Raw genomic sequence first — 144,179 nt, forward strand, 5'->3', positions numbered from 1 at the left:
AAATGGCAATTTGAGACTTCACCCACCTGGTGGTATTTGTATTTGGAGAGGAGGTACAGGGGTCTTTCTAGTGTTCCAGCTGCAATCCAGTTCATCTGACTGCTTATTGAGGTGGAAATAGCACCCCAGCACTTTCCTCTGTAGACTTGGCAACCGAGATGGACAAAGAAGCAGCAAGGTCAAAGATGAGGCCACAGTGATATTGTCCGAAGGTGACAGATGCAGCTTACCACTTTGACAGGATGCTAAGCCCCGTAATGTTGCATTTCTCTTACAGGGGTTTTTATGGATTGTATAATAAGTATGACATTATAAAACATTAACTCTCTGGTCTGTTTTTGGATCTACTATGCTTAATATATAAGAGTGTTTCAAAAACTTCATGGAAAAGAAGAATAGAAAGGTAATTTTAATTTGGTACAAAACCATTTTGAAACCCACTCAAATATTCATTTTCCACAAGCTTTTTGAAGACCTGTTGTATACATGAATTTCAAAAACTTTTTGCACCAAAAGAAACTTCTCCTTAAAGATTTGACACATAAATAAACACACATATGCACACACAGACACACACAGAGAGAGAGAAAGAGAGAGAGAGAGAGAAACTTCCATCAACTGGTTCACTTCCCAGATTCCCAGAATACCTGGGGTGTTATTAGTCTGCTTTTCCTTACATTAACTAAAATACCTGAAAGGAGGCTTTGGGGAGGAAAGTTTATTTCATCTTATATTTGAGGTTACAGGATCGGATGGCCCCATAGTCCTGCATCTGATAGAAGCTGGTTATGACAAGTGGTAATGATCACATTATGAGGAAGGAGAAAGAGATACTAGGCTAAACATTAATTAAAGATTATTGAAAAATTTCTCGGGGCCAGCGCTGTGGCACAGAGGGTTAACACCCTGGCCTGAAGCTCTGGCATCCCATATGGGCGCCAATTCTAGTCCCAGTTGCTCCTCTTCCCATCCAGCTCTGCTATGGCTTGGGATAGCAGTGGAAGATGGCCCAAGTTCTTGGGCCCCTGTACCCGCATGGGAGACCTGAAGGAAACTCTGGGTTCCTGGCTTCGGATCAGCGCAGCTCCGGCCACTGCAGCCATCTAGGGAGTGAACCATCGGATGGAAGACCTCTCTCTCTCTCTATCTCTACCTCTCTCTGTTAACGCTGCCTGTCAAATAAATAAAGTAAATCATTAAAAAAAAAAGAAAACTTTTGCCAGCGCCGCGGCTCAATAGGCTAATCCTCTGCCTGCGGTGCCGGCACCCTAGGTTCTAGTCCCAGTCAGGGCACCGGATTCTGTCCCGGTTGCTCCTCTTCCAGTCCAGCTCTCTGCTGTGGCCCAGGAGTGCAGTGGAGGATGGCACAGGTTCTTGGGCCCTGCACCTGCACGGGAGACCAGGAGAAGCACCTGGCTCCTGGCTGTGGATCAGCGCAGTGTGCCGGCTGCAGCACGCCGGACACAGCAGGCCACAGCAGCCATTGTGGGGTGAACCAACGGGAAAGGAAGACCTTTCTCTCTGTCTCTCTGTCTCTCACTGTTCACTCTTCCTGTCAAAATAAATAAATAAAATAAAATAAAATAAGATAAATCTTTCTCATGGATTACCATCTAATTCCATGCCCCCAATGACCCAAAGGCCCTCCAACTCCCCCCCCCAATTCATCATTAGATTAAATTTCCACCCTTAATAAATCAGTAATTAACATTAAGATATTACAATTTAAACAACTGCATGAGCATCGGGGAGACAAATCTTGCTTTATTCATACTATGTGGGTAGGCCACGTTGAAGCCAGGAACTCCATCCAGGTCTTCCATATAGGTGGCAGGAATTCAAGTATTTGGGTTATCATCTGCTGCCTTCCTAGGTGTATTAGCAGGAAAATGGATCAGGAACACAGAGTAACTGAGACTCAATCCAGGCACTCCATTGTGGGCATCTTAAGCAGTGGCTTAACCTGCTGTACCACAATGTCCATAATTTTGTCTTTTAATTCTATTTTCCTTGGACTTCTTAGAGGTAGGGAAGGTTTCCTTGGTGAGTGGAGGCATGGTGGTACCTTAGTCTGTTTATTTAGCTACAACAAAATGCCTGAGGCTGGGCGATTTATTTTTAGAAAGAAGTTTAACTCATAGTTCTGAAGGTCCAAGAACATGACACCAGCATCTGATCCATTTCTGGTGAGGTTCTCATGGTGTATGGCATCACATGTTCACATGTTGGGAGCATGCAATGGGAGCCATGAGCAAACATACTCTAAAAAGGCCAGCATGTAGGGCAGGTGAGGGGTAAGAAGGGTAAGAACATGAGGGAGATGACAACAAGAAGAGATATATTAATAGTAGGCAGAGGTGGAGACAACATTGTGACAGAGCAGGTTAAGCTACTACCTGTGATGCCAGCATCCAAAATGGGTGCTGATTAGAGCCCTAGCTCCTCCACTCTGGATCCAGCTCCCTGCTAATACATCCAGGAAAGCTGTGGAAGATGGCCTAATTGTTTCTACCTGGCTCAGCCCTGGCTGTTGCAGCCATTTGGGAAGTGAACCAGAGAACGGATGATATCTGTCTCTCCATCTCTCCCTCACTTTCTGTAACTCTACCTTTCAAATAAATAAATCTTTGAAAAAAAAGCATAGGCAGAAGGGCCCCTGTTTAGCCTCACAGTTAAGATGCCCACATACCTTATCAATGCTGGGGTTAGATTCCCAACTACACCCCTGATATTAGCTTCCTGCTAACGCAGACCCTAAAAGGCAGTAGTGTTGGCTCAAGTAGTTGGGTGTCTGTTACTGGTGTAGGAAACCTAGATTAAGATCCCAGCTTCTTGCCTTGGCCTTGGCCCAGCCCCAACCATTGCAAGCATTTCAGAAGGGAATCCACAAATGAGAATTCCCCCACACTATCCCTCAATAAATAAATAAATAAAAATTTAAAAAAATAAGAGGCAGATGTGGGCTTGGAATTCCACTCTGTTAAAGTCCCAAAACACATATTCTTAATCTCTACAATACTGAAAGTACACTTGTAGGGCCTGCTGCATCACAAGTCCCTGTGAAGCTTGTTAAAATAAAAATTTCTAAGTGGATCATGGTAATGGTTGCACAGTTCTACACATTTTATGAAAAAAATTATATACTTAAAACCAGTGAATTTTATGGTATATTAATAATACCTTGATAAAGTCATTTGAGGTGCAGATTACTAGACCCTGGCCCAGACCAACCAAAATAAACCAAACAAAATATCTTGAAATGAAATCTGGGAATTTATATTTCCATAACTTCTATAACTTCCCATGGTAATGCTGATCCTCAATGAAGTTAGAGGTACACCTGGCCCATGAAGATGAATCATAAAATCTTCTGACTGAGCAGGAAAAACAGCAGAGTAAAACTGATAACACCATTTATATAAATTTTAAACATTTTGAACATTTTGAAAAGAATCACTATGTTCCTAAATTTGTATTTATAAAATGCATGAAGCATGAAGTTTACATACCTTAAATAAAATGTTTCTAGGTTAAAAAATTAAAACTCCATTCATATTTTGAAAGAATACACACAAGCAAAAAATATATTAGGGGGCCAGCGGTGTGGCATAGTGAGTAAAGCCACTGCCTGCAGTGCTGGATTCCCATATAGGTGCTGGTTTGAGTCCTGGCTGCTCCACTTCCCATAAATCTCTCTGCTATGGCCTGGGAATGCAGTAGAGGATGGCCCAAGTCTTTGGGCCCCTGCACCTGCATGGGAGACCTGGAAGAAGTTCCTGGCGCAGCACTGGCTGTTGTGGCCAGTTGGGGAGTGAAGCAGTGGATGGAAGACCTCTCTCTCTCTCTCTCTCTGCCTCTTCCACTCTGTGTAACTCTGACTTTCAAATAAATAAAAGATATACTAGAGTATTTCAAAAAAATCATGGAAAATGGAATTAAAGAATAAATTTTTCATTTTTTTCATTTTTATTAGCAAGAGATATTTGTACATTTTATGTGATACAGAGCAATATTTACACACACACACACACATAGTGTAAACTGATAAAATCAATTAATTAGCATTATGTTTGCAGCCTTGGTGAAAAAAAATTGAAATGTATGCATAGTTTTGTCAAATTACATATTTTCAATGAACTTTTTGAAGACCATTTGTACATTGGCTACCTTAGAATGATTGGCTACAGTAAAAGAAAGAGGAGAAACAGAGAGGCAGAGTAGGAGATACAGAAAGGGACACAGACAGGCAGTGAGGGAGAGAGAGTGCCTTGGGGAGAGGTTCTTTAAACTCATCAAAAAGAAAAGGATATCCCTTTTCTGATAAACCACGTGCCCCACCCGGGTTTTTTTTTTTTTTTTTTTTTTGGACAGGCAGAGTGGACAGCGAGAGACAGACAAAGAGAAAGGTCTTCCTTCTTCCATTGGTTCACCCCATAATGGCTGCTGTGGCCAGTGCACTGCGCTGATCTGAAGCTAGGAGCCAGGTGCTTCTCCTGGTCTCCCATGCGGGTGCAGGGCCCAAGCACTTGGGCCATCCTCCACTGCACTCCTGGGCCACAGCAGAGAGCTGGACTGGTAGAGGAGCAACTGGGACAGAATCTGGCGCCCCAATTGGGACTAGAATCAGGGTGCTGGCGCTGCAATCGCAGGCCCCCACCCAGTTTTAAAGCCTACCTGGCCTCATTGTGTAATATGAAACTTTCCAATGTCATGCAAGTCCAGCATTCTTGATCTATCATTATGTGACAAGTTTCAATAACAAAACCACAGAGCAGAATGTGTCTATAGGGCTGGTTCTTGAACTGACTCCCCTGAGAGAAATGAAGGACTTTGATCACAAATCCAACAGAGTCAATTCTCCACTGATGGCTTTATGTCTTAAAAAAATAATTAGAGCTCAGCAGCAAGATGGAGGAATAGGAAGGCAGCACACTGATAGTCCGGGAAGAGACAGTTTAATAAAAGTGGAGATACTGCAGGTTCAAGGAATAGTAGGAGAAGAAACAGCAAAGGAAACTCTTCTAGAACTAGTGATTCAAGTGGACCTGTGCGGAGAGCGTGGGAGCCCAAGTTTGGGACACCAGCGGCAGACTCAACACACCAGCGCTGGAACGCGAGGTGAGCCAAACCTCAATAGTACGAGACACCAGCGGGAAAGCGGAAAGAGGAGACTAGAGGGAATGAGGCTTGAAACTCCGTGGGGAAAAGTTCACCAGGCTAACTAGAAGAGAGAGAGAGAGAGGGAGAGAGAGAGAGAGAGAGAAAATAGTGACCGATACGGACACGAGTTTCTCTCCACTCACCTCTGAAAGGCGAGCAAGACAAAGAGCAGGCGCCATTTTGGACATACGTCATAAGCAGGGCAACCTCAGGTCTGCACCGGCCCTGAGCCTAGCAGAAAAACCTGACTCTGGGGGTGGGGGTGAAATAACAGGAGATTAGGATCTAACTTGGCAACCCAGTGGGAGACTGCAGGAGAATTGGAGCCCACACTGAGGGCAGCAGAGATTCCCTGTGTGGTCCTTGGGAAAGAGCTTCCGATCTCTGGCTCTTGTGGGATATCATTTGCCTGCTAACAACCTCCAATTCCGTTCAGCTGTGAGCAATTACTTCACTTTTGAATCAAAAGAGAGAGAGAGAGAGAGAGAGAGAGAGAGAGAGAGAGAGAGAGAGATTTACCACGCCTAACCTGGGAGTGTTACCTTTGGCACACCCTCAACACTGAGGAACCAGATAGAGCTCTCAGGCCACACTCATCTCAGGCCTCTAAGGCTCCATCAAAAGCAGACAGTCCAAATAATCTAGAGCCATAGTGTAACAAGAAAAAACACCACAGTGAAGAAACCAAATATCTCCAAAATGCCAAACAACAAACGCGAAAACCGAGGTAACAAGAACAAGGAAGACACTATGACGCCTCCAAACGAAAAAGACACCCCAATTCAAGATTATGAAGATCATGAGATAGAAGAAATGCAAGAAGCAGATCTCAAAAAATTGATAAGAACATTAAGAAGTTCTCAAAAACAAATTCTTGAACTACAGAAATCCTTAATGGACAAGAGAAAATCTCTCGCTTGAAAATGAAATATTAAGGAGGAATCAAAATGAAATGAAACAACTAGTAGAACAAGAAACTGTGATAGTAACGAGAAATCATAATGAAAATGAAGAACTCAATAGATTAAATGACAAACACATTAGAGAGCCTTAAAAACAGAATGGGTGGGCCGGCGCTGTGGCTCACTAGGCTAATCCTCCGCCTTGCAGCGCCGGCACACCAGGTTCTAGTCCCGGTCAGGGCACCGATCCTGTCCCGGTTGCCCCTCTTCCAGGCCAGCTCTCTGCTGTGGCCAGGGAGTGCAGTGGAGGATGGCCCAAGTTCTTGGGCCCTTCACCTCATGGGAGACCAGGATAAGCACCTGGCTCCTGCCATCGGAACAATGCGGTGCGCCGGCTGAGGCGCCCCTACCGTGGCGGCCATTGGAGGGTGAAACAACGGCAAAGGAAGACCTTTCTCTCTGTCTCTCTCTCACTTTCCACTCTGCCTGTCAAAAATAAAAAAATAAAAATAAAAATAAATAAAATAAAAAATAAAATGTTAAAAAATAAATAAAAATTAAAAATGGTTATGTGTGGGTGCAAACTGATGAAATCTTTACTTAGTATATACTGAAGCGATCTTCTGTATATAAAGATAATTGAAAATGAAAAACAAAAACAAAAAAAAAACCTTGGGGTTAACTTGGATATTACATAGAAAAATAATCAATCTTTTTTTAAAAAAAATATCATGCAGGATCTCTGTCATTAATGTGATGTACACTGTTATTTAATGCAATAAATAGTACTCCAACAGTATTTTTTCACTTTGTTTTGCTATGAGAGGGCAAACTGTCAAAATCTTTATATATACTAAAATAATTTTCTGTATATAAAGAGAATTGAAAATGAATCTTGATGTGAATGGAAGGGGAGAGCGAGTGGGAAAGGGGAGGTTTGCGGGTGGGGGGGAAGTTATGGGGTGGGTAAGGATTTGTAATCCATAAGCTGTACTTTGGAAATTTATATTCATTAAATTAAAAAATTTAAAAAAATTTTAAAAATTAAAATAAAGAAGTCAGAGAACAGGAAAGGAAACAGGCAAACAAAAGAAAAGAAGAGGAAATTAGAAATCTAAAAAATATTCTCGGGAATCAACAGGATACTACTAAAAAAACGAACATTCGGGTTCTAGGGGTTCCTGAAGGCATGGAGAGGGAGAAAGGATTAGAAGGCCTTTCTTACATTGGCCATCGCCATGGCTTAACAGGCTAATACTCCGCCTTGCAGCGCCGGCACACCGGGTTCTAGTCCCGGTTGGGGCGCCAGATTCTATCCCTGTTGCCCCTCTTCCAGGCCAGCTCTCTGCTATGACCCGGGAAGGCAGTGGAGGATGGCCCAAGTCCTTGGGCCCTGCACCCGCATGGGAGACCAGGAGAAGCACCTGGCTCCTGGCTTCGGATCAGCGAGATCCACTGGCCACAGCGGCCACTGGAGGGTGAACCATTGGCAAAAAGGAAGACCTTTCTCTCTGTCTCTCTCTCTCTCACTATCCACTCTGCCTGTCAAGAAAAAAAATACAAATAAAAAAAGAAGGCCTTTTTTAGTGAGATACTAGCAGAAAATTTCCCAGGTTTGGAGAAGGACAGAGATATCTTACTACAGGAAGCTTATAGAACCCCTAATAAACATGACCAAAGAGATCCTCACCACGACATGTTGTAATCACCACAGTGAAACATAAAGGAAAGATTCTAAAAGGTGCACGAGAGAAACGTCAGATTACTCTCAGAGGATCTCCAATTAGACTCACAGCAGACTTCTCATCAGAAACCCTACAAGCTAGGAGGGAATGGCAAGACATAGCCTAGGTACTAAGAGAGAAAAACTGCCAGCCCAGAATATTATATCCTGCAAAGCTCTCATTTGTGAATGAAGGTGAAATTAAGACTTTTCATAGCAAACAGAAATTGAAAGAATTTGTTGCCACTCATCCTGCCCTGCGAAAGATGCTTAAAGATGTGTTACACACAGAAACACAGAAACATGGTCATCAATATGAAAGAAGGTAAAGGAAGGAAACCTCACAGCAAAAGATCACAGGAAGCTCAATTTCTCTTTGACATAGAATCAAAATCTGATTATCTGTTAAAGCAATGTGTTAAAGTAATCTATTATGTTCTCTTGATGTCTGTTAAATTCTAATTGTTCAAAAACAGCTGAATTTTTATTAAGAGCTGTGGGTTATTTAACGAGGTGCTTATTTTCAAAGATTTGAATAATCACCTTGTAACAATGATCAAATTTGTTCTATGTTATGTCATGATTTTAAGGACTCTTATTTCAACCAGATATTTTTGATTTTGAGCCTTCTTGGCATTCTTGACAGGCATTCAAAAAATCAAAGTTTCAAACAATCTGGACTCTGAAATTCCCACTAAATCGTGGACTTTGGTTTTTCCAGTTTGGGCCCAACTGAAAAAATCGAAGGACCTATGTCTTTCATCTTATAGAGACACCAACTAATCAGGCTATTTGGATTATATTAGAAGTACTGTCAAGATGTGACATGGTACTAAATTTTAAGTTTATATAATGGAAAATGCTATTAATACAAATGTTTGAGAATTAAAAGTCTAATGATCTTGTGTTACTAGACATGATAGTTATCTTAATGAGAAAGCCCCAGAGGCCTAAAGGGTTAAATACTTGGAAAATCCTACAGGTGCTTTCAAAAATACTGTCAAGTAAGCAAGTGCCTCTTGTTGGTTGATGAGTTTATCATTTTAAACATGGCGACTTAAAGTCTTTTGTCATCCACAGTTATATATGATGTGCTGCTCATAAAAATAAAGTGTTGTTGGTTCTGTGTTTAGCTGTCCTCCTATAGGTTCCTATGGACTTTTTCCAGCCACTTTTATTGTATTCAGTACTTTGGGATGGCTCTGTAAACAGATGAAGCCAATAATGTATTAACAGTACCAACTGAGAGAAAGTATGGTTAACTGAGGTTACTAAAAACAAAAAGCAATTCAAATCAACTGGCAATCTACACAAGAGTTAAAGATTTTAAAAGCTATTATTAAAATTGCTATATTGGTCTATTATGCTATGTTATATGTTTGTACATATTGTATGTCCACAAGGGAAAATTTTATTAAGAATTTTATTTTAATTGGCTTATAGATAAGATTGTCCATAAATTTAAGCTGCTAAAATTAATCAAAGATACATTTTAGTTCATGTGACCTGAATCTCTGCATCATATGTTTTATACTTGTTGGTAGAAAGAAACTGAAACATTTTATATGGTTGTGCTTAAGTTTACTGGTTAAACGAACTACAGCCTGTTAGATATTTAAGAGGTGTTTTCAAATACATGATTCTTAAAATTTATAGAAGGCATTGCACCTTCTGGTAAATGTTTTCTTAAGTTGTGATCTAATGGTTGAAACTATTTGCTAAGTATTCATGTGATATTGCTATAGTCAGCAAGCGGTCTAGGACTTGCTCCTTCATTTCTCTATTCTAAGCCCAACTTATTCTTTCATTTCTCTATTCTCCTCAAGGTAGGAAACTAATTCTATTATGAAGGAATCTGTAGGACGCACAATTTAATCTTTAGACCTTATAAAAGAGATGGATAACATTTTTCTGTAATAGCATAGCCAAAAAAAGAGCTTAAATTATAATCTCTTAGCTAGATTTACTTCGCCATCAGTGAAGTAAACAGTAAGTAGAAAAGCACTCCCTTTCAGACCAAAGGGAAAGAAAGTTTTAAAGTGAGAATATAATTTTCCTCATGGGCATTGTCTACCTTAGAAAAACTACTACAGAACATGCCTGTGACTATAGACTTGTAGTTCAGGCCACCGAAGATTAGAGATGGGACTTGGGCACTCCCTTGACTTGCATCCTCTGGTCTGCTTTAACACAAACCAGGAGGAAAAGAAAGCTAGGTATCAGAAGCAATGAGTGGCAGGCCTATTAGTGGCTGATCTGTACAGTGATCTGCCCTCAAGGAGACCCAACAGGCCAGTCTACTGCAATGGCTTTCAAGGTGGTAAGCCTGGGCTTCAGCAGAAGTCAGCTTGTGAAGAGCCCTGGCAGCTCTGCCAAGAGTTGGATCACTGGAAATGGACCTGCCCTGGAGTCGAGGGATGCCCAGGTCAGAGCCACAGATCTTATTGGCTCTAAGCTGAAAAGCCCTTCACTCAGCCCAACTTCCAAAGTGACCACTGCAGCTGAGGGGACGGCCAAGTAGGGTCAGCAACACTGAAGGCAGAACTGTAAATGTCTTGTTAGAGATGCCCCCTGCCTTTACCTGGCCAGCTCTCCTCCCAGGCCAGCCAAGTAATGAAAGTCAACAGAGTGCCTTCCCCTAAGAGGTTCACACCTCCCTTAGGATGTACCCCATGTGAAGAGATAGATAGGTCTGGGCCTCTTAACTTACAAGGCCTAAAGCCCACCAGATTATTATCAAGCCCCTCTGTCAGGTTCTATTTGCCTCTCAATCAGAAAACTTAATTGTAGCTTAGACAGCACCTTTCTTAGCTCCTCTAATAATGATTTTGTCCTTTGTTCTAGACCCTGTCTAGCGCACTTGGGCCTCATTCCTTTGTAATCATAACCTCTACTCTACCTCCAATGGCTCTACTCCCAACCTGTGTGTACTGATGGTCCTCTTCCCCACTTAATGCTGTATAATTGTTCAGACCTGGTTAATGCCACTCCTAGTATCATTGGTTACTATCCTCACCCTGTCTTTTATGACCTTGTCTAAATATAATCAGAGTTGGCGAACTTGAAAGGCTTCCATAGCCTTGGCAACTCATGACGACAGCCTAGGGTGGTTACTGGCACCATAAACTAGAGTGTCAATTTGTTGGGTCAACAACAGGAGTCACTGTGCACTTGCTCCTCATGTGGGATCTCTGTCCTTAATGTGCTGTACATTGTGATTTAATGCTATAACTAGTACTCAAACAGTATGTTTCACTTTGTGTTTCTATGTGGGTGCAAACTGTTGAAATCTTTACTTAATATATACTAAATTGATCTTCTGTATATAAAGAGAATTGAAAATGAATCTTGATTCAAATGGAATGGGAGAGGGAACGGGAGAGGGGAGAGTTGCGGGTGGGAGGGAAGTTATGGGAGGGGGAAGCCATTGTAATCCATAAGCTGTACATTGGAAATTTATATTTATTAAATAAAAGTTAAAAAATAAAAAAATACTAATTAAATAAAGAGAAAAAAATAATTAGAGTACCCACAATTAAATGCTTCTAATTCCTGAGCTGTTTTCAGGAAATGATCAGAGTAATTATCAACGGGAATCATGTATTAAGAACATGCAATTAAATATCTTGGGTTATAATTTATATCAAGCCCTCCTGAGCACAAATCATTAATTCAGTATCCAGTGAGTTACCCCTCTTCACCAGTGATGCGCAATGTCATCAGTGGTTCTCAAAGTCCTTTGAAAGTACCTGGAAACTTGTTAGAAACGCAAATTTGGGGCCTACTCCCCAGACCAATCGAATGGAAACTCTGGCAGTAGGGCCCATCAATCTTGAATTTTAACATTCTCTCTAAGAGCTCTGGGTATATGAAACTACTGAAGCCCTGCTCCACATTTAAGAAGGGAGCCTACTCAGCCACTGCTATTGCCTTGCTTATCTGATTTTAATTGTGTCAACAAAGGGATATGACCCATTAAAGTCCCAAGAATAAAACCTTTTACAAAAGACTGCCCATTAAGGAAAAAAAAAGTTGTACCTCTGGCAAGAAGCATTCAGTTTCCCTATGTTATGAGAAAACCTTGTGCAAAACTCTGTGTTACAATGTCTTCTAATTGGAAAGGGACCTCTTTCAGTTTTCTAAAGTTATTTATTTTTAAAATATTTTAAAGATTTATTTATTTATTTATTTGAAAATCAGAATTACATAGAGAGAGGAAGAGAGAGAGAGGAAGAAAGAAAGAGGGAGAGAGAGAGAGAGAGAGAGAGAGAGAGAGAGAGATCTTCCATCCACTGATTCACTTCTCAGATGACCACAAAAGCCAGGGTAATCCAGGCCAAGACCAGGAGCTGGGAGCTTCATTCAGGTCTCCCACAGGGGCCAAAACAATTGGGCCATCTTCCACTGGTTTTCTCAGGCCATCTAGATCAGAAGTGGGGCTGCCAGGACACAAACTGGCACCCATGTGGGATGCTAGCATCACAGGCAGCAGCTTTACCTGCTATGTCACAATGCTGGTCCCCACTAAAGTTATTTCTGTCTATTTGTTCCATATAAAAATGTATAGGGCATTTGTGAGTTCCGAATATTGAAGAGCTGATATGAAAAGCAATCCATTTGATCTCTCCTCTCCTCTGCTCTCTTTCTCTCTCTTCTTTCCTCTCCTCTCTTACATTCATATAAATTAATATACATTTTCAACTGATTGATGAAGCCCACCCATGTGAGAAAAGGCAATCTGCTTACTTAGCCTCTCAATTCAAATATTAATCTCATCCAAAAACTATTTCATGGAAATACTCAGAATAGTGTTAGACCAAATATCTGAGCACAAATGTTCTTCACTCCTGCTACACTGCCTTCTCTCTCCTGGCCTTTGCCTATGTTTCACTGGGGAGTGCCAAACGATCAATTAACGGGAAGAAAAGACTCAGTCTGATTTAAAGTTGATTCTGGATGAAATGCAGGAACCATGGTTCAGCTGTAGCACTACAGCCCCTTTCTCTGATGCCCTTGAAGGTTAGTAATAAAGAGGTCACCCCAGTGTTTAGAGCTTTGGGCAATACATCTGGCAGTGTTAGTTGCTTGGAAGGAGAAGTAGCCAGACATGTGATAATATACTGACTCATAGTTGGGCCATCCATATTTGCCTGCCCACAGACATTGGCAGTCCTAGTTCCTGGGACTTTTTAGACTAGACTGAGACTTATACTATTGGCTACTCTGCTTCTCAGGCCTTCAAGTTTGGACTGGAGCTACACACCAGCTTTCCTGAGCCTGCAGATTGCAGACAGTAGGTTGTGAGACTTCTCAGCCTCTGTAATCACATGAACCAATGCCTCATAAAAAATTTCATATCTATCTATCTATCTTCATCATCATCATCATTTATCTATATCTATCATCTATCTATATATACCAATCCATGAATCATCTGTCATCTCTATCGTCATCTACCCATTGTCTATCTATCTATCATCTATCTCCTATTGATTATGTTTCTCTGAAAACCCTGATATAACATGTATCAACTACAAAGGGAAAATCTAGTGGCTAGCATTTGGCATGGCAGTTAAGATACTGTTAGGGACATTTACTTCCTATTTTACAGTGCCAGGGTTCAAGCTCTGACTCTGCTTCCAATTCCAACTAATGTGAACCCTGGGAGGCAACAGATGATGGCTCAAGTGCTTGGGCTCCTGACGCTGTTATGGGAGATCTGGATGGCATTCAGAGTTCATGATTTCATCAAGACCCAGCCCTTGCTGTGGTGGATATTTGGGGAGTAAACCAGTGGATGGCAGATCTTTCTGTCTCTACATGCCTTTCAAATAAATACAGTTTTAAGGTATAAATCTTGCCGGCGCCGTGGCTCAACAGGCTAATCCTCCGCCTTGTGGCGCCGGCACACCGGGTTCTAGTCCCGGTCAGGGCACCGATCCTGTCCCGGTTGCCCCTCTTCCAGGCCAGCTCTCTGCTGTGGCCAGGGAGTGCAGTGGAGGATGGCCCAAGTACTTGGGCCCTGCACCCCATGGGAGACCAGGAGAAGCACCTGGCTCCTGCCATCGGAACAGCGCGGTGCGCCGGCCGCAGCGCGCTACCGCGGCGGCCATTGGAGGGTGAAACAACGGCAAAAGGAAGACCTTTCTCTCTGTCTCTCTCTCACTGTCCACTCTGCCTGTCAAAAATAAAAAAAAATAAAAAAAAAGGTATAAATCTAAAATTATTTCAAAATAAATTATTAATAAGCAAACTAAAAATTGGAATTTTTGCATATACTATTACCCATATACTTTGCTTGCAATATTTCAGTTTTCTAATCTAAATCTTGTAGAAATTCCTTTAAAATTCATGTTACAGAAAGAGAGAGAGAGAGAGAGAGAGATGAGAATTATTATAGAGTAATAATTTAGTTTTATTGTTCAGAATTATTGCTTATAGTTATTCATTTGACATAATTAGAACAGCATATCAGTTAGGAAGGAAGCCGTTTTCCCCTAATTAAGTGAAACTGATTTTCTAAAGTTCTAAGCATCACATTCTCAATAGCATTTCAGAATCATTTTCTTACACATTTTGTACATAAACAGATGTTCCACTTTTACAAGGGCACTCTTAGTCTCTGTGTGGAAAATAACCACATATGTAGAGAAGCTATAGGGCTGTTAGTATGTGAAAGATCCACAGAAGTTATTTCTTACTGAAGCTCTCTTTGCTTTGCTCTCATAGGGCACTTTCTCAGGGATGTTATTATTTTTAAACACTACTCAGGTATTAGAATCCATCACAGTAACATTTGAGATGAATGTTCTACCTTTCTTTTGTGTAGAAGGGCAAATGTGAAAGGAAAGGAGAACCACAGTAGGACACCTTGACTGCAGGAATGTTTTCAGGCAGATCAATTCTAAAAATTTATACAAATGGAAGTTAATACTTAAAATCTATTCTCTTAATTTCTTCCCTTGCCTGAGTAGCCATTGGGGAGTTTCATATTCCTCCAGAGAAAGGAATACTGCTGATTTATAGTGACTCCATGGTTTCAGAAATACCTGCCAATGTTTGGCTTCAATCTTTTAATTGCTTCATTCTGATAATTAGCTATGATAATTATAATTGGCACGAATACTACTAATATTATATAAGCCACAGTAATATATTGTATCACATAGCACTTTTGAGTTTACAAATTGTCTCATGCATGTCATTTCATGTCACTCTGTCTTGGCTTTAGTTGTCCTGAAAACAGAAACTGAGAGAAAGACTTGCATGAAACAGTTCCAGGGAGCAAGTTGAAAGGGATAGGGAAGTGAAACAGGGAAGTGGAAAAGAAAATGCCTGTAGGACTTCTTGAGTGGGGTATCTCTGTGGAAGAATTGGACCTTCTGTGTAACCTAAAGGAAAATATCTCAGAATTATCAGCCCAAAGAGAAAAGCACATGGTGGTGGGCTTTTTGTTGGCATAGTTCAGGGTGACATAGCACATCACATGGTAAGAGATATGAAGGGCACACATGTGTCTTTTGGTCTATCCTCTCTTCTTTTAAAGCCACCGGTATCCAATCATGAGATCTCCACTCTGATTACCTTATCTAATTTCAATCATATTCCAAAGGCCACATTTCTAAACACCCTAAGATTAAATTTTCACCTTCTTAATTCATAAAAATAGGGATTAAACTCCAACATGAGTTCCAGAGGGGAAGAAATATAGCCAAATCATTGCACTTACCCAGTTTTGATTCTTAGGTATATTGAATAAATTATCCAAAGTCACCAGCTTATCAGTGATTGCATTACAGACTTAAATTCAGTCTTTTAGTCTTTTTTCACCAACCTAATACAGATTAAATGAAACCTGGTACTTCTCTGGCCTCCACAGAATGTTTCCTGGCCACAGTAATGTCTGGCTATGATACTTTTCAGAAAACTTTTCAGTAAACTTTTCAGAAAGTGTGCCTGACCCAACACATCCTTGAGATCTGGAGTATATAAAATTTGTAATTTTTGTCTTTTCAGACCTTCATGATGCCTATCTTTCAGTTTCAGAATTCTTCTCAACTCATTCATTCAAAATATCTTTATTGAACAACTAATACACAGGGCATGTGAAGTACAATGGCAAATTAGATGAACATTGATCCTACATTCATGAAATTTGCAGCCTAATGAGAGACAAAGCAGCACATAGAAACCAGCATACACCACATACAAATAAAGAGAGAGAGAGCAAGAGTGAGAGAAAATAATTTCAAGCTGAGAAGGAAACAAAAAGGATTCCAAGGTAGAAAAGCAAGACCTCACTGAGGTGATAGTGGTGGGAAGATAGGAAAGAGTGAATCATATAAACAATCAGAACAAATACTGCAGTCAGAGGGACGATAAATGGTGAAGAGTAGCAGAGGGAGAAGGGCTTGGCTCAGTCAACCAATAGAGAGTAGACTAATGAATGTTCCTTGAGCTTAGTGAGCAAGAGAGAAAGACTAATAGGAGATGAGGTTGTAGAAATAAGCTGGAGCCAGATCTTTACCAAGCATTGTGGGTGGCTCTGAAAAAGTGTTTCTATGTAATACTTTGAGCTGTGGGAAGTCATTAGGATTTAATTTAAGTAGGAGAGTGATGTGATCTACTTCACAGTGTGTAAGATCACTATGCTTGCCATGTGGAAAACTGATTAGATGGAGGAAAAGCACAGGTACAAAGATCAATTAGGAGTTGCTGCAGTTATTCAAGTAAGAGATGATAATAGCTAGCAACGGGTTGTTAGTATAGAGGTGGTAAGAAATGGTCAGGGGCCGGTGCTGTGCGCAGTGGATTAATGCCCTGGCCTGAAGTGCCGGCATCCCATATGGGCACCACATCGAGACCCAGCTGCTCCACTTCCAATCCAACTCTCTGCTGTGGTCTGGGAGAGCAGTGGAAGATGACTCAAGTCCTTGGGCCCCTGCACCCACGTGGGAGACCCAGAAGAGGCTAGAGGCTCCTGGCTCCTGGCTTTGGATTGGCGCAACTCCGGCTATTGTGGCCTACTGGGGAGTGAACCATCAGATGTGCTATATCGATGTCTTAAAGCAAACATGTATTAAGTTAAGCCAGTATTGAGCCACCTTCCCTGGGACGTTTCCCTTTATCAGAAATATACCAAACTGCCTGAAATAGTTAGATGGTTAGTGGTCCTTGCAGTGAGGACAATACTTGTTTTAAAAATGCATTGCAGTTTGGCAGGTCATGGAGCCTGCAATAAATACAAATAGTAATTTTCTGGGTTGATTTGGCCCAATTAAATTCAGCAAAGATTGAGTCACATTAACCAGAAAACTGGAGACAAGCTTCCCACTCTGATTAATTCTGTAACTTTTTATATAGACTCATAAACTCACATTGCCTCCGTATATTTGTTCTCTAGGTCACTGTCAGATAAATTTCTTACTAGGCTACTCACATATTTAAAATCCTCCAGGGTCTGGCATTATGATATAGTGGGTAAAACTGCCACCTACAATGCTGGCATCCCATATGGGAACCAGTTCATGTTCCAGCTGCTCCATTTTCAATCAAGGTCCCTGCAAATGGCCTGGGAAAAACAGCAGAGAATTGCCCAACTACTTGGGCCCCTGTCACCCATGTAGGAGAACCAGATGAAGCTCCTGGCTCCCGGCTTCAGCCTGGCCTAGGCTTGGCTGTTGTGGCTATCTGGGGAGTAAACCAGTGAATGGAAGATCTCTCTTTATCTGTCTCTCCCTCTTTCCCTATAATTCTGACTTTCAAATGAAAAAAAAAACTAATATTTAAAAAACAACCTACAGAAGCTTCCCTAGAGCCTATCAGTTCCTGAATTCTGGAAGCCTTTCAAAACCACCATCATCTGACTCCAACTTGCTGCCTAGCAAGTCTCTCCCCTCTCAACACACACACACACACACACACACCTCTTCTGTTTACATGGTCACAGGTTGCTCTATTTTCAGTCCCCTTCCTCCATCCTGATGACAGTGCTCTGCTCATTCCCATTGCTGTGCCTTTGCTTACACTGTAGCCACATTCTGGAGCATCTTCCTCTCTTCCTGTAAACAGATTGCTGTATTTGTTTTAAATCCTACCTCAAAACTGAATTTTTTTTCCATGGGATCCAGCACATTGAGGCATTTTCCTTCTTATGTGTTCCCTTGTTCTCATATCTCTTTAATATATTCATTTATCATCTATCTTAAAGTTTATCATCTCCATGATAAATTTTTCTTCACCTTCTGAATCCTCCGGAATGTTTATGGAGATGGTAAAATGATATACATTAATGAAAAGGGCATAGTTCTTCCTTCCAATCCTGCCACCAAATGATTAGTGTTTGACTTTGATTCATTCTGTGCATTGAATTTCAGATTAAGATATATTTGAAATAAGTTTTTTTTAAATGTTTAAGTATGACCATCCATTCTTGATTTATTCATTCAGTATTGAACATTTACTATGTGGCCAGCACTGCAGTTAGGAAAGGGAAATATCTGAAGATTGGGGTTATTGAAGAATTCCTCAAACAAAAGATTTGTAAGGGAAGACATTGCCAGTAACTCATCACTACAGTGTCTGATGCACTGAGAAGGCTCAGGGGTTTTCTTTCCATCACTGTTCTCTCAGAAGGCTGGGCCTTCTCTACCAGTCCCTCTTCCTATGTGCATTACCTTGCCAGTTTTGCCTCACTGGCTAGAACTGAGAATGATTGGGCAGTATTTTCTTACTTCTCTAAATCATACCAGGCATACTGGGGGACCAGGTTGGTTGTGTTCCTTTTTAAGCACCAGGCTTCCCTATGGGCAATGGCATTTCTGCATCTGCTCGCATAGCAGGCTGTCTACATGAAATTTTCCTCCTAACCCTCCAGGAGTCTACTGGGAGACTGAGTTGGCATCAGAAAACTGCTTTCCCCATAATTCATTTCTGTAATACTGTACGCCAAGCACCTGAAGCAAAGTGTCCTGCTGCCACTACCACCAGGCAAAACTGAATCATGTGCAGACACTGACGCCCCAGGCTGCTGGCTAAGAATAAGATAAGCTCAAAATAACCTGCACTATCCCCAATGGACCTCATTGCCTGCCAGCTCCCCCCATTACCCCTGCCTCTGATTGGCTGAAAAGCCAGGTAGACAACTTGTCCTCAAGCCCTGAAATAACATTGACAACATAAATAAATCTCCTGCCTGGGTTAGAGGCTCATCAAAGCAGAAGAGAGAGATGCTCGATCATTCTGCCACTTACTTAGCTTCCCTCAGGATTTCTAGTATGGGCTCCAAGTAGATGTTGTGTGCATTTGGGAACAGGTTGGGAAAAGTAGCTGGACTTAATGACAGCAGAGAGGCAAGGAGGTAGGTGCTAACGAGCTGGAAACCTCATTGTTATACTCGGGCCCCTGGTCCCTAGGCATACACCTACATTCAGACCCTCTGAGTGGACAATCACAACCAATATATGCATGTCCAGCTAATGGGGAGCAAAGAGTGCTAAGCCTGGAGGCTCCCCTCTGACCATAAGAAGTCTCATAACTGCATACCACCTCCTCCAGAGCTGGGGACACCTTTCCTAAGAGCAACGCAGAGCAGGAGGTGAATACATTGATGTTTTCCACCACCAAGTCTTATCTGTTGAATAATCTCAGGTAGCTAAGAGCTTTGAGATCCCTTGACTCAACACTCCAGTGCTTCACCTCAACTCACTCAGAAGAGGCATTTAGCACTTTCCAAGCACCTAGTGGTGATGGAATAGGACAAATGAAGCCCTTGTCTCTACTCTAAATGGCAGGGAGTACTGGTCCTCTAAGGACTGGAGTACTGATTCAGGAAATAGGGGTATGTGGAGATGTAAGCCTAGATTCTCTAGGACTTATTCATCGTACTTAATTAAACCTTTGTGCCTGTTGGTTAATAATCTCCCCCTCCTCCCAGCCTCTGGTAATGACCATTCTATCTAGTCTTCGTTTTCATGAATTTGATTATTTTAGGTATCTCATATAAATGGAATACCTCAGTTCTTTTTCTCTCTGCATCTAGTTTCTTTCACTTAGCTTAAAATTTGTTAAGAGGCTACATCTCATGTTATGTGTTCTTACCACAATAAAATAAAAAATAAAAACCAAAGAGTCTTAAAAGGGGAAAGGAGTAAAGCAGTAGAGCAAAAAATTGTGAAAAATTTACTGAAGTTATTATGATTCTCCACCGTGAACTTTGTATCCATGCATTAGCAAGTCACTCTCCTTAATTTCCTAATTCAATGAGGAGACAAAAAATGGCCCAGAAAAGTAACATGACCTACAGTAGGTCACTCAGCTGAGAGTCCTGCCAGAACCTGGCTGTCTCCTCAAGTGCTGACGCACCCATCACTGTTAGCCCACTTAACTCTTTGGCCATGAGAGTAAAGTGACTCCAGTAACCACAACCTAGAACTGAGAACCAGAGTCTGAGAGCAACTTTCCTCCACTTGTGTATTATTCAGCTCAGAGTGCTAAAAGATAATATCAGAATCTGTAAGCTTAAACAGCAGCAATGTGTTTCTAACAGTTTTGGAGGCTGAAAGTCCAAGATCAAAGTGTCAAGAGATCTGATTTCTCCTAAAGTCTCTCTCCTTGGCCTCCAGAGAACTCTTTCTTGCTGTATCCTAAAAGCCTTTTCTCTTTGCACACACATCCCTGATGTTACTTCTTCTTTTTTTAAAGATTTATTCATTTTGAAATTTGATAGTCAGAGTTACATAGAGGGAGAGACAGAGATCTCCCACCTGTTGGTTCACTCCCCAGACGGCTACAACAGCCAGCACTGGGCCAGGCCAAAGCCAGGAATTTCTTCTGGGTCTCCCATGTGGGTGCAGGGGTCCAAGAACTTGGACCACCTTCTTTTTCTTTTTTTCATAATTGGAAAGATTCTTTTTTATGATTTTAAAAATCCTTTTTACAGTTTAAGAGGCTTTCATATTCTGAGAAAGCATTTTGGCTTATAATTTTCTGGGATAGGTTTTAAAATTTTCGGCTTATAAAATTTTTTAATTTTTTTATTTTTAAATTTGTAAGGTGAACAAATTTCATGTATTTCATATATACAGATTCAGGATGTTAGTAATACTTTCTACCCTACCCTTCCTCCTGCCCATGGTCCCACCCTCCCTCCTCCTTTCCCATTCCTTTCTTTAATTTTTACAATGATCTACTCTCAGTCTATTTTATATTCATAAGATTAACCCTACACTAAGTAAAGAATTCAAGAAATATAAGAACAAAATACTTCCTCAACAGTAGAGAAAAAGAAAAATCATCAAATTGTAAAATATCAGTTTCACTCATATACTTTACATTTTTGGTATTCTATTAGTTACCAAAGATCAGGAAAAACTTGGTATTTGTTTTTTGGGGACTGGTTTATTTCATTAAGTGTAACGATTTCTAGTTGCATTCATTTTGCTGCAAAAGACAGGATCAATTTATGCCCCACTATATGATCTTCTTTAACCTTTATTACCTCTTTACATTCTTGTTCTGAGGTACTGGGAGTTAGGGCTTCAATATATGAATGGGGTAGAGGAGGCATACCAACATGAAAACTCTGACAACTAGGCAAAGAGGGTTTTCATTCCCATTTGACCCTGCATCCATGAGATCCCATTACATTCCTCTTTCCCAATCTCATGTCTTAAAGAATCTTCCTCCATAGTAAAACTGCTTCAGTGGGTCAGCCATTTGTCCTGATGGTGAAGACACCTACATCCCATATTTGAGTACCTGGGTTAGATTCTGAGCTCCAGCTCCTGCCTCCAGTTTCCTGCTAATGAAAAGTCTAGGATGCAGCAGTGATAACTCAAGTAATTGTGTCCCTGCAATCTAGAAGGGAGACATGGATTGAGTTACTGGCTCTTGGCTTTAGCCTTGGCCCAACCCAGGGCATTGCAGGACTTTGGGGAGTGAACCAACAAATGGGAGTCTTCCTCTCTCTCTCTCTCTCTCTCTCTCTCTCTCTCTCTCTCTCTCTCTCTCACACACACACACACACACACACATACACTCGCTCTCTCTCCCAAATAAATAAATATGAATTTTAACATTAGCTACTGTGAATACTGCTGCTTCCACTAAGTCACATCCCTTCTTACTCTTCTCGTCCAACCCTACAACAACCTATCTCCTCAGTTCTTTTACATGATTTGTCCACCTGTGACTTCTGCATGCCTTCTTTTTTATGGAAATTCTTTTTTATTTCAATAATATCAAAGTATATGAAGCATGACTAATGCAATCCACAATTAGGGTTACTTTAATTCTCACAGTAATCAAATAATTTTTTTTAATTTTTTTAATTTTCCCCCATAATTTCCCTCACACTCGCACCCTCCCATCTCCTGCTCCTTCTCCCATTCCATTCACATCAAGATTCATTTTCAATTATCTTTATATACAGGAGATCGATTTAGTATATGTTAAGTAAAGATTTCATCAGTTTGCACCCACACAGAAACACAAAGTATAAAATACTGCTTCAATACTAGTTATAGCATTACTTCACATTGGACAACACATTAAGGACAGATTCCACATGAGACGTAAGTACACAGTGACTCCTGTTGTTGAATTAACAATTTGACACTCTTGTTTATGGCGTCAGTAATCTCCCTAAGCTCTAGTCATGAGTTGCCAAGGCTATGGAAGACTTTTTAGTTCACCGACTTCGATCTTATTCAGATAGGGTCATAGTCAAAGTGGAAGTTCTCTCCTCCCTTCAGAAAAAGGTACCTCCTTCTTTGATGGCCCTGTTCTTTCCACTGGGATCTTACTCGCAGAGATCTTTCATTTAGGTCCTTTTTTTTCCAGAGTGTCTTGGCTTTCCATGCCTAAAATACTCTCATGGGCTCTTCAGCCAGATCTGAATGACTTAAGGGCTGATTCTGAGGACTGAGTACTATTTAGGACATCAGCCATTCTATGAATCTGCTGTGTATCCCACTTCCCATGATGGATCATTCTCTCCCTTTTTGATTCTATCAGTTAGTATTCGCAGACACTTTTCTTGTTTGTGTGATCCCTTTGACTCTTAGACCTATCAGTGTGATCAATTGTGAACTGAAATTGATCACCTGGACTAGTGAGATGGCATTGGTGCATTCCCCCTTGATGGGATTGTATTGGAATCCCCTGACACGTTTCTAACTCCACCATTTGGGGCAAGTCCGATTGAGCATGTGCCAAATTGTACATCTCCTCCCTCTCTTTTTCCCACTCTTATATTTAACAGGGGTCACTTTTCAGTTAAAATTTAAACACCTAAGAATAATTGTGTGTTAATTACAGAGTTCAACCAATAGTACTAGAACAAAAAAAATTACTAAAATGGATAAAGTATTACATTGTACATCAACAGTCAGGACAAGAGCTGATCAAGTCACTATTTCTCATAGTGTCAATTTCACTTCAACAGGTTTCCCCTTTGATGCTCAGATAGTTGTCACCGATCTGGGAAATATATGATACTTGTCGCTTTGGGACTGGCTTAATTCACTCAGGTTAATGTTTGCCAGAATCCTCCATTTTGTTGCAAATGACCGGATTTCATTGTTTTTGACTGCTGTATAGTATTCTATAGAGTACATGTCCCATAATTACTTTATCAAGTCAACTGTTGATAGGCATTTCGGTTGATTCCAGATCTTAGCTATTGTGAATTCAGCTGCAATAAACATTGAGGTCCGGACAGAACTTTTATTTGCACATTTAATTTCCTTTGGGTAAATTCCAAGGAGTGGGATGGCTGGGTTGAATGGTAGGATTATATTCAGGTTTCTGAGGAATCTCCAGACTGATTTCCATAGTGGCTTTACCAGTTCACATTCCCACCAACAGTGGGTTAGTGTCCCTTTTTTTCCACATCCTCTTCAGCATCTATTGTTGGTAGATTTCTGTATGTGAGCCATTCTCACCGGGGTGAGGTGAAACCTCATTGTGGTTTTGATTTGCATTTCCCTGATTGCTAGTGATCCTGAACATTTTTTCATGTGCCTGTTGGCCATTTGGATTTCCTCTTTTGAAAAATGTCTATTGAGGTCCTTGGCCCATCTCTTAAGTGGGTTGTTTGTTTTGATGTCGTGGAGTTTCTTGATTTCTTTGTAGATTCTGGTTATCAACACTTTATCTGTAGCATAGTTTGCAAATATTTTTTCTTTCTGTCGGTTGCCTCTTCACTTTCCTGACTGTTTCTTTTGAAGTACAGAAACTTCTCAATTTGATGCAATCCCAAATGTTAATTTTTGCTTTGACTGCCTGTGCTTCTGGGGTCTTTTCCAAGAAGTCTTTGCAGGTACCTATATCTTGCAGGGTTTCTCGAATGCTCTCTAATAATTTGATGGTGTTGGGTCGTAGATTAAGATCCTTAATCCATGTTGAGTGGATTTTTGTGTAAGGTGTAAGCGAAGGGTCTTGCTTCATGATTCTGCACATGAAAATCCAATTTTCCCAGCACCATTTATTGAATAGACTGTCCTTATTCCGGGGATTGGTTTTGGATCCTTGATCAAATATAAGCTGGCTATAGATGTTTGGGTTGATCTCTGGTGTTTCTATTATGTTGCATTGGTCTATCCATCTGTTTCTGTACCAGTACCATGCTGTTTTGGTAACTACTGCCATGTAGTATGTCCTGAAATCTGGTATTGTGATGCCTCTGGCTTTGTTTTTGTTGTACAAGATTGCTTTAGCTATTCGAGGTCTTCTGTGTCTCCATATGAATTTCAGCATCATTTTTTTCCAGATCTGAGCAGAATGTCTTTGGTATTTTGATTGGTATTGCATTGAATCTATAAATTGCTTTTGGGAGAATGGACATTTTGATGGTATTGATTCTTCCATTCCATGAGCACGGAAGATTTTTCCATTTTTTGGTATCCTCTTCTATGTCTTTCTTTAAGATTTTTTCATTTCATCCAGAGAATTTTAATGTCCTTGGTTAAGTTTAATCCAAGGTATTTGATTGTTTTGTAGCTATTCTGAATGGGATTGATCTTAGAAGTTCTTCCTCAGTCATGGCATGGCCTGTGTATACAAAGGCTGTTGATTTTTGTGCATTGATTTTATATCCTGCTACTTTGCCAAACTCTTCTAGGAGTTCCAATAGTCTCTTAGTAGAGTTCTTTGGGTCCCCTAAATAAAGAATCATATCATCTGCAAAGAGGGATAGTTTGAGTTCTTCCTTCCCAATTTGTATCCCTTTAATTTCTTTTTCTTGCCTAATAGTTCTGGCTAAAACTTCCAGAACTACATTGAATAGCAGTGATGAGAGTGGGCATCGCTGTCTGGTACCAGATCTCAGTGGAAATGTTTCCAACTTTTCCTCATTCAGTAGGGAGCTGGCCGTGGGTTTTTCATAAATTGCTTTGTATGGAGGAATGCTCCTTCTATACCCAATTTGCTTAGAGTTTTCACCATGAAAGGGTGTTGTATTTTATCAAACGCTTTCTCTGCATCTATTGAGATAATCATATGGTTTTTCTTCTGCAGTCTGTTAATGTGGTGTATCACATTGATATTGATTGTTTTGCAAACACTGAACCATCCCTGCACACCAGGGATAAAGCGCAATTGGTCTGGGTGGATGATCTTTCTGATGTGTTGTTGCATTCTATTAGCCAGAATTTTATTGAGGATTTTTGCATCTATGTTCATCAGGGATATTGGTCTGTAATATTCTTTCAATGCTGCAACTTATTCCGGCTTATGAATTAAGGTGATGGTGGCTTCATAGAAAGAATTTGGGAGGATTCCCTCTTTTTCGATTGTTCTGAATAGTGAGAAGAATTGGAGTTAGTTCTTCTTTAAATGTCTGGTAGAATTCAGCAGTGAATCCATCTGGTCCTGGGCTTTTCTTTCTTAGGAGGGCCTTTATTACTGATTCCATTTCTGTCTCAGTTATGGGTCTGTTTAGCTTTTCTATGTCTTCCTGGTTTAATTTAGGTAGGTTGCATGTGTCCAGGAATCTATCCATTTCTTATAGATTTCCCTGTTTGCTGGCATACAGCACCTTGTAGTAAGTTCTGATGATTTTTTTTTTATTTCTGTGGTGTCTGTTGTTACATTTCCTTTACCATCTCTGATTTTATTGATTTGGTTCTTTTCTCTCTTCTTTTTTTAGTTAATTGGGGCAATGGTGTGTCAATTTTGTTTATTTTTTCAAAAAACCAGCTTCTTGTTTGGCTGATCTTTTTTTTTATTTCATAAATGTGAATTTAAAAATTGCAACTTTTTTATTGTTGTGGCTTCCCCCCCAACCTCCCTCCCTCCCGTGGCCCTCCCTTCTCCCTCTCCCTCTCCCATCCCGCCCTTTATAGAGTTTCATTTTCAACTACCTTCATATACTGAAGATCAAATTAGTATGTACTAAGCAAGGATTTCAACAGGCTGCATTCACACAACCGCACAAGGTATAGGGTACTGTTCAACTAGTAGTGTTTTTAAGTTTCATAGTAAAACACATTAAGGACAGAGATCCTACGTGGGGAGCAGGCACACAGTGACTCCCGTTGTTGATTTAACAATTGGCACTCTTATTTATGATGTCAGCAATCACCCGAGACTCTTGGTATGAACTGTCTAGGCTATGGAAGCCCCTTGAGTTCACCGACTCTGAACATGTTTAGTCAAGGCCGTGTCACAGTGGAGGTTCCTTCCTCCCTTCAGAGAAAGGCGCCTCTCTCCTTGATGGCCTGTTCCTTCTGCTGGGGTCTTGTTCACCACGGTCTTTCATTTAGATTGTTTTTTGCCACCGTGTCATGGCTTTCCATGCCTGTGAGACTCTCATGGACCTTTTAGCCAGATCCGAATGCCCCAAGGGTTGATTCTGAGGCAGGAGTGTTGTTTTGGGCATTTGCCATTCTATGAGTCTGCTGTGTGTCCTGCTTCCCCCGCAGGATCATTCTCTCCCTTTTAATTCTATCCTTCATTATTTGCTTACACTGGTCTTATTTGTGAAATCTCTTTGACACATACCCTATCTTTTTGATTGGTTGTGTATTTATAATTATGACTTTACTAAGTGCGCTGGCATTTGTACCTGCCTCCTTGGTAAGATTGATTTGAAATCCCCCGGCACATTTGTAGTTCCACCATTGGAGGTAAGTCCGAGTGAGCATGTGCCAACCTATTTATCTCCTCCCTCTCTTATTCCCACTCCTATGTTTAACATAGATCACTTTTCTGTAAATTTTAAATGCCTAAGAATGATTGTGCATTGATTACAGAGTTCAACCCGTGGTCTTATGTAGAACAAACAGAGCAACAACGACAACAACAACCACAACAAAAATACTAAAAGGAATAAAATAGTAAGTTGTTCCTCAACAGTCTAGACAAGGGCTGATCCTTTCATTGTCTCTCATAGTATCCATTTCACTTAGCAACAACAACAAAAACAACAACAAAAATACTAAAAGGAATAAAATAGTAAGTTGTTCCTCAACAGTCAAGACAAGGGCTGACCATGTCATTGTCTCTCATAGTGTCCATTTCACTTCAGTGGGTATCATTTTAGATGCTCGTTTAGTTGCCATCGATCAGGGAGAACATATGATATTTTTCCGTTTTGGACTGGCTTATTTCACTCAGCATGATGTTTTCCAGCTTCCTCCATTTTGTTGTAAATGCCCAGATTTCATTGTTTTTTACTGCTGTATAGTGTTCCATAGAGTACATATCCCATAGTTTCTTTATCTAGTCATCCATTGATGTTCAGTGCAATACGAATCAAAATACCAAAGTCATTCTTCTAAAGACCTAGAAAAAACAATGCTGAAATTTCATATGGAGAAACAAGAGACCGAGAATAGCTAAAGCAATCCTTTACAATAAATATAAGGCCGGAGGAATCACAATTCCAGACTTCAAGACATATTACAGGGCAGTTATAATCAAAACAGCCTGGTACTGGTACAAAAACAGATGGATAGACCAATGGAACAGAATAGAAACACCGGATATCAATCCAAACATCTATAATCAATTCATATTCGACAAAGGACCTAAAACCAACCCCTGGAACAAGGACAGCCTCTTCAACAAATGGTGCTGGGAAAACTGGATGTCCACATGTCGAAGTATGAAGCAAGACCCATATCTTACACCTTATACAAAAATCCACTCAACATGGATCAAAGAACTAGAGATGCGCCATGATACCATGAAACTAATTGAGAACATAGGGGAAACCCTTCAAGATATTGGAACAGGCGAAAAATTCCTGGAGAACCCCAGAGGCACTGGTAATCAGAGATAAAATAAACAAATGGGATTACCTCAAATTGAAGAGTTTCTTTACAGCAAAGGAAACAGTCAGGAAAGTGAAGAGACAACCAACAGAATGGGAGACGTTATTCGCAAATTACACAACAGATAAAGGATTAACAACTAGAATCTACAAAATAATCAAAAAACACCACAGAATCAAAACAAACAACCCAATAAAAAAAATGGATCAAGGACCTTAACAGACATTTCTCAAAAGAGGAAATCCAAATGGCCAATAGACACATGAAAAAATGCTCAGGATCCCTAGCCATCAGGGAAATGCAGATCAAAACCACAATGAGGTTTCATCTCACCCCAGTTAGATTGGCTTACATACAAAAATCTACCAACAACAGATGCTGGTGAGGATGTGGGGAAAAAGGGACACTAATCCACTGTTGGTGGGAATGCAAACTGTTAAAGCCACTATGGAAGACAGTTTGGAGAGTCCTCAGAAACCTGAACATAATACTACCATAGGACCCAGCCATCCCACTCCTTGGAATTTACCCAAATGGAATTAAAGGGGAGAAAAAAAAAGAGCCATTTGCACCTCGATATTTGTTGCAGCTCAATTCACAATAGCTAAGACATGGTATCAACCTAAATGTCCATCAACGGATGATTGGCTGATCTTTTGTAATGTTTTTTTTTTTATTCAATCCTGTTAATTTCTTCTCTTATTTTAATTATTTCTCTTCTCCTACTCGATTTGGGTCTTGTTTGCTGCAGATTTTCTAGATCCTTGAGATGAATTGAAAGTTCAATTATTTGGTGCCTTTCCAATTTCTTGATGTAGGCACCTATTGCTATAAACTTTCCTCTTAACACTGCTTTTGCTGTATCCCATAGGTTTTGGTATGTTGTGCTGTTATTCTTGTTTACTTCCAGAAAGTTTTTGATTTCCCTTTTGATTTCTTCTTTGACCCATTATTCATTCAGGAGCATGTTGTTCAATCTCCATGTGTTTGCATATGCTCTCAGGATTCCTGAGTTGCTAATTTCCAACTTCATTCCACTGTAGTCTGAGAATCTGCATGGTAAGATTCTAATTCTTTTGAATTTGCTGAGACTTGCTTTATGGCCTAGTATGTGGTCAATCCTAGAGAAGGTACCATGTACTGCTGAGAAGAATGTAAATTGTTTATGTGTAGGATGAAAAGTTCTGTCGATATCTGTTAGATCCATTTGAGCTATAGTGTTGATTAAATCTGCTGTCTCCTTGTTGATCTTCTGTCCTGTTGATCCGTCTATTTCTGAGAGTGGAGTATTGAAGTCCCCCAGTACTATTGTATTGGGGACTAAGTCTCCCTTTAAGTCCCTTAACAAGTCTTTTAAATAAACCAGTGCCCTGTAATTAGGTGCATATACATTAATAATCGTTATATCTTCTGTTGAACGGATCCCTTATTCATTATATAGTGCCCCTCTTTGTCTCTCTTAACAGTTTTGTGTTAAAGTTTATGTTGTCCAGTATTAAGATGGCTACGCCAGCTCCTTTTTCATTTCTGTTGGCATGGAATATCTTTCTCCAACCTTTCACTTTCAGTCTGTGTGCATCTTTGTTGGAAAGATGTATTTCTTGTAAGCAGCAAATAGATGGGTTTTATTCCTTAACCCAATCAGCCAATCTGTGTCTTTTAACTGGAGAGTTGAGTCCATTAACATTCAATGTGACTATTGATAAGTAGTAACTTTGCCCTGCCATTTGCCAAAGATATTTTCTAATATATGCTTTGAGCTTCCTGTGATCTTTTGCTGTGAGGTTTCCTTCATTTACCTTCTTTCATATTGATGACCATGTTTCCGTGTTTCTGTGTGTAACACATCTTTAAGCATCTTTTGCAGGGATTCAGACGAGTGGCAACAAATTCTTTCAATTTCTGTTTGCTGTGAAAAGTCTTTATTTCATCTTTATTCACAAATGAGAGCTTTGCAGGATATAATATTCTGGGCTGGTAGTTTTTCTCTCTTAGTACCTGGGCTATGTCTCGCCATTCCCTTCTAGCTTGTAGGGTTTCTGATGAGAAGTCTGCTGTGAGTCTAGTTGGAGATCCTCTGAGAGTAATCTGACATTTCTCTCTTGCACCTTTTAGAATCTTTTCTTTATGTTTCACTGTGGTGAGTTTGATTACAACGTGTTGTGGTGAAGATATTTTTTGGTCATGTTTACTAGGGGTTCTATGAGCTTCATGTACTAGGATGTCTCTGTCCTTCTCCAGACCCAGGAAGTTCTCTGCAAGTATCTCACTAAAAAGGCCTTCTAATCCTTTCTCTCTCTCCATGAATTCAGGAACTCCTAGAACCCGAATGTTGGTTTTTTTTTTTTTTTCTGTAGATTCCCAACACTATTTTTTAGATTTCTAATTTCCTCTTCTTTTCTTTGGTTTGACTGTATACTTTCCTGTCCTCTGTCTTCTAAGTCCAATATTCTCTCTTCTTTTTCACTGACTCTGATTTTTAGGCTCTCTAATGTGTTTGTCATTTGATCTATTGAGTTCTTCATTTCATTTTGATTTCTTTTCACTATCACACTTTCCTGTTCTACTAGTTTCTGAGTTTCATTTTGATTCCTCCTTAAGATTTCATTTTCTTGAAGGAGTTTTTCCATCCTGTCCAGTAAGGAATTCCATAGCTCAAGCATTTTTTTTGAAAACTAATTGTTCTTATTATAAGTTTTTTGAAATCCATATCTTGCATTTCTTCCATCTCATCATCCTCATAATGTTGGCTTGGGGTGTCTTGTTCATTTGGGGGTGTCATAATGTCTTCCTTGTTCTTTTTTCCTTGGTTTCTGTGTTTGTTGCTTGGTATTGTGGAGATATTCTTTGGATTCTTCTTCCCTCACTGTGATGTTTTTTTCTTGTTATACTATGACTGTATTAAGTGGACTGTCTGCTTTTGATGGAGCCTTAGAGGCTTGAGATGGGTGTGGCCTGAGAGCTCTGTTTGGTTCCTCATGGTTAAGGGTGTGCCAAATGTGACAATCCCAGGTTAGGCAAGGTAAATCTTTCTTTCTTTCTTTTTTTGATTCAAAAGGGAAGTAATTCTGCACACTTGAGTGTAATTGGAGGTTGTTAGCAGGCGAATGATATACCCACAGGAGCCAGGGATCAGAAGCTCTTTCCCAAGGACCACACAGGGAATCTGTGCTACCCTCAGTGTGGGCTCAAATTCTCCTGCAGTCTCCCACTGGGTTGTCAAGGTTACCGAATTGTAGCATCTCTGGAGAATATTCACGTGAATTCCATGAGGTCTCTCCCTCACCGTCTCTTTTTTCACAGTTTCAGTTCTTTAGCACCACACATTCACTGGGTCCTAATCTCCTGTTATTTCAACCCCCACCCCCCAAAGTCAGGTTTTTCTGCTTGGCTTAGGGAAGATGCAGACCTGAGGTCGCCCCGCTTATGACGTATGTCCAAAATGGCGACTGCTCTTTGTCTTGTTCACCTTTGAGAGGTGAGTGGAGAGAGAGAAACTCGAGTCTGTATCAGTCACTTTTTTTTTCCTCTCTCTTCTAGATAGCCTGGTGAACCTTTCCCCACGGGGTTTCAAGCCTCATTCCCTTAGTCTCCTCTTTCTGCTTGTCCACCAGTGTCTCGGGCTATTGAGGTTCGGCTCACCTCGTGTTCCAGTGCTTGTGCTTTGATCTGCCACTGGTGTCCTCAATTGTGGGCTCTCACGCTCTCCACGCAGGTCCACTGTGAATCACTAGTTCCGGAAGAGTTTCCTCCTTTGTTTCTTCCCCTACTCTTCCTAGAACCTGCAGTATCTCTACTTTTATTAAACTGTCTCTTCACGGATTATCAGTGTGCTCCGTTCCTATTCCGCCATCTTGCCACACTCCCCTCTTTTTTAATTTTTTAACTTTTATTTAGTAAATATAAATTCTCAAAGTACAGCTTTTGGATTACAGTGGACTTTCGCCCCCAAACGTCCCTCCCACCCACAACCCTCCCATCTCCCACTCCCTCTCCCATTCCATTCACATCAAGATTAATTTTCAATTATCTGTACAAACAGAAGACCAATTTGGCATATATTAAGTAAATATTTCAACAGTTTGCATCCAAACGGAAATACAAAGTGTAAAGTATTGTTTGAGTACTAGTTATAGCATTAATTCACATTGTAAAACACATCAACAACAGAGATCCTACATGGAGAGTAAGTGACAGTGATTCCTGTTGTTGACTTAACAATTGACACTCTTGTTTATGGCTTCAGTAATCACCTTAGGCTCTTGTCATGAGTTGCCAAGGCTATGGAAGCCATTTGAGTTCATTGACTCCGATCTTATTTAGACAAGGTCAGCTGTTGTTGGCAGATTTCTGTATTTGAGTCATTCTCACCGGGGTGAGGTTAAACCTCACTATGTTTTTGATTTGTATTTCCCTGATTGCTAGTGATCCTGAACATTTTTTCATGTGCCTGTTGGCCATTTGGATTTCCTCTTTTGAAAAATGTCTATTGAGGTCCTTGGCCCATCTCTTAAGTGGTTGTTTGTTTTGTTGTTGTGGAGTTTTTGGATCTCTATGCAGATTCTGGTAATTAAGGCTTTATCTGTAGCATAGTTTGCAAATATTTTTTCTTTCTGTCGGTTGCCTATTCACTTTCCTGACTGTTTCTTTTGCAGTACAGAAACTTCTCAATCTGATGCAATCCCAAATGTTAATTTTTGCTTTGACTGCCTGTGCTTCTGGGGTCTTTTCCAAGAAGTCTTTTCCAGTACCTATATCTTGCAGGGTTTCTCCAGTGCTCTCTAATAATTTGATGCTGTTGGGTCATAGATTTAGATCTTTAATCCATGTTGAGTGGATTTTTGTGTAAGGTGTAAGCGAAGGGTCTTGCTTCATGCTTCTGCACGTTGAAATCCAGCTTTCCCAGCACCATTTATTGAATAGACTGTCCTTGCTCCTGGAATTGGTTTTAGATCCTTGATCAAATATAAGCTGGCTATAGATGTTTGGGTTGATCTCTGGTATTTCTATTCTATTCCATTGGTCTATCCATCTGTTTCTGTACCAGTACCATGTGTTTTCATTACCACTACCCTGTAATAAGTCCTAAGATCTGGTATTGTGATGCCTCTGGCTTTGTTTTTGTTGTACAAGATTGATTTAGTTATTCAAGGTCTCCTGTGTCTCCATATGAATTTCAGCATCATTTTTTCCAGATCTGAGCAGAATGTCTTTGGTATTTTGATTGGTATTGCATTGAATCTATAAATTGCTTTTGGGAGAATGGACATTTTGATGGTATTGATTCTTCCATTCCATGAGCACGGAAGATTTTTCCATTTTTTGGTATCCTCTTCTATGTCTTTCTTTAAGATTTTGTATTTCGCATCGTAGAGATCTTTAACGCCCTTATTTAAGCTTGTTCCAAGGTATTTGATTGTCTTTGTGGGTATTGTGAATGGGATTGATCTTAGAAGTTCTTCCTCAGTCATGGCATGGCCTGTGTATACAAAGGCTGTTGATTTTTGTGCATTGATTTTATATCCTGCTACTTTGCCAAACTCTTCTAGGAGTTCCAATAGTCTCTTAGTAGAGTTCTTTGGGTCCCCTAAATAAAGAATCATATCATCTGCAAAGAGGGATAGTTTGAGTTCTTCCTTCCCAATTTGTATCCCTTTAATTTCTTTTTCTTGCCTAATAGTTCTGGCTAAAACTTCCAGAACTACATTGAATAGCAGTGATGAGAGTGGGCATCGCTGTCTGGTACCAGATCTCAGTGGAAATGTTTCCAACTTTTCCTCATTCAGTAGGGAGCTGGCTGTGGGTTTTTCATAAATTGCTTTGTATGGAGGAATGCTCCTTCTATACCCAATTTGCTTAGAGTTTTCACCATGAAAGGGTGTTGTATTTTATCAAACGCTTTCTCTGTATCTATTGAGATAATCATATGGTTTTTCTTCTGCAGTCTGTTAATGTGGTGTATCACATTGATATTGATTGTTTTGCAAACACTGAACCATCCCTGCACACCAGGGATAAAGCGCAATTGGTCTGGGTGGATGATCTTTCTGATGTGTTGTTGCATTCTATTAGCCAGAATTTTATTGAGGATTTTTGCATCTATGTTCATCAGGGATATTGGTCTGTAATATTCTTTCAATGCTGCAACTTATTCCGGCTTATGAATTAAGGTGATGGTGGCTTCATAGAAAGAATTTGGGAGGATTCCCTCTTTTTTAATTGTTCTGAATAGTTTGAGGAAGAATTGGAGTTAGTTCTTCTTTAAATGTCTGGTAGAATTTAGCAGTGAATCCATCTGGTCCTAGGCTTTTCTTTCTTGGGAGGGCCTTTATTACTGATTCCATTTCTGTCTCAGTTGTAGGTCTGTTTGGCTTTTCTATGTCTTCCTGGTTTAATTTAGGTAGGTTGCATGTGTCTAGGAATCTATCCATTTCTGATAGATTTCCCTGTTTGCTGGCATACAAGTCCTTGTAGTAAGTTCTGATGATTCCTTTTATTTCTGTGGTGTCTGTTGTTACATTTCCTTTACCATCTCTGATTTTATTGATTTGGTTCTTTTCTCTCTTCTTTTTTAGTTAATTGGGGCAATGGTGTGTCAATTTTGTTTATTTTTTCAAAAAACCAGCTCCTCGTTTGGCTGATCTTTTGTAATTTTTTTTTATTCAATCGTATTGATTTCTTCTCTGATTTTAATTATTTCTCTTCTCCTACTAGATTTAGTTCTGGTTTCCTGCAATTTTTCTATATCCTTGAGATGCATTGAAAGCTCATTTTTTGGTGCCTTTCCAATTTCTTGATGTGGCACTATTGCTGTAAACTTTCCTCTCAACACTGCTTTTGCCTTATCCCATACGTTTTCATATGTTTTGTTGTTATCCTCATTTACTTCCAGAAAGTTTTTGATTTCTCTTTTGCTTACTTCAATGACCCATTATTCATTCAGGAGCATGTTGTTCAATCTCCATGTGTTTGCATACACTCTAGGGATTCCCAAGTTCCTAATTTCCAGCTTCATTCCACTGTGGTCTGAGAAGTTGCATCGTATGATTTCAATTCTTTGGAATTTGCTGAGACTTGCTTGATCGCCTAGTATGTGGTCAATCCTAGAGAAGGTTCCATGTACTGCTGAGAAGAATGTAAAATCTTTAAATGTAGGATTGAAAGTTCTGTAGATATCTTTTAGATACATTTGAGCTATAGTGTTGATTAAATCTGCTGTTTCCTTGTTGATCTTCTGTCCAGTTGATCTGTCTTTTTCTGAGAGTGAAGTATTGAAGTCCCCCAGTACTATTGTATTGGAGTCTAAGTCTCCCCTGACATATCTTTAAGTCCCTTAACATATATTTTAAATAAATTGGTGCCCTGTAATTAGGTACATATACATTGATAATCATTATATCTTCCTGATGAATTGATCCCTTAATCATTATATAGTGCCCCCTTTGTCTCTCTTAACAGTTTTTGTGTTAAAGTTTATTTTGTCTGATATTAAGATGGCTACGCCAGCTCATTTTTGGTTTCTATTGGCATGGATATATTCTTCTAAGCTTTCACTTTCAGTCTGTGTGCATCTTTGTTGGAAAGATGTGTTTCTTGTAAGCAGCAAATAGATGGGTTTTGTTCCTTAATCCATTCAGCCAGTCTGTGTCTTTTTACTGGAGAGTTGAGTCCTTTAACATTCAATGTGACTATTGATAAGTAGTAACTTTGCCCTGCCATTTACCCAAAGATATTTCCTTTTATTTTTTTTTTACAGGCAGAGTGGACACTGAGAGAGAGAGTGAGACAGAGAGAAAGGGCTTCCTTTGCCGTTGGTTCACCCTCCAATGTCCACTGGGGCCAGCGCACTGCGGCCAGCACACTGCGCTGATCCGAAGCCAGGAGCCAGGTGCTTCTCCTGGTCTCCCATTGGGTGCAGGGCCCAAGCACTTGGGCCATCCTCCACTGCACTCCCAAGCCATAGCAGAGAGCTGGCCTGGAAGAGGGGCAACAGGGACAGAATCCGGCGCCCCGACCAGGAATAGAACCTGGTGTGCCAGCACCACAAGGAGGAGGATTAGCCTATTGAGCCACGGCACCGGCCAACCCAAAGATATTTCTAATATATGAAGCTCCAAGACTATATTGACTTCAGAAATGATGACAAAAATATGAGCGAGTTATTTCCAAAATCATCACAAGGAAAGGAGAGGTTGTTGAAAATTCAGACTATTGCTAGCACCTGGATATGTTGATTTATGAACCCACAGTTCTTCAAAAGTGCGTAGTCACACGTGAGGAATAAAGAACATGCATGGGTACAAAGCCATCTACAAATTTACTTCTTATATTTGTGAGTAGTATTCAGAATTCTAAACCTGCAAACGCCACTCCAGGCTCTACTTCCTAATATGATGAGCTATCACTCCTGTGGTTATGTTACATCATATAGTACGGTGGACTTTTAGATAGGGAGATTATCCTGATGGGACTAATCTAATCACTTGACTCCTTAAATTCAGAAAATCTTTCTGGCTGGTGGCAGAAAAGGAGGGTAGTAGGGAAAGTCAGAGAGATTCAAAGAATGAGCATGAATTAAATTTTTGAAAAATTTATTTAATGAATGTAAATTTCCAAAGTACAGATTATGGATCACAATGTCTCCCCCCCCATAACTTCCCTCCCACACACAACACTCCCCTTTCCCCCTCCCTCTCCCCTTCCATTCACATCAAGATTCATTTTCAATTCTCTTTATATACAGAAGATCAGTTTAGTATATATTAAGTAAAGATTTCAACAGTTTGCCCTCACATAGCAACATAAAGTGAAAAATACTGTTGGAGTACTAGTTATAGCATTAAATCACAATGTACAGCACATTAAGGACAGAGATCATACATGATATTTTTTAAAAATTGATTAATTTTCTATGAAATGTCCAATGAAAACCAAGTTTTTTTTTCATTTTCAATTATCTTTATATACAGGAGATCGATTCAGTATATACTAAGTAAAGATTTCATCAGTTTGCACCCACACAGAAACACAAAGTGTAAAATACTGTTTCAGTACTAGTTATAGCATTACTTCACATTGGACAACACATTAAGGACAGATTCCACATGAGACATAAGTACACAGTGACTTCTGTTGTTCACTTAACAATTTGACACTCTTGTTTATGGCGTCAGTAATCTCCCTAGGCTCTAGTCATGAGTTGCCAAGGCTATGGAAGCCTTTAGGGTTCGCTGACTTCGATCTTATTCAGATAGGGTCATAATGAAAGTGGAAGTTCTCTCCTCCCTTCAGAGAAAGGTACCTCCTTCTTTGATGGCCCTGTTCTTTCCACTGGGATCTCACTCACAGAGATCTTTCATTTAGGTCCTTTTTTTTTTTCCAGAATGTCTTGGCTTTCTATGGCTAAAATACATTCATGGGCTCTTCAGCCAGATCCGAATGCCTTAAGAGCTGATTCTGAGGCAAGAGTGCTGTTTAGGACATCTGCCAGTCTATGAGTCTGCTGTGTATCCCGCTTCCCATGTTGGATCGTTCTTTCCCTTTTTGATTCTATCAGTTAGTATTCGCAGACACTTTTCTTGTTTGTGTGATCCCTTTGACTCTTAGACCTATCAGTGTGAGCAATTGTGAACTGAAATTGATCACCTGGACTAGTGAGATGGCATTGGTGCATTCCCCCTTGATGGGATTGTATTGGAATCCCCTGACACGTTTCTAACTCCACCATTTGGGGCAAGTCCGATTGAGCATGTCCCAAATTGTACATCTCCTCCCTCTCTTTTTCCCACTCTTATATTTAACAGGGATCACTTTTTGGTTAAAATTTAAATACCTAAGAACAATTTTGTGTTAATTACAGAGTTCAACCAATAGTACTAGAACAAAAAAATACTATAATGGATAAGGTATTGCATTGTACATCAACAGTCAGAACAAGAGCTGATCAAGTCACTGTAGGAATTAAATTGTTGTTACAGATTTGCATGAGGCAACCAAATGAGGAAGAATGCGGATGGCCTCCGGGATCCAACACAGAAATGGGGACCTCAGTCTTGTCTCTGTTGTCTAGCATATTTTAAAATTATTATTTTAGGTTTTTGTCTCAACCTCAGTCACAAATGAGACAGGCAACATGGTAAGGTTTAAGATTTATTTAGAGAGTGAGAGAAATATACAGGAATGTGAATGCTTTAGTATAGGAGAGAGGCGTAAGAAAGGTTAATGGGAAATTCCATACCAGAATCTGAGGGCAGATCAGGTGCCACATGTGGGAGTTTACAGCTCAGAGCTATGTGGAGAAACCATGCTGGCAGGAGCAGCAGCATAAATGGGTGACCCGTGGAAGAATTGGGGTGGGCCCAGGGGGCGCGCCACATCTCTTATTCACTTGCAAAAGTTGCGTGGTTATGTATTCTGATTGGCAGGTGGGTGTATACAGGTGAGGTCAGGTAACGGCGGGTAGATTCCTGGTCTCCAGCTCAGGAGCCTAATTCTAATACCATATCATTGTAACTGCAAGGAACTGGGTTCTTCCACAACCATATGAGCTTGTAAGAGAGCTTTGGACCTCTTGGTGAGAATGCAGTTCACTAGGCAACTTGATTTTGGCCTTGTAAGATCTCGAGCAGAGACTCTAGTCATATCATGCTGCACTTCTGAACTATGGAACTATGACTTAATAAATGAGTGGTATTTCAAGCCACAAAGTTTAGCAGTTTGTGAAGTGGCAATAAAAAATGAATACATTACTAAATTGCTCTTGTCCCAGGATCACAGAGCTCCTGAAATCATACTTCATGTTATCTCCATGGAAAAGGCCCATTGTTCATCATACAAAGTCTTGTGTTCAGGAAGTGTTGAGAAACTTTCAGCTGGTGAAAAATAAGCTCACTGAGCCAGGTGCAATTGCTCAAGGTGCTCACTGGACTTGATGTGTAATTGAGCTGCCTCTTTAGTTCATGGTTAATATTAAATGGCTTTCTGATTGGAAGATGTGAGCCACAGAGCTAAGGAGATCAGCTTAGATTCTCTTCTCCCTGTATTAACAGACAGGAAGTGACCATCAGGCACACACAAGGTAAACAGCCTCATCAAGTAGTCTTAAATAAGCAAGTCTGGGCTCCCTCTGGGACCAAGGAGATGCTATCAGGAATAAAAATAAACCACTAGCCATTTGCTGCCCTGTTCTTGGGCTCAAGAGTTACACTTTTAACATGATCATGATAATAGAAAAGGGCTCACTCCTCTTTCAGTTCCCATTAGGGTTTTTGTCCAGAGACAGGCTATATTTACAAGTACTACGCAAAAGGTAGCTTCCTTCCTGTCCTCAGCAGGGGATGCATGAGTGGCTGCTATAATGTTTGTTCATCCTTCTCTTCCACCTCCCTTCATTCTTTTTCTTTCTTCTTCCTTCTCCTTGCCCCTTTCCCTCATTTTATTTTTTGCTACCGAACTGTTTAGATGGGTGAGTGAGAGCTTAGAGCAATGCAGAAAAAAATCTCAGCCTCTCAGAGTGTGATAAATGTCCTTTATTCTTATTTGAGTTTCTCACTGCCTAGAGTGTAAGGATAAAAAATAGAACAGTCTAACAGAATCAGAGAGCAAGACCTTTTCTGTGGTGTTTGAAAAAGACTTTAAAAAGGGGGGATAGAAAGGAGGATAAGATGACCCTGTTCCTGTCCCCTGGCGGCCACTCAGTCAACATTTCTGGAGTTCCATGACATTTACTGTCATTTTATGTCATTAAACAGGGTGTAAAGGATTTTCAGCATATATATTGTGCTCATGCATTTGCTGTCTCTTCTTGTTAGCTAGGGGAAACAAGATTTTGCCCCTATCTTTAAGGAGCTAATAGGGTTGCTGGGGAGCAGAGACCTTATATATGAAAAAGACATGATGTGGCTCCAAGATGGCAGAATAGGGAAGGAGCGCACTGATAGTCCGGGAAAAGACAGTTCAATAAAAGTGAAGAGTTAGGGAAAAATTACAGAGGAAACTCTTCCAGAACTAGTAGGACATGGTAGACCTATGTGGAGGGCACGGGCACCCATGGCTTGGGACCCCAGCCGCCGAGTCTACGCACCAGCGCTGGAAACGGAGGTGAGGCAAAACCTCAGTAGCACGAGACACTGGCAGAAAAGTGGCAGGAAGAACCGAGAGGGAACGAGGCTTGAAGCCCCGTGGGGGAAAGTTCACCAGGCTAACTAGAGGTGAGAAAATAAAAATAAAAGGGACCAGTATGGACATGATTCTCTCTCTCCAATATCACCTTACAAAGGAGAGCAAGACAAAGAGCAGGCACCATTTTGGACATACTTAAAAGCTGCACCACTCAGGGCTGCGCCCGAGCTCAGCCAAGCAGAAAAACGTGACTATGGTGGGGAGAAATAACAGCAGGTTAAGACCTAGTGAATGTGTGGAGCTTAGGAAATGGGATTGTGGAAAAAATGCAGGTGTGTGAGAGAACTCACGGAGTGCCTGAGACCTGAGTACTTGGTGGGAGATGCCACAAACTTGGTAACCTTGGCAACCAGTGGGAGATTGTAGGGGAATCTGAGCCTACACTGAGGACTGCACAGATCCTTTGTGTGGTCCTTGGAACAGAACAGATGAATATTTTACCCACAGGGGCTAGCGCTCACTGATTGCTATACATCAGTAAAAAACAATGAAATCTGGTAATTTGCAACAAAATGGAGGGATCTGGAAAACATCATGCTGAGTAAAATAAGCCAGTCCCAAAGGGAAAATATCATATGTTCTCCCTGATGGGTGACAACTAACAGAACACCAAAAAGGAAACCTGTTCAACTGAAATGGACACTATGAGAAACAGTGACTAAATCAGCCCTTGTCCTGACTGTCAAGGAACAACTTACTACTTTATCCCTTTTAGTATTTTTTGTTCTACTTAATACTATTGGTTGAACTATGTAATTAACACACAATTATTCTTAGGTGTTTAAATTTAACTGAAAAGTGATCCCTGTTAAATATAAGAGCGGGAAAAAGTGAGGGAGGAGATGTACAATTTAGGACATGCTCAATCGGACTTTCCCCAAACGGTAGAGTTAGAAACATGCCAGGGGATTCCAATTCAATCCCATCAAGGGGGCATGCACCAATGCCATCTCAGTAGTCCATGTGATCAATTTCAGTTCACAATTGCTCACAATGAAAGGATTAAGAGTAAAAGAGATCACATAAACAAGACTAGTGTCTACTAATACTAACTGATAGAATCAAAAAGGGAGAGAACGATCCATCATAGGAAGCGGGATACACAGCAGACTCATAGACTGGCAGATATCCTAAACAGCACTCTTGCCTCAGAATCAGCCCTTAAGGCATTCGGATCTGGCTGAAGAGCCCATGAGTGTATTTTAGGCATAGAAAGCCAAGACATTCTGGAAAAAAAAAGGACTTAAATGGAAGATCTCTGCGAGTGAGATCCCAGTGGAAAGAACGGGGCCATCAAAGAAGGAGGTACCTTTCTCTGAAGGGAGGAGAGAACTTCCACTTTCATTATGACCCTATCTGAATAAGATCGAAGTCAGCGAACCCTAAAGGCTTCCATAGCCTTGGCAACTCATGACTAGAGCCTAGGGAGATTACTGACGCCATAAACAAGAGTGTCAAATTGTTAAGTGAACAACAGAAGTCACTGTGTACTTACGTCTCATGTGGAATCTGTCCTTAATATGTTGTCCAATGTGAAGTAATGCTATAACTAGTTCTCAAACAGTACTTTACACTTTGTGTGTCTCGGTGGGTACAGTCTGTTGAAATCTTTACTTAGTATATGCTAAGTAGATCTTCTGTATATAAAGATCATGAAAATGAATCTTGATGTGAATGGAATGGGAGAGGGAGCAGGAGATGGGAGGGTTGCAGGTGGAAGGGAAGTTTTTTTTTTTTTTTGGGGGGGGGATCCACTGTAATCCATAAGCTGTACTTTGGAAATTTATATTTGTTAAATAAAACTGTAAAAAAAGAAGTCAATATAGTTTTTGAGCTTAAATCACAAAAGAGCGATTGAGCCTACAGTTGTGGTAGAATACTACTTTCAGAAAAAATTATCCCTCATGGTTGTCCATCAGAATGAAAACCATTTTTGTTCATCAGTTTTTACATAAGTGCTCAGCAGTGTATCTCAATGTGAAGTGGCCATTTACAATTTCATAGGCTACCTTGGACCCCAAATGTCTTAGAGTTGATGCTTTGGAAAACAACTTGTTTATTTAAATGCTCATAATTTCTCATCATATAGAAATAAAATGAGTTTCTGACCGTGGTCTCATCCAGTGATCTCAAATATAAATTAAAAAGAAGGTATTGGCATTGTGGCATAACAGGTAAAGCCACCACCTGCAATGCCGGCATCCATATGGGCTCTGGTTCAAGACCCTGCAGATCCACTTCCAATCTACCTCCCTGCTATTGCACCTAGAAAAGCAGCGGAAGAGGGCCTGATATCCTGGGCCCCTGCACCCACATGGGAAACCCAGAGGAGGCTCCTGGTTCCTGGCTTCAGCCTGGCCCAGGCTTGGCTGTTGCAGCCATCTGGGGAGTGAACCAATGGATGAGAGATTCATTTTCTTTTTTTTAAAGATTGTAATTATTTATTTGAAGGTCAGAGTTACACAGAGAGAGGAGAGGCAGAGAGAGAGAGAGAGAGAGAGAGAGAGAGAGAGAGAGGTCTTCCATCAGATGGTTCACTTCCCAATTGGCCACAAGAGCCAGAGCTGCGCCAATCTCAAGCCAGGAGCCATGAGTTTTTCTGGGTCTCCCATGCAGTGCAGGGGCCCAAGGACTTGGGCCATCTTCTGCTTTCCCAGGCTATAGCAGAGAGCTGGATCGCAAGTGGAGTAGCCAGGTCTTGAACCAGTGCCCATATGGGATGCCAGGACTTCAGACCAGGGCTTTAACCCACTGTGCCACAGTACCTGCCCCGAGATTCATTTTCTCTCTCTCTCTCTCTCTCTAGGCTCTTGACCTTGAACACATTTTTGTAAGATATTTTTTAATACATCAAGGTTTGAGAAAAGATTAGATGATAGGAAAAGAGATCCCTTTACTGCACTTATCACAAACATTAAATAAGAGTTATCAAATCACATGCTTTATTGAGCTATATAATAGATGACAATGGATATTTATTGTTATCAATCTATTAATTTTACAAAGAATTAACCTCACTGAACTGACAAAATAAAACGGTTTATTGTACAGAACAGATCATTGTAGATGAGAATTCTGCAAGCTGAAGGCCAAGCATATTCACTTGTGTCACCTCTTGGTGAACAATGACATTGCAGTCTAGTTGGAACCATGCATTTTAAATGACTAAGAGCAAATCTAATTTCTGGAAGTAAAGAATGTGGATACATAAACTTGTGAGATATTGAAAAAAATCTTAGGACTTGAGAAAGGGGCAGAAGAGGACAAATGAAGCACCACATGCATGATCACCATAGCTGAGATAGTCCATACTAAATGAGTTATTATTAACCTAAATTTTCCAAACCTTCAGTGCAGTTCCATCAGTACTATGTATCTACTTCTGACCAGTGGAAGGGAGGGGTGGCACGTCTAGGTCCAGTATGTTAAGAGTTGGTGTTGGGCCGGCACCGCAGCTCAGTAGGCTAATCCTCTGCCTGTGGCACCGGCACCCTGGGTTCTAGTCCCAGTTGGGGCGGCAGATTCTGTCCTGGTTGCTCCTCTTCCAGTCCAGCTCTCTGCTGTGGCCCGGGAAGGCAGTGGAGGATGGCCCAGGTCCTTGGGCCCTGCACCCACATGAGAGACCAGGAGGAGGCACCTGGCTCCTGGCTTCGGATCAGCGCAGCGCGCAGGCTGCAACGCCCCAGCCGTAGCGGCCACTGGGGGGTGAACCAACGGAAAAAGGAAGACATTTCTCTCTCTCTCTCTCTCTCTCTCTCTCTCTCTCTCTCTCTCACTGTCTAACTCTGCCTATCACAAATAAAAAAGAGTTGATGCCCTTCCTCCATCCTTTCTTCTTGTCTTATGATCTTAGAAGCTATGCAAGTAAATAGACATGGTGGTGTCACAAAATGGAGAGAGCCTGAATTCCCAAATCAAGACTTAAAGGAGAATCCCACTAACATACATTAGGCTTGGTGAAATAAATTTTAATTGTGTTGGGATACTGAAATTTTGATTTCTTCATGGAAGTTGGCTATAATTAGCCCTAATGCAATCACCTGCTCATGAAAATGTCCAGTTCAGTAAGTCTTTTGCATGATTTGCATATTCTTTCCAAATATATTATTAAATGCATTTCTTTTTTAAGATTTACTTATTTATTTGAAAGTCAGAGTTACACAGAGAGAGAAGGATAGGCAGAGAGAGAGTGAGTGGTCTTCCATCCACTGGTTCATTCCCCTAATGGGCTGCAACAGCTGGAGCTGTGCTAATCTGAAGCCAGGAGCTTCTTCTGGGTCTCCCTTGCAGGTATGGGGCCCATAAGATGCCCCCAGTGGGCTATCTTCCACTGCTTTCCCAATCCATAGCAGAGAGCTCTATTGGAAGTGGAGCAGCCAGGACTCGAACAGGCACCCATATGGGATGCCAGCACTGGAGGCGGCAGCTTTACCAGTTATGCCACAGTGCTCGCCTCTAAATGTATTTCTAGTTGTATGTAAAGTGTAATTGTTTTAATTGTACAGATGTACAGAAATCATTTTATATCATTTTGCTAGAAGACACTTCATAAAACTATATGCTTAAAATTTAGATTTTTTGATTCCCAACAAGAATATTGAATAATGGTAGAAGAAATACATTTAAAAGGCAACCATAAATGTTCTAAAAATGGATTGTGATGATGGTTGAACAACTATAGAAATTTACAAAGAATAAATTAAGCATACACTTAGAACAGGTGAATTTTATGATACTTAAAAAAAGTCAACCAGGTAGGAGCCTACGTTGTGATACAAAGGGTTAGGCTACCACCTAAGATAACAGCATGCTATAGCAACAACAGTTTTAATTCTGTCTGTTTCATTTCCAATGCAGCTCCATTGTAATGTGCTTGGGAAAGCAGCTAATTATGCCCAAGTGCTTGGGCCCCTGCCACCCATGTGGGACAACCAGAAGTTCCTGGCTCTTGGCTTCAGCATGGCTTAGCCCTCTCTCTCCTTTATCTCTCTCTTTTCTCTCTCTCTGTTCTCTTCTGCCTCTCCTCCTGTCATTCTTCATTTCAAATGGTAAAGTCTTTTAAAAAAGTTAACCATTATCACAAACTTTGGTTCATTATCCTACCTCAATTACAATTATCCCAAATTCATTTCAAGGAACCTTAAGCACATATCCATAAAGTAAGGTATTAACTAATTAATGCAGCCTTTTTATTAGGAAAGCTAATGATAATATTCCTTGTCCTAGTAAGAAATCTTGCCAATAGCACCTATATCATGAGTTTGGCCTTGGTTTCTCTTCATAAGTCCCCAACAAGTGGGAGAGATGATAGTGAATCAAATAGCTACAGAAATTCCTTAGAATATAGAACACTTGGGAACCCCAATAGAAATTGCTTATGGATTTCCAACCTCTTATGTAAATCATACATAGAAGAAGCTAGAGAGTTGGCCCCTGCTAAGATAGAGTATGATGACTAACGAGCAATTCTGACCAGGGTGATCCTTAAGGAAAAGGGACAAATAGCTCACAGTTGTCTTGGGAAATGAATTCTTCACTTCTGTTCCAAAACCTGTGTTCAGGACCCTCTTACTGCCCATCTGTCCAGGAATAAATAAAAATAAATTGTCATATAAAATTAATCACACTAAACCATTGGGAACATATTCCCAATGAAGTTTTTAAGAGGCAGCCAGAATGGACAAGATATAAGCCAATAGCATAACTCCACAATGAGAGAATTGGAGATGGAAATGACAAGCTAGTGTGGAAGATATTGTTTTAGTAAATCAGCTGTCTTCCAAATACCCTTGAATTTATACCATACAGGCAATGGTCTATTTTGTGGTAGTGGTATCAGTAGTAAAAAATGACTAGCATTTACTGGGTGTTTAGTATGTGTCAGGCCCCATGCTAAGTGCTTCACATCCTTATATGATTTAATACAGTCAATCAACCTTTGAAATGGGTACTATTGTCCTCAGTATGCAGAAACAAAACGTGAGACTTATAGAAGTTAAACATTTGTTCAAGTTTGCACAGCTAAGAAGCAGTGAAACTTATACCTTAACTGCTCTATACATAATTGAGATATTTTAACAGAGAAACCACATATCCAGAATATAAAAAGAAAAGAAAGGAGACTATTGGTCCAATTTTCAACACTATACCAAATACCTGAACAAAGCTACTTATAAACGTTTATTTAGGCTTGCGGTTTTGGAGGTTCATAGTCCAAGATAGGGTGGACCCATTGATATGGCATCTTATAAGGATGGTACATGGCAGAATGAGTGTAGAAGAAGGATCACATGGAGTCCAGAAAGAAGAGACAGGGAGCATGATCATCCATGTTGTCTCTACATAGAAACCCATCATGATTTGATCATGGGATTCCACCCCAGAAATCTAATGCAATCCAATTACATAACACAGTTCCTACCTTCAGACAACATAATCAGATTAAAGTCCCACTGCTCATCACCATTACCATGAGACTTTGGGGTTTTTAAAACCCCATGAGTTGGTAGGGGGCAGTGCTGTGGCATAGTTGGTTAATCATCTGCCTGTAGTGCTGACATCCCATACGGGCACTGGTTCTAGTCCCAGCTACTCCTCTTCTGATCTAGCTCTCTACTTTGGCCTGGGAAAGCAATAGGGGATGGCCCAAGCTCTTGGGCCCCTGCACCCACGTGGGAGACCCAGAAAAACTCCTGGTTCCTGGCTCCTGGCTTCAGATTGGCCCAGCTCTGGCCATTGCAGCCATTTGGGGAGTGAACCGGCCGAAGGAAGACTTTCTCTCTGTCTCTCCCTCACTGTCTGTAACTATACATCTCAAATAAATAAGTAAATAAAATCTTATAAAAACATGAGTTAGGGAGCCAAATCATGCTCATAATATAGCAAAGACTGACATAATTGAGTGCCTAGGTACAATGTTCAACACCATGCATGCTTGCAGGCATATTCTTGTTTAACCCTCAGTATATCCCTGCAAGACCATTACTATTGTCCTTATTTACAGATGAGCAAAAAGTCTCATCCTTTCAACAAGTGCTTACTGAATGTACACTCTGTTCTTATGCAGTTTATTTGATACTGGAGCCACAGAAGTTGGCAAATAAGGCATGTTGCCTGCTTTTTCACATTGTAGTGGGAGGAGGAAATAATAAACATATGCTATGCAGAAAAATAGAATAAAAGATGAGGATTCTTTGTTTCTTCCCTCAAAACTAGCCATTCCCCTGAATTCACTATTTGCTATTTATTTTTATTGCATTCACACAAATGTCATACACACACACACACACACAAACTTATATACATCATTTAGTTTTTGATCAAACATAAGCTCATAAACAAGCAATTATTCTCATGCTTACAGCTCAGGGCAGCATTTCTCCATATACTTTCATTCTGAGGCTGAGACTAAAGGAATAGTTTCAGGGGACATCTGCTTCTGATTGTGGAGGTCAGAAGTTCCCAGAGGAAAAAACTGAAAATATTAAATCTGTTGAGGCAATGGCTTAGAACTTTCACAACATCAGTTCTATTTGCATTTTCTACTGGACAACGTAAATCACATAACCAAGCCTTCAGTGAACTGGGCAATTATACTCCTCCAATAGAGGTGGTGGGAGAAAGCATGAAGACTTGCTGAACAAAAATCTAATCTATAAAATTAGGTAGTATTGTTTACAGATGATTTCAGACATTTATGTGAGAGGCACACCTTGAAGTCATTCCTCAACTTTATCATTCACTCAACATTATGATTTTAGATGTATTTACACATGAGACTCTAAGTCATTAAGTTTAACTTCGTTGAATAAATATATCAAATTTCTTTTTCTAGAGAGGGAGGAGATGTACAATATGGGTCATGCTCAGTCGGACTTGCCCCAAACGGTAGAGTTAGAAACATGCCAGGGGATTCCAATACAATCCCATCAAGGGGGCATGTACCGATGCCATCTCACTAGTCCAAGTGATCAATTTCAGTTCACAATTGATCACACTGATAGGTCTAAGAGTCAAAGGGATCACACAAACAAGACTAGTGTCTGCGAATACTAACTGATAGAATCAAAAAGGGAAAGAACGATCCAACATGGGAAGCGGGATACACAGCAGACTCATAGACTGGCAGATGTCCTAAATAGCACTCTGGCCTCAGAATCAGCCCTCAAGGCATTCGGATCTGGCTGAAGAGCCCATGAGAGTATTTTAGGCATAGAAAGCCAAGACATTCTGGAAAAAAAAGGACCTAAATGAAAGATCTCTGCGAGTGAGATCCCAGTGGAAAGAACGGGGCCATCAAAGAAGGAGGTACCTTTCTCTGAAGGGAGGAGAGAACTTCCACTTTGACTATGACCCTATCTGAATAAGATCGAAGTCAGCGAACCCTAAAGGCTTCCATAGCCTTGGCAACTCATGACTAGAGCCTAGGGAGATTACTGACGCCATAAACAAGAGTGTCAAATTGTTAAGTCAGCAACAGGAGTCACTGTGTACTTACGTCTCATGTGGAATCTGTCCTTAATGTGTTGTCCAATGTGAAGTAATGCTATAACTAGTACTGAAACAGTATTTTACACTTTGTGTTTCTGTGTGGGTGCAAACTGATGAAATCTTTACTTAGTATATACTGAATCGATCTCCTGTATATAAAGATAATTGAAAATGAAAAAAACTTGGTTTTAATTGGACATTTCATAGAAAATTAATCAATTTTTTTTTGACAGGCAGAGTGGACAGTGAGAGAGAGAGACAGAGAGAAAGGTCTTCCTTTTGCCGTTGGTTCACCCTCCAATGGCCGCCGCAGTAGCGCGCTGCGGCCGGCGCACCGCGCTGTTCCGATGGCAGGAGCCAGGTGCTTATCCTGGTCTCCCATGGGGTGCAGGACCCAAGGACTTGGGCCATCCTCCACTGCACTCCCTAGCCACAGCAGAGAGCTGGCCTGGAAGAGGGGCAACCGGGACAGGATCGGTGCCCCGACCGGGACTAGAACCCGGTGTGCCTGCGCCGCAAGGCGGAGGATTAGCCTAGTGAGCCGCGGCGCCGGCCGAAAATTAATCAATTTTTAAAAAATATCATGTAGGATCTCTATCCTTAATGTGCTGTACATTGTGATTTAATGCTATAACTAGTACTCCAACAGGATTTTTCACTTTGTGTTGCTATGTGAGGGCAAACTGTTGAAATCTTTACTTAATATATACTAAACTGATCTTCTGTATATAAAGAGAATTGAAAATGAATCTTGATGTGAATGGAAGGGGGGAGAGGGAGCGGGAAAGGGGAGGTTTGCAAGTGGGAGGGAAGTCATGGTGGGGGGGGGGAAGCCATTGTAATCCATTAGCTGTACTTTGGAAATTTATATTCACTAAATAAAAGTTTAAAAAAAAAGAAAAAAAAAGTTATTTTTCTATTTCCCTACTGATAGCTATCTATGTTTTCTGTTCCAGACATCAATGACATTGACAGTCATCATTGCTTTTCTTACACACCTGTTATACTAGCTTCTGCACAGTATATTCATGAAGGTAAAATTGCTGAGTCTAAGTGTATATCTAGACCTTCGCTTTACTAAATATTTAGAAATTATTCTATAGAGTTTGGACCAATTTTTATTTCAACCAGCAGTAATAATAGTTCCCATTTATCATCAACAGTTGCTATAATAGAACTTGTATATTTTTACTAAACTAAAAGACATGAAATTATATCTTATTATTGCTTTAATTTGTATTTCTCTTAGTTCTTGGAAGTTAACATCCTATTGAGTTTTCTCTTCAGTGACTTATTCGATTATATATTTTACCTGTGTTAATTTGTATTGAGTTATTTATGTATTCCTTGCTGATGTGTAGTTATTTAAATATTCTATACATTAATCTTGTGTTAGTCATAATTTACAAATATCTGCTCCCTGGCTGGGGCTTTCCCTTTTTTGTGCTTATGATAGTGTTCATTGATGAGAGTAAAACATTAGCAAATATACAGTTTTTGACCACAAGTACATCACTGGTTTGCTGGTAGTGCTGTTTTTTAGCAACCTTACTGCAGGCCCAGGTTGTCTTCAATTAGAATAGTGCCTGTAGCCACTGAGGAGAGAAATGCAACTTCTGGAAGTTCTCTTACTAACAAATACTAAAACTCCAGCTTGGAAGTGGCACCTATTACTGCTCCTCACAACCCACTGGCCAGAATTAATCACATGACCAGATCCAACACAATGGGACCAGAAAAGTCAATCAAATGTTTTCAGAAGATTTTAAATTTTAATGTAGTCAAGCATATCATTCTTTTGATTTACAACTTTTCCTCAGTGCCTTTTTTAGAAATTGTTTTCTACCCTGAAGTCATAGAACCATTTTCCTATATTTGGGTTAAGTGTTTGCCATAGTTGTTAAGCTGCTGCTTGGAACATGCATGTCCCATATCAGAGTGCCAGTTCCAGTACCTGCTGCTACACTGCAAATCCAGCTTCCTGTTTAAGCACACCTTGGGAGGCATCAGGTGATGGCTCAAGTACTTGAGTTCTTGCCACCTACGTGGAAGTTTCAGATTGACTTGCTATCTCCTGGCTTCAGCCTGGCCCAGCCCTGGCTATTGTAGTATTTAGGAAATGAACCAGTGGATGAAAGATACTCTCTCTCACTCTCTCATTCTCTACCTCTCAAATAAAAGTCAAAATAATCTCTGTCCTTAATGTGTTATACTATGTGAATTAATGGTATAACTAGTACTCAAACAGTACTTTATACTTTGTGTGTCTGGGTGGGTGCAAACTGTTGAAATCTTTACTTAGTATATACTAAATTTATCTTCTATATATAAAGATAATTGAAAATGAATCTTGATGAAGAATGGGATGGGAGAGGGAATGGGAGATGGGATGGTTGCGGGTAGGAGGGTGGTTATGGGGGGAAAAAGCCGCTATAATACATACGTTGTACTTAGGAAATTTATATTTATTAAATAAAAGTTAAAAAAAAGAATAATGTTAAAAAATCATCTAAAATACTTTCTTATATTATCTTTCAAAGACAATGCGTACAAATGAGAGTCACAGCTTATGGTCTCATTATTGTTTATAGTCCTTGTCTATATTCCTGTGGAACAATGGCCTTTCTAATTTTTACTTGTTGAACATTATGATTAGTGGAACATTAAGTCTGTGATTATGAAGTAAACTGAAATTATGTTATTAAAAAACCTAAAGGAATAAAATGTAAAGAAGGAAGGTGGAGGGATTGAGGAGGAAGGCAGAGAAGGATTGTATCTATGAAGTACATGAAATCTGTTCCCTTTATATTAATAAAAATTTTAAAAATTAAAAGTTCATTTTTTTCACATTTAGGTCATTAATCCATCCAAAACTGAGATTTTTACAAGTGCAATATAATTTTATTTTTCAAATAAACAATCTATTCCAAGTACAATTTATAAATCCTGTAGTTTATAATTTATAATGATATTGCTGTCATATATCTAGTTTCTTTAGAATTATGGGTCCGATTCTCAATTGTCAATTCTGTTCTAGTCATTTATTTGTTTATCCCCATATCAATATCACAGTTGTTCATCATAATAGCTTTACATTAAGTCTTGAATCTTAATACAGACATGAAGACCAGCATGTAAAGTTACACTAAAAAAAGATAACAGATTTGTGGTACTACATTGAATTTACAAGTTAATTTGCACAAAACTGACAGATTTTAAGATATCAAGTCTTCTTTTTATGAAATCATTTATCTTTGTTTTTTATTTTTCCATGTTCTTCAATAATGTTTTGTAACTTTCTCTGCATCTTTTGTAAGATTTAGTCTTAGGTACCTTGTGATTTGGTCTGTCCTTTCAGATTGGAACCTTTTCTTTTTTTTTTTTTCTAACTTAAGTTAGAAGGTTTCTAAAGTTGTGCTATTTAGTATTATGTGTGCTAAAGGTTTGATAGATACCCATTAACAGTGTTGAGTGCTTCTCTTTCATTCCGAAGACTTATTTTTTATCATTAACATCTTAAGGTGGTAGTAATAGAGATAAGGGAAGCAGCCAGATAAGAAAATACTTTGAAAGTAGAACTGATAGGGCTTGCACATGGATTGAAAGTAGAAGCCTAGAGAATTAAAGACATCAGAAATTACTCTCAGTTTTTTGGCAGGAACAGCTAGTTGGAGGAAGGAAAGAGAAAACTAGTAATTTCCTTTGGTACAGGTTAAGTTTGAGCAACCTCATTATGCTCAAATTAGAGTATCATCAACATGTAGAAGAGATCACCTGGGGAGAGTCTGTATATCAAATGGAGCAATGTGCCCAGTAATATTTCAATGTTAGGATGTTGAACAGAGTCAGAGGAGCCAGAATAGGATGAGAAGGACCATCTAAGGAGATAGGAGGACAAACAAGTAAGCACAGTGCCATTTACTCCATAAGATTACTAAGGAACAGGTTACAAGGAACAGGTTTAGGGAAGATTTAGATCTTAGTTGTGGATATGTACAATTTTTCAAGGCTACTAGACATCTAAAAAGAGATGTGGAATAGATAGTTGGGCATCTGATCCTGGAGTTCAAAGAAGTTTGGACTGGAGATACTAATTTAGGACTCATCAGGGGCTGGCTGCCCATTAAAACTACATAGTACATTAAATTTATGTATGTCCAGGCCCTAACTTAGACAAATTTAATTAGAACCTCTGAAAATGAGCATTGGCATTATCAGAGTTTCAGCTCTTCAACTGATCCGGGTTTGTAATCAGAGCTGAAAACCATTGGTATATATCAGGGCCTTTCAAACTTTAATGTAAATAAATTTCCTGATGATCTTATTGCATTGCAAGTTCTGAATCAGCAGAATCTTGGAGTGGAGTCCAAGAATCAAAATGTTTAATGCACTCATGTGATGCTGACACTTTTAGACCATAGTCTACACTTTGAATAGCAAGGGTATAGAACTCACTGAGAGTGCGTATAGTCAGAGAAAAGGTACGAGAATAGCTATTGCTATTCTCTGTCAATGGTTAGGAACTTGTTTAAAACACAGAGCAGGCACATTATCAAATGTAACAAGGATTAGGAGTTTGTTGAACAAACAAAGATGCAGTTAAGTAGGACACAAAAGAATGGAACATTTATTCAATAGGTGATTAAAATGATAAGCTATGAACTCTACATTGGGTAGGTAGGATGGGATCAAAAAGTTGGTAAAGTGGGGTTAACAGCGAACATGAACTGAAGGGATAAGGTGTGTTGGTTAGGAATGAGACTTGATATCAAAATTTTGGTGGTGGTGTTTATTGGTGATGTCAAGAGTGGGAGTGGCAGAAGTTGGGTGAAGGGAAAATGTGATTGGAGGCAAGGAAGTAAAAAAAAAAAAAAACACTTAGGGCCAAGAAGTTGCTTGAGTGGTTTACATGGATGTTGAAGTTTGAATGATGATAGAAATCAGAATGGAATGGAAAAGAAGAAAATGGGCCAAGTGCTAAAGTCCTCAATGAATAAGGGATGACTAGGAGTTTAGCAGATGAGAGCAAAAACGAAGATGGGGTGGTATAGTCCAATGGCTGTCAGTGATGCTGACTCTGTTGAACTTGGGACAAAGGCATTGACATTCAAAATAAAAATGAGCAGATTCTAATGTGACCTAGATTAAAAATCACTGTGTTAGAGTAAGGTTGGTAATGAATGTAAATTGAAACTAATGGGGCCATGGGATGACTAATACCTTCTATAGCTGCCAGGGGCTGTAGAGGCCAACAATAGATGTTGTCTTGGAAAGTTCAGTAAACCAGAGGAATTAAGCAACTTGCCTGAGGATACACAGCTGAGAAATGTTTGACCTGGGATTCAATTGTGATCTGTCTGACTCCAAAGCTGGGAGTATGTTCACTTCGCCATGTTTCCTGGGAAGGCAATATTTCAGCACAGAAGATATAAACAGATACCTTGGAAAGAACATCAATGTGTACCAAATGAGATCCTTATAGGCTGCAGTGGGAGGAAGTACTGTTTGTTTAAGGTAATTTTGATGTTTACTTCTTTGTTTGCCCTTTGATCTTCCCCCTGAACTTTCTTCCAATTTGGTTTCCCATCTGTGGTTGCTACTATCTCTTTGAGAAAGCAGAGACACTACATGAAAGGGAGCCAACATCAGGGTGCTGCCCTCCTGGATGCTGGCTGGCCTCAATGCCCTCTCTCTCCCAAGTACTATTTCCAGGGTCCTCCTGAATGGAGAGGAAGGAACAGGATTCAAGACTGCAGTCAAAACAAAACATTCAGTCTCCCCCTACTCCTGACTCCTCACTTATCAGCAGCTCTGTATAGTGAAAATCTAAATCATTTGTTGTGCACACATAGCAACTATTTATTAGCTATTAGCTTTAAGGACTCAGTGGGGGGTTCAATGAATTTAGAAAAGAAATCAACCCTGGGAGAACCTAATTTCATAAGTAGGCTAAAAGAAAATTGAAGCCAAAAATGCATCTCTCGCCATCTAGGGGATAGGCGAGTGATAAATATCCTTCAACTCCAGCTCCCCCTCCAGCTCTGAAAAAGCTCAGAAACCAAGGACATGGAGCAGCAGCAATGGCATTTCAGAAGATGCCCTGCTTCCTGTCTATTGAGAAAGCTTCACCAGCCCTGACTGGAGATTGATTGTGAGTTCTAGAAATAGCACACCTTGCCCCTCAAGCCACCAAGTAGAATGCCTTCCATCTTTTATAAAATATTTTCACTATTAGATTTCTTGAAACCTCCATTTTTCCCCATCACTAGGCTTCCTTGGGACCAAATGCAATCCTGAAACCTCGCCTTATTTGTATGTCTGCAGACAGAGACTAACAGATGCTAATGAAAGCATCCCCATCATTGTCAAAGGGCTGTCCCTCCTTTTTGTGTGGCTCCTGTGACAGTTCCTAAAGCGCCTCTGCCCAGAAGCTTCCCTGTTCCTTCATCCTCCTAGAGTTTACCCTCGTCCAGCCAATACCTAAAATTGCCTCCTACCCTTGAAAAAGACAGAATTCCCTTTCCCAGAGACCAGAACCTTTCCGGAACACACTGCCTGGGAGTCACCAGCAATTATGAGTGGAGGCAGTTTTTTCCCAGGGAGTAGGGATGATGATAAGTGACGTCAGAGACACAGACTTAAGTACTTAATGCTTGTCATCCCAGGTGTACAAATTTAATCTTCCAGACACAAAGACCTACTAGTTGGGAAGTTGTTGCCCATCTGACATTCTTTCTCAGAAAGGAATGTCTTGCCCAATGAGCTTATAAGAAATAGTCAATTAACTGTGAGTTAGCCTAGATGAATAGCTTCCCACTTCACCTCCCTCCTCACAATTGGAGTGGTTCCAGGGTCAGATGGGACTCAAGGTTATACACTTGGTCTGCATGCACAGGTACAGAGTATACCAGGGAGCCAGGCCTGCATAGTACAAACTTCTGAGACTCCAAGGTCATCAACCTCACTCATTGGCCCCCCCCCCCCAGATGACTGGGCTCTCCTTTTTCTCTGTACAGCAGCAGCCAGGAGAGGCCAACTTTACTTCCAAGAGTCTGCTCCAGACCATGGGGAAAAACTAGGCTAGTCTGATATCTATGCAAACACAGGCTTGGCAGGAAAAGAAATCAGACATAGGTAAGAATTTAAATTCAAATTTAAATTCAGATCTTTGAATATAGGCCTCTGAAGGCCTGTTTGGAAAAAAAATAACAACTCTTTCAAATCTGATTCCCTTTATCCCTTTTCCTAGAGAAGAGGAAGAAACATTCTGACTAACTTACCTACAACTAATTCCTGGAAGTGGACAGCCATTTTAAATGGTTCTTTCAGATTAACCCCTCCTTCTCCATTCCTCTGTAGAGTCCAACTACTTCATAGCATGTTTCCAAATCTGGGACATGGAGGGCAGTAAAGCATGTACTTCCTATACAGGAGTGAAGAAAACAATGGTAACATCAGGAGCTAAGATCACTCACAAACTGTTACCTTTCATCTACCCTTCACACTCCTAACCCTTATTCTCTGCCTTTCTCTGCCATGTGTTCTGTACCAAAGGAGGCTGACCTCAATGGACTTTAGCATCAGGCTTCCTTGCCAGCTGGTGTTTGGCTGGTTCTCATTGATGGTGGGCACTGGTAGTAAATGAGAGAACAGGAAGAGTAGGATGCATTTATTCTTCTTACTCCTTCCTTACTGTGTTGCACTTGGGCAGAGAGTACACTATGCTACCTAAAGACCAAGCTGTGTCAGGCAGCCCCTCTTGCACAGGTGCAATTCTTGCTAGGTTCTAGTAGCACCTTTCTTTGCCATTGCCCCTCCAGTTTTATGGCATATAATATCTCCCACTGTTCATAATCTTTCTATGCCTTACATATGTTTGTAGGTTCCCTTAATCCCACACACGCTACTACAAATGATTCTTTCATCAAGCTCCTCTTCATCAAACTTGAATATATCATTTACTACGGTTTGGATATGATTTTAATGGATTCCCCAAGAGTTCTTGTATTTGAAGCTTGGTCCCCAGTGTGACAATGAGAGAGCAATGGAATCTGTAAGAGGTGGAGCATATGATGGTTCAAGTACTTGAGTCACTGTCATCCTCATAAGAGATCCAGATTGAGTTCCAAACTCCTGACTTCAGCCTGGCCCAGCCCTGGCTGTTGGGAGCATTTCGGAAGTAAACCAGTGGATGGGGGAATCTCTCCCTCTCTCTCTCTCTGCCTTCCAAATGAAATAAAAATAAATAAAACTTTAAAAATAGACAGAGCCTAGTTAGAGGTTAGAAAATTGACCCCTCCCGTTGTTCTGGCTGACTCTGTCACCATGTGATCTCTCCCTCTCTCACACATGCCCATTGTGATACCATCTGCTATGAGGTCCTCACCAGAGTCAAGCTGATGCTTGTTGCCATGTCCTCAAACCTCCAGAATTGTGAGCTAAATAAAACTCTTTTGCTTGTAAGTACTGCCTCAGATATTTCATTATATGGAAGGACTTCAAAAAGTTCATGGAAATTGATTTAAAATTTATGTTTGTTTTGGTGCTAAAATTTTGAAATCCATGCAGTTTTCTCATACTACACATTTTTCATAAACTTTCTGAATACCTCTTGAAAAAACAGAGAACACACTAATTAACCACATGTTTCTTGCCAGGACTTTGACTTTAAACTTCTGACTTCTACAAATTCTATCCTGCAGATTTCCAGAAGGTTGCTTAGCCTGAGAAAAGAGATAATACAGTTCAATTTCCTTCTCTGAACTCAGGAATCTGCTTTTCCCACATATTTGACATATTCTCCATGCATTAGGCTCTCCCTAATTAAAGGTGTATTATTGTGTCTATGTAATGCTATGAAAATTAAGTTCTAACTGGCTCCATCTTTTTTTAGAGAAAGGCAATGCTTCAAACCCAATTATAATGTTTCCTTCCCATGATGTCTGTTCAACTTGCCAACTTTCCATAATTCTAAACATTTTATCCAGTTCTATGAGTGAAATGATACTTTTTTATTATTATTATTAAACTTTTATTTAATGAATATAAATTTCCAAAGTACAGCTTATGGGTTACAATGGCTTCCCCCTCCCAAAACTTCCCTCCCACCCACAACCCTCCCCTTTCCCGCTCCCTCTCCCCTTCCAATCACATCATGATTCATTTTCAATTCTCTTTATATACAGAAGATCAGTTTAGTATATATTAGGTAATGATTTCAACAGTTTGCCCCCATATAGCAACACAAAGTGAAAAAAAATACTGTTGGAGTACTAGTTATAGCATTAAATAACAGTGTACAGCACATTAAAGACAGAGATCCTACATAATATTTTTTTTAAAAAATTAATTAATTTTCTATGCCATTTCCAATTTAACACCAGGTTGTTTTTTTTTTTTTTTCATCAGTCCCATCACCAGTTCCCTACCATCTGTTCTTATTTTTTAAGATTTACTTTGCTTATGAAAGGCAAAGTTACACACACACACACACACAGAGAGAGAGAGAAAGAGAGAGAGAGATCTTCCAGCTGCTAGTTCATTCCCCAAATGGAGTGAACACAGTCACAATAGTCAAAGCTAGGTCAGAACCAAGCTGGGAGCTACAGCTCCATCTAGATCTTCCACATGGGTGTCAGAGTACCAAGTAGTTGGGCCATCTTCTACTGCTTCATCAGGTTCATTGGCAGGGAGCTGGATCAGAAATGGAGCAGCCAGAACTCGAATTGGCGCTCATTTGGGATTCAGGTGTCTGAGGAAATGGCTTAACCTGCTGTGCCACAATGCTGGCCCACCCTATCTGTTCTTGCTCTTGTATTCCAAATCTTGGTGATAGGAACCACTCACACATCAGTGTGATCATCCCACAATTTCCACTTGCCTTTACCTACACATATCCATTAAACATTAAATCCTGTGGAATTCACTTCCTAAATATCTTCTCTCAAATTTTTCCGTGTACTTCAGCCACAGAGTCAGTATCTGAGTTCAGAACTTGATCCTTTTCCATCTAGATTATCAAAATGTCTGTAGTCTCTCGCTATTCTCTTTCATGTTCCTCACTTTACCAAACTGGGCTTTGAAAAAAAATTATAGTCAGATGACTTCCCTTACAATGTCCACTCCCCTTAGGATAAAATCCAAACTCCTTGTCCTGGGATGGAAGGTCCTGCATAATCTGGCTACCACTTCCTTTCTTCTATCTGTTTAACTTCCTTACGCTGTCTGCATGCCTTTATTGCACTCCTCCTTCTCTATGGCACACTTTATCCTTGCTGATTTAACTCCTTCTATTAATCTCTCAGACCCGTGTTAGATATCATATTTTCTAGGAAGCGTTATCATGAACCATTTCACCCTCAAATGGCTTAATGGCCCCTTTGTGATCCTTCGCTTCTCTCTTTTCCCTTTCCTTACATTTAATAAACTGGTAATTATTTATTGACATATCTAACAAATGTATTAACAAATACCTCACCACTATCCCCCTTAAGATGAGAAACTTCATCCTTTTATTCCTAGTACTTAGCACAGAATGTGGCATATAGTAAGATGTTCAAGAAATAGTTCTAGGTAGCCATAGTGAACTTCAACCCAGCTTCCTGCTAGTGCACCTGGGAAGGCAGCAGAAGAAGGGGCAAGTGTTTGGGTTCCTGCTACTCATATGGGAGACCTGGATCCAGTTCCTGGCTCCTGCCATCAGCCTGGCCCAATACCAGCTATTGTGGGCTCGCTTGCTCACGCTCTCTCTCTCTCTCTCTCTGCCTCTCCTCTCTCTGTGTAACTCTGACTTTCAAATAAATAAATAAATATTTTTAAAAAGAATGAGCTATGAAAATAAAAAATTAAAATTTACAAATGAATTGTTGGTAGAACATCCAATAAAAACCTGGCAGGAATATTCTTGTCATCAACACTGTGAATCTATATTTATTGAGTTCCTACAAATTGTTTTCTTAGAACTTTCATTGAACACATTTCTGTATCTATAAAGGACTAGGGAATAATCACTATTATATTTTGATGTCATTCTCCTAACCAGGAAACACAATGAATTCCTATGAATATTCGAAAGTATAATGAGAAAGGGACCTCAGACTGTATGCAAGCATCCTTGATTAATATTTTCCCCATTGGGAGTCACCCTCCCTGCCAAAATTTTTCCACAACTAGGAAAGGAAGAAAAACAGGTGAAAAGGGAAAGAGGTAAAATACAGACATGAGAGTCACGAACTTTTGAGCAGTGGTACTCCAGGAATGTTTCTGCATGACAGTATGTATCAAGGGGAGGCTCATATGAATGGAATGGTAGGAACCAGTCTTATCTGTCTCCTTCTCCCTCCTTCCACAACTGTTCTTACCCAGACTTTAAGTTTTGGGTTAAGTGATAGGAGCTATAGAATTCTGAGAGCTGCTTGGTTGTATAGTTACCTTCCAGGATCTAGTCTTTATTTTGTATGAAGGAGGGCTTCAGGACTCTGGAGTTAGTGGGTACTCACTGGTTGGATAACCATTAAAAAGATTCATTGTTCTAGATAAATTTTGTAAATAGCCACTCTCCCACTGGCTTAAAGGAAAGTGACAATGAATAACAAGTAGATTAAAAAGCATGCAAACACTAGGCTGCCCTACTTGGCAAGTGAGTGACAACTGGTCTAAGTACCTCTTTTCAGGGCCTCTTTCCCTCCCACTTCCCCACCCTTTCCAAACTTCTTTCAAAGCTCAAGATTTGAGGCAGTGGTCAAGCTCCATGGCATAAGAATTAGTGTTCCGCATGACACCCTCCACCAACACAGCAGGCTTGGGATTTCTTCCCGCAAAGCAAGAGAGCCAGGTGCAGATCAACATGGCTGCAGCTGCTCCACCTCCAGCACAGTAATATGCCCAGCCAAGCTGACAGGTACCTGTGGAAACAGGGACAGATCTGAGGGTTAGATTGCCTTCTCATACAGTCTCTTGGATAATGAACTATAAAAATGATCCCTAAAAGTTTAGTCTCCATACATCCTCTTTGGGGTGTTATGTTTAGAGTGAGAACAGGAAACAGCTGGTGTGAGTGGTAACAAAGTGGCAATACCAATGACAATACAAGAGCAACTTGGTCAGGTGTCAAGCATTATGCTAAGTTATTTACACATATATCTCACTAATTATCATGGTAACTCTGAAATGAGTACTATTAATATTAAACCTCTGTTTTACAAAGGATGAGACAACAATGGCATGAGTCAATTATGAAAAATCTTGCAACTAGAATGTGGTAGAATCAGGGTATGAGCCCTGGCTTACAGTGACTGCAAAGCTCCACAGTTTTAATCATACTGATGAACTAGCATAAATGAACGGCTTTCTTTTAAAGAACCATATCTTGCATCATCATGAGATCTGAGTGTCAAAATCAACTCTTTTCTTCCTTTCTATGTGTCCACACTAATTTAGCCTTTAACACCCATGGAAGAAATATACATTGAAATGAAAGCCAAAGCCTCTATGTGGGTAGTTTCACTTTGGAATTTTGTTTTGTTTTGTTTTTTTAATACCAAAATATATATTTTTATTTATCTTTCTTCTTTTTAAAAAATATTTATTTATTTATTTATTTGAAAGGCAGAGTCATAGAGAGGCAGAGAGAGAGGTCTTCCATCCGCTGGTTCACTCCCCAGAGGGGCACAATGACCAGAGCTGCGCAGATCTGAAGCCAAGAGCACAGGGGCCCAAGCACCAGGGCCATCCCCCACTGCTTTCCCAGGCTATAACAGATAGCTGGATCAGAAGTGGAGCAGCTGGGACTTGAACTAGTGCCCATATGGGATGCTGGCACCACAGGCAGTGGCCCCACCTGCCACACCACAGAGCAGCTCTTCATTCTTTTTTAGTCCTTATCCATCCACAATAAATATTTTACCACAGATATAATCATTAGGGCACAGATTACCTGGTATCTGGCTTCTTAAAATTATTAGCATTTTCAAATTTCAGTAATATCATTTTTAATCATCAAATGTATGAGCAAACAAATAACAACTTAAGAAATTAAAACTTTTACTCCTATTGATAAATGTATTAATAATTCCCCAGTTTTCTTATTTACTCCTCATGGGCTGGGTGGTCTCTTTGTTTTGTCCTTTGGTCTTGGGAATTTCCTCATTTAATGCTTCCCTTTCCCACTGAGTCCTGAATCATAACCAGGCCTGTGCATGCTATACTGTATGATCAAGCTGGCTTGAGACTATGAGGTATGCTTTTTCTTCTTCCACTTCATCCTACTGTGCATATTGTGATGCCCAATAAGATGTGAGCTTTGGGTGAGGGCCTTTCCACATCTGCTGCACACAAATGGGCATTCCCCAGTGTGAGTCCTCTGATGCTGGATGAGGTGTGAGACTCTGAAGGAAAGCTTTTCTTCAGTCCTTACATTAGTAGGGCTTAGCTCCAGTGTGAGTTCTTAGGTGCTGGGAGATGAATGAGTGATCACTGAAAGTCCTTCCACACTCTTAACATTCAGATAGTCCTTCACCGCTATGAATTCTCTGATGCTCTGTGAGGGAGGAGCTCTAAAGAAATGCTTTCCCACAAGTGAGATTCACCCAAGACAAAGTCCTCCCTCAGAAGCAGCACTGTGAAAGCCCTGAATCTCAGGTAACTGCTCGGCGCCGTCCTCGTCCAGCAAGAGACAGAGACCGAACACTTTGCACGGGGTTCCTTTATTGCTCGGCAAGCAGGAGATCCAGCTTCGATCTCTTCTGGGCAGGAACTTCCTTACACCCGCGTAGCAAGGGTTTATATGCACAATACACGTCACAAATCAGGTGATAGGCTAGAAGCGCGGGGATAGGACAATCTCGTGGCAAGGCGGGAAGGAGCGAGCTAGAGCGGGAAATCTAAGGCGGGAAGGAGCGAGCAAGAGCGGGAACTCCCTGAGATGAGGAAGAACCCGGAAGCAGGGAGTCGGCGCCATCTTAGGGGCACGGTTCCTCCGGTCTGGTTCCCTACATCTCCCTCCTTTTGTTTTTGCACAAATCACATCCCCGACGGCCCTGGCTCATGAGGGCCGGGAGAATATTTACTAGGCAGAGAGTAGAGGTGCATACCCAGCGTGCTTGTGATCCGTTAGTTACGGAACTTCAAGGGCCTGGCCACAACCCCTGATGTCTCCGTTAGGGATCAGTTTTTATTCCCTTTTGCTGGGGCAGGCTGGGAATTGAACCTGCATGCATATGCATATGCTCTCCCAGGACCCCCGGAACCCCCGGGTGGACTCCTGCTGCAGTACCTTTGGTCTCGCATACCCAGTTTTCGCTCCCCGTCAGGGATGGGTGATACAGCCCAATGAATGAGAGGGGGAACAAGACAACTCGAGGAAGGTGTGTGCCTGATGGAGGCATTGTCCATATGTGAGGCGTGAGTAGGGATGGGGGGACGAGGGTTTTAATCGCTGGTATGGACCCGGTCATAAGTCATGCGAGCCAGCATGGCATATGCATCCGGATCACGGTGATGGAGAGCAGCATACGCTGCCGCGCGGAACTGATGTCTGACGCTCTCCAACTTGTTGTTGATGAAGGAGCTCACCCAGCGAAGTACACAGGGACGTCTCGTTGTTTTGTTGCAATTTGTCGTCCTGTGAGAGCGTGGTAATCTCGGTTATCTCGGGGGAGATGTCGTCCGTAGGTGATAGAGGTGTATCTTGTGGCGGCGGGGCTGTTTTTCTGACCAATCTTTCCGGTATCCAGAGAGGTTCTCTTCCAGATTCCTGTGGGAAGACACAGACCGCGCCTCGGTTCCAGCATAATACCGGATCCGGGCCGTACCACTTTCCCGTGAGGACATCTTTCCAACGGACATAGCCTCGTGAAGATGGCTCCTTTAACATGTGTCTCTCAGCGGGGGACATAGAATGATCTGTCAAATTCAAAAAGTTTATAGTAAACAGTGCAAGGGAGAGGCGCATTCGAGGGGTTTTGCCCGTGGCAATTCCCTCCTTTTGTTTTAAGAGAAAAGCCTTGAGGGTTCGATGAGCCCTTTCAATTATGGCCTGTCCCTGAGGGTTATAAGGGATTCCAGTTTTATGTTGTACCTGCATACGGGTGCAGAAATCTTGGAATGATTTACTTGTGTATGCAGGACCATTATCTGTTTTTAAAGTTTTTGGTTTGCCCCAGGCTGCCCATGCAGCAAGGCAGTGATTAATGACATGGGTGGTACGCTCACCCGTCTCCAGAGAAGCAAAAATTACTTGGGAACAGGTGTCAACTGACACATGAACATACTTTAAGGTCCCAAACTCGGATATGTGGGTGACATCCATCTGCCAGATATGTCCTGGTAGTAATCCTCGGGGATTAACCCCCACCGAAGGCACAGGGGTTAAAGTAGGGCATGCGGCACAATGGCGAACAATATCGCGAGCGGCAGCACGAGAAAGACCGAATTTGGCGGCAAGGGTTTTTGCGTTTACATGGAACTCTGAATGAAACTGGATAGCCTGCTCTTCTGGGGAAGAAAATTGGAGTATCCAAATGGGGCGTGTGGCTTGATCAGCTATAGCATTGCCTGTGGTCATGGGTCCAGGTAAGGAAGAATGAGCTCTAATATGAGTAATAAAGAAAGGAGCAGACCGATTCCAAATAGATTTTTGCAGGGTGAGGAAAACTGTCGCTACGGAGGATGAAGAATTGACTAGTCCTGCGGCCTCAAGGATAGACACAGAATTAACCACATAGCGTGAATCAGACACAATATTGACAGGTCCGGGGAAATCAGAGAAGACTTGGTTAACTATAAGAAGTTCAGTTACCTGGGGGGAGTTAGTAGCGAATTGGAATGTTTTTGGCACAGATCCTGAAACAACATATGCACCGACTCCTGTTTTAGAACCGTCGGTATACACTACTGGGGCTCCCTGTAAGGGCTTTTGGGATGTGGACTTTGGAAAAATAACTGGGTGAGACTGAACAAAGGTTAGCAAAGGATCAGAGGGTGTTCTGTTTGTAATAGTTGCGGAAGTGGAGCAGACTAAAACCGCCCAAGCATCAGTACAAGCGATTAGCACACGTACCTGTTCCATGGAATAGGGGACAACAATGGTGGATGGTTCGCGTCCAAAATGTTGGATAGCCCTCTGAATGGCTAGGAGAGTTATCTCCGCCACTGCCACGGGATAGTAACTAATAGATCTAGTAGATGACATTGAGGGATGGATCCAGAGGAGAGGCCCATCCTGCCATAGGACCGCGGTGGGCTGTTTAAGGGTGTCGAGGACCCAAAGAGTAAGGTCTCCCGCAGGGTCCCAACGTTTTAGGGCAGCTTTACTAAGGGCATCGTTGACAATTGACAGTGCTTGTTTGGCCTCAGAGGTGAAGGTTCGGGGGGAAGCAAGATCCGGGTCTCCTTTAAGTATATTAAAGAGGGGCTGCAATGCAGCATTAGGAATGTTAAGGTAGGGCCTAATCCAATTGATATCCCCTAAAAGTTTTTGTAAGTCATTTAGAGTGGAGATAGCATTGATTTTTATTTGAATTTTTTGAGGTCTAATTTGAGTAGGGGCGACTATAGCCCCAAGATAAGAAACTACAGACGACAATTGCACCTTATTAGGTGCAATATGCAGCCCTGCCCCTTCCAGCACTTGTTGGAGTGTACTGTATAAGGCCAGGAGCCTCTCTGCTGTGGGGGCTGCACACAGTAGGTCGTCCATATAATGTAGGCACCTGCAGTCGGAATATCGGTCTCTAAGAGGTTTTAGTACTTGGGCTACATAGACTTGACACATGGTGGGGCTATTAGTCATACCCTGAGGCAAGACTGTCCACTCCCAACGCTTGTCCGGTTGTTCCTGGTTCTGGGTGGGGACAGTAAAAGCAAAACGTGGGGTATCCTTTTTGTCCAATGGAATGGAAAAGAAACAATCCTTAAGATCTATTACAATAACAGGCCATTGGTTGGGAAGTGCCGAAAGCAGAGGAAGACCACGTTGCACAGGGCCCATAGGCTGCATCTGTGCGTTGACTGCCCTAAGATCATGTAAGAGTCTCCATTGACCTAATTTTTTGCGGATGGCAAAAATAGGCGTATTCCATGGAGAGGTGGATGGGATCAAATGACCAGCGTTGACCTGCTCCAAGACCAGAGTGTTGACTGCCTCCAGTTTCTCCTGAGATAGGGGCCACTGTGGAACCCAGACGGGTACGTCCGTTAGCCACGAGATGGGTAAAGGCTCCACTGGTTTAGGAGGCGAAACAGTGACCCCTAGGAAAAACCCAGGCCAACTTTACTTGGTCTTTGTTTTGGCTCAATGGGGGAAGGGTGGCCCTGGAGCTGGACACCGAGTCCCTTGCCTGGGACGTAACCCATATTTTGTAGCATAGATCGTACTGCAGGGGAAGTGGTGACCAAAGCAACATCCATTTCGGCCAGGACGTCTCTCCCCCAAAGGGAAATGGGTAGAGGTAAAATGAATGGAGAAAACTGTCCTCTATGACCCTCGCTATCCTGCCATGACAACAAGGCTGCACTGATTTTTGGGAAATGAGCAAAACCAAGTCCTTGTAAGGTTTGTTCCGCCACATTTGTAGGCCATGTACTAGGCCAGTCCTTTGTTGCTATAATGGATTTGTCGGCTCCTGTGTCTAAAAGTCCCTTAATGTCCTTGCCATTAATCTGCAACACTAAAGTGGGACGTTCATTTAAAAACATATGTAAGCCGGTAAAATTAATGCCAGAGGACCCAAAGTTACCAGCGCCGCGAACGTGGTTTTTAGCTGGGATTAAAGAGTGAAGACTGGGCAGTAATAACATTTGTGCGATACGGTCTCCAGGATTGATTACTAAAGGTCCCTGAGGGGCCTGAACCATGATCTTTACTTTACCAGTGAAATCAGAGTCAACTACCCCGGGGATCACAGCTAGCCCTCGGAGGGCGGCGGAGGACCGACCCAACACTAATCCAACCGAATCCGGGGGCAGAGGACCGGAGCAGTCGCTCTCCACTAATTGTACCCCCATCTCCGGAGTTAAGAGGAGAGGGGAGGTGGCGCGGAGGTCCAGGCCTGCGGACCCGTGAGTGGCACGGGCTGAGGGTGCACTGGGTGTAGCGCAGACACGGGAGGTGGAACCTGAGAGTAGATTTGATTTTGGGGGCTCCTCGCTGGGTTGGGGAGCCCCCTCTGGCCGTTTTTTGGCCCCTGGGCGCTACCTGTAAGTGGGTTGCCATCGATATCGAAAGCAGAACGGCATACCTCTGCCCTATGAGGGCCCTTGCGGCAACGGCGACAAGGCTCTATGCCTGAAGGCTGTGCCGTGGAATACCCATGGCTGAGATTGGGGCAATCGCGTTTTCTGTGACCCGGTTGATGACATTGGAAGCAAAGTCCTGAAGATATGGGGGGTCGGGTCGATTTAGATTTTGGACTGTTTTCTTTGACTTTTGCCAGCATCGCAGCTAGGCCCGCATTAGTAAGTGGCCCACCGGTATCTCTGCAGTATTTTAACCAGGAGTCCAGAGATTTATGTCTATATTGTCGAAGAATGTTTTTGCACTCTTTATTAGCCTGCTCAAAAATAATTTGTTTGACCAGTGGCTGAACGTCAACCTCGGAAGGGAAAATACGCGACGCAGCCTCAAGTATGCGAGCGACAAAATCAGCGAAGGGTTCGGCCGTGCCCTGAACGATCTTGGTGAGGTGGCTAGCTGAGTCACTTGGATTGGACGCCTGCCTCCACGCACGTTGGGCACAGTTGGAAATTTGCCTGTATACTTGTCTAGGGAATTGGGTCTGGTCAGCCTGATAAGGTCCACGCCCTAAAAGCATATCAGCATTCCACGTAGGGTGGCCGTCCTCAGCATTTTCATCTGCCTGGTCATGACAGCACTCTGTATTCATAGATTGCCACAAAAGAAAGCCGCCTGGACTTAAACAGGCCCGAGCCAATTGGGTCCAGTCGCTAGGTGTTAAAATGGACTGGCCGACTGATTCAAGGAGTGACAATGTGAATGGGGCTGTGGGTCCATAGTCATGGACCGCAGCCTTAAGTTGTTTTAATACTGTCATGTCCAATGGTTCGTGCCGGGCCTCTCGCGTGCCCAAAGCCAAAACAGGGTAAGCCTGAGCGGGGGCAGCGGGAGCGCCAGTTCGCAACTGTTTCCAGGCTTGTTGATGAAACTGTCTGCCTGAAAAAGGTGGCACATTTGGGACGTTTAATGGCCATGGCGGCACGGGTGTTAGATGGGGCTGAGGCACGCCTACATGACCGCCAGTAGGAGGCGCTGCGTCTTTAATCTGATGGGCGGGCACGACATCGATAGGAGGAGCCGTAGGCACTAGAGGGCGTAAACAGGCATCTTTTAACTTTTGCCGCAGCTGCGCATACGTAGGAGGCGGGGATTTAGGATCGCCGTCCCCTTCCCCCTCAGACTCAGAGGAGGCGGAGCCACATTCGGAGCCTGAGGCCAGTGAGGAAGTCTGGCATCCCGTGTCCTTAAATTGTATGAGGTCCCGGGCGCCGTCCGAGCTCTGAGAACGAACTTCCTCGAGAGCCTCGCGAACCGCCGTAAGAGTCGGGCGGTCCGCTCCCACCGACCTCTCCTCTTGGAGGCACGCCCGCAGTAGTTCCCATAAGGGGAGAACAACGGGGTCGATATCGGGTTCCTGGGGATCGTTAACTGTGCGCCGGAGATCCTTTCCTAATTTCTCCCAAGACTCAAGAGTTATTTGGCCCTCGTGGGTGAGCCACGGCGCAAAGAAATCAACACTTCCAAGGAACCTGACAAGTGTGGTCTTAGAAACCTTAATCCCTTTGCTACGCAATAATGCTTTTAACGGATTAAGCAACATTGAATGGCTAGATGAATTTCCCATTTTCAGTTTAAAGCGGGAAGACACGTCCGCTATCTTATTTTCAGTTTAAAGCGGGGGAACAAGTCTGCTATTCTTTCAGTTTAAAGCGGGGAAACACGTCCGCTATTCTTTCAGTTTAAAGCGGGGAAACACGTCCGCTATCTTAGGGTGCGTCCACCCTCCAACCACGAGATATACCTCACTCGCGGGGCCCAGACGGTAAGACTGACCTCGCTTACCTTCTACTTACCGGGCAACGTAGAGGAAGTTCCCCGTACGGGCCACCAGCTGCTCGGCGCCGTCCTCGTCCAGCAAGAGACAGAGACCGAACACTTTGCACGGGGTTCCTTTATTGCTCGGCAAGCAGGAGATCCAGCTTCGATCTCTTCTGGGCAGGAACTTCCTTACACCCGCGTAGCAAGGGTTTATATGCACAATACACGTCACAAATCAGGTGATAGGCTAGAAGCGCGGGGATAGGACAATCTCGTGGCAAGGCGGGAAGGAGCGAGCTAGAGCGGGAAATCTAAGGCGGGAAGGAGCGAGCAAGAGCGGGAACTCCCTGAGATGAGGAAGAACCCGGAAGCAGGGAGTCGGCGCCATCTTAGGGGCACGGTTCCTCCGGTCTGGTTCCCTACAGGTAACCACAGATCTTGACGGATCTGGGCATTCCAGGGACCAGCCACTTCCTATTTGAGTGTGAGGACCTCAACAACCTTGATCTTTGTCAGGGGATTCTCAGTAGGAAGATCAATTTGAGAGTCTAGCTGTCTAAGAATATTCTGGAACGGGGTCTTGAAGAATTCTTCTTTCCACAGGCCAGAATTCTTCTACCTCCTCTGAGATATCATATCTGCCTTGGAAAGCTGATGCTCAACTGAGACCAGGTTCCTGTAGTTCTAGAGCGTCACATCACTGTACAGTACTTCTGTTTGAGGTCCAATAGTCTCCACTCCCCCAGGGTGAAATCCATTGTTAAATATTTTTATTTTTATTTTTTATTATTTTTTTATTTTGACAGGCAGAGTTAGACAGTGAGAGAGAGAGAGACGGAGAGAAAGGGCTTCCTTTTCCGTTGGTTCACCCCCCAAATGGCCGCTATGGCCGGCACGCTGTGCCAATCTGAATCCAGGAGCCAGGTGCTTCCTCCTGGTCTCCCATGCGGGTGCAGGGCCCAAGCACTTGGGCCTTCCTCCACTGCCTTCCCGGGCCACAACATAGAGTTGGACTGGAAGAGGAACAACCGGGACTAGAACCTGGCACTCATATGGGATGTTGGCGCCACAGGCGGAGGATTAACCAAGTGAGCCAAGGCACCGGCCCCTATTGTTACATCTTCAAAGGTCTCTGTTTCACAGCACTAGGTCATTGGATGCCTGGAAGCCATAGTTTCCTCCTCTTCAGTGTGTCTCTTATAAGAATGAGCAGAGTCCTGCGGGCTGCAGAAGGTTGGCTGTTGGCCCACAGCGAAGTGAGTCAGCACACGAACCTGAACTACAACTGCCAGACACCCCCGCGGCACACCCCTCTGGATCTCACAGGGTGGCGACCATCTTGGCTGGCCCTTTTGGGCAGCAGGCAAAGGCCAGGTCTGCAGGAGGAAGGTGCTCCTTGGGGCACTTCGGAGGCCCAACTGCACAGGAAGAGGTTACTGGTTGGGGATTCTAGGCCATGGTCCCCCAGAGAGAGGGTTGTGTCACCCCCACCCCACCATGTGAGAAAAAGAAGGGGGTGGGGGCTAGTTTCACTTTGAAGGGTAATGGGAAAGATCACCTGATATTCCAGCAGAATTCTGAATAGAATCTAACAGAAGTAAATTACTTTGTTTGAAGTAATGTGGTTATTGTGATCTTTCAGAACATACCAATTCCAGAGAAAGAAGGGCTATTATTTTACAAGCTGTTAGAGTATATAACCATGAAAATAAAGTGCTTCCCACAACTCTAGAAATTGCAATAGGTACCCTTTTCCACAAAATTTCAGAGATGTCCTAAGAAGAGAGGTAGGCATCTGAATTGTGCAGAAAGCTAGTCCTGTTTACAATAAGTTGAGGATGTCAAGGTTGAGCATCATGGTAATGTGCACATGGTACCCAGTGAATCTTAATTTTTTTCTTCTTCCAACTCACCAGCTGCTGTGTCATAGAAAGAGTCTAAGATGATCCTAAGTGAGGTCGTTTTGCTTTTTCATTCAGGCCAGTCTAATTTTTCCCCTATTTTTCAGCTCAGATAGTTTTTTTTTTCTACCACCCAATCATCAATCATGCTGTCTCCCTTGCCAAAATATTTTCTCTCTTATTCACCAATTCATATCTTCCAAACAACAGTATTCACAGCTCAGTACTGGCCAGGATCCTTCCTGGATAGAGTGCAGTGGGCCAAAGTCACCTCAGCTAAGCAGCCCACCAAGCATTTATCTGTACACCCCATCCACAGCAGAAGGTATCTGACAAAACACTGGGCAGGAGATCTGCACTTTATATATGCTTTATCTATGCTTTCTCTCATTCCATGTTGCTGGCTCAACAGTATAGGTGTATGTTTCTTTTCTTGTTAATTCTTCACATACTGTGTCCACAATGGGTATAGTTTCAGAACTTGAAGGTGGATGCACTTGCATTTTCAAAAATCAATATCCAAAACTATGGCTTAAATTTTGAATTGAAATTGGAATACAGACCAATTATTTTCATTTTTAAAAATATTTATTCACTATTTGAAAGTTACAGAGAGAGAAAGAGAGGAAGAGAGAGAGAGATCTTCCATTCACTGGTTCACCCCCCAGATGACGACAATGGCCGGGACTGGGGCAGGCCAAAGTCAAAAGCCAGGAGCCTCATCTGGATCTCCCACATGAGTGGCAGGAACCGGAGCACTTGGGCCATCCTTTGCTGCTTTTCCCAAGCCCATTATCAGGGAGCTGGTTAGTAAGTGGAACAGCCAGGATATGACCTAGAGCCCATATGGGATGCTGGTGTTGCAGGAGGTGGCTTTATCCACTCTGTCACAATATTGGCCCCCAGACCAATTGTTATTATAGGGTGACACTAGTGTGTGTTCCTCTGATGTTTTCTTTGGATTAGATGAAGGTTGGTGCATTCTTGGCAGAATTGTTGCGTAAGTGAGGCTGCGTCCTCACAGAACATCTCATTAGAAGGCACATGACATCAGTTTGTTTTATTATTTGTGATGTTAACTTTGATCACTTGGTAAATATGGTGCCGACTAGGTTTTTTACTGCCAAATTATTACCACTATAAAATTAATAATTACTCTCTGTAAAAATGCTCTGAGACTGTGTAAATATCCTATTGCTCATTAAATTTTCATCCACTAAAAATTGAATTAAATTGCAAAACCAGCTAACTTAATATTCTGTGTGCTTCTAGAATATGTCATGATCCTTTCCACCATGAAGCTTATGGCATATTCTGTTCCCTCTGCCTAAAATGTTTACCAGACACATACACCTCCTGCCACTCTCTTCACTTAGTCAATGCTCAATTATTCTTTAGCTCTCAGCTCAATTATTAATTGCTAAGTGAAGTCTTACCTCTCTAGATCAAATTGCATCATTAGAGGCTCTCATGATATCAGTGTATCCTTCTTTCTCTACTTGAATGGATGGCAGGATTTATTATTCCCTCCCGTGATGTGTCAAGTGTAACTTGTTCAGAGCATTCGTACTTTACTAAGAGACCTAGGCAGTCATTTAACTTCCTGAAGTTCTGTGGCCCCTCCAAAATCATGGTGAAAGCCAGACCACAACAAGCTATAAAAACAATATAAATGAAAGAGAGAGGGAGGGAGAGAGGAAGGGAGAGAGAGAGAGGGAGAGAGAGGGAGAGAGAGAGAGAGTAGTTTCAACATGAAAAACAATGGTGGGCTCTGGGCAAAGTAACATAAAGAAAGCCATATCGAGGCAAGTATCTCATGTTGCACCTCCTCCTAGACACATGCACATATTCACACACTCACTCATTCACTCACTCAAAATAAAAGGCTTTGTGAAAAGCTTTGGGATTCACAGAGTGAAAATTATGGAGATGGGCAAATCTTCAACTTCTGTGATTGTTGGAAAACTGCAAAGTTTGCACTCACTCCACAGACTGGACTATGTGACACAGGTAACAGCCCTGAGAACTCTCAGGAGCAGAAAGGTAGAGGCAAGGATCCAAACTGACTCTGTTTTGCTCCCAACCCAGTGCTCTGTCCTCCATTGTTTTTCTCTTCCTCCTAAATAGCATTTTCTTCTTACAGGGTCCCTTGACCTGTAATCCCTAAAGAGGAAGCTCTTAAATCTATCAATAGCAGTCACTTCTCTCATGCCTCCAACCAAAATCTCCTGTGTCTTTGCTGAGCAGACAGGAACCACCTCAAAGATTGCCCACTCCAGAATATTTCCAACATAGTCTATACAAGGCATCAGAAGTCTCATTGTATCTCTCCAGTTGCCTGTCAGCTCATCCCCTCATTAGGACAGGGGTATTTGTATTAGATATATGCATGCTGGGATTGGGGAAATACTTGTTTCTCTAGATGAAATGAACAAATGCATAGCATACTCTTACCCCAAAGCCCTAGGCAGCAAGAAAGCTGACAGAGCAGTCTTCTCTGGAGTAAAGAGCTGGCTAGCAAGGCTTAAGTAAACCTTACTGAATTCTGAACCAGGTATCACTAGGCTGGCCATGAATCTACAGCGGTGACCTGCACCTATTTTCACCCTAAGTACATTCTGAATTTCTTCACACATAGAGACTACTGTTAGGTCACTGACCAGTATCTAGCCTCAGGCTTCTGCCATATAAGAAGCTGAAGAGAAACAAGGAAATGTATCTTCTATAAAAATCTTTTCCTACAACTCTACCTGTTATTTGACTCAAGGAACAGAAAGTTTGTATCACTGGCATTGAAATGAAGGAGGAAAAGCAAAAGCAGACCTTTAAGAGCTATCTTTCCACTTTGAGATTCACCATCACTACTGAGCTATGCCATGTAAACCTTGTACACTAGTCTGATGGCTAACAGAGGAACTCTTTGGAAGGATGCAAAAACAAGGAGCAGTGGCAATGAGATTGCAGCATTTTCCTCTAATAACCAATTAGTGAAGTCCCAGGGACCACTGCAAATCCCTACATTATATTCTTTGACATAATTTTGATCCTTATATTTATTTCACAAATATTTATTGAGTACTTGCTATATTTCAGGCATTTTGAATATACAATCTCATCTGATTATCATAACAGTCATGATAATTTCAATTTATAGTTTCAGAAGGGCAAATTATTTGACAAATATTTCAGTGTCAGAGTACAGTTTTGTATGCTAGGCCTTACTCAATGCTAGTGGTCATCCATTTCAATGATGCCCAGAAAATGAAACCAATGACCAATTATTATTATCCAAGTTTTATGGAAAAGTACAATGCCTTCATCAAATCACTTCACCTCTCTGGGACTCAGTTTCCTTTTCTTTAAGTGAGAGGGGTTTTATTGGAGAGATTTTGAAAGACCCCTTCCAACTGAAAATGTTCATTCTGAGTGTGAAACGTGCTTTCAGAAACATGGTAAAATATTATAGGAAAATATAGAGTATTTGTAGTTGGAAGAATTCAAATTCAAGTAGAGATGTATAGAAGGGATACCATTTTACCTGGTTTCAGTAATGGAAAGTGGGCATTCCAGACAGAAGTAGTTGTTGGTATAAGCAAAGTTCTATGCATGAAGCAATATAGGTTATGTTTCAGAAACAAGGCATCATAACAAAATTACTTCGATAATGAGCTCTAATTGGCAAATACTAAGCTGAATCTATATCAGTAGGGGCCATGTATTATTTTATCCTTCTTACAGGTAGTGAGGAATAATGGAAAGTTTCTGTTCAGGGGATAATACTATAGAATATGATTTCTCAATCTTGGTGCTGTTGCCACTTCATGCTAGAAAATTCTTCATTATGTGTGTGTGTTTGTGTGTGTGTATGTGTAGGGGGAGGGTTTCCCATGCAGTATGGCATCATTGCTCCACAGTAACTTATCCCACCCAACTCCAAGTGATGAAAACAAAAAGTATTGCCAGACATTGCCAAATATTCCTGGATGGGTAGGAGGTATGTTGCTTCCTACCGAGAACCACTGTATTAGAGGAAATTTGAGAAAATTAACCTGTAAAAGATTGGAAGTAGGTGGAGACTAGAGGTAGAGCCAGTTAACCAGAGGCCAAGGAGTTGTTAGACATGTGACAGTCCCCAACAAGAAAGAACTATTTGAATCCAGATTTCAATATGCTTGAGGTTGAGCAACCCTCATCTAGGCAAACACCAGATTTTTAAATTTTAAATTCCATTCAAAATGAATCTTGATTACTGAAAGATTAGAACAAGAAAATGCAATTCCCTCCTTTAAGAATGGCCATGCATGATTCCTTCTGGACTGGGGAAGTAGACTGGAATTGACGCGTAATCAACCCTGAGCATGCTGGAAAACTGGTTGAAGGTCAAGGAAAGATAGCTCCCAAGGTATTAAGGAGGAATTACTGATTCCTTAGGAGTCTTTGAACAAATCTTTTAACCCCATCAGATCTTGGTTCTGTCCCTCTTAAAATGGAGACAAAAAACTAAGTAATTGCCTAAAGATGAGGCACTGGGACCAGATGAGTCTTTGAAGTGTCTTGACAAACAGCCAGGCTCACTGCAGCCTTGCATTCAGATTAAATGCACTGATTCTGAGTCTGCACACTAGAATTGTTCAGGGCACTATGCAATCAGAAAATACTGCAATGAACTGGCTGAGCTCACATGTAGAGTATTTCTCTGCATCTGCACATGGTTGTCTGTGGGAAAAAAGTTTGGATGGCAGGACGGGGGAGAGAAGAAATTCTAACTGCAAATTTGCTTCATGCAAAGCTTCTGTATGAGCCCTAAGATAAGCCTATTCCTTTTTTGTGCTTTTCTGTTTCATTTCTAACACTCTATCTCTGAGTCACTCTATTCCAGTGTTGAATTTTCTGTGACAGGATCTCTCATAAAACTTATTAAATCATCACTCAGCAGTGGGCCTGACATTTAAATCAAGACACGTTGCTTTTATTCCAAGTTGCAAATCAAATTGGTTTATAGTTTGACTCCATTTCCTTTTATTCAGCTTTAAGTTATTATATCTCTACTCTTTAGAAAAAAAAATTGTTACTAACTGCTACTTGAACTTACCAGTCTTCCTCGAGCCCCAGTCCCATATCTGCCAGGGGCATGGTGTTTGCCAGCTGTCAAGGGGTCCTAGTGAGCTACTGGGAAGAGATAGCCCCAAACCAGTGCTTATGGTGAGGCCTAGCATTGGTGTGGACATCAAAGTTAGGAAACAGGGGCTGGCACTGTGGCATAACCAGTAAAGCTGCCACCTGAATAGCCAGCATCCCATGTGGGCGCCAACTCAAGTCCCGGCTGCTACTCTTCCGATCCAGCTCTCTGCTATGGCTAAGGAAAACAGTAGAGGATGGCCCAAACGCTTGGGACCCTGTGCCTGTGTGGGAGACCCAGAAGAAGCTCTTGGCTCCTGGTTCCTGGCTCTGGATCAGCCCTACTCTGGCCATCGTGGCCATATGGGGAGTGAACCAATGAATGGAAGACCTCTCTCTCTCTCTCTCTCTCTCTCTCTTCTTTGTCTCTCTGTCTCTGTCTCTCTCCCTACCTCTCTGTAACTCTGCCTTTCAAATAAAGAAATAAATCTTTTTTTAAAAAAAAGTTAGGAAACAAAGTAGGATGGAGTCTGAAAGAGAGGCTCCTCCTTCAAGGGGCATGTTCATAATGCCAGCTTAGAAGCCAAGAAGGCTAGAAACCTCATTTGAAGAATCCTTCTTGGAGAAACAAAGGAGAGAGAGAGAGAGAGAGAGAGAGGAAGAGAGAGGGGGAGAGAGGGAGAGAGAGGGAGAGGGAGGGAAGGGGAGAGGGAGTGAAGGGGAGGGAGAGTGAGGGAGAGGGAGAGAGAGGCAGAGAGAGGGAGGGAGGGAGAGAGAGGGAGAGGGAGGGAGAGAGAGAGAGAGAGAGGGAGAGGGAGAGGGGGAGAGAGAGAGAGAGAGAGAGAGAGAGATCTTTCATCTGCTGGTTCACTCCCCAAATGTTCACAACAGCCAAGTCAGTAGCTGGGAAATCTATTCTGGCCTCTCTTTTGGATGGCAGGAGTCCAAGTATTTGAGTTGCCATTTGTTGCCTCTTCAGGTATGCAGTAGCAAGAAGTTGGATCAGAAGCAGTGGTGGGACTTTGACCCTAGCACTGCAATATGGGAAGTGGAAACTTAATCTTTTGTGCCACAAAACCCATTCCAACCTGTATTTCTTTTTTTTTTTCAAAGATTTTATTTATTTATTTGACAGGTAGAGTTACAGACACTGAGAGGGAGAGACAGAGAGAAAAGTCTTCTATCTGCTGGTTCACTCCCCCAAATGGTCAAATTGGCCGGAGCTGCACCAATCTGAAGCCAGGAGACAGGAGTTTCTTCCTGGTCTCCCATGCAGGTGCAAGGGCCATCTTCTACTGCTTTCCCAGGCCATAACAGAGAGCTGGATTGGAAGAGGAGCATCCAGGACTAGAACTGGCACCCATATGGGATGTCAGTGCCACAGGCTGAGGATTAACCTATGGCACCACAGCACCAGTCCCACCTATATTTCTTATTTATATAATTTTTCATATACCTGTCTGGAGTTTTAGCTACTCTGCTCATCTTTTTCTTCAATAGGGGGAACCAAGCCTTAGGCCAATTTAAATTATGCTTCTGGGTCTCCCTCCAGGTTAATTCCAACCTTCCCCTGAAGAAACTCCCATATCACCCCATTGTTACCCTCTGTATAGCTATATATATTGACTATACTTGGATCAGCTTCTCAGAAAAAAACTTTGGGCATTCATCCTGAGACAGGTCAAAAACCAGCTAATCAAATACTGGACCTCTTTGATTCAACATGAATTTTTTAGGACACTGGGCCTTTAAGAAACTGGTCACTTTCCTTTAACATCTGTTCATAGCCCCTCTGCTTGTGTCCACTTAAACTTTCTCAGCTAATTAAGTCAGTAACTGGAAGGGTAATAGTTGATATTTGTCAAATGCTTCCATGTGTCTGGCGTGTATTCAGTGCTTTAAACACATTGTTCTTATATAGCTAAGATAACAAACCAGATGAGTGAAAATGAGTCAGACGCAAAAGGAAGACAAGCAAACATATGTGGCAAGTGTTACAAGTATACAGATGATGGGTCATCAAATGCAGGTTAAAGAGGGCAGGGGTTTCCAAGGTATAATATGAAGTTAGGTAGGTAAGGAAACGTAAAAATGTACTCTTAGCAAAGAGAGTAACACATGTAAAGTTTCAAAGGTTTAAAGAAATGTAGTATTTATAGGTGGCTGGGCAAGATAAGAAGATAAAATGGTAATGTAAGTGATAGCCAGGGTCCCTGAAGGACCTGCTAAGGAGTCTTTATCCTGAAGGCAAATGGGGAGCTATTGCTAAAGAAGGAGAATGACATCAGATTTGCATTTTAGAGATATCACTTTGACCACAGAATGGGAGAGAGATTAAGTGGGTAGTGTGTAGTACCTTTGAGAATGGGCAAGAGAAAAAGTCAGGAGTCTTTTCAGTAATCCAAAAGAGAACTGATATTAAGGAAAAGAAGATGGATTCTGGAGTTCTCATTGTGTTCCTTAGCATCACAACATCATTCATTCCTGACAATAACACATACCTGGGATTGACATCATTATGAATTGTGCCTGTTTGTTATTGTGTCTCCTCAAATAAACTATAAGCTTCTTGAAGGCTATCTCCTTGAATTCTTCTCATTTTTGCAGTGCCTTATTTAGCATCTTGTATGCAATGAATGTCCAGAATATTCTTATTGAGTTACACTTACACATTTTTGATATAATACTCAAAAATGCTAGACCACACCTAGCAAACTAATCTACCTCAGGAGTCAGGAGCAAGCTCTCATTTCAGCCACTGACTTAGCCACTACCAGCAATGCCAGCATTAGCTATTTACATCCATTTTCCATCAGCAAATGGATATACACTGTAGCGACTTTTCCTGGGTCTAAGGTTCTTGAATAATAACAAATGCCACAAATAATACCACTCGATAAGAATACAGCACCCTACAATTTACAAATTATTTGTTTCATCAATGATTTTATTTAATCTTCCTTCATTTGTTTTATTCATTCATCATGCCCCAGCCAGAAGCAAGAATATTATTTTAGAGGAAGGAAACGAGCAGCCAGGTGAAGGGTCTGCCCTTTGCCCATAAGGTTTTGTTAACTCAGTGCAGTGAAGGAAAAGAATCTGGAATGAGAGTTACAGTGAACTGTTTGAACCATAAGTTGTCATTTACAAACTGAACTTGTGGAGGAAGTCTTTGAAAATTTTGTATTTGGAAGGTAGAGAGGCCGGCGCCGCAGCTCACTAGGCTAATCCTCCATTTGCGGCGCCGGCACCCGGGGTTCTAGTCCCAGTTTAGGGCGACGGTTCTGTCCCGGTTGCTCCTCTTCCAGTCCAGCTCTCTGCTGTGGCCTGGGAAGGCAGTGGAGGATGGCCCAGGACCTTGGGCCTTGCACCCGCATGGCAGACCGGGAGGAAGCACCTGGCTCCTGGCTTCGGATCAGCACAGCGCACTGGCCGCAACGCGCCAGCCATAGCAGCCACTTGATGGGTGAACCAATGGAAGAAGGAAATCCTTTCTCTCTGTCTCTCTCTCTCTCACTAACTCTGCCTGTCAAAAAAAAAAAAAAAAAGGTAGAGAGACAGACAGACACAGAAGTCCTTCATCCATTGGTTTACTCTCCAAATGCCCTCAACAGCAGGGATTGGGCCAGGCTAAAGGCAAGAGCCAGGAGCTCAATCCAGGTCTCTCAAGTGAGTGGCAGAGACCCAACAACTTGAGCCATCATCTGCTGCCTCCCAGCGTATGTATCTGCAAGAAGCTGGAACTAGGAGGAGTCCCAGGATTCCAATCTAGACATTTTGGGTATGGGACATGGGCTTCCCAAACAACAACTTAACCACTGTGCCAAATGTTCAGTCCAGGATTGAGTCATTTACAATTGCTGAGTCCTGGTACTTCTGTTAGTAAACAGAAGTGGCACTGCCTACTTCACAGAGCCACTATGAAGGTCAAATAAGAAGGCATATACTTGTATAGAGCACTTAGCACAGGGCCTGAACTAATTAATGTTTATCAGCTCATTTTTGTTGCAACTAAACACTCTATCAACTGGTCTACTAGTTCCCAAATATGTCTGGAAGAGCTTTAAGATACAAACTCTAGGACCGGCATTGTGGTGTAATGGGTTAAGCCACCTGCAATGCCAGTATCCCTTATGGATGCCAGTTCAAATCCTGGCTGCTCCACTTCCAATCCAGCTCCCTGCTAATGCTTCTGGGAAAAGGAGCAGCATAAGATGACCCAAGTCTTTGGGCCCCTGCACCCATGTGAAGACCGGGATGAAGCTCCTGTTTCCTGGCTCTGGCCTGGCCTGGCCCTGGCCATTGTGGCCATTTGGGAAGTGAACAGCAGATGGAAGATATCTCTCTCTCTTTCTCCCTCTCTTTCTCTCTCTGACTCTCAAAAAATAAAATAAATATTTAAAAACAAAAAAGATACAGACTCTGAGGCTCTGCTCCAGATCTACATTATTAATATCTCTGGGGAGAGGGTGCAGATGTTTTGGCACATAGATGGGTGGGTAACCACCTAAACTAAACCATATTAGTAGCCCATACCATGTATTGGCTCTAGCTCTGGGAGGGAAAAGAGGAGATGATCAACATTTAATGAGAATCTAAACTCTAATTGTAGTCCCAGGGGATTTCACTTGAAAGATATATTTATGTTTTTCACAATTTCTTGTAATTCACATGGACATGCATGCAGTTTGATGACAATAGTTTGAAAAATTCATATGATGGAGCTGGTGTTGTGGTACAGTGACATCTCATATAGCACTGGTTTGAGTCCTGGCTCTTCTGCTTCCAATACAGCTCCCTACTAATGTGCCTGGGAAGGCAGCAGATGAGTCCTAAGTACTTAGATCCTTACTGTTCATATAGGAGACCAGGATGGATTGTCCTTGATTCTCCTCTGCCTTTGAAACCCATTTCAATTCATTAAAGAACTTGTGGGTGAGTATAACTCATACTAGTAACAATCATAATAATATCAATTATTGTTAACATTTATTTAGTGCAGGCTCTGTCCTAAATGTGTTAGGTCTTCCATCTCATTTCATTCCCCAAGAGCCTTATGAGATGGATACTACAGTATTATCATCCCTATTTAAAAACAGATTTTGCTTTTAAACAAAGGCTAAGGATATAGTAACATTCTACAGTACACAAGGAAAGACAAGCAATAAAGACAAATTGGGAAAGGAAGCCAAAGATGAGGCCTATAGAAGGAATTCCAGTGGAAGAAATGGAAGCAAAGAAATTAAGCGCACGTTCTGCTTGAGAACCAGAAGCAAGACTAAGAAGCAAATGTAATGAATTTGCCTGGCTTTACTGCCATCGTGTGGTGATCTGATATATAGACAACTCGTTCACAAAACCGCATTTATTATTTCAGTCATTGAGTTTGTCAGGCTCTTTACAAGACACTGGTGAAAGAAGGCCATATAAAGCAAAGGGCCTACCCTTGAGGCCTTTGTAAGAGCTTTGTCTCCCTCTGGAGTTTCCAAGCTGAAGTCAGGCTGAGCATCCTTTTTTTATGCTATTTCAGGAAAAGTAGAGATGTTTATAAGCACCATAATTATTTTTTTCTATTCAAAATGAAAACAGCTTAGCACCTCATAGGATGTATAGTCTCATTAATTAATTCAAACACCTCAATATTTTGAATAGAAGATGACCAATGATTGGCTTTCTGATCTTTTATCCCTTATATCGGCAGGACTTTGTTTTCAGAAAGCACATTTATGTGTGCTTTTTCATCTCATGACCAAAACAATTCCTGAAGGTAGATAATATCATCCTCACTCAAGTCATAGAGAAATAGGTTTAAAGAAATAAAATTACTTGTCTTTGTTCACAGAGTAAAATAGCAACAGAGCTGACCTACAATCTATTCATCCCATTCAATGCAACATTCAGAAAGCGCCAAAGGTATAATAGGCACCAGGATGTGTGTTGAATTAAGTTGCTGCCTGACTCTTTCATTTCTTCATTCTTCCTCCAGGTCAGCCCAGCTTCTTCCCTGGATGGAGATTCCTTTCTCCTTAAGCAAAAGCTGGGCCATGAATTTTCCAAGACTGGCTGCAGCTGATTCTGCTTCAAGGGATGCGTTACTTTAGGCAATCTCTTTGGCTAGACCCTGGATTCCTGCCTCCATGGGCATGTGATTCTGACAGGCTCTACTTTTTAGATATCAATTAAAGCAAAAGGTTCCTCTCCTCTAGGAGGGATGCCTGAAATATCTTGTTTTGTTCTTTTATTACTTATATTTAAGGTTCACTACATGATGTTTCAATATACATATAGCAAAATGATTACTACAGTAAGGTGAATTAACATATCCCTCTCCTAACACACACACACAGTGTGTGTGTGTACCTGTACTAAGAGCACCTGAAATCTAGTTTACTTTTTGATAATAAAATAGACAAATATGAAATCAGATCAAAGACCTCACCATAAAGTGGAGTTGGGTCACAACAGGGTGTTAGTATGTCTCTGAAGTTTCTGGTTACTCATCTATTTTGTCCAATACCATATGTGAAAACATGGAAATCAAGGCTCAGAGAGGCAAATGGATGTGCCCAAAAATACTTAGGAAGATTAAAACCTAGGTGTCCTGATACCATACCAGGGTTGTTATAACCATACTCTGCTGTTCCTCAGTGTTTATGAGAATGTGTTAAGCTACCTTATGCTCTGGTGAGCACAAGAAAACAGACTTTCTGTAAAGAAGGAAACTGACAGAAAGGAAAGGTGGTAGGAAATGCCTGGAAATTGAACCCAGGAAGGCCAAAGCCCAAGTCACTGTAAAAGGCTTTGAACTGGCAAGAATATGAGGAAATGATGGGAGAGCAAAGGAAATGAGCCTCAGGGAGAGAAAACACAGGGGGCACTCAAAGGGCTTTGAGGAACCTCCGTTATTGCATGCCTTTGCCACGTTCAGTGCATCCCTCTTCCTCTCCCAGAAGCCTTGCCTGAGCTATCCCCCACCCCCAAAGAGGCCCTTGAGAACTGCACATGTTTATGGGACACTATGTGATGTTTTCATACATATATACTCCCACATAGTATAATGTTCAAATCAGCACAAACGTATCTAACATCTCAAACATTTATAATTTCTATGAAAACATCGAAAATCTTCTCTTCAAGCTTTCTGAAAACACACAGTACAGTGCCATTAGCTATAATCATGCCTACTGTACAATAGCACGCAAGATCTTTATTCTCCTATCTATTACTTCGTATTTGGTAATCAACGCTCCCCCATCCATTTCTCTTCTCTATTCTCCCCAGCCTTTTGTATTTGCCATTCTATTCTCAACTTCTCTGGGGTCATTTTTTTTTCAGATTCCACATATAAGCTAGTCTATTGTGTTCCATATGAATCCATTACTTCACTTAATCATCTAAACAACTATATGGAGAGAAATAATATTACAAATATCCATTAAGGGAAATATAGAGAAGTTAAGCACCATGTCTATGTTTCAACAAGTAGTAAGCCATAAGGCTCAAATTAGAATGAAAGCTATCCTACCATTAACCTCTACTTTCATAATTCAAAACAGATTTACTGGCTCTGTGCTGAAGTAGATTCCTGTTTGAAAACTATAGTATTGGGAACATTTTCATTTCACAACTGGTATCAGTATAGTGATCATATTTTTGGGCACCAACGATTATTGACTGGTTACTATACATAAAACACTGTACTAAGTAAATGTATTACTTGCATGACCTCATTGAACCCTCACAATAAACCCATGAGGTGGCAACAAGCTCACAAAATGCTAATTTGCCCAATATGGCATAACTGAGGATGTAGTTATGCAAAGGCCCTTTCATACCACTAGGCAGTCTGTATCTGACCCTCTTCTCATGAGTTCTTCTCTTTTCCCTGACTCCCACTGCTTTTGAAACCAATTAGAGGCTTGGTGAAGGATAGCCAGGAGGTGGAGTTAAATGCATCAATTTAGCATTGGACTTCTCATGGATTCATTTGTGTGGGATGAAGCCCATGAAATCGGGGCCGGCGCTGTGGTGCAGCAGGTTAAAGCCCTGGACTGAGGCGCAGGCGTCCCATATGGGTGCCAGTTCTAGTCCCGGCTGCTCCACTTCCAATCCAGCTCTCTGCTATGGCCTGGGATAGCAGTAGAAGATGGCCCAAGTCCTTGGGGCCCTGCACCCACATGGGAGACCTGGAAGAAGCTCTTGTCTCCTGGCTTCAGACCAGTGAAGCTCCGACTGTTGTGGCCATCTGGGGAGTGAACCAGCAGATGGAAGACCTCTCTCTCTGTAACTCTGACTTTCAAATAAATAAAATAAATCTCTAAAAAGGTGAATGAAATCATCATTTAATGGCCAGAGTCCAATTAACAACCAACATAGAACCTTTATCAGCTTAAATATTTCATTTACTTAAAAAAATTAAGGTGTGGGAAAGGCATTGCACTTTATAGCACTGTTGTTGGGAGACTTTGCCTGAATTTCCCTTTCTTATTGAATGGGTAATGCATTCAACAAACATATACTGGGTTGCTATTGAACAACATCTACAGTGTACACGGAAGTCAGAAAGCTAGTCCCAGGTCACTCATTGTGTGGCCTTGAGAAAGTCACCTGCCCTTATTGGGGCTCAATAGCTATTAATGAGCTATTGATTGATCTGTCAGGTACCTCCCATTGAAGGATTCAGTCCAATCTGTGCTTAGTGTTTGATGGTTTTATGTTGCAAATATTTGATTCTTAGTATCTTCTTTAAATGAAAAAGAAGAAAAAGTATCAATTTCCTTAACTTTCCAACTGAAGACTCAGGTGATTGTCAGGTAAGTAATTTCCCAGAAGGATACAGCACGCACCAGGAGAGTATTAGGACAGTAGGGGACCTGGAATGTAGACTAGAAGACATGGCGGGAGATCCTAGAAACTGCAGAGGCAATGGACGGAAAGAGGACAAACTCTGGGGGGACAAGGAGTGTGAGTTTCCTTTTGCCATTTTCTGGTTTTGTCTTCATGGCTGTGTCTTCCCCAAACCCTTTCCAATCACTTATCTTCCCCATTCCCCAAACACACATATAATGTCTTTCTTTCGAGAAGGAAGACTTGGATGAGAGGACATAATGAGTCGGCACTCCAGACCAAAGAGACATCCAAGGAAGACTTCATATGATCTTAGAACATGTGGAAAACACACACACACACACACACACAAAGTGTGTATATCTTTTTTTTATCAAGTTTAGCAGAATAATTTAGGAAACTTTATTGGGACACACCAAATCTAGAGTCGCTTTACAATTTCCCACATGTATCCATTCCACTGGAGACCTTTTCCAGAACCTTGTTATGACCAACTACTTCTTCCTTTATTTTTACACTTATTATGCTAAAAGATGGGACTGATGGTATGGGTGGGGAGAAAGGGTGAAATACTGGGTTCTTTCCATGATATTTCAAACATTTGTTTTTGAAAACAATAGAACTAAAGGTATCTTAAAGTTGAAATTCTCAAGTGACTCAAGATATACCCTCTCTAATGAAGAAGGAAGAAAAGTGTTATAGCAGAAGCAGGACAGTGAATTAGTAGTGAATTTAGGTCCACTGTTCTGCCTTTAATTTGTGGTATGATATTACACAAATCACTTTATCTTTCTATATCTTAAGGTTACCAGTGCCGCGGCTCACTAAGCTAATCCTCCGCCTGTGGCGCCAGAACCCTGGGTTCTAGTCCCAGTTGGGGCACCAGATTCTGTACAGGTTGCTCCTCTTCCAGTCCAGCTCTCTGCTGTGGCCCAGGAAGGCAGTGGAGGATGGCCCAAGTGCTTGGGCCCTGCACCCACATGGGAGACCAAGAAGAGGCACCTGGCTCCTGGCTTCAGATCAGTATGGTGCGCCGGCCACAGTGTGCCATTCGTAGCGGCTATTTGGGGGGTGAACCAACAGAAAGAAGACCTTTCTCTAAGTCTCTCTCTCTCTCAGTGTCTAACTCTGCCTGTCAAAAAAAATGGTGTTTTGGTCCCAGCAGCTCAGATCACTGCCGAGGGGGAAGTAGGAAAATGCAAGCACACAGGGAAGACGTGCACAAACCCATTGGCTGGAAGTTTCAGGGAAAGGTTCAGGAAAAAAACTGCAAAGGAAACTCTTCCAGATCTAGTGGATGTGACACGGAGGACTTATGGGGAGAGCAAGGGCACCCACGGCTCAGGAGCCCAGCTGGGGAGTCTAAGCACCAGCACTGGAAAGGGAGGTGAGACGAAACCTCAGTAGGCCAAGATATTGGCGGGGAAATGGCAGAAAGAGCCTAGAGGGAAGGAGGCTTGAAGCCCTGCTGGGGAAAATTCACCAGACTAACTAGCAGAAAGAAAAATAAGTGAATAAATAAATAAATAAATAAAAGGGACTGGCATGGGCCTCTCTCTCTCCACTCGCCTTACAAAGGCAAGCAAGACAAAGAGCAGGCGCCATTTTGAATGTACATAAAGCGGCACCTGCCATCAGCCAAGCAGAAAACGCTGACTCTGGTGGGGAGAAATAACAGGAGGTTAGGACCTAGTGAAGGTGTGGAGCAAATGAACTGAGACTTTGAAAATCTGAGGGTGTGGGAGAGAACTCATGGAGTACACAAACTTGGTAACCTTGCCAAGCCGGTGGGAGACTGCAGAGAAATTTGAGATCACACTGAGGTCTTCATAGACCCTTTTTGTGGTCCTTGGGGCAGAGCAGGTGAATATTATACCCACAGGCGCCAGATTTCATACATTGACTACCCTCAATTCCGCTCAGCTGTGTGGAATTACGTCCATTCTGAATCAAAAAAAAAAAAAAAATGAGAGAGAGAAAATTTACCACTCCCAATCTGGGTGAGTCACCTTTGGCACACCCTTAACCCTGAGGAACCAAACAGAGGTCTCTGGCCACATCCATCACAAGCCTCTAAGGATCCATCAAAAGCAGACAGTCCACTTAATCTAGAGTCATAGTATAATGAGAAAAAACATCACAGCGAAGAAACCAAAGGATATCTCCACAATGAAAAGCAACAAACACAGAAAGCAAGGAAACAAGAACAAGGAAGACACTATGACACCCCCAAATGAAAAAGACACCCCAATTCAAGATTATGAAGATGATGAGATAGAAGAAATGCAAGAAACTGATATCAAAAAATTGGTAAGAACATTAAGAATTTCTCAAAAACAAATTCTTGAACTACAGAAATCCTTACTGGACAGGAAAGAAAATGCCTCTTGCAAAAATGAAATATTAAGGAGGAATCAAAATGAAATGAAGAAACTAGCAGAACATGAAATTGCGATACTGAAGAGAAACCAAAATGTAATGAAGAATTCAATAGATCAAATGGCAAACATATTAGAGAGCCTTAAAAATAGAATGAGTGAAGCATAAGAGAGAATATCGGACTTAGAAGACAGAGAACAGGAAAGCATACAGTCAAACCAAAGAAAAGAAGAGGAAATTAGAAATCTAAAAAAATATTGTCGGGTATCTACAGGATACTATTAAAAAAACCAACATTCGGGTTCTAAGAGTTCCTGAAGGCATGGAGAGGGAGAAAGGATTAGAAGGCCTTTTTAGTGAGATACTAGCAGAAAATTTCCCAGGTCTGGAGAAGGACAGAGATATCCTAGTAAGGAAGCTCATAGAACCAATAATAAAAATGACCAAAAGAGACCCTCACCATGACACGTTGTAATCAAACTCACCACAGTGAAACATAAAGAAAAAATCCTAAAATGTGCAACAGAGAAACCTCAGATTACTCTCAGAGGATCTCCAACTAGACTCACTTCAGACTTCTCATCAGAAACCCTACAGGCCAGGAGGGAATGGTGAGATATAGGCCAGGTACTGAGAGAGAAAAACTGCCAGCCCAGAATATTATATCCTGCAAAGCTCTCATTGGTGAATGAAGGTGAAATTAAGACTTTTCATAGCAAACAGAAATTGAAAGAATTTGTTGCCACTCGTCCAGCCCTGCAAAAGATGCTTAAAGATGTGTTACATACAGAAACACAGAAGCACGGCCATCAATATGAAAGAAGGTAAAGGAAGAAAACCTACCAGTAAAAGATCATATGAAGCTCCAAGCATATACAAGAAAACATCTTTGGGAAAATGGCAAGGCAAAGTTACTACTGATCAATAGTCACATTGAATGTTAATGGCGTCAAGTCTCCAGTTAAAAGACACAGACTGGCTGAAGGGATTAAGGAACAAAACACATCTTTTGCTACCTACAAAAAACAGATCTTTGCAACAAACATGCATGCAGACTGAAAGTGAAAGGTTGGAGAAAGATATTCCATGCCGACAGAAATCAAGAAAGAGCTGGCATAGCCATATTAATATCAGACAAAATAAACTTTTACACAAAAACTGTTAAGAGAGACAAAGAGGGGCACTATATAATGATTAAGTGATCAATTCAACAGGAAGATGTAACTATTATCAATGTATATGCACCTAATTACAGGGCACTGGTTTATTTAAAAGATATGTTAAGGGACTTAAAGTGAGACTTAGACTCCAATACAATAGTATTGGGGGACTTCAATACTCCACTCTCAGAAATACATCAACCAGACAGAAGATCAAAAGGAAAGAGCAGATTTAATCGACATAATTGCCCAAATGATTCTAACAGATATCTACAGAACTTTCAATCCTACATTTAAAGATTTTACATTCTTCTCAGAAGTACATGGAACCTTCTCTAGGACTGACCACATACTAGGCCATCAAGCAAGTCTCAGCAAATTCAAAAGAATTAGAATCATACCATGCAGCTTCTCAGACCACAGTGGAATGAAACTGGAAATTAGGAACTTGGGAATCCCTAGAGCGTATGCAAACACATGGAGATTGAACAACATGCTCCTGAATGAACACTGGGTCATAGAAGAAATCCAAAGAGAAATCAAAAACTTTCTAGAAGTAAAAGAGGATAACAACACAACATATCAAAACTTATGGGATACGGCAAAAGCAGGATTGAGAGGAAAGTTTATAGCAATAGGTGCCATATTGAGAAATTGCAAAGGCACCAAATAAATGAGCTTTCAATACAACTTAAGGATCTAGAAAAACTGCAGCAAACCGGACCCAAATCTAGTAGGAAAAGAGAAAGAATTAAAATCAGAGAAGAAATCAATACGATTGAATAAAAAAAAATTACAAAAAATCAGCCATATGAAGAGCTGTTTTTTTGAAAAAATGAATACAACTTACACACCATTGTCCCAACTAAATAAAAAAAGAAAAGAACCAAATCAAAATCAGAGATGGTAAGGAAATGTAACAAAAGACACCACAGAAATAAAAAGAATCAACAGAAATTACTACAAGGACTTGTATGCCAACAAACAGGGAAATCTATCAGAAATGGATAGATCCCTGGACACATGCAATCTACCTAAATTGAACCAGGAAGACATAGAAAACCTAAAAAGACCCATAACTGAGACAGAAATTGAAGCAGTAATAAAAGCCCTCCCAAGAAAGAAAAGCCTAGGACCAGATGGATTAACTGCTGAATTCTACCAGACATTTAAAGAAGAACTAACTCCAATTCTTCTCAAACTATTCAGAATAATTGAAAAAGAGGGAATCCTCCCAAATTCTTTCTATGAAGCCAGCATCACATTAATCCCTAAGCCAGAGAAAGATGCAGCATTGAAAGAGAATTACAGACCAATACCCCTGATGAACATAGATGTAAAATTCCTCAATAAAATTCTGGCTAATAGAATGCAACAACACATCAGAAAGATCATCCACCCAGACCAAGTGGGATTTATCCCTGGTATGCAGGGACGTGTTTTCAAATACATGATTCTTAAAATTTATAGAAGGCATTGGACCTTCCGGTAAATGTTTTATTAAGTTCTTATCTAAGGGTTGAAACGGTTTGCTAAGTATTCATGTAATATTGCTATTGTCAGCAAGTGATCTAGGACTTGCTCCCTCATTTCTCTATTCTAAGCCCAACTTGTTCTTTCACTTCTCTATTCTCTTCAAGGTAGGGAACTAATTCTATTATGAAGGAATCTGTAGGATGCACAATTTAATCTTTAGACCTTATAAGAGATGGCTAACATTTTTCTGTAATAGCATAGCCAAAATAAGAACTTAACTAATAATCTCATAGCTAGATTCACATCGCCATCAGCGAAGTATACAGTAAGTAAAAAAAAAAAAAAAAAAAAAAAAAAAACTCCCTTTCAGACCAAAGGGAAAGAAAGTTTTAAAGTGAGAATATAATTTTCCTCATGGGCATTGTCTACCTTAGAAAAACTACTACAGAACATGCCTGTGACTATAGACTTGTAGTTCAAGCCACCGAAGATTAGAGATGGGACAAGGGCACTCCCTTGACTTGCATCGTCTGGTCTGCTTTAACACAAACCAGGAGGAAAAGAAAGCTAGGCATCAGAAGCAATGGGTGGCAGGCCTATTAATGGCTGATCTGTACAGTGATCTGCCCTCAAGGAGACCCAACAGGCCAGTCCACTGCAGTGGCTTTCAATGTGGTAAGCCTGGGCTTCAGCAGAAGTCAGCTTGTGAAGAGCCGTGGCAGCTCTGCCAAGAGTTGGATCACTGGAAATGGACCTGCCCTGGAATCGAAGGATGCCCAGGTCAGAGCCACAGATCTTATTGGCTCCAAGCTGAAAAGCCCTTCACTCAGCCCAACTTCCAAAGTGACCACTGCAGCTGAGGGGACAGCCAAGTAGGGTCAGCAACATTGCAGGCAGAACTGTAAATTTCTTGTTAGAGATGCCCCCTGCCTTTGCCTGGCCAGCTCTCCTCCCAGGCCAGCCAAGTAATGAAGGTCAACGGAGTGCCTTCCCCTGGGAGGTTCACACCTCCCTTAGGATGTACCCCATGTGAAGAGATAGATAGGTCTGGGCCTCTTAACTTACAAGGCCTAAAGCCCAACAGATTGTTATCAGGCCCCTTCTGTCGGGTTCTATTTGCCTCTCAATCAGAAAAATTACTTGTAGCTTGGACAGCACCTTTCTTGGCTCCTCTAATAATGACTCTGTCCTTTGTTCTAGACCATGTCTAGCGCACTTGGGCCTCATTCCTTTGTAATCATAACCTCTACTCTACCACCAATGGCTCTACTCCCAACCTGTGTGTACTGATGGTCCTCTTCCCCACTTAATGCTGTATAATTGTTCAGACCTGGTTAAGGCCACTCTTAGGATCATTGGTTACTATCCTCAACCTGTCTTTTATGACCTTGTCTAAATATGATCAGAGTCGGGGAACTTGGAAGGCTTCCATAGCCTTGGCAACTCATGACGACAGCCTAGGGTGGTTACTGGCGCCATAAACTAGAGTGTCAATTTGTTGGGTCAACAACAGGAGCCACTGTGCGCTTGCTCCTGATGTGGGATCTCTGTCCTTAATGTACTGTACATTTTGATTTAATGCTATAACTAGTACTCAAACAGTATGCTTCACTTTGTGTTTCTATGTGGGTGCAAACTGTTGAAGTATTTATACTAAATTGATCTTCTGTATATGAATAGAATTGAAAATGAATCTTGATGTGAATGGAAAGGGAGAGGGAGCGGGAGAGGGGAGGGTTGCGGGTGGGAGGGAAATTATGGGAAGGGGAAGCCATTGTAATCCATAAGCTGTATACTGGAAATTTATATTCATTAAATAAAAGTTAAAAAAAAAAGTTCCCAAATCAATCAATGTGATACACCACATTAACAAACTGAAGAAGAAAAACCACATGATTATCTCGATAGATGCAGAGAAAGCATTTGATAAAATACAACACCCTTTCATGATGAAAACTCTAAGCAAATTGAGTATAGAAAGAAATTCCTCAATACAATCAAAGCAATTTATGAAAAACCCTTGGTCAGCATTCTATTGAATGGCGAAAAGTTGGAAGCATTGCCACTGAGATCTGGTACCAGACAGGGATGCCCACTCTCACCACTGCTATTCAATGTAGTTCTGGAAGTTTTAGCCAGAGCTATTAGGCAAGAAAAAGAAATTAAAGGGATACAAATTGGGAAGGAAGAAGTCAAACTATCCCTCTTTGCAGATGATATGCTTCTTTATTTAGGGGATCCAAAGAACTCTACTAAGAGACTATTGGAACTCATAGAAGAGTTAGGCAAATTAGCAGGATATAAAATCAATGCACAAAAATCAACAGCCTTTGTATACACAGGCCATGCCAAGGCTGAGGAAGAATATCAAAGATCAATCCCATTCACAAGAGCCACAAAGACATTCAAATACCTTGGAATAAACTTAACCAAGGATGTTAAAGATCTCTACGATGAGAATTACAAAACCTTAAAGAAAGAAATAGAAGAGAATATCAAAAAATGCAAAAATCTTCCATGCTCATGGATTGGAAGAATCAATATCATCAAAATGTCCATTCTCTCAAAAGCAATTTATAGATTCAATGCAAGATCAATCAAAATACCAAAGAAATTCTGCTCAGATCTGGAAAAGCTGAGTTGAAATTCATATGGAGATACAGGAGACCTCGAATAGCTAAAGCAATCTTGTACAACAAAAACAAAGCCTGAGGCATCACAATACAAGATTTCAGGACATACTACAGGGTAGCTGTAATCAAAACAGCATGGTACTGGTACAGAAACAGATGGATAGGTCAATGGAACAGAATAGAAACACCAGAGATCAACCTAAACATCTACAGCCAACTTATATTTGATCAAGGATCCAAAACCAATTCCAGGAGCAAGGACAGTCTATTCAACAAATAGTGCTGGGAAAACTGGATTTCCATTGCAGAAGCATGAAGCAAGACTCCAACCTTAAACCTGCACAAAAATCCACGCAACATGAATTAAAGACCTAAATCTATGACCTGACACCATCAAATTATTAGAGAACATTAGAGAAACTATGCAAGATATTGGCACCTGCAAAGATTTCTTGGAATAAACCCCAGTACTCTATAGAATACTATACAGCAATAAAAAAAAATGAAATCTGGTCATTTGCAACAAAATGGAGGATCTGGAAAACATCATGCTGAGTGAATTAAGCCAGTCCCAAAGGGACAAATATCATATGTTCTCCCTGATGGGTGACAACTAACAGAACACCAAAAAGGAAACCTGTTCAACTGAAATGGACACTATGAGAAACAGTGACTTGATCAGCCTTTGTCCTGTCAAGGAACAACTTAGTAGTTTATCCCTTTTAGTAATTTTTTGTTCTACTTAATACTATTGGTTGAACTCTTTAATTAACACACACTTATTCGTAGGTGTTTAAATTTAACTCAAAAGTGGTCTCTGTTAGATATAAGAGTGGGAATAAGAGAGGGAGGTTATGTACAGTTTAGGATATGCTCAATTGGACTTTCCCCAAATGGTAGAGTTAGAAACGTGCCAGAGGATTCCAATTCAATCCCATCAAGGTGGCATGTACCAATGCCATCTCAGTAGTCCATGTGATCAATTTCAATTCACAATTGATGGCTCTGATAGGTCTAAGAGTCAAAGGGATCACATAAACAAGACCTATGTCTGCTAATACTGACAGAATTATAAAGTAGAGAGCGATCCAACATGGGAAGCGGGATACACAGCAGACTCATAGAATGGCAGATATCCTAAACAGAACTTGGCCTCAGAATCAGCCCTTAAGGCATTCAGATCTGGCTGAAAAGCCCATAAGAGTATTTCAGGCATAGAAAGCCAAGATACTCTGGCAAAAAAAATGACCTTAATGAAAGATCTCTGCAAATGAGATCCCAGTGGAAAGAACAGGTCATCGAAGAAGGAGGTACCTTTCTCTGAAGTGAGGAGAGAATTTCCACTTTGACTATGACTTTGTCTAAATATGATCAGAGTTGGCAAACTGAAAAGTCCTCCATAGCCTTGGCAACTCATGACAAGAACCTAGGGTGGTTACTGATGCCATAAACAAGAGTGTCAATTGTTAAGTCAACAACAGGAGTCACTGTGCACTTACTCCTCATGTAAGATCTCTGTCCTAATTGTGCTGTACATTGTGATTTAATGCTATAACTAGTACTCAAACAGTATTTTACACTTTGTTTTTCTCTGTGGGTGCAAACTGTTGAAAGAATATATGCTAAATGATCTTCTGTATATAACAACAATTGAAAGTGAATCTTGATGTGAATGGAAGGGAAGAGGGAGAGGGAGATGGGAGGGTTGCAGGTGGGAGGGAAGTTATGGGGGGGATAAAGCCATTGTAATCCATAAGCTGTACTTTGGAAATTTATATTCCTTAAATAAAAGTTATGAAAAATAAAAAAGGGAGTTTTACCATCAGCTCCACAAGAATTTTTGAGGATCAAATAAAAGTATAGCCTTGAGAATATGTTGCAAATGTGATTCATTGATACATAGTAGAGAGCTTCCTTTATTATGAAATCTTCTTCAGAACACAATGGTTTGATAACCTTGCTTGAAACAGCTATGTCCCACTAGAACAAGATAACACCTATTTGCATGTTATCTGTCTAGAGTCCACTGGGTATGAATGAATTCCTTAGTAGTTTGTGGATTTAAGAAGGTTTTGAAACTCAGCAAAGCTGAAGTATGTCTATTAGAAAACCATTTTAGGTCTCTGTCCAAGGCTCTTAGACTTCTTAGATTTCTTTATCATAGAAGAAAAATTCTTCCTCATTGCACTTTCACTGTCTGAAGGACCTTGCTTTGCTGTATCAATCTCTCTTTAATACAAGCATCTGGTCATCTTAGAAAAAGCCTCTCTTCATCTCACATTCCCCCCAGCTATTGCTTGGTTTCTTTGTTCTTATTCACAGCAATTTTTTTAAAGAATTACCTGCACACATTGCCTCCATTTTCCTCATTTCACATCTTTAACATCTATGCATTCAAAACTACTCTTCTAGGTCACTTTTGTCTGGCCAACTCCAATGATCATTCCTCTAGCCTTCATCTAGAAGCTTACATCATCATTACACACAGTTGACTACATCATTCTCTTTGACATAATCTCTTTCTCTTGGCTTCTATGACCTCACATTCTTGATTTTTTAATGTCCATCTGGCAATTCCTTCTGAGTTTCCTTAATATAGCAGCATAGCAGCTGGGAGTACAGGGTCTCAAATTGTTCTATCCAATATGGTAGCTAGTAGTCACATTGTGGGTATAACATTTAAATTTAAAACAACTAAATCATATTAATAAAAAATCAAATATTTATTTAATAAAATCAAAATTAATAATTCAGTCCCTCAACCCTACTGACCACATCTCAGTTGTCCAACAACATTGTGATTAGCAACACACTGAACAGCAAGACACAACCCATTTCCATTGTTGCAGAATCTTCTGTTGGTTCATGATCCTCAGACTGCATTTCTAGTGATAAAATTACAACTCTGCTACTCCATCAGCTGAGTAACTTTAGGCAAATTACTTAATCTCTCTTAACACCAAGTTTTCTTTCTGTAAAATAAGACTAATGATACCTTTCTTTTAGGCTGTTGCTAAGATGCATACTGAGTGCCAAAAAAGAGTTTGCTGACATGGCCCAATCTGTACACACTGGCCCCAAGAACCATCACTGTAGACTTGAGGTCAGACCCCTCATAGAGTTCCAGACTGCTTGCTTGACACCTACACTTGTATTTCTCACACAAGTAGCTCAAAAACACATGCAAAGTGGTATTATGAGCGGCTGAGTTGTTACCTGCCATGCCAGAATCCCACATGGGTACACGTTCAAGTCTTAAATGCTCCACTTCTGATCCAGCTCCATGTTGGTGCATCTGGGAGGGTAGCAGAAAATGGACCAAGTCCTTGGACCCCTGCACCCATGTAGGAGGCCCGGATTAAGCTCCTGGCTCCTGACTTCGTCCTAGCCCAGCCCTGGCCATTAAGGCCATTTGGGAAGTGAATCAGCAGATGGAAGATATTCTCTCTCTCTCTCTCTCTCCTCTCTCTCTCTCTCTCTCTCTCTCTCTCTCTGTCTCCCCCCCTCACTCCCCCCTCCCCCCCCAGCTATCCCTTTCAAATAAATAAGATAAATCTTTAAACACACACACACACACACACGTAAAGTGAATTTCCTTCTCTCTCTTCCCAATCCCAAACATACTTGCTTCTCCTCTAGTCTTCTTCATTCTTTTTGTCTCTTCCCTTACTCATATCGAGTCTATCACTCTGGACAAGAGATTCTACCATTAAAATATATTTTGAATCAGTCTGCCCAGTTTAAGTGGCCCCTCTGCTTCCTAACATCTCTTTTCTTTGACTATGGCTCTAGCCTCTCATCTGGTCTCCTGCTTTCACTCTCACAACCACCCCCACAGCCATGTTCCATAAAAGTCCCAGAGAAACCATCCTTGAATATAAATCATATTCCTTCCCCCTCCTTCTTATAACCCTGTGATGGCTTCCCATTGTGAATAGGATAAAATACATTGACCAGGTTTAACACAGTGGTTAAGACACCACTTGGGATGCTCGCATCCCATGTTGGAGCCCCTGGGTTTGAGTCCCAAGTCTACTTCCAATTCCAGCTTCCATCTAATGCACACCATGGGAGGCAGCGAGTAATGACTCAAGTAATTGGCTTCTTGTCACCCCTATTGGGAGCCCAGATTGAGCTCCTAGCTCCCAGCATTGGCCTGGCCCAGCCTTAGAAGGCGTTTGAAGAATGAAACAATGGATGGCAGATATTCTCTCTCTCTCTCTCTCTCTCTCTCTCTCTCTCTCTCCCCTTCCCTCTTCCTCTCCCTCTCCCTCTCCTTCCCTCCCTCCTTCTCCTTCTTTCTCCCTCTCTTTCCCTCCTTTCCTTCCTCCCTCTCAAATAAATAAACTTTAAAAGAAACTGGCACCATGATTTTTATGCTGCAGTGCAGGAATATGAGAGTGTCATTCTTCCTCTCAGGATAACACCAGTAGATGAAACCAAATTCATAGTGTTGTTTTGAGAATCAAATATTATAATGAGTGCAAAGTTCATAGCATAATCACTGTATTGAATATTTACAAAATTTTAAGATCTGCAAATTCTGTTGGTGAGACAGGGAGATATAACTGAGGCACAGTATACAAAGTTATTAAATCATGTGGGTAAGATTTTATCTCTTAAACTGAGATTCAAATCTAGCTCTGTCACTTTATCAGCTGAGTGATCTTAGACAAGTGACATAACCTTAAGTAGCTACTTAATCGATGATAGATACATGAGTGTTTATTGTATGATTCCCTGTCCTCTAAAATATTTGGAATATTTCACAATAATTTTTTAAAAGTGACTAACATGCAGCAACAGAAGTTACTGTGAACTTACTCCTCATGTAGGATCTCTGTCCTTAATGTATTGTTCAATGTGAATTAATGCTATAACTAGTACTCAAACAGATTTTACACTTTATGTTCTGTGTGGGTGCAAACTGTTGAAATCTTTACTTAATATATACTAAATTGATCTTCTGTGTATAAAGATAATTGAAAATGAATCTTGATGTGAATGGAATGGGAGAGGGAGCGGGAGATGGGAGGGTTGCGGGTGGGAGGGAAGTTATGGGGGGGGCCATTGTAATCCATAAGCTGTACTTTGGAAATTTATATTCCTTAAATAAAAGTTTTTAAAAAGTGACTAACATGATGCCTATATGTAAATGCTCAATACAAGAGAGTAATCATTATTACATAATGATCATAGCACCTAAGAGATAGTTAAGAGTTAAGGCTATTGTTGAAGTGAAATGGACACTATAAGAAACAATGACCTGATCAGCTCTTGTCCTGACCCTAGATGTACAATGTAATACTTTATCCTTTTTGGTATTTGTTGTTGTTGTTGTTGTTCTAGTACTAGAGGTTGAACTCTGTAATTAACACACAATTATTCTTAGGTGATAAATTTTAACTGAAAGGTGATCCCTATTAAATTTAAGAGTGGAAAAAGAGAGGGAGGAGATGTACAATTTGGGACATGCACAATCAGACTTGCCCCTAATGATGGAGTTAGAAATGTGCCAGGGGATTCCAATACAATCCCATCAAGGTGGCATGTACCAATGCCATCCCACTAGTCCAAGTGATCAATTTCAGTTCACATTCGATGGCTCTGATAGGTCTAAGAATCAAAGGGATCACACAAACAAGACAAGTGTCTGCTAATACTAACTGATAGAATCAAAAAGGGAGAGAAAGATCCAACATGGGAAGTGGGATACACAGCAGACTCATAGAATGGCAGACGTCCTAAACAACACTCTGGCCTCAGAATCAGCCCTTAAGGCATTCGGATCTGGCAGAACAGCCCATGAGAGTATTGTAGGCATGGAAAGCCAAGATACCATGGAAAAGAATAAAAGAAGAAGACCTAAATGAAAGATCTCTGTGAGTGAGATCCCAGTGGAAAGAACGGGGCCATCAAAGAAGGAGGTACCTTTCTCTGAAGGGAGGAGAGAACTTCCACTTTGACTATGACCCTATCGGAATAAGATCAAAGTCAGCGAACTCTAAAGGCTTCCATAGCCCTGGAAACTCATGACTAGAGCCTAGGGAGATTACTGACGCCATGAACAGGAGTGTCAAATTGTTAAGTCAGCAACAGGAGTCACTGTGTGCTTACATCCCATGTGAGATCTGTCCCTAATGTGTTGTCTAATGTGCAGTGATGCTATAACTAGTACTGAAACAGTATTTTTACACTCTGTGTTTCTGCGTGGGTACAAACTGATGAGATCTTTACTAATTATATACTGAATCGATCTTCTGTATATAAAGATAATTGGAAATGAAAAAAATACCTGGTGTTAAATTGGAAATGGCATAGAAAATTAATTAATTTTTTTAAAAAAATATTATGTAGGATCTCTGTCTTTAATGTGCTGTACACTCTTATTTAATGCTATAGCTAGTACTCCAACAGTATTTTTTTTTTCACTTTGTGTTGCTATATGGGGGCAAACTGTTGAAATCGTTACCTAATATATACTAAACTGATCTTCTGTATATAAAGAGAATTGAAAATGAATCATGATGTGATTGGAAGGGGAGAGGGAGCGGGAAAGGGGAGGGTTGTGGGTGGGAGGGAAGTTTTGGGAGGGGGAAGCCATTGTAACCCATAAGCTGTACTTTGGAAATTTATATTCATTAAATAAAAGTTTAATTAAAAAAGAAAGAGTTAAGGCTATGAAGATTCCCAGCCATGGTTTTGAATACTGGTCCTATCAATTACAAGCCCTGGACTTTGGACAGGTCAATAATGACCTTTGCTCCTTCAATTATTCCCTATTCTCGTCAATACCTTGCACAGAAAGATAAAAAGTTTAGCATCAAGTGAAGGGAGAGGATAAAATATACTTCTGTCTACCACAGCACTTTCTATTCTTCCTCAGGTAGATGAATGAAGAAGGCATAAACTGGCCTCTCAAAAAGAAGTAGCATGAGGTCCTTTGATGGCAAGCCTGTTTGGGAGTTGGAGATGAGCTGTTAGGAAGGACTTTTACTGCAAGCTAAGAAATATCAAGGCAAATGTCAGAAGCATTTTATTTGGGGTCCTCAGGGTCCAAAATTAGACTTAGAATAAATGGGTGAAAAGAAATTTTTAAGGGCTTGGATTGTAAATTAGACACTGTCACCTTTTAAAGTTGTTTTAATCGGATATATTTTTGAAATGGCAAACAATAATCAAATGATGTTTAATCCTCTTAATAATGATTGAAATGCAGATTTAAAAAGATCACATCATGCAAGAAATTTAAACATTAACAGTCTTCCCATACTGAGGACACTGTTGAACAACAGGAAAAATAGTGTTAGTTGGAGAATAACTTGGTACAGCATCTTTGGAGGGCATTTAATTCATTAGTAACCTTTGAAGATTTAAAATACATATGTATCTAGGCTAGTGGCTGAAATACCCATATTTCACATTGGAGTACCTGGATTCAATTCCTAGCTTGTTCTCTTGACTCAAGCTTCCTCTCAGTGCATAAGCTGGGAGGTAGCAGTGGTGCATACAGTAATTAGGTTCCTACCACCCATGTGGGAGACCTGGATTGCAATTCTGGCTACTGGCTTTGGTCCATGCCCACCCTTAGCCAATAAGGTACTGTAGGCATTGAGGAAATAAGCAAGCAAATGCGAAGCAATTCTAACACTTTTGAGAGAGACGGGAGACAGACAGGTTCCTAATACAGGCAGGTAGAGAGAGATAAGGAGCCCCCAAGGAAGAATAACATAATCAATGACCCAAACAACCAGATGAAAGTCACATCAGCCAAAGGCCCTGACCACCCAGGACCTGTTTGAGCACTCCATCAACTTCCATTGGCAAAATGAGTAACTCAGGCTCTGACCCCCGAGCAGCTCTGACCTCTGAGTGGCTAGCTTCAGTTTCACCTTATTAGTATATCTGTGTAAAAAAAGGTGATGCTGGTGGCTGCTCTCTGAGTGGCCTTTATCCAGTATTGGAGGTTTTCACCTTATTAGCATATATAGTAACCAGTTAGGGAAAGTGCCCCCATTAAAAACATATAAAAACCCCTAGGCAGGACCTCTTCATTGCCACCCACTTCTGGGACCCCTCCAGGCACTGCTGCCAGTTTTCTCTTTCACTTTCAATTTCTCTTTCTCTTAATATGCTTCTTGTTAGAAAGGCCTAAACTTCATGGTTGCAAGACAAAAGCTCAGCAAAGAGAAAGAGCTGTAACATTTCTAAAAATTCAGTGGAAAGAAATCTCTCTCTCTCTCTCAGTCTCTCTCTGTCTCTGTCTCTCCCTCTCCCCCCCTCCCTCCCACCCTCTCTCTGTCCCTCCTCCCTCTGCATCCTTCTCAAATAAATTTTACAAAAAGACATAACTGTTAACCTAATAATTCCACTCGCCGGAATTTGTCCTATGTATATACTAGTAGGCTAGGACATATATATAAGGTATTTGTATTATATATGTATATTTCACTGAAATACATTTTGGAAAATCCAAAAACTGGAAGCAACATAAATATGTATAAACAGTGAAATTGTTAAATTATAATTTAATCATTCAGTGAATATTCAATGTGTACTACTTGGTACTACTCAAGTAGGTACTGGGGAAACAGAAATGAACAACATAAACAAAAATCTCTTCCCTCATGGAAGATAAAATATCTCTACGATGGAAAAATATGGTATACCTCAAATATAGGAATAAAATCTGTAAACAATAGTAGCTCTCCAGAAGACACAGGCAAATAAATGAACAGCTCAAACTGCAGAACACAATAGCTAACACGATAGTTAGGTAGATAGATACTATGATCCCAGTCGGAAACAAATATTTTATATTTAATAAAACTTTTAGAGAATACAAAAAATTCTGGAGAGTAAAAATGACTCCTTTAAAGAACGATATTATGGTCTGGAAAAAAAGACTTTGCATTTCAAAGTTTAATGTATGTGCTGTTTTATTTTGTCATATACATGAATTACTTTTGATTAAAAATAACAAGCTTAAATATGAGGAGACTTCAAAATGTTCATGGAAAATGGAATGAAAATATAAATTTATGGGACCAGCGTGGGGGTGCAGCAGGTTAAACTGCTGGTGGGATGCCGCCATCCCATATCAAGTTGAAGTCTTGGCTGTTCCCAAATCCTTTCCTATAACAGAGCTACTCAAGGAAACTCCCTTTTACTCTCTTCTGCTATGATAGGTCTGGAAACTATTTGAACTCTTTCATTAGAGTCTAATCTACCTAAGCCATTCTTAGTGAAAACTGGCAACCAGAAGATGGTCAAGAGCTATTCCAGTCAACCATTTTAATATGAAGTAACTTAAAAAAATGGAAATTAAAAGATAACATTATTCTGGTTGAATATCTTTTGAAATCTATGCATTTTTTCATAGTACATATTTTCCATGAATGTTTTGAAGACCACTACTATGCATGGATTTTAAAATTTTCTAGCACCAGAGTACACTTATCTTTTAATTCCATTTGTCGTGACTCTCTTGAAGTTCTCTTGTATTTAATAGTTGTTACCATTGGGAACAATTTCCAATATTTAATCCAGGTTCCTCATGATTTGTATAAACTAAAATATCACTAGTTATAGCCTCAGTGGAAACTTATAAGAGATACTGTTTATTTTTATTTGGAAAACAGTGCCTAGAAGGAAACACTAGTAGGAACTGGGACTTATTCAGACAATGGCCAATCATTAGTCTCCAAGTGTTTTAAATCCTTCTGTAGATAAGATTGTCTCAAAGTGGTCAAAGAACTCTGGGGAAAATATACAACCTATGTGAATAAATAGCTAAATGATTGGAATTTGTGCCCCACCCTTGTGAGTTAGCATGACCATTTGAGTGTGACCAAGCCACCACTTCCCACAAGCTACCAGGGTGAAAGAGATTCAGTCAAGTACCATTAGCAATCAGAGGTCCTCCAAGAGATATAGCACCTTAGAAAACAGATTTCCTGTAAACCATCACTGCCATCCTGTGCAGGCCACCTTACCTAACTGAAATTGATTGGAGACATTTCCACATGTTTGCATTATCTCCGGGCTATTCCATCCTAAGGGGTATAATGCACAGCCTGAGCTTATCAGCAGCCCTGGAAAGAAAAGCATACACACAGGTAGAAAAGATACAAAACAGCAGAACAGGTCTTCTATCACCCCAACATTGGCCCTAGGTTAACTCAATTCAATTTTTTTCTCCTCCATTCAAGGCTTGTGCTTCCTGGTTTTCACTCCCTTTCTGTCATACTCAACAGGATCTCTTTGCCATACTATAGGTGGTGAGGTACCACAGACAACGTAGGGGATAATTCAAAAGAAAGGACAACTTTGGAAATTGGGACAGACCAATACATTTTTAAGTCAAAACTATTTTTACAACTCACAAGGCTAATTTGGCCTCTCCAATCTCTTTTATCTTGGTCTGATTTACAATGAACTACAATGTAGAGACAACATCTCTTCCCTAAAATCCAGCTTTTTCTAAACATCAAGCACATTATTACTAGCTGAAAGTAGGCCATGATTGCCATAACTTGTGGCTAACTCTTGAACTGAGAACTATATGACGTACACAGATTGAGTTGACTTCTCCTGCTGAGCAGGGCATCACATTTCCTGTCTCTTGAGAAATCATTCCAGCTCTGTGCTAAGCATTCTCTACTTCCTAAGCTCCCAGTATATTCTATTATATCCCTTGCTTTAATTCCCCTTTTGTTTAGGCCATTTAGTCATTTCAGGAAAACTGTGGGACCTTAGTTATAATCTCCCTATTCTAAACACAGATAGAAATCTGAGTCTGCTTGCCAATGCTGCCTTCTAATTCCAACTCTCTAGATTATCCTGCCATGCCTCTGGACACAACAAATTGGACCAGACTTTGATATCTGACACAAAAGCCATCAGTTCATTGGCTAACCAGAAACAGGCAACACTGTAGCCCAGCATGAAGAGATAAGTTGGGCCAGATACTTGTTTCTGGAAATTTTAATTAAAAAAATAAGGGGCAGTGTTGTGGCACAGTGGGTTAAGCTGCCACCCACTATGCTGGCATCCCATATTGGAGCACTGGTTTGAGTCCCAGCTACTCAGCTCCCAATCAGGCTCCCTGCTAATGTGCCTGGGAAACCAGTAGAGGATGACCCAAGTATATGGACTCCTGCATGCCATGTGAGAGACCTGAATGTAATTCTGGGCTCCTGGCTTCAGCCTAGACAAACCTCTGCCATTGCAGCCATTTAGGGAATGAACCAATGGATGGAAGATCTCTCTATATCATCTATCTATCTATCTATCTATCTATCTATCTATTTATCATCTATAATAATCTTCTATCATCTATCCTCTTTCTCCTTCCCTCTGCCTTGCAAATAAATAACTAATTCTTTAAAAAACATAAAGATTTTGAGCTAGTTAACAGTTCAGTTGAAACAAAACACTAGTAGGTAGAATCAATTCTGTGTCAAGCTGAAATTAAGTTCAATCCAAAATTAGTAGTTGGGGTAGGTGTTCGGTGTAGTGGTTAAGACATTGCATGGGGGGCCAGCACTGTGGCGTAGCGGGTAAAGCCACCGCCTGCAGTGCCAGCATCCTATATGGGCACCAATTCAAACCCCAGCTGCTCCACTTCCAATCCAGCTCTCTGATGTGGCCTGGGAAAGCAGTACAAGATGGCTCAAGTCCTTGGGCCCCTGCACCCACGTGGGAGACCCTGAAGAAGCTTTTGGCTCTTGGCTTCGGATCGGCACAGCTCTGGCTGTTGCAGCTAATTGGGGAGTGAACCAGCAGATGGAAGACCTCTCTCTCTCTCTCTCTCTCTCTCTCTCTCTCTCTCTCTCTGCCTCTCCTTCTCTCTGTGTGTAACTCCGACTTTCAAATAAATAAATAAATCTTTAAAAAAGAGACATTGCATGGGACACTAGCATCTCATATCAGAGTGCCTGGATTCAAGATCTAGGACCACTCTTGATTCCAGCTTCTTGCTAATAGAGACCCTGGGTGGCAGCAGGTGATGACTCAAGTAGTTTGGTCTCTGTCATTCATGAGGAAGACTCAGATGGTGTTCCTGGCTCGTGGGTTCAGACCCACCAATTCCTGTCTGTTGCAGACATTTAGAGAAGGGGGTAATGAACAAGGAGATGAGATCTCTCTCTCTCTCTCTCGCTCTCTCTCTCTCTCTCTCCCCCTTCTCTTTCCCTATCTCTGTATTTTTCAAATAAATAAAAATAAAAACTTTCAAAATAAAATTATTAGTGGAAAACAATCCTCAGTAAGCTATGCAAACTGATAGAGGGAGAAAACAAAGAAAAGAAGTAGTGTCCTTCAGACTTGCTATGGAGAACCCTCCAAACTTTCCATGAAAGAGCTGGAGAAAAGAGTAGCCAGTCCTTCCAGATAGCTTTCCAATTCCACTTTCTTTATTTTATAATAAACTCCCTTTTGAGTCTCAGCTATCTGAAACCAAAAGAATCGAGTTACAAAAACACTGTATACACCTGGGTGCAACACCAAAAGTCATTGGAAGAGGATACAGAAAGTAACACAGAACTGGTGCCTGATCAGTGATGAATGAATGCTATGTTTAAAATTTCTGGAGCTCAAGGGTTAAACTGGACAGTGAAAGGCAGGCTGCACCAGGAAATGCTGGCTTCACTTTCACTTCTCCTTCCTCATTGAGGAAGAGTCCATGCACACTCTAAGAAACTAATAAGGCCACTTTGCCATCAGAAGAATCCTTCAGGAAGATCTCAAAGGAGTCTCCGTGCTTGTCTGGAATGTATCATTCCTGCTTTTCTCAATACTTAATGAGGCCACAGGAGAAGATAAGAGCCTTAGTAACAAGAAGGGTTTAAATAGGGGGATTAAAAAAAAAGGTTTTGGAAACTAAAAGGATGACCAATTAAGGTTAGGAATTCCTTTCAGTGGAATGCTTAACATTTGAAGGCATTCTTATCTGTCATAATCTTAAGGGAAATGAAACTGGTCAAAGACCTTTCTAGGCTCTGGAATTTATCCAGCGGTCATAGAACAATATGTACTCCTGTTTTGGTCCACAAACTGGAATCTTAAGATATGATGAGGTAGCCCAGAGGATGCTTAATAGATTCAGGACAAAATGAAATTAAGCAGCCTTCTTCTGCTACCACTATTTACCCTTTTAGGGAAGAGTTAATGAATATAGACCTTTCTCACAGATGAGAAAGAAAAGAACACAAGTTTATAAAAGAACAGCAGCTCTACTTTCCAACCACCATACCCTTCCCTTGGACTGGTATGAACTCGATGACTCAAGCAGTAGCTGGTGCTGGCCATGTGCATTTCAAGGTACAGCAGAGAAAACTTTCCTCCTTCTTCAGCCATGCTGAGGAACTCAAGTCAGGAAACCTTCCACAGCTTGGCCAACCAACAGGCTAGGTAACATATTCCTTCTGTCTGTTCCCATGGCAACTTGCTCTCACTCCTGTGACTAAAATGGTCTGTGATGGATGTACTCTTGGCAACAGTTCATCATCAGCTTCCCTCACTAGAGGGTGTGTTCTTTGAAGGCAGGGGCTTCAACTACATATGTTTGGTACCCAGTACATAAAAAGTGCTCAATTAATGTGCGTGTTTCAGAGTACACTCTACCCATGTAACCAGAGAGTTTCCTTTGCACACACTTGCCAAAGCAGGAAGGTTTCTGAAAGGGACTTACTTGGCAAGGTTAGGCGATCATCCTAGGGACCGGCGCTGTGGCACAGCGGGTTAACGCCCTGGCCTGAAGCGCCGGCATCCCATATGGGAGCTGGTTCTAGTTCCATCTTCTCCACTTCCCATCCAGCCCTCTGCTATGGCCTGGGAAAGCAGTAGAAGATGACCCAAACCCTTGGGCCCCTGCACCCGCGTCGGAGACCTGGAAGAAGCTCCTGGCTCCTGGATTCAGATCAGCAGCTCTGGCCGTTGCAGCTGATTGAGGCATGAACCATCGAATGGAAGACCCCTCTCTCTCTGCCTCTCTTCTCTCTGTGTAATTCTGACTTTCAAATAAATAAATAAATCTTTAAAAAAAGGAGATCATCCTAGACACCTGATATCATCATAGAAACTTAGAGACGAAAAGGTCTTCAGAAGTTACCTACTCCAGTCCTTTCCTGTTGTAGACATGGATGTTGAGACCCAGGGAGTGAAAACAATTTACCCAAAGACACATAGCCAGCTGCTGGTTACACTTTTTCTCATTGATCAGACAACTCATTAACCCTTAGATGCCCTGCCATTCTAGACTTGGGTGTTCAAAAATGACTATCTGGGGCTGGCGCCATGGCTCACTTGGTTAATCCTCCGCCTTCAGTGCCAGCATCCCATATGGGCACCGGATTCTGTCCTGGTTGCTCCTCTTCCAGTCCAGCTCTCTGCTGTGACCCAGGAGGGCAGTGGAGGATGGCACAAGTTCTTGGGACCCTGCATCCACATGGGAGATCAAGAGGAGGCACCTGGCTCCTGGCTTCGGATTGGCACAGCTCTGGCCTTGGCGGCCATTTGGGGGGGTGAATCAATGGAAGGAAGACCTTTCTCTCTCTGTCTCTCTCTCTCACTGTCTATAATTCTACCTGTCAAATAAAAAAATGACTACCTTTTGGCAACAATATCTCTAACAGGCATTAGGAATTTTGCAGGCCTTAGATTTGGAAAGACAGCACAACATAATTGCTAAAGAGAATGGGTGCAGCTGTCATTCTAGAACTAAGTTCAAATTCCAACTCTACCGCCTGGAAGCTGTGTGACTTTAGGCAGACTACTAAATCTCTCTGTGCCTCAGTCATCTTCAAAATGGGAATGGTAAGAGCACTGGATATTACAGAGCTGTCCCAAGAATCAATATACATAAAGTGCCTGGTACACAAAAATTACTCAACAAATACTTATTATTAAACTGTGCTGCATCTCCCTATACTGCCTCCCTCAGTTTAGAACTATATCCTCCATGTTAATTTCTTTTTCATCTCCTTGTTCTCAGCACAAATAGTTAAAAAGTCAACACCTGCATAGGGCTCCATTCAAAAACTGCCTGGTTGGAGCTGTTATCTTACAATTATGTAGGGGTGCGGCTGGCGCTGTGGCACTTTAGTGGGTAAAGCAGCTGCCTGCAGTTCTGGCATCCTATATGGGCGCTGGTTCTAGTCCTGGCTGTTCCACTTCCAATCCAGCTCTCTGCTATGGCCTTGGAAAGCAGTAGAAGATGGCCCAAGTCCTTGGGCACCTGAATCCATGTGGGAGACCCATAAGAAGCTCTTGGCTCCTGGCTTCAGATGGGCGCAGCTCTGGCCATTGTGGCCAATGGAGGAGTGAACCAGCAGATGGAAGACCTCCTGGAGTGTGCATTAGCAGGAAGCTGGATCCAGAAGCAGAGTATCTGAGACTCGAACCAGACACTCTGATAAGGGGTTCAGGCATCCCAAACAGCTACTTAATCTAATATACCACAATATCCACCCCAAACATCTTTTCATTCCATTTTCCCACAAGTTCTTTAAAGTGCCCTCATATAAGCTGTAGGCCTGGTTAGTGTTTCTCTTCATTGCTAACTCCCAAGTTTACTGATCCTCTAAATACATATGCCCCTTGGAGAAGTCTTCCTCAACTGCATATGCTTAGCTGAGTACTTTCCTAGTCTCGCCTACCTATAAGAAGGGATGGAAAGCTACTGCAAAGGGCAGATGTCCAATAGGCTGCCATTTTGTTTCCCTTCCTCAACTATCCCCATCCATAACAATCCCCTATCAAAAAAAAATGTACCAAATGTCTTCCTCTAACCTATTTGCTATGGTTTTAATTCACTGTGCTAACCAAGCAGAGGTCTGGAGTTGGAAATGTTATTCAGCTTTAGCCCTTGTGGAAGCTTGAACATTAATACTAACATTCAGGTGTAAAATCTCAGAGAGAATTTAAAGCCCTTGCTCCAGCTGCCCTCAGCCTTCTTGTGCTACTGAATTAACTATTTCTCTATACACCAACAGCTCTATAACCCTCTCCCAATCATACATCTTTAGTTAGTGAGGTACCTAAGCTTTGTCTGCAGGCAATAACCCCCTCATGGGTATTATCAACCAGCTTTTCTGAACACCATTCACAAGTGCAACTGTTGAATGAACAACCATTTTATTACACTCCCCAATCCCATCTCCAAGTCCCCATTCTTTGCATGGCTGCCAGCCCTCCTTTTCAAACTTGGTTATTAGTTCATTTGAATTTACTTCCATGAGCAGTAGCCTAGTGTGGGCTAAATTGTTATTAATTTGTTTAGCTGATTGCTCTTACAGCAACTTCAACTCAAATATAACTCAGTGGAAAATTTACAAGCCTACCGTCCCACACTATTTCAGCTTTCCCTTTCCAGGGAACTCCCTCACTCACCTACCCCACTCATTTACCCCTACATTTCCTCAGAGTTAGAGGATAGCTAGGGCAATGGAGGATTCACAGACAGGCTGCACTGGGCCTGGCCTTTGAAGGATGGACAGCTATTTCCAGACAGAAAGGAAGAAAAAAGGAATTCCAGAAAGAAACAGCACTTTGAACAAAGTGAACATAGTATTTTCAAATCCTACTGTTTACTGGCCTCATGCTGGGAAACAATAAATAACAAATCCAAGGCAGTAGTTAACTTTGCAATGGGGATAAGGAGTGTTATCAGCATATGAAGAGGGATTCAACTATATTGGTAATATTCTATTGTTAAGCTGAGTGGTGCATACATCTGAAATAGTTCATAATACATTTTCAGAATTAAGTCAGCCCAAGAGGCTGTGTAAAATGCAGATTAGCAGGCCTCAAGTCTGACTTCTTAGCACTAGAGAATCTGCACTATCCATAATCCCAGGTGATTCTTATGTAAATGGCCCACGGATCACTCTGGAAAACATTATGATACCATTTTCTTCACAAAGGCAAAAAGAAAATTCAAGAGGAAGTTCATAAATTCCAGGGCTAGGAGTCAGAAGCCTTAGACCATATTTTTTTGCTCTATATCAGTTTGCTCTGTGAGTCTTGGCTAGCAGGTTAACTTCCTTGAATGCCATTTTAATTTTTAAGGGGGCTTTATTTTTTTTAAAAAATTGTTTATTTATGTATTTATTTATTTAAAGAGAAGATTGACAAAGAGAGAGAGAGAGAGAGAAAGAGAGAGAGAGAGAGAGATCTTCTATCTGCTGGTTCACTCCCCAAATGGCTGCAACAAGAGACCAGAACTGCATCTGGGTCTCCCACATGGGTGGCAGGGGCCAAGTATGTGAGCTTTCTCACTCATCTTTCCACTTCTTTCTCAGGCACATTATCAAGGAGCTGGATTGGAAGCAGAGCAGGCAGGATTTGAACTGGCATTCTGATATGGGATGCCAGTATCACAGGTGGTAACTTAATTCACTGCACCACCGTGCCAGCTCCTGAATGCTATTTTTATAATTGTTACTCATCATGGTAAGGAAAAATGACATGATAACTGGTAAAATTTTTGGAGAACTTTCCAAGAAAAGGTATGGCTTCCAGAATAGATAATATTTTAAGCCGCTTTAATTGACACATAATCAACAGGTATAAGTTATGGAAAGATAATGGTTTCTGGAATCAAGATCTCAGTGATCTTGAAGTAGGCAGGCATACAGGTTAAAATCAATTAGGTTTGTGAGCTGGAAAACCACACCTTCGCCATACCCCTGTGTGACCTCAACCCTACCTGATACCATCACCACACCCCTGTGTGACCTCATGCCCCTAACTGGCCACACCTGGGTGCCTACCAGCCAATCAGGTTAATTAACCACTCCCCTTTGGAAGTGGGTTAAAAGCCTAGGACACAGTGTGTCCCGCCCTCTTTTCTCTTTTCCCTGGCCTTTTGCCAGGAGGGGGCTTGCTGTACCCTGCACCTCCAGGGCACATGGCCTTCGGGCCACCCACCCAAGGGTTCCTGGCCTAGATGCTCCTCCACGTGGCTGGTTCCTGGTGCTTGATATGAACCCAGATTTACCTCTCTCTCTTAGATAAAGCTCTCACTCTCCTACATATCTTTCTCACTAAATAAAAACTTAAAATGTACCATGCTGCCTCGTTTATTTATGCCAGTATTTAGAATTATTCTCTATTAGGCAAGAACCTTCTCGGGCTTATTAATATTGGGGATTTATTAATAAGCATATGGTGATATCGTATGGCACCCCAAATTCCGGTATATAAATTTTAGGGGTCATCCCCGATATCAATCTATCTCCAGTGGCCACTTTCATTTAGCTTGAAGCATGGAGCACTAAGACCTTACATGGAGAAAAGCATTGTGTGTGTCAGTGTGTCGAATTCTGTCTCTTGAAAAAAAAAAAATGTCCATAATGGTGATTCTCCCTTGGGTTAGAGAAAGAGAACACAACATGTGTATCAGAGTCACTGGGAAATTTTTCAAAACATGAGAAGCTTTTTACCTGGTGCTGTGTATATGAGAATGCAAAAGGAGACTGGGGTGTTGGGGAGTTCATGTTGTTTTAAGCACTCCAGGTATTCTGATACATTCTCTACTCCAGAATGATTCTTGGCCTCCCTTGAGTAACCTGATCCAGGATCTTACATTTTTTCCCTGCCAAGAAGTTCCTTATATTTACTTCTCACCTATTTCTTCTTTGTTTAGCTCTCACCGAATATGGGGATTATTCACAAGCATCTTGCACATGTATACCCAGGGGAATGTGAATAATGGCTGTGTTCTCAGGGCCCAGGGGCCAGATGTTTGGAAAAGTCAGCATCCCCAGGGTTGAAATAATCTCCTGGCCAGATGTTTCCTTCACCGGTTGGAGGTCCCAGTGGAAGGCTCCCTGGACCCTAGGCTTGTCCAGCTGGATCAGCTGCAGGTGGAGCAAATGGGCCCCAAGAGTCTCATCAGGTCACCTTGCTGAGTATGACTCAGGCCAGCAGCTCTTTATTTCTTCCTGTCTCTCCCACTTCCCACCACTCTTCTCTGTGGGCAGCCGCCAGACCGGCGAACAAACGTCAGGCAGGGGGAGGAGGTAGTTCTTAATGGATACTCCATCTCTTCAGTGGTTTGGGGTCTGGCAGAGATAATCCAGACCTGAAACAAATTGGCTCCTCCCCTGATGTATTTTGCTTAATGCACTAGCTGCCTAGAAGCAGCCAGGCTTCGAGCAGCGAAATCAATTCCCCTCAGCTGAACAACAGGCTTAAACTTAACCCCTACAGCTCTTTCTCTTGTGTCTTTTAATCCATGGAGTTCGAAATCTCCAGGCTTGGCTTTTTGCCACTGGCAAAGCTTATCTCTGAGGGTCAGATTCAAGTTCTCCAAGGAGCCATAGGTGATGGTCATTGCCAAGGGGATCCTAGAAAATATAATATTTCCAAGAAGTCTTCACCATTCCTTCATATCTGACATAACCTTGACAGCCAGCAGTCTCCAAGAATGAGAAAGGGAGGGCTCTTAGTTGGCTAGTGCTACAGTGGGGAAACTGCAGAGGTCCAGTAGTCTTTCCTGATATTATTCTTCTGCCCAAGGATAAACCTGATAGCATGACCTGGATCTTGACCTTTACTATGACTTCTATCTAAAGACTCTTTACTCTTGAATTTTATTTTTATTAAAATATTTTGTTAACAATAATTAAATGGGGTGCAGTGTGGCATTTATTTTTTTTCTTTGTGCTCCTAAAAGCATTTTTAAAATTTATTTTTTAACAATTTTTAACATTTTTGCCATATTCGTTTCATATGTAGATATTATTTTCATACACATATATGCTATTTTGTCTTGAAAACAAAGATATTAACATGTAGATGTTATAAATCAGTGAAGACAATATTTATAACTATGTACATAACAAATAATATGACATCCACACAATTTTTATATTCTATATTAATTTCCACATATAAGGGAAAACATGTGATATTTACCTTTCTGTGTCTGATTTATTTCACTTAGCATAAGGATCTCCAGTTCCATCTATTCTGTTGAAATGTCGAGATTTTGTTCTTTATAACTGAGTACTATTCCATCGTTTATATATATCACATTTTCTTCATCTAGTAATCAGTTGATGGATATCTAGGTTGATTACATATCTCTGCTACTGTGAATTGAGGTGCTAAAAACATGGGAATACAGGTATCTCTTTTATATGCTGACTTCATTTCCTTTGGATATATGCCCAGAAGTAGGACATATATCTTTTGGGGTATTTCCTTCGAGGCCTCTCCTTGCTGTTTTCCATAATAACTATACTAATTTGCATTCTCATCAATAGTATGTAAAGATACCCCTTTCTCCACATCCTTGTCAACATTTTTTTTTATTTTTGGATAATAGTCATTCTAATTGGGGTGAAGTGATGCCTTATTGTGATTTCTATTTGCATTTCCCTGATGGCTAGGGATCCAGACCATTTTTTCATGTGTCTGTTGGCTATTTGCATTTGTATTTCTTCCCTTGAAAAATGTCTATTTATATCCTTTGATTTGATCATTTCTTTCTAAAAAGATTTATTTATTTATTTATTTATTTATTTGAAATGGGGAATGGAGGGAGAGTGGGTGGAAAAGAGGGAGAGAGAGAGAGAGAGAGGGAGGGAGAGAGAGAAAGAGAGAGAGAGAACCTTCCATCCACTGATTCACTCCCAAAATGGCAGCAATAGTGATGGCTAGTGACGGCTAGTACAGGTCAAAGCCAGGAGCCAGGAACTTCATCTTGTCCTTTCACGTGGGCTTCAGGGGACCAAGTACTTGGGCCATCTTCAGCTGTGTTCCCAGGAGCATTAGCAGAGAACTGGATTGGAAATGGAGAAACCAGTACCTACCCAAACATGTACTCGGATTTGGGATGCTGGCATCACAGGTGGCAGCTTAGTTCAATGCAACATAACACTGTTCCCTTTTCTTAACTGGATTATTTGTTTAGTTTTGTTGTTCTTGAGTTTCTTAAGCTACCTAAATGTTCTTGAACTTTAAAGACTCCTATGTAAACGTAAATGCTGTGACCATGTTCCCATGACCAAAGAACATGGGGAATATAGAATGGCAGAATTTTATAACACTACAATTGTATTGTGTTTTGACATCATTTTTATGACACTTGACACTGAAAAACAATTCTCTTCTGCTCAATCTATCAATGTTCAAATCTCCAATACCTTTCTACATCCTTTCTCAATAATTTCCTTTAATTTTCTTGACCTAGGAGATGGGATCCCCGAAAATGCATTATATGGAAACTATGAGAGTTTTGTAAATCTTAGTCAAGCCCCTTTGGGACATTAGCTGGGAATAGGGCTCACTATTAAGATATGGAGTCTGATTGAGACTGTTGCTACAGCCCTGTAGCCTGATTGCTGCCAGTTAGCCTCTCCTAACTTTGTGCTGGGAACTCTTAGAAATGCAATGGAGGCTAAGTTGTCAGTCTCTTGTTAGAAGAAAAGAGAGCTCAGGATGCTAATAGCCTGGCACTGAAGTCTGGAAAAAAAGGAAAGGATATAAACTAACTCAGGCCTCACATGTCCATCTTGCCTCAGCATATCTTAGATATTGCCTTATTCATACATTCATTCTTTCTATACTTACTGGGCACTTGCTCTGTGCAAGCACTTAGCTGGGCTCTGGGGCCGTAAATATGAATTGCTATGACCATTCCTCTCTCCTGCCAGCCAGATGTCATGTCCTGAAATAATGTGCCCACAGAAGTGCTTAGTTAACTATAGCACACTCAAATATACAGGTGAAAAGTTAGCCCAAGACTGATTTGTGATATGCATGGAGCTCCCTGAGGGAGATAAAATGATCGAGTTAGATCAGCCTTAGCATCTGGTTTGGTACCATGGTTCTTAAGTGGAAGAGAGAAACTATATAATTCTCCTTTCCAATGTGACCAGAAAACTATCAGTTGCTAAAGAGCAGGAAAATTCAGAGATGAGGGAGGCTAGAATGGTAACTCAGATTTCAAACTTTTATAGCAATCTGTGGAAAGAAGGGCAGAAAGTATCATTTTAACTGGTGCAACCAAATAAATCTGGTGCTTTTCATGAGGAGTCCAGGAAACCACGGTACTTTAGCCCAGGATTTCTCAATCTTGGCATTACTGATATTTTGGATTGTACAATTCCTTGTTGGAGTGGGGTGCATTGTAAGATGTTTAGCACCATTACTTCCCTACACTCACTGGATGTCAGTAGCACTCTCCCTAACCTGTGATAACCAAAAATATCTTCAGACATTACCAAATGTCCTCTGTGGGAGCAGTTGAAAACCAGCCCAAACTGCCTAAACTCATCACTACCACCTCATCCCAAGGCCTCTTCAATGTAGTAGTTGCAGAGAAGAAACTTTAAATCTAGGCTACATTTCCAGGGGACAAATTCAGGGGAAATGAAGCACAAAGAGATCACATTGCCACAAAGTAACTCAGTGCAAGAACGAGAAGTGGAATCCAGGCTTCCTGGCTCTGTCACCCACACTGTGCCATAATAATGATGATGGATTGCATAATGATTCTAAAACTCTGAGTAACAACAACCTTCAGCAGTAGGTTCTATCTGTACTTTTTCTGACTGTGCAATCTAGGTATACAAACTAGCTTAAATATTCATACACATATTTCTATCTCAATTTGTTTTTCCTTTCCCACTTAAATCAAACTACTCTCATTGCCTTCCTGAGTCTGCCATTTTTGCTTTTTTGCTGTTTCCTAGCCCACCCGCACACTGCCAGTATCCCAGTTTCTCTGTGGTAAAGTTAGGGGGGGGGGGGGGCTGAATGAAGGAAATGACAGGTAAAGTGGGTCAGGGCCATAAGAAATCTGGGTAGACTATTAATGACTGCCAATTGGGGCTAGACTTAGATGTAGCCCTACATTCTGTCTGATATCTAGTAGAGATGTATTTATTTGGTGAGGATTGTGAGCAGTCAGCACCTCTGTGGATGCATTTACCAGATCACCATTTTCTGAGATGACTACCAGAGAGCAGAGTTCTTACGGATCAACTTCTCATTAGAGTGGTAATACTAGGGCATGTGTCGGTCCCCTTAGAATGCAGATCTGGAGAATATGAGTAAATGAACACCCTGCAATCAGAAGAAAATTATGAAAATAGAGGCTAAACAACATATCTAGACAGATACCAACTCTGTCTACTATCCAATTTGTCATGAATAAAACCCTAATATAGATGGTAATTTGGGAAGTCCTAGATTAGATATTTCAAAGGAGTACCCATTCATAGCCTTAGAGTTAGACAGAGATGGTGAGAATGGATTTCTCCATAAGGGTATATTCTGCACTCTCCCTACCCCAAAGCCCGCCCCACCAACCTACCCAGTCCCAGGAACATAGTCTTACCTCCCACAAACTGCGCTGCTCCCATGCAACGACCCATCATTCTGGAAATGAGCTCCTCCATACAGCAGCCCAGGACAGCAGCCAGTGCCACCAGGAGCAGCAGAGCACAGCCGGCACCTGTTACCACTGTGCACATCTGCCAGGCCAGGCTTGGGATGGCACTGAAGCTGGCATAGCGCCCACATTCTTCTACCATGATCAGACTGTGCCCTTCTCCCCTCACAGGATAGTTGCATCTCCGGAATGTGCTGAAAGACACTTGCTTCCCCAACTGAGATCCAAAGAGCCAATAAGGCAGGAAGTAACTGGTAGAACTGGCCACAGCAGTCACAAGAGACAGGAAGGCCCAGAGGGTCCCCACCAGGGTCAGGCTGCTCCTCATAGTCTCAGGTTTCTCTGTAGAGATGGGGAGATGTGTTGGGTCACAGCACCAAATGTGGAAAGTTATCATATAAGCTCTCCAGCCTATTTTCCACCTGATTGGCCAAAGCTGGGGTTCATTGACGTGCCAGTTGGTTCTTGCTTCTGGATAAGATTATTCTCTAGAGGATCATTTGAGGCCCTGTGGGAATCCACTTTCCAGTATTTTCCCCATATTTCCTTCTTTCTGCCTGATTCAGAGTTTTATGGTATCTAGGCTGAAGGGAAGAACCATAGAACTGAATTAGTGACTGTTCTACCAGTTTAAGTGCAGCCTAATCAGATAGCCTTTAACTCTTGACATATGGCACTGAACAAGTAGCAAAAAGGGAGCAAACTAAATGAAAACAAGGCTGCTATAAGAGCCCCTAGACTTTCAGCTGAATGACCTTACTGGCCTGCAGGCCTGGAAAGGGTTGATATCTCAATAGGGTCAGGAATAAAGTTATTTCCAGAGTCAAGAATGAAGGAAGACAACTCACAGGTCTGCCCCTACTATGAGGGAACTTCAAAACGTTCACAGAAAAATGGAATGAAAATAAGTTCAGTTTGATGCAATAAATTCTGAAATCTATGTATAATTTTCTTCATAAAACATGCTTTCTGTGAACGTTTTGAATACCTCTTGTATAAAGAGTAAAGGGAAAGAAGAGCATACCATGAAGTTACAGGACATTCCCATTTGACTTAGGCAGGATGTATGTTCATGCAAGCTCTTCACTGGAACACATCAGGTAGACTAAAATGGGTACAAAACAACACTGGAGTCTAGTCTCATTGTACGCTATAACTGCTGTTGGGAGAGCTCTATTCAGTTATTTTTCCCACAGTCAAACTGGGAAGCAACTTTCCAACTAGTGGCAGTTAACTCTAGACTAGCTACTAAGAAAAACTTTCATGTCCTTTGCTGGATACAGTCAAGAAAGCTTCTCATCTCTCTGAAATAGATCAGGGTCAGGCACTTGGCACCTTGCAGCAGGAACATATAGCTGTAAGGACTTGTCAAAGTTCCCTTTTGAAAAAGTAATCTCAAAGTCAAGACACTGAGAGTCTTTCCAGATCTAGTCTCTTCGGTCCAGCTCATAAATGACTTTCACAGACCCTTCTGTCAGAAAATCAACCACTTCCCTCCAACTCCATTAATCTGCCATTGCTTTCTGGCTTGCTTCTCTATTCGGGCGGCAAGAGACCACACTGCAGCTTGATGACAGCACTGTGAATATCTCCAGCAGACAGATGGTGGAGTATGTTTCAGAAACTTCTGCATGATTCATCATCATCGTTTATGTTATAGGTGGTGGTGGTGTGTGTGTGTGGGGGGGGGGGAGGTATTGGGATGGAGGAACCCAAAGCAGGAGAAATATAGTAATGGGTTATATGGGGTCACAGTTTTGCCACTTTGGGACACTGACAGCAGCAGACAGTCATACTCAAAATCTCAGAGTCCCAGCCATGAGCCCCTTCACAATTGTCATCAAATCATGCCTGGTACAGAGTAGGCATTGCAATCTATGTTTTATAAATGAAAATTTTTCATAGAACCCCCCCAATTTCCAAACTGGGAGGGACCTTAATGAATCATCGAATCCAGCCTTCTTGTTTTACAAATGGGGGAGTTTGGTGCAGTAAAAGGGAAAGTGATTTTCCTCAAGTCACAGTTGTAAGTTAGCAAACAGCAACATGGGAACCAGAAACCTGATCTGCAGCTTCCTAGGCCAGTGCTTTTCTACCAAACAATGCTAACCGCCCTCCCTGCACCCCCCATCACTTCACAGATGGGAATATGAAGAGGAAGTGATTTACCCAAGGGTAAAATGCTAGTGAGGTACACTGGCCAGACCAGAGCACAGTTATTTGATTCTTAGTATAATGCTGTTTTTTTTCTCTCCACCACAATTCCCCTCTTGATCCATATGTATTTTGTGCTATGTGTTTTGGGCAGGAAGGGAGCAGAGATCGTAAATTGCAGGTGCTTACTATGGAATGTTAGGGTTTGGGAAGAAAATGCCCTAAGCTGGGCCCTTGGGATTGAGGCTTTGTGCCTGAGAGTGGGGGGGAATGAGAGAAAAAATGTGATGAGGGATTGAAGGCCAACAGGAGGAGAATGGAATGAGTTTTGAGTGATTGCTGTTAGAAAGCAGGTATGCTTGGCTGCAATGAGGTAATGCCTCTGCTTGTTATGTGAGAGTTGGTAAGATTACCAAAAGAGCTCTCTGTTCTGGACTCATTTCCTGATGAAGAAGCCCAGGCTAAGCGAGGAGAGGAAACAAGCTGATAAACAGCTGCTGGTTGCATCATCATAATCCCTTCACAATCTATCATTCCATGCACTCTGCCCAACAATGTCCTTAGGGTAGTAAGAAAGGTATTACCCTTCATTTGCAAATGAGCAAAGTGAGAGTCTGAAAGCCAAAGGACTTGCCTAAGGGTAACTCAATGGCAAAGCCATCATTTCCTTCTCCTCCTTTACCTGCAGCCTTCCCCATAGTATTATCCGCATGGCCTCACATAATTGTCCTGACACTATTACAATAAAAGGCTTCCATGGTTTCCCACCCAGAATTTCAAAACAAATGTTTGAGAGTGGAGAAAGAATTCAAAAGGAATATAGGAAAGGTAAGAGGAAGGTCAATTTCCCCAAATGTAGTACATAAACCAACAAGAGTGTTAACTTTTCCAAGCTCAGCACTTATAACCAACTCCACATGCCCCCTACGGATATCATAACCTTGAGCTCCAAAGTCCCAGTATGATAGCCAGAAGAAGGGACAGAGAATTTGTATCAGTGAGTGGTACCCAATCTATAGCAGAAATAAGGAGAGGGATTTTGATGAAGGTAGTCTTCAACAGGGACAAATAAGCTGCTAAACTACTATACTACAAAATACTGTCACCAGGACCTCATTTCTTTTTTATCACAGGTAGAGTTATAGACAGTGAGAGAGAGAGAGACAGAGAGAGAAAGGTCTTCCTTCCATTGGTTCACCCCCCAAATGGTCGCCACGGCCGGCACTGCGTCGATCCAAAGCCAGGAGCCAGGAGCTTCTTCCTGGTCTCCCATGTGGGTGCAGGGTCCCAAGTACTTGGGCCATCCTCCACTGCCCTCCCGGGCCACAGCAGAGAGCTGGACTGGAAGAGGAACAAACGGGACTATAACCTGGCACCCATATGGGATGCCAGTGCCACAGGCGGAGGATTAACCAAGTGAGCCATGACACCGGCCCCAACCATGATCTCATTTCTAAAGAGGCATTCTGAAGACAAGATTTAGGAAGACAGAATCTCAAAGCTAAGTTTATTTTTTTAAAAGATTTTATTTATTTATTTGAAAGGTAGAGTTATAGACAATGAGAGGGAGAGACAGAGAGAAAGGTCTTCCATCCACTGGTTCACTCCCCAAATGGCCACAATGGCTGGAGCTTCTTGGATCCAAAGCCAGGAGCCTGGAGCTTCTTCTGGTCTCCCATGCGGATGCAGGGGCCCAAGGACTTGAGCCATTTTCTACTGTTTTCCCAGGCCATAACAGAAAGCTAGATCGCAAGAGGAGCAGCTAGGTCTCGAACCAGCCCCCATATGGGATGCCAGCGCCACAATCAGAGGATTAAACTACTGTGCCACAGTGCTGGCCCCAAAGTTAAGTTTAAATTGAGTTTTGCTTTAGGAAAATTCACTCTTCAGAGTTTAGATTAAGTACTTTATTGGAAAGTCATTACCCTTCTTTCATTTTGGAATAAGGTGATTGGCTATAGCAGTTTTCTTGAAGCTTAGGAGTTTCCTGGGCTGTGGAACATTCAGTGATGAAACCAGAACAATCCCGAACACCTATTAAGGACTAGAGACATTGAGAGCCAGTCAGTCATCTATGGTTGAATAGATGCCACAGATAATTATGTGTTCTCTCCAGGACTCAATATGAGAGGATGTCAAAAAGTTTATGGAAAAAATAAAGCAAGTTTATTTTGACACAAAGATTTTTGAAATTCATGCCTCATTTTTTCATCATGCATATTTTGCATTAACCTTTTGAAGACCCTTTGTAATACAAAGCTAAAAGTGATCATGGAGTGGCCAATGCTGTGGCATAGTATGTTAAGCCTCTGCCTGTGGCACCGGCTTTCCATATAGGTGTTGTTTTGAGTCCCTTCTGCTCCATTTCTGATCCAGACCCCTGCTAATACTCCTGGGAAAGCAGTGGAAGATGATGCAAGTGCTTGGGCCCCTACACCCAAGTGGGAGACCCAGAAGAAGCTCATGGCTCCTGGTTTTGGATCATCCCAGCTCCAACCATTGAGGCCATTTGGGGAGTGAAACAGTGGATGGAAGACCTCTCTCTCTCTCTCTCTCTCTCTCTCTCTCTCTCTCTCCCCTTCTCTATCTGTAACTCTGCCTCTCAAAAAGATAAATAAAACTTTTTAAAAATGATCATGAAATTACATGTTGGAGAGATGAAGCCTATACACTTTCAACGTAATCCTTTCTGAATAATAGACTTGATGTTATGCAGTCAAGGAGATCTCACAGATTCAACTGATCAATATTTTCTGAGCACAAGAGTCCCAGCTCAGTTTCTCTCATGGTTGGGTAGGGAGGCATCGGGGGGTATGGAGTCTGAATGGGCACAGTGGTGAATGTTCCATGTGCTGGACAGGTAATTGCATTCTAGCAAATACATTTGGTTCCATCTCCTGAAATGGAGTAATTACGATCATGACAGTCCTCCAAAGCAATCCAAGTTTATATCCAGAAACTGGCTAAGTCACTTTGTTTTCACACCAATAAAAACCACAATGAATTGCATCTTTCTATCTCAACTTTTACATATTTCATGTATGATATAGCTTTGACTGTGTCTCTCCTGAAATGTCTAGCCACACAGCCATGCAGGATTTAAGAACCAAAAACTTGGGATTGGTACTGTGGCATAGTGGGTAAAGCTGCCACCTGCAGTGCTGGCATCCCATACAGGTGCCTGTTCGAGTCCTGGCTGCTCCACTTCCAATGCAGCTCTCTGCAATGGTCTGGGAAAGCAGAAGATGGTCCAAGTCCTTGGACCCCTGAACTCATGTGGGAAGACCTGGAGGAAGCTCCTGGCTCTTGGCTTAAGATCAGTGCTGCTCTGGCCATTGTGGCCAATTGGGGAGTTATGGAAGACCTCTCTCTCTCTCTCTCTCTCTCTCTCTCTCTCTCTCTCTCTCCTTCTCTATGTAACTCTGACTTTCAAGTAAATAACTGAATATTAAAAAAAATACAAAAAGGAACCCAAAACTCACTCTTGCCATCCTTTTGAGTGATGCATCAACCAGGCATTAATATGATTACAGCTGACTCTCTCTGTTTTTTAAATGTTACATTGTCCCTCATCCCTCAGTTTCTCCAGCTGCTAAATGGTTGCATGCCTGTTTCTGAAAGTGGCCATAGGAAATATAGTGTGGCCAAAAAATTGTAATAACTATGGTGGAAACAAAAGGTCTGTTATGAATTTACTGTCCTTACTAAAGCTTAACGTTTGCTAATCTTTAGAGATAGGTTAGTCATTCTAACACACCACCTTGGGTAGAGGTCACCTCAACCTATACAACACAGGAAACCCACCTAAGCCATGCATGTCAAATGGTTATCTCTTCTACTTTTAAAGAACTCTAGAGACAGGGAGGACAAAATATTTCTCAGTAGCTTAACAACTCTCACTGTTAATAAATCATTTGTTATAGCCCTTTATAAATCTTTTCTGCTGCAACTTAAAGCCAGTTCCTTTTGTTGGGTATTCAGAGGGAATGAAGAACAGCTGGCCACCATCCTCCAGATGAGAGTTCTTCATCAACTCAGTTTGCTTTTAGGTCACCTTTAGCCTTTTATCTTCAAACTGAGCACTCTCTCTCTCCTTGTGTTACCTGCTCTCTAAGCCTTTGATCATTTGTTCTCACTTTTCACTTTCCTGTGTACCTACTCAGATGTGGGCACTTACTATCAAAGAAACCAGAAACTCTGTTCTTATACCTGTCTTGGTAAAGAAAAACAAAACAACTCTTCCTTCTACCTAATCTCCTCCCAAGTCCTCACAGAAAAGGACAGGAATCCTTTTGTTCTCATTTGACCTTGAAGTGAAACTTCTGAGTTTAAAAACATACCACCTTACCAAAAGTAACAGAATCTAGGAAAAACTGTCAATAAATGCATTTGCAGGAATGCACTTCCCTCTCCAGCACATTGAACAGGCACCAGTATGCTCACTCAAACTCCACACTCTCCAATGCCTCTTTACCCAACAATGAGAGAAACTGAACTGGGATCCTTGTGTTCAGAAAATATTCAGCAATTGAATCTCTGAGATCTCCTTTTGGACTGCATAAAGTCAAGTCTGTGATTCAGAGAGATTTACATTCAAAGTATACAGGCTTCATCTCTCCAACATTTCATTCCATAATCATTTTAACTTCATCACCAGAGCATGAAGTAATCAGAAAGGTAGTCACTGACTTGCAGCTGCAAAGAAAAAAAATGTCCCAATGACTGCTGGTTAAGGGCTTGTCTGTGAGGAGCAGCTTTAGTGACACTAGTATTGGCAAAGAGAAGGCAACAGGCCTTTCTCCTCACACCTCCAGATGGTGTACATTGCCTACCTGCCAATCTTGTTATAAATACATTTTTCTCAATGTTGGGGTTTCCGTAGGAAATGAGTAAAAAATGCAAGCTTGCAGGGACCTTAAAAAATTTGTGGAATATTGAATTAAAATACATTTATTTTGATGCAAAATACTTGAAATCCATGCATAGGAGAGCTTGTCTAAAAGTTCACGGAAATGTACCTTACCCCCCCCTCCAAATTATACATGCATTTCAAAATTTTTTCAAGAATTTTTGCACCAAAATTTATCATTTAGTTCCATTTTCCATGAACTTTTTGAAGTTTTCATAGATTTTTCATGAGTAAACTGAATCCTGATCCTGAGAAATGCCTGTGGCAAATAGGACTTCTTGTATCAAGTTGAATATATAAACAGCCTGCTAATTCTAGATATTTCTGTTTCAGATACAGCCTTAAATATTTTGCCACTTTCCAAACATTTCTCTCCTTATTTTCTGTCATCAGAAACTTGTTTATCTTCTGTATATTTCCCTGATGGGAGTTGCTCTGGATTCTTCTGAGCCTGAAATCACCTCCTGATATACTCTCATCTGTGTCTCAGTAAATCTAACAAGACTTCACTGTTGATCTAAGTTTTTTTTTTTCAAATTCTCCAGCTTTCATTTTTGCTGAATCACTTTCTATGCCTTTTTCTTCCTTCCCCTCCTATTTTGGCCTAGGATGGGAAGACTAGTAAAATGAGCCGTGTTGGATTAGTTTATTGATTTTTTGGCATCTCTCCATGCTGAGGTGGATATTCTTACAAGCATGGTAAATTATTAAAAGCCAGGAAAGCCAGAAAGTAATTGGAGAGAGAGGACTAACTGAGCAATCAAAAATGTAGATCAACTGTAAATAACAAAATTGTCATGCAGAGACAGAACTCATCAAAAGAACTCTCTACATCAGGTCCCATTTCTCCAGAATTTGAGGTTGAAGAAATTGGAACTAGAATGATTTTCCCAAATTTCACATGAGCTTCTCACTCCTTCTCCCACTGAGTTCCTCATCTGTCATATGCTTTGCCAACTAGTGATGTTCATGTCAATTCTTATTCTGGTTGGACCTTTTCTGATCAATTGGTTAGCTAGGAGTGCTATCTTACACCTCCATGGGTTAGAAGCTCTCCTACCAGGTATCCTAGCAATACACTTTTAAGCCCTGCCAACTAACTGGTAAGGCATTCCCTCACACCCTTAGGTTCGTAGCCTCAGCCCTACCACTAGTGCCCAATGGTCCCTATACCCCATGTCCTCAACTGGGAATAAAATACCACTACAGCTGACTACCCACAAGGAGTGATCTGTCTAGTGTGGCTATAAGGTGAGCTGAATTTCATTTCCACCCATTTCAGAGGAGTTTGGAAAGCAGCATGATATATCAAGAGTGTTTTTCAAAGTGGAGAATCTAGGCACTTGCATCAAAATCACTTTCAATGCCTGTTCAGAACACAGATTTCTGGGTGGCCGGTGCTGTGGCCAGTAGGTTAATTCTCTGCCTGTGGCGCTGGCATTACATATGGGCTCCCCTTCGAGTCCCAGCTGCTCCTCTTCTGATCTAACTCTCTGCTATGGCCTGGGATAGCAATAGAAGATGGCCCAAGCACTTGGGCCCCTGCACCCGCATGGGAGACCTGGAAGAAGCTCCTGGTTTTTGGCTTTGGATTGGCCCAGCTCAGGCAGCCATTTGGGGAGTGAACCAGTGGACGGAAGACCTCTCTTTCTCTGTCCCTCCCTCTTATTGTCTGTAACTCTACCTCTCAAATAAATAAATAAAAACTTCTTAAAAAATGCAGGTTCTGCCCCCCCTCTTCCAGATTCAATGAATTCAAATGTATGGAAATTTGCATTTTTTAAAAAATTGATGATGATGAAAGTTTATGATTGAGGAATATTGTCTTAATTTAATTTAATTTAATTTAAAGAGTCCAAATGTTAGAATCATATCTAAGACAGGACCTGAGGTTTACTCCCTTATAGGTGATGTGAACTTGAGAAAAAGATCACTTTAAATCTCTTTCAGTTCCATGAATAAAATGGAAATCACAGAGTGTCAAGTTCAAGTGTAGTAACATCTGTGGTATACCTAACACCAGAGTGGGTGTCTATCCTCACCCTCGCACAGGAGAAAATCCCATTCTATTATAAATAATAAAGAAGACTTGAAGACATGCAAAAGATCGAACATTATTCCTCCCTGCTCCCTCCCCACAGATTCTCTATTGATGATTCCTCCTCACCCCTTAGCTTCTTTCTGCTTTCAGTTTCCCAACACGGAATGGAACCACTTGGCTGCGTACTGTTTGCAAGAATGGATTTAAACTATTTTAAGTTCTCCTGAAGATCATCATGCTTAGTACATAGTAGAAACTCAGAAATATTTACTGAATAAATGCAATCTTTACTTTTCATCCTGATTGGTCTCAACATTTGCATTTCAATTTACCCTCATCAACCCATTTCAGTCCCATAACCCCAATTTAGACAGATCTAAGATACCAACAAATCACCACATCGGCAAATTGGATGCATTTCTGCTTGTATGGACAAGCCAAACAACATACCCATGCCCCTCCCAGAGACTTGCATGTCCTCTCCTCAAGTTATCATCTCCCCTGAGGAAACCAATTAGCACTTATCCTTAGGTCCTCAAACCTCAGCAATATGAAGTAGAAATCCAGCCCTGATTCCTCTTAGCCTCTGTGCAAACAACCATGAGGAAATAAAAATGCACCAGGCTGCCCTTGGGAAGAAAACAGCTTCTCTGAGCTTTGAGATGAAAGGGCAGGAAGCAGGAGAAAGGAAGGGGAGAAGGGGGCTGAGCAAGGGGAGAGTAAAGCAGTTTCTTATGCAGCTGCTCGAATTGCATTTGGCCCAAGTTGCATATTTACCTTTTGACCATGAAGTCTGACTGACTTGTTCTCTCTCCGGGCTCAGATCTGAGGAACAACTTCTCTCAGCCTGTCAGTCGGGGATAGGAATCCCAGCTGCTCTTTGCTGAGATGACTGAAAACCTTGCTTTACCTTTGGGATAGAGGGGAGGAGTCCAACCTAATGAAAATTAACTCCAAACACGCTGGAGGCTTCAAACCTAGCCTCAGATACGCAGGCACTAGAAGTAGAAAGTAGCTTAGCAGGCACTGAGTTCCCCACCTCCAATCTCACAGTCACCAAGTAAACCCTGTGGTAGTTTGTGTGCGCACTGCATATCCATTTCACTTCTTCACCTGCTTCCAAAATGTCTGCTGAGGGATGGAGGTTCTCCCTAACCTTCCTCCAAAGTCCTGAATAACCTCCACCATGTAGAAATGACTGAGCGAACACATGAATGAGGACTAAGGAGGAATAAGTCCTTTTCCTCCAGAACTCGTTTCCATTCTGACGGGGAAGATGCTCCAACTGAGCAACCTTTGGTTCCAAGCTGTAACAAGCTTACATTTAAGAAACTTGAAATCATGCATTGAAAATGCTAGTACCTTTTCTTGTAATACCAGTGCCTAGACTAAATGTCAGTGACTGATTCATTCCAAATCATCCCTAACTGCTTTTCAGTTTGGGAAAAGAGCTGACAGGTCTGGAGATGAATAGAGCTTTGTCTGACATTCTGCTCCAATTCATATTACTCCTCCTCCCACCTATGAACATTGCTGGCACTCTGTGTTCATTTGGGGAAACTTACCACTTCCTACCTTGTACTAGTCGTTGTTGTTTTTTGCAAATGTTTTTCATTTCTCCTCCTAGATACCTTGAGAATGGAGAACATGACTGAGCAAGAGCATACTGGGTTGATCCAAAGTATGTGTGCTTCTGTTACAGCCCAGTTACCTTCCAAGAATGCTAAAAAACACATGAGACTTGTTTTCTAGAATGTTGTGAAGGGACTTCAAAAAGTTCATGTAAAGTGGAACTGAAGGATGTTTGGTGCAAAAAAATTTGAAATCCATGCAAAATTCCATGAACCCTATGAAGATACCTCACATAAGAGTAAATAAACTAGCAGTTTAACACATTCATTATATCCTGATTATGTAATAAATTTACTAAAGTGTTGCTGCCTGCAGTAGATACAAGCATGCATCCTGTATTTTATCACTGTATTTTTCTGTCTAGCCACTTTTTGCTCGGCAGTTTTTAAAACCATGTTTTTCTGTCCCAACACACTGATAAACTACATTCCCATCTGTAATAACAGCTTACTGAGATAGTTTCTGGGAGAAAGAGACATAGAATGTCGTAGTTCTGGGGCGGAGCCAAGATGGCGGATAGTGAGGACGTGTGCCTTAGTTTGGGAAAATAAACTTTCATAAAAGTGGAACTACTGTAGCCTCAGGAAAAGACTCAAGAAAAAAAAACTGCAGAGGAAACGCTTCCGGATCTTGTGGATGAGACACAGAAGACTTACAGGGAACCCACCGCGTGGAAAACCAACCGAGACAAGCCGAGCGGCAGCTGCGGGAGCGGAGCCAGAGCCACAGAATCTCGCCAGCGCGGGAACGGAGGACGGTAAGACAAAGACCTGAGAAGTCCGAGACATTGGGGGGAGGGGGAACAGAGGCCTCTCCCTTCACTCACCAAGCAAAACAAAGAGCACCGCGATTTTACATATGTAAAGCTCAGCCAAACTCAGTATCTTTAGCGAAACTGGAGAACACATTGAGGGCTGCATAAAGTCTGTGTATGGTCCCAGGGGTAGATCAAACGAATACTCACAGAGGCTAGATTTCAACTACCCTCAACTCCACTCCCAACTGAGTCAAAAGAAAAAAAAAAAGAGAGAGAGAGAGAGAGAGAGAGAGCATCCCAGCAAGGAGCAAGTATTCTGGGAGAGTCGCTCTTTACACAGCCTTAAACCTCAAGAAACAAGCATAGCTCTCTGGCCACACCCATCACAGCCCCTAAGGCTCCAACAAAACAGACAGCTCACTTAGAGGCATAGTATAACGAGAGGAAAAACAAAAACAAAAACAAAAACAAAAACAAAAACAAAAACACCACAAATTATCTCTAACATGCCAAGCAAGAAACATAGAAGCGGAGGTACCAAAGATAAGGATAGCACTATGACGCCCCCAAGTGAACAAGACACGCCAATGCAAGATTACGAAGATAAAGAGTTAGAGCAAATGCACGAAGCAGATTGCAAAAATTTCATAAGAACATTAAGAAGTTCTCAAAAACAAATTCTTGAACTACAGAAATCCTTAATGGACAAGATAGAAAATCTCTCCCGTGAAAATGAAATATTAAGGAGAAATCAAAATGAAATGAAAAAATTAGTGGAACAGGAAACTGCGATACTGGCAAAAAACATCAATGAAATGAAGAACTCAATAGATCAAATGGCAAACACATTAGAGAGCCTTAAAAACAGAATGGATGAAGCAGAAGAGAGAATATCGGAATTAGAAGACAGAGAACAGGAAAGGAAACAGTCAAATCAAAGAAAAGAAGAAGAAATCAGAAATCTAAAAAATACTGTCAGGAATCTACAGGATACTATTAAAAAACCCAACATTCGGGTTCTAGGTGTTCCTGAAGGCATGGAAAGGGAGAAAGGATTAGAAGGCCTTTTTAGTGAGATACTAGCAGAAAATTTCCCAGGTTTGGAGAAGGACAGAGACATCCTAGTACAGGAAGCTCAGAGAACCCCTAATAAACATGATCAAAAGAGATCCTCACCACGACACGTCGTAATCAAACTCACCACAGTGAAACACAAAGAAAAGATCCTAAAATGTGCAAGAGAGAAACGCCAGATTACTCTCAGAGGATCTCCAATTAGACTTACAGCTGATTTCTCATCAGAAACCCTACAAGCCAGGAGAGGATGGCGAGATATAGCCCAGGTGCTAAGAGAGAAAAACTGCCAGCCCAGAATATTATATCCTGCAAAGCTCTCATTTGTGAATGAAGGTGAAATTAAGACCTTTCACAGCAAACAGAAATTGAAAGAATTTGTCGCCACTCGTCCAGCCCTGCAAACGATGCTTAAAGATGTGTTACATACAGAAACACAGAAACACGGTCACCAATATGAAAGAAAGTAAAGGAAGGAAACCTCAGAGCAAAAGATCACAGGAATCTCAAACCAGATATTAGAAAATATCTTTGGCAAATGGCAGGGCAAAGTTACTCCTTCTCAATAGTCACATTGAATGTTAATGGCTTGAACTGTCCAGTTAAAAGACACCGATTGGCTGATTGGGTTAAGGAACAAAACCCATCCTTTTGCTGCTTACAAGAAACCCATCTATCCAACAATGATCCATACAGGCTGAGAGTGAAAGGCTGGAAAAAGATATACCATGCCAACAGAAATGAAAAGAGAGCGGGCGTAGCCATCTTAATATCGGACAACATAAACTTTACCACAAAAACTGTTAGGAGAGACAAAGAGGGGCACTATATAATGATTAAGGGATCCATTCAACAGGAAGATATAACGATTCTCAACGTATATGCACCTAATTACAGGGCACCAGCTTATTTAAAAGACTTGTTAAGGGACATAAAGGGAGACTTAGACCCCAATACAATAGTACTGGGGGACTTCAATACTCCACTCTCAGAGATAGACAGATCAACAGTACAGAAGATCAACAAGGAGACAGTAGATTTAAATGACACTATAGCCCAAATGGATCTAACAGACATCTACAGAACATTTCATCCTACATCTAAGGACTTTACATTCTTCTCAGCAGTACATGGAACCCTCTCTAGGATTGACCACATACTAGGCCATAAAGCAAGTCTCAGCAAATTCAAAAGAATTAGAATCATACCATGCAGCTTCTCAGACCACAAAGGAATGAAATTGGAAATTGGCAACTCAGGAATCCCTAGAGCACGTGCAAACACATGGAGATTGAACAACATGCTCCTGAATGAACAATGGGTCATAGAAGAAATTAAAAGAGAAATCAAAAATTTTCTGGAAGTAAATGAGGATAACAGCACAACATACCAAAACCTATGGGATACAACAAAAGCAGTGTTAAGAGGAAAGTTTATATCAATAGGTGCCTACATCAAGAAATTGGAAAGGCACCAAATAGATGAGCTTTCAAGCCATCTCAAGGATCTAGAAAATCTGCAGCAAACCAAACCCAAACCCAGTAGGAGAAGAGAAATAATTAAAATCAGAGAAGAAATCAACAGGATTGAATCCAAAAAAACATTACAAAAAATCAGCCAAACGAGGAGCTGGTTTTTTGAAAAAATAAACAAAATTGACACCCCATTGGCCCAACTAACTAAAAAAAGAAGAGAAAAGACCCAAATCAATAGGATCAGAGATGAAATGGGAAACGTAACAACAGACGCCACAGAAATAAAAAGAATCATCAGAAATTACTACAAGGACTTGTATGCCAGCAAACAGGGAAATCTATCAGAAATGGACAGATTCTTGGACACATACAACCTACCTAAATTGAGCCAGGAAGACATAGAAAACCTAAACAGACCAATAACTGACACAGAAATTGAAACAGTAATAAAGGCCCTCCCAACAAAGAAAAGCCCAGGGCCAGACGGATTCACTGCTGAGTTCTACCAGACATTTAGAGAAGAACTAACTCCAATTCTTCTCAAACTATTCAGAGCAATCGAAAAAGAGGGAATCCTCCCAAATTCTTTCTATGACGCAACCATCACCTTAATTCCTAAGCCAGAAAGAGACGCAACATTGAAAGAAAATTACAGACCAATATCCCTGATGAACATAGATGCAAAAATTCTCAATAAAATTCTGGCCAATAGAATGCAACAACACATCAGAAAGATCATCCACCCAGACCAAGTGGGATTCATCCCTGGTATGCAGGGATGGTTCAACATTCGCAAAACAATCAATGTAATACACTACATTAACAGACTGCAGAAGAAAAACCATATGATTCTCTCAATAGACGCAGAGAAAGCATTTGATAAAATACAACACCCTTTCATGATGAAAACTCTAAGCAAACTGGGTATGGAAGGAACATTCCTTAATACAATCAAAGCAATATATGAAAAACCCACGGCCAACATCCTATTGAATGGGGAAAAGTTGGAAGCATTTCCACTGAAATCTGGTACCAGACAGGGATGCCCTCTCTCACCACTGCTATTCAATATAGTTCTGGAAGTTTTGGCCAGAGCTATTAGGCAAGAAAAAGAAATTAAAGGGATACAAATCGGGAAGGACGAACTCAAACTATCCCTCTTTGCAGATGATATGATTCTTTATTTAGGGGACCCAAAGAACTCTACTAAGAGACTGCTGGAACTCATCGAAGAGTTTGGCAAAGTAGCAGGATATAAAATCAATGCACAAAAATCAACAGCCTTTGTATACACAGGCAATGCCACGGCTGAGGAAGAACTTCTAAAATCAATCCCATTCACAATAGCTACAAAAACAATCAAATACCTTGGAATAAACTTAACCAAGGACGTTAAAGATCTCTATGATGAAAACTACAAAACCTTACAGAAAGAAATAGAAGAGGATACCAAAAAATGGAGAAATCTTCCATGCTCATGGATTGGAAGAATCAATATCATCAAAATGTCTATCCTCCCAAAAGCAATTTATACATTCAATGCAATACCCATCAAGATCCCGAAGAGCTTCTTCTCAGATCTAGAAAAAATGATGCTGAAATTCATATGGAGACACAGAAGACCTCGAATAGCCAAAGCAATCCTGTACAACAAAAACAAAGCCGGAGGCATCACAATACCTGATTTTAGGACATACTACAGGGCAGTTGTTATCAAAACAGCATGGTACTGGTACAGAAACAGATGGATAGACCAATGGAACAGAATAGAAACACCAGAAATCAATCCAAACATCTACAGCCAACTTATATTTGACCAAAGATCCAAATCTAATCCCTGGAATAAGGACAGTCTATTCAATAAATGGTGCTGGGAAAATTGGATTTCCACATGCAGAAGCTTGAAGCAAGACCCATACCTATCACCTTACACAAAAATTCACTCAACATGGATTAAAGACTTAAATCTACGACCCGAAACCATCAAATTATTAGAGAGCATTGGAGAAACCCTGCAAGATATAGGCACAGGCAAAGACTTCCTGGAAAATACTCCAACAGCACAGGCAGTCAAAACCAAAATTAACATTTGGGATTGCATCAAATTGAGAAGTTTCTGTACTTCGAAAGAAACAGTCAGGAAAGTGAAGAGGCAACCAACAGAATGGGAAAAAATATTCGCAAACTATACTACAGATAAAGGATTGATAACCAGAATCTACAAAGAGATCAAGAAAATCCACAACAACAAAACAAACAACCCACTTAAGAGATGGGCCAAGGACCTCAATAGACATTTTTCGAAAGAGGAAATCCAAATGGCCAACAGACACATGAAAAAATGTTCAAGATCACTAGCAATCAGAGAAATGCAAATCAAAACCACAATGAGGTTCCATCTCACCCCGGTGAGAATAGCTCACATTCAGAAATCTACCAACAACAGATGCTGGAGAGGATGTGGGGAAAAAGGGACACTAACCCACTGTTGGTGGGAATGCAAACTGGTTAAGCCACTATGGAAGTCTGTCTGGAGATTCCTCAGAAACCTGAACATAACCCTACCATACAACCCAGCCATCCCACTCCTTGGAATTTACCCAAAGGAATTCAATTTGGCAAATAAAAAAGCCATCTGCACCTTAATGTTTATTGCAGCTCAATTCACAATAGCTAAGACCTGGAACCAACCCAAATGCCCATCAACAGTAGACTGGATAAAGAAATTGTAGGACATGTACTCCATAGAATACTATACAGCAGTAAGAAACAATGAAACCCAGTCATTTGCAACAAGATGGAGCAATCTGGAAAACATCATGCTGAGTGAATTGAGCCAGTCCCAAAGAGAGAAATATCATTTGTTTTCCCTGATCGGTGACAACTGAACGCCAAAGAGAAAACCTGTTAAGTGAAATGGACACTATAAGCAACAATGAACTGATCAGCTCCTGTCCTGACTTTAGATGTACAATGTAATACTCTATCCTTTTTAGTATTTGTTGTTGTTGTTGTTGTTCTAGTACTATTGGTTGAACTCAGTAATTAACACACAATTATTCTCAGGTGTTTAAATTTTAACTGAAAAGTGATCCCTGTTAAATCTAAGAGTGGAAAAAGAGAGGGAGGAAATGAACAATTAGGAACATGCTCAATCGGACTGGCCGTAAATGGTGGAGTCAGAAATGTGCAGGGGATTCCAACACAATTCCATCAAGATGGCATGTACCAATGCCATCGCACTAGTCCAAGTAATCAATTTCAGCTCACAATTGATAGCTCCGATAGGTCTAAGAGTCAAAGAGACCACACAAACAAGACAAGTATCTCCTAATACTAACTGATAGAATCAAAAAGGGAGAGAAAGATCCAACATGGGAAGTGGGATACACAGCAGACTCATAGGATGGCAGATGTCCTAGACAGCACTCCGGCCTCAGAATCAGCCCTCAAGGCATTCAGATCTGGCTGAAGAGCCCATGAGAGTATAGCAGGCATGGAAAGCCAAGATATCATGGAAAAAAAAAAAGACCTAAATGAATGATCTCTGTGAGTGAGATCCCAGTGGAAAGAACGGGGCCTTCAAAGAAGGAGGTACCCTTCTCCGAAGGGAGGAGAGAACCTCCACTTTGACTATGACCCTATCGGAACAATATCAAAGTCAGTGAACTCTAAAGGCTTCCATAGCCCTGGCAACTCATGACTAGAGCCCAGGGAGATTACTGACGCCATGAACAGGAGTGTCAAATTGTTAAGTCAGCAACAGGAGTCACTGTGTACTTACACCCCATGCGGGATCTGTCCCTAATGTGTCGGCTAAAGCCAAGTGATGCTAGGACTGGTACTGAAACAGTATTTTTATACTTTGCGTTTCTGTGTGGGCGCAGACTGATGAGGTCTTTGCTAATTATATACTGAAGTGATCTTCTGTATATAAAGAGAATTGGAAATGAAAAAAAAAAAAACAAAACAACCTGGTGTTAAAATGGAAATGGCATAGAAAATTAATTATTTTGAAAAAAAAAATATGTAGGATCTCTGTCTTTAATGTGCTGTACATTGCTATTTAATGCTATAATTAGTAATCCAATGGTAGTTTTTTCACTTGATGTTGCTATATGGGCAAAATGTTGAAATCTTTACCTAGTATATACTAAACTGATCTTCTGTATACAAAGAGAATTGAAAATGAATCTTTACATGAATGGAAGGGGAGAGGGAGCGGGAGGGGGGAGGGTTGCGGGCGGGAGGGAAGTTACAGGAGGGGGGAAACCATTGTAACCCATAAGCTATACTTTGGAAATCTATATTCATTAAATAAAAGTTTAATAAAAAAAAAAAAAAGAATGTCGTAGTTCTGACAATGTAAGCTTCCCCAGATAATTTTTATAATCTCCCATTTGTTGTCCCCTAAAGAATCACTGCCTCAGATATAGAGCTTTATAAAGAGAAATGCTAAGCCCTCCTTCATTAAAATGAGTCAACATTAACATATATGCAGTAACTGTCTGTAAGAAATAGCTGACATGTTTAACACAGAGAAAATAGCTGATTCCATTCTATGCATCAGTAAATATCGCCCTTTGCTTAGTGGTAACACCTGTCACTTGGGAAATTCTTCACTACTTGGAACTCTATAAACAGGGCGTTTTTATTTTTCTCTGTTTCCCTCTTTTCCATATGCTTCCAATTCCCTTAAATGAAACAATATGAACACAAGTGTACACTGAATAATAAATGTATTGTACAAAATTTTATTTCCAATTCTTAATTGGAAATTAAAATTATTTCCAATTCTTAGTTCACAGTTGGTCATTCTCTCAGAAAAAAATGCTTTCATCTTGTAACTCATGATATTTTTAAAATTAGAATTGTTCTTCATGAGCAGGAATTTAATATAGCTGTTATAAACCCCACATCCCACATTACAGTGTCTGGGTTCAATTCCCAGCTCTGCTTCCTGACTCAAGATTCCCACTAATGCAGACCCTGGGAGATAGAGTGATAACTTATGTAATTGGGCTCCTGCCATCCATGTGGGATACCTAGATTGACTTCTTGGTTCCTGGTTTCAGCCTTGGCCTAGCTTCGGCCAATGGAGGCATTCGGGGAGTGAACTAGACATAGGAATTTCTCTCTCTCTCCCCCAAATACATTTTTTTTTTACTTTTTGACAGGCAGAGTGGACAGTGAGAGAGAGAGAGAGACAGAGAAAAGGTCTTCCTTTTGCCGTTAGTTCACCCTCCAATGGATGCCGTGGCTGGCGCGCTGCGGCCGGTGCACCGCGCTGATCCGATGGCAGGAGCCAGGTGCTTCTCCTGGTCTCCCATGGGGTGCAGGGCCCAAGCACTTGGGCCATCCTCCATTGCACTCCCGGGCCACAGCAGAGAGCTGGCCTGGAAGAGGGGCAACCGGGACAGAATCTGGCACCCCGACCGGGACTAGAACCCGGTGTGCCGGCGCCGCAAGGCGGAGGATTAGCCTAGTGAGCCGCGGCGCCGGCCAAATACAATTTTTTAAAAAACATTTTAATTGTTCTTTGGCTGTGCTTCCATAAGACCATATGGGAATGATGGATAAGGGGACACACATGGTCCACAAAGCTGAAAATGTTTACTAGTTGGTGCTTTACAGAAAATGATGCTGACTGTTGGTTTAGGTCTACAGCAATAGATTAGAGACAATATGTTAATTTTTCATGGAAAGAGATTAAAGGTGGAATAAAAGAAATGCTATTTACTTTCAGTTTTGTTAAATCCAGTCAACCTTCCTCAGTTCTTTAAAATATACTTCTATGAGTTAACAACATATTGGAGTCCAGTATGTCAAATATTTGGTAGTATTTTAAAAATGTAGTTCTTTCTTAACTAACCTTTGAAAGGGAGTTCAGAGGCTGGCGCTGTGGCGTAGTGGGTAAAGCCGCCACCGGCAGTGCTAGTACCCCGTATGGTGCGGATTCGAGTCCTGGCTGCTCCACTTCCAATCCAGCTCTCTGCTGTGGCCTGGGAAAGTAGTGGAAGATGGCCCAAGTCCTTGGGCCCCTGCACCCATGTGGGAGACCTGGAAGAAGCTCCTGGCTCCTGGTTCCTGGCTTCAGATTGGCTCAGCTCCGGCCATTGTGGCCAGTTGAGGAGTGGACCAGCGGATGGAAGATTCTCCCTCTGCCTCTCCCTCTTCTCTCTCTGTGTAACTATGACTTTCAAATAAATAAATAAATCTTTAAAATAAAAAAAGAAAGTGAGTTCATATTGTTTTCCAACATATTTTAAGCTGCCGCTTCTTTGAGAATGACTATTTTTTTATTTTTTCCAACTTTTATTTAATAAATATAAATTTCCAAAGTACAACTTTTGAATTATAGTAGCTTTTCCCCCTATAACCGCCCTCCCACCCACAACCATCCCATCTCCCACTCCCTCTCCCATCACATTCTTCATCAAGATTCATTTTGAATTATCTTTATATATAGAAGATCAATTTAGTATATACTAAGTAAAGATTTCAACAGTTTGCACCCACCCAGACACACAAAGTATGGAGTACTGTTTGAGTAGTAGTTTTTTTAAATAAAGGTTTTTATTGTTAGGATTGTATTTTCTGTTTTAGTCTTCCAGAAAGAGTCCACTTATTTTTAGTTATTTCTAGAGTCCCATTGTCCTTCAACATTGAGATGCTTAAAATTTTAAAACTACACAAATTCCATGAGCTACCACTCATGGAGGTTGAATATGGAAGGTATTCTTAGACTATACTATAGTTTTCAGTTCTATAGGCTGATGATATGGTTTGGATGTTTAATGTTCCCCAAAGGCTTGGTCCCTAGCGTGGCACTATTGGGAGGTAGTTGAGCCCTTAGGAGGTAGACATCACCAATTCTTAATTCACAGTTGATCATTCTCTCAGAAAAAAAAAAATGCTTGCATCTCGTAGCTCATGATACAAGCAGAGAACACGACCTTGGAAGATAGTTCTCAGGAGAGAGTTGTTATAAAAGCCCGAGATTGGCCTCATTTACTTTGTCTGCTTCCTGATTTGCATTTGGTCCCTTTTCTGTATGTGCTCCACCAGCCACCATGAGGACTTCACCAGAGACTGCATCATACCATTTTGATTTTCAGCCTCCAAAAACTCTTTCTCTTCATAATAGCTTGTTTCAAGCATGTCACTGTAGTAATAGAAAGCAGCTAATAAAACTAAAAACCTAGAAAATAAACATTTACTTTTACTATAAGAACCAGAAACAACTCTTGTGTTAAGCTTCTCAGTGCCCTCAGATGATTAACCCATAGTGTTAACCAGTGATGTGCTATGCTAGCAATTGTTTAACCCACCAAGTCCTAGGTTTTAAATTCTGTGAATATTTTGACACCACAATATTTGTTGTAAAGTTGCCATAAACGGGGGCCAGTGTTGTGATGTAATGGGTGAAGCTGGCTGTGGCAACAGCATCCCATATCAGAGTATTGGTTTGAGAGCCGGCTGTACTACTTTCAATTGAGTTCCCTGATAATGCACTTGGGAAAGCATCAGAAGATAACAAGAGTGCTTGGACCCATGCTACCCACATGGGAGATCCAGATGGAATTCCTGGTTCCTGGCTTCAGCCTGGCCCAGCCCCAGTCCCAGCAGTTGCAGCCATTTTGGAAGTAAACCAGAGGATGGAAGATTCTCTCTCTCTCTCTCTCTCTCTCTCTCTCTCCCTCCTTTCCTCCCTCCCTCCCTCTGTTTCTGTCACTATGCCTTTCAAATAAGGTTACTGTAAGTGATATATTTATTGCTTAATTTAATAATATATAGGTATCCTATATATAGGACAATGGGGCATAATGGGCCACTGACTTTGGAATGGAGGGAGGTACAAGAAACAGCCCTGATTTGTGGCATTTGCTGATTTATATAGTGTAAATACTCCCATCATGAACAATTTCAATTTACCAATTTGACATCACTTCGAGTGAAATTGGGATGAGAGATGTATAATTGACTTTCTATTTAAAAAAAAAAGATTTATTCACTTATTTGAAAGTTGGAGTCACACAGAGAGAGAGGAGAGGCAAAGAGAGAGAGAGAGAGAGAGGTCTTCCATCTGCTTGCCCACTCCCCGATTGGCCGCAACGGCCGGAGCTGGGCCAATCCAAAGCCAGGAGCCAGGAGCCTCCTGTAGGTCTCCCTCGTGGGTGCAGGGGCCCAAGGACTTGGACCATCTTCTACTGCTTTCCTAGGCCATAACAGAGAGCTGGATCGGAAGTGGAGCAACCCGGACTCAAACTGGCACCCATATGGGATGCCGGCACCGTAGGAGGCGGCTCCATCCACTATATCACAGTGCTGGCCCCTATAATTAACTTTCAGAAACATGTAAACTATCTCCAGTGTAGCACTGGAGCTCCAATTCAAGAAGTTACTTCAGTATTGGTGGTAGGTTTATAAGCTATGTGTACTACTAATAAAAACTGAATAGCTATTGTAGTTGTTTTGTGTGTTACAAATAGGCTTCTACCCACTACACTATATGCCACTTGGAACTCAAACATTTCAAAAATGTTTTGCTTCACCAATTTTAATTATCCAGAAGTAAACCAAAACAAATTGCCTATGGATCGTCCTGCTACTCTAACAACATTTTTATTAAAGATGTATTTATTTATTTGAAAGGCAGAGAGGCAGAGGCAGAGAGACAGAGAGGTCTTCCATCTGCTGGTTCACTCCCCAGATGGTCACAAGGGCCAGAGCTGAGCAGATCTGAAGACAGGAGCCAGGAGCTTCTTCTGGGTCTCCCACATGGGTGCAGGGGCCCAGGCACTTGGGCCATCTTCTACTACTTTCCCAGGCCATAGCAGAGCACTGGATTGGAAGTGAAGCAGCTAGGACTAGAACCAGCACCCATATGGGTTGCCGGCACTGCAGGTGGTGGCTCTACCCACTACGCCACAGCACTAGCCCCTACTCTAACAACTTTTAAGGGAGGACCTTCATTATATTAAGAATAGATTAAAAGAAACCAGATTACATTTTTATTATTCAAATCACATACCAAATTTTTGTCCAAGTTGTATAGAATAAGTTAAACTAAGTTACATTATATTAATTATGATGAGTGCTTTTCTGTGAGCATGTATATTCTCACACACACTTAAAAATAAATTTATAGAAAATTTCCATCAAGGTATTTAAAAAAAAAACTTTAAGATTCCTGTATTCTTGTGTGGAGATCTGTCTTTCAGGCTGATTGTTACCCTTCTTGGAGAAAGACAACCAGCCACCAATTATTTACTGTGATTGTTTGATTGCATCCCTTCCAAAAAGCAGGTGTTGCCAATGTGATAGTATTTGGAAGTGGAGCCTTCAAGAGTGATTAAGCAGGCTGGCACAGTGGCTCACTAGGCTAATCCTCCGCCTGCAGCACCACCGGCACCCCAGGTTGTTGTCCCGGTTTAGGGCGTCGGTTCTGTCCTGGTTGCTCCTCTTCCAGTCCAGCTCTCTGCTGTGGCCGGGGAAGGCAGCGGAGGATGGCCCAAGTCCTTGGGCCCTGCACCCGCATGGGAGACCAGGAGGAAGCACCTGGCTCCTGAGTTCGGATTGGCACAGCGCATTGGCCATAGCAGCCATTTGGAGGGGTGAACCAACGGAAGGAAAACCTTTCTCTCTGTCTCTCTCTCTCTCTCTCACTGTCTAACTCTGCCTGTCAAAAAATAAATAAATAAAAAGAGTGATTAAGCAATTAAAAGTTCTCACTTTGTGAATGGGATTAAGGCCCTTATAGAAGAGGCTTCACACAGCATACAGTTTGCTTATCCTTCTACTTTTGCCATGTGGGGATACAGTGTTCCTCCTCTCTGGAACAATAGAAATATCTTGGTCTAAAAGTGCAGCCATCACCAGACAGCCGAACTTACTGGCACCTTGATTTTGGACTTCTCAGCCTACAGAACTGTAACAAGAAACATTTTGTTCTTTATGAATTATATCTCAGATATTTTGTTATGGCAGCACTAATGTGCTAAAACACTTACTAATTACTAGCATGGGCCAGGTACTGTGATAGGTGTTGGGACCACAAGAGTCAAGAAGATGGAAGTTTGCATTTTGTTCACCTTATGAAGTTGGAAAAGTTGAGGCAGGCAAAACAAACACAATAATACAGATAAGACTAGAGAGGTAAACAGAGAGTAGATCAAGCAGGAATTTACAGGATTTCCTTTTATCTTTGATTTTTATTTATTTACTTCCATTTTTTTTGAAAGGCAGAAAGAGCCAGAGAGACAAAGAGAGATGTCCCATATGCTGGTTCATTACTCTAAATGCCCACAACAACCTGGGCTGGACCAGGCCAAAGTCAAGGGCCCGAAACTGTATTTGGGTTTCACATGTGGCTGGCAGGCACTCAAGTATTTCAGTCATCACTGCTGCCTCCCAGGGTGCACATTAGTAGAGAACCGGAAGTAGAAGGAGAGTTAGGCCTCAAACTTAAGCTCTCTGATATGGTATTGTGGAGGGGAAGGCATACTCAGCAGTATGTTAACCACTGCCAAATGCCCACCATCAGATTTCATCTGAAATGCTGTAGCAGCTTATGTACAACCCTGCTATAAGCACAACGTGGTACTTAAAAACTGGCTGCACAAACAGTGATTGTGGCAATATGAGGTAGATCCTAGGTTTCTAATGTTACTGGTCTCCAGTCCTTAAGCCTCATACACCAAACAACCTCAGACAAGTCTCTGTGAAAACAGGCACGCTACAGGAAACAACATCCATAAACTCATATTTCTGTCTCGAGTTTTCCTAAGAACTATTGTTTACAAGTTTGGTTAGTAGTAAACCAACGTGAATGACACATGGCCTATTGTGAGTCATTATCTTCATTGGTCTTGGACCCAGCACCGGGCTTTAGGATCTGTCCTACTTCAGAGCAAAGGGAAACCACTGATTGGTATAAAACATGATCTGATTTATACCTGAAAACTAGATGTAAAATATAAAAATTTATAATATTGACAGTTCTAGGCTGTCAATCCTTCTGAAATCTTTTTTCTCAGTTAGTATCTGGCATTTATAGCTGCTAATTTCATTTTTCATTTCCCTTTCAGCCTCCGAATTCAAGGTACCCCAGTGCTGAACAAGTATGGTATTGATTTGCCCAGGAATATAAAGTCCACTCTCTCATGCTCTATTTAATCAAGGTTTTAGTAGAAGTCTGCTGTTAGGGCAATGTCCTAGATGATGGTGCAGAAAACTGAAAGAACATATGGTCTTTCAGTTCTCTCAAGAATATTTTCCTCTGTCATTTTCTCCATTCCATCACTCTCACCACAAAGCTATCAGTGTATTTTGGAGCCTTTCTAAAGGATCTTTGTCAATTTTGAGACTTCACTCAAAAAGACATTGGTTTCTAGGTATCCAGTTGGTTGTTTCAGCATTACTACACTTTCCTGTATTTTCTGAATGGTGTAGCCAGTCAATTGTTCCAGAAGACCCATGCAACTATACCACAGCAGTACACAAAGGAAGTGAAATAGTAAGTGTGACTTCTGCCATTTCAGTGTTGGCTTTGAGGCTGAAGGAGAAGTGAGGGTTACAGGAAAACCAAACAAAAAATGAGATATAGAGCTCAGGAAATATTTGACATCCTTTTTCCATGGGGGTAATTTGATAGGACCAGTGGCTTGCCAGTGGAGACAGCACCGTAACCAGAATACTTGCCCACAAAATCCCATGGAGCAACAGCTGCTGGAAGCAAAGACCACACACTAAGAAAAGCTCCTACTGTATGAATCTCAGCTTTGTTCTCTGGGTCATTTGAGTGATGGGTTAAGACTTCCCCCTCCCCAGGGCACATTTGGGCATTTGCCTGGTGATCTGCAATATAAATAATGTTTTCCTGACAGTAGTGACTGAAACAATTGACAACCAAAACTTGTGTTTCTCCTTTTCCTGGTATATAACTCTACTTTTTGGAAACATCACAGGCACATCAGTGATTCTAAAATGGCTTCTATGTAGCCCTGTCCAAGAGGGCTGTCATCAAGAATAGTTGCTGTAACTTGCAGGTCAACTTTGCCTAATCTTTGCAGGCAGAACTTGTCTTTTGAAAAATAACAATCCCTTAAATTTGAACACTAAAGTGGATCCTCATAATAATCTGATGAAATAAGCACTACTCTAATTTTCAGAGTAGGAAACTGAAACTCAGGAAAGTTAAATGTAAATGGATATTTAGCCTAGTGGTTAAGACACCCACATCTCACATTGGAGTGTCTGTGTTTCTTGACTCCAGCTTCCTGCCAATGTAGACCCTGGCAGGTAGCAACAATGTCTCAAGTAATTGGGTTCCTGCTACCTATGTTGGAGACCTGTATAGAGTTCCAGTCTCAGAGCTTTGGTCTGTTCCAGTCTCAGCCATTACATGCATTTGGGGAGTGAGACAACAGAGCTCTGTCTCTCTCTGTCTCTGACTCTACATTTCTCTCTCTCTCTCTCTCTCTCTCTCTCTCTCTCTCTCTTTGTCTACGTCTCAAATAAATAAAAAATAATATTAAAAATAAGGAATAAGTAGATATTTCAGAGCTTTTTGGTCTACTAAGTGATGGATTTAGAAAAGATTTAGAACCGCTTCTTGGCTTTTTGGCGAAGATCAAGTATAGAAAAGACTTGGAGGCAACAAATAGGCTAGATTGAAATAGAAGGCAGGGACCACAAAGCATATATGAGGGAAAGGGAGAAAAAGCATATGGGAGAAAGGGAGAAATATGGTTTTAATTCTAAATTTATGCTTTGTGAAAATGGGTTAATAGAAATATTATTTGTTAAGATAAGGATAAAGATACACAACAGTGTCCTTCCTTTTCCATTTCCCTTCTTCTTGGGGATGAAGAGTAAAGATCAGAAAATATTTGAGTTCTGCTTGGCTATTCAATTTGAAGCATCTCTGAAACATCCCAGTGAAGTATAGTTTAAAAAGTGGTTAAATGTGTATAGAGCTAGGGGAAAAGTTCTGGTCTGAAAGTTCCTATTTGGAAGATACTAACCCAAAAGGTAGATGATAAGACCAAAGTGTTTGTCAAATATGAAAACCAAGAAACTGTGTAAACCTGAGAAATACCTACACTTAAGGAATGGATATAGATAATGACATATGAAAAAGACAAAGATTGACAAGTTCTCCCCCCCCATTGTCTTGTTTCTCACATACCACAGCCTCTCTAGCACAAGAATTGACTCAGGAAAGATGTATGGATGTGGGGGTAGGAAGTGGAGAGAGGCAAAGTGGTTAAAAATTCTTCCAGTTCTAAGTGCTTTATCGACCAACCATCGTCCATCCGGAGGCAACTAGAGATGAGCTGGAAAAAAATCTCTTAAAAATGCAATTGTACTTCCAAGTTGTTTAACAAACCTTTTTCATTTTTAATGAGTTCTAAGGAGCCACTAAGTAACTGACAGTCACTGGGCTTGGCAAAGAGCCATCATTTCTAGTACCACCTGCTTTTCTTTCTTGAATTTAGAAAAATTTCAAGGAATGACAGGGAATCTGGAAATGAGTTCAATTGCCTTGAATGTGGCCTTGAGCAGCCCCAAACCTTGTGTCTTTTATGTTTTTTCCTTCCCTTTTGCGGGGTACCACAAGCTAAATTAGTGCTCTGGGAATTGCTCTGCAAATCAAAAATTCTCTGTTTGACTTTGGGAAGTGACTGTCACCCATTCCAGAGCTTAATTTTCCTATCTAGCAAATTTTTTTATAAAACTAGAAATCATCCCTATACACTGTGTGACCAATATCATTCATTAAGTTGTAAAATAATTGCAGAACACCGTTATTGGTATTTCTATATTTTTGAGACAGTTACATTCATTCCACAATGATTTGTTGACCATCTATCATATATCAGGCACTGGAAATACAGTGACTAAAAGCAAAGACAAAGTACCTGTTTTCAGAGAGCTCATATCCTAAAACAGAAAAGAGCCAGTTGAGAAAGTGAACAATTAATGAAATAGAGTGATAAGTTCTAAAACAGAAATAAAATTTGGCCATAGGATAGGGCATTGGGATGGGAACAAGGACAATTTTAGATTAGCTGGAGTAGTTATAAGATAATGAAGAAAGATTTAACATGAGACCTAAAAGATCAAAAGGAGAGAACCATACCATGAGCTGAGGTAAGAAAATTCTAGGCAAAAGAAACAGAAAATGAAAAGACCTCAAATCATTAAAATGAATGGAATGTTTAAGGAATGATAAGCAAGGATGGGCATTCATCACAGGGATTAACTCACTGCTTGGGATGCCCACACCATGTCCAGAGTGCCTGGTTTAAGTCTGAGAGCTGCCTCTGATCCAGCTACCTGCTAATGCACACACTACGAAACAGCAGATGATGGTTCAAGTATTGGGCCCCTGCAAACTACATGGGATACCCAGATGGAGTTTCCATCCC

General features: G+C 41.3%; 1 protein-coding gene across 1 annotated transcript; it reads right to left on the bottom strand.

Moving 5' to 3' along the window:
* Positions 1–60,452: 60,452 nt before the first annotated feature.
* On the bottom strand, positions 60,453–116,030 carry LHFPL1 (LHFPL tetraspan subfamily member 1). The gene is made up of 3 exons (XM_062183041.1): positions 115,649–116,030; positions 102,291–102,389; positions 60,453–60,634 (listed from the first exon to the last, which is right to left on the bottom strand). The coding sequence occupies exons 1-3, from the start codon at positions 116,028–116,030 to the stop codon at positions 60,453–60,455; spliced, it is 663 nt and encodes a 220-aa protein (XP_062039025.1).
* Between the last annotated feature and the right edge of the window lie 28,149 nt (positions 116,031–144,179).

This window comes from Lepus europaeus, chromosome X (genome assembly GCF_033115175.1).
Source record: "Lepus europaeus isolate LE1 chromosome X, mLepTim1.pri, whole genome shotgun sequence".
In the NCBI taxonomy this organism is placed as follows: Eukaryota; Metazoa; Chordata; class Mammalia; order Lagomorpha; family Leporidae; genus Lepus; species Lepus europaeus.

What these genes read in the sequence shown, in the direction of transcription:
- LHFPL1 (XM_062183041.1), bottom strand. Translation starts at nt 116,030, where the DNA reads ATGAGGAGCAGCCTGACCCTGGTGGGGACCCTCTGGGCCTTCCTGTCT. An exon ending in AGCAGCGCAGTTTGTGGGAG is followed by an intron (nt 102,390 to 115,648) that starts GTAAGACTATGT and finishes TTTTCTTTCCAG; the next exon opens with GGCTGCTGATAAGCTCAGGC. An exon ending in CTCCAATCAATTTCAGTTAG is followed by an intron (nt 60,635 to 102,290) that starts GTAAGGTGGCCT and finishes CTGTTTCCACAG; the next exon opens with GTACCTGTCAGCTTGGCTGG.